This window comes from Sitophilus oryzae, unplaced genomic scaffold, assembly GCF_002938485.1.
Source record: "Sitophilus oryzae breed Bouriz unplaced genomic scaffold, Soryzae_2.0 scaffold_980_pilon_pilon, whole genome shotgun sequence".
NCBI classification, from domain to species: domain Eukaryota; kingdom Metazoa; phylum Arthropoda; class Insecta; order Coleoptera; family Curculionidae; genus Sitophilus; species Sitophilus oryzae.
This window is the reverse complement of record NW_022147617.1, coordinates 3406188-3510794: the sequence shown is the minus strand read 5'-3', so window position 1 is coordinate 3510794 and position 104607 is coordinate 3406188. Positions and strand designations below refer to the sequence as shown.

The window sequence follows — 104607 nt, the reverse complement described above, 5'->3', positions numbered from 1 at the left end:
GTGTTCCTCAGGGTACCGTACTTTCGCCTACCCTGTTTAATTATTACACCTCCGATATACCAACTTTCCCTAGGTCACAAACTGCCATGTTTGCCGACGATGTATTACTTTGCGTCCATTCTCATCATGTAAACGCCGCAAGGCCAACTTCTAACGTACAATTTAAACAAATTAGTACCATGGTACGAATCCTGGAAGCTTAAATTAAACAGGGATAAATGCGAATGTGCGGTAATAACCAAAAAACGTAAGGATGTCAATATAAACATATCCCTCAAAATTAACGAAGAGCCAATTAAATTAGTAAACCATATCAAATACCTAAGCGTCACCCTAGATAGGGGCCTATCCTTTTGTAAACATGTTAGCTAGAAATAATTGTTTACTGTGACAACCAGAGTGACAACTAACGGCCATGCGGCCATAGAGTTGCTTGCCACCATGCGCCAATATTATTGGAAAAGCGCTGCAATGTAACTAAAACTGGTAATTAATAAAGACTGTTTGAAATTGAAATTGGTTCCCATTAGAACACCGAAATTAAGCGACGTAAGGCGATACTGGTGGATGGACGGGTGACCGGTTCGAAACTCTGTATCGAAACTCTGTATCCAAAAAAGGCAAAGTGTAAAATCTATTGATACACACTGCTCATTCACGCCGCACAGTGTTTTGTCTAATGGACAAAAATAAAAAAAATTACGTATCAATGTTGATAATATTGTTAAGGTCAAGGTGTATTACTGGTTGCATAACTGCATTACTGGTACATAACCGCAACGTGCATTGAGGAACCTGGCGAATTCGCCAGAAAGTAAAAGAAAATTACAGAATTCTTTAGAAATTTCCAGAAACCATCGCCAGGGGGTATATAAGGCCCGCGCTTTGACAGTTGGACCAGTCTGAAGATAGTCTGTAGTTTGAAGTTTGAATATACCGCGCTTTAAATAGTGAAATACCGTTAGAGTAATAGTAATTGCATAAATTGTGTTGTAAATAGTATAAGTTGTGTGTACAGAGTGAGACAAATAAATTCGTTAAGTATTTTATCGTGAGTTTAAATAGTGGACCCACGGAATCCGTAACAATTGGTGTCGGAAGTGCGATTCAAGAGGATTTTAAGAAGAAATTAAGCGGATTGGAAGATTTTTAGACCGAATTAGAGTATTTTTATGGTTGGTCCAAGGAAGCAACCGGCTTCCTCTAAATGGAGGAAGTAAGCAAATTATTGGGCGATTTTATGGAAAATATGAGAAGAGAGAAGGCAGAAGAACAAGAAAGACTAGGTAAAGAACGAGAAGAAGAGCGAGCCCGATTAGAAAGAGAGAAAGAAGAGGAACAAGGCCACCTACAGAAAATACTTATGGAAAATCAAGAAAAAATCTTAGAAGGTTTAGAAGCGCGTCAAAAGAAAGAAAACCAAGAAGAACAGGACCGGCTTGAGAAAATTCTGGAAGGCTTAGAGGCGCGTCATCAAAAAGAAAGATATGAGGAACAGGACCGGATCGAAAAAATTTTATAAGGTTTTGAAGTGCGTCGACAAGAAGAAAAACTTGAAGAGCAGGACCGTATCAAGATAAGTTTCGAAAAAATGGAAAAAAAGCAACAATCAATGTTGGAAGTACGTTGCCAGGAACAACAGAACCACTTCCAAGAAGCTGTAGAAGATCTGGAGGAGCGCCTTCAGCAGAAGATAGAAAAATTAGAGATCGACCTACAGAAGACCAAGGTACAACACCTGGCGTTCATGGAACTGCGAACCTCAAGGCCCCGACCTACGATGGACAGACCACCTGGACGATGTACCACCGCCAGTTTGAAGCAGCAGCCGCTGCCAACGGATGGTCCGACCAGGAGAAAGCAGCGGCACTTGTCATCGCGCTGCGTGGCCCTGCCCTGGAACTGTTGCAAACTATTCCTGCAGCCCAACAGCAAGAATACCAAACTTTGGTCGCTGCACTGGACAGAAGATATGGCGACCAACATCGACGCCAACTTTCCCAGGCCCAGATCAAGACACGCCTGCAGAGGTCCTGAGAGAGTCTTCAGGAATTTGAAGCAGACTTACGTCGTCGGCTGGTACACCTAGCATATCCAGAAGCACCTGAAGGGTTTAGGGAGGAACTTGCTGCTCAGTGCTTTATCAGCGGGCTGAAGGACATCGAATTGCTGCAAATATCCCGATTTTCTACAAGCAGCGAAGCACTGGTCAGGGCGCTGGAAATCGAAGCTGCTTTTAACGCCATCCCTAGACCGAAGATAAGATCTGTAACGGTTGAGGAACAGCCCGGAAGTTCTCACATACGTTTGGAGGAGATGTTTAGTAAACTATGTGAGTTACTAGTGAACAAGAGTAGCAACAGCACCCAGACAGAGAACCATAGAAGATCCCAGGAAATAAGGTGCTATAGATGCGGCAGGAATGGCCACATCAAACGGGATTGCCGTGTCCAAATGCGATCCCGTTCACCTTCCAGAGAACATAGGCACCAGGAAAACTAAAATCAGTCAATACTAAGGGGCGAGTATTGACTGGGGAGAACAGAGCCCCCAGGATTTTTTCCATTAGGAGTCTGGGAAGAACCGCTGACAGTTTAGTGATCGACGGGAAGGTCAATGGTAGGAGAATCCGAATGACAGTGGACACTGGCGCTATGGTATCTTTGGTGCGGGCTAACTCAGTGCAAGGATTGAAGCTGATGCCTCTAGGAAGAAGAGTGTGTTTACGTACAGTTACGGGGGAAATGGCTGTTGTACGGGGAGAGGCTATCGTCGAACTGAAGTTAGGAAATTTGAAGTTTCAGCATAGCGTCATAGTGGCAGATATTGAAGATGACTTCATCTTGGGCATGGATGTGATTCGTCAACATGGATTTTCGTTCGATCACCAGAGAAATATCCTGAATATCGGAAATGAAGAGTTTATGTTATCTCCAGAAGAGGGACCAGGAAGAATGGATGTAAGATCAGCGGAAACTGTGGTGATACCTGGTAATACCGAGAAGATCATATTCGGTAAAGTGGAGAAAATCGCTGGGTGCTGTGTTGGACTGGTACAAAGTAGCGACGACAAACAAGATAGGTACTTAGTAGGAAAGTCATTGGTGAACACCGACAAGAATATACCGATCAGAATTGCGAATGTTTTCCCGAATTGTGTCAAGATCCAAAAAGGTGACAAGATAGCCATCTGCGAACCTGTAAGAAGTGTCACCCGATGTGTTGAAGTGTCATCAGCTGTTACACAAATGGCATCCAAAGAAACACTAAAACATCTAGAGCAGCCATGGGATCACATAACATCTGATGAGAAACAGAAGGCTAAGGAGTTCCTGTTAAAGCATGGCAGTATTTTTGAAAAGAACAACAGTGGAAGAACGGATTTTGTGAAGCACCGGATTAATACTGGTCATGTCCAGCCGAATCGACAACGTTCTAGAAGGGTGCCCCTTTCCAACCAACAAGAAATGGAGACAATGGTAGATAAGATGCTAGAAGATGGAGTTATCGAAGAATCATCGAGTCCATGGTCATCTCCTGTTGTTTTGGTGACGAAGAAAGATGGTAGTACACGATTCTGCGTGGACTATCGGAAGCTCAATGACGTCACTAAGAAGGACAGCTACCCACTGCCACGTATAGACGACACGTTAACCACACTGGCAGGTTCGTGCTGGTTTTCCACTCTCGACTTAAAGAGTGGATACTGGCAAGTTGGTCTGGACGGGGAAGGCAAAGAAAAGACGGCTTTTTCTACAGGAAACGGACTATACCAATTCAAGGTCATGCCGTTTGGATTATGCAATGCTCCAGCCACTTTCGAACGTCTCATGGAGGTGGTGTTAAGAGGATTAACTTGGAAAACGTGCTTGGTTTACCTCGACGATGTATTGGTTATGGGAAGAACTTTTGAGGAGCATTTGCGAAATTTAGAAGAAGTTTTCGGCCGCATACGGAATGCTCACCTGTACTTGAACCCGAAGAAGTGTAGCTTATTCCAGCGACAAGTGGAATTTTTGGGCCATGTAGTCTCAGCAGACGGAATTTACACCGACCAGAAGAAAATCGCTGCAATCAAGGATTGGCATAAGCCTCGCGACAAACATGAACTTAGAAGTTTTCCGGGTTTATGCACCTATTACAGAAGATTTGTCAAGGGATTTGCCAATATAGCTGCACCCTTACATAGACTTACAGGTGATGAAGTCGGCTACGAATGGAACACCGATTGTGATGTAGCCTTTGAAAGACTCAAGGCGGCTTTATGTTCAAGTCATATTTTAGCCTACCCACAACAACAAGGGAGGTATATCCTGGACACAGACGCCAGCAACATCGGCATAGGTGCAGTGCTATCACAAGTGCAAGATGGCGAAGAACGAGTGATAGAATATTACAGTCGAGTTCTATCCAAACCGGAAAGGAATTACTGCGTTACCTGGAAGGAGCTGCTAGCAATTGTGAAGGCAGTTGATCATTTTCATAAATACCTGTATGGCCAAGAATTTTTAATTAGGACAGATAATGCGGCTCTCAAGTGGCTTATGGAGATGAAACAACCTGAAGGCCAAATAGCACGATGGCTCGAGAAGCTCCAGCAGTATCACTTTATCATCCAACATCATGCTGGAAAAATGCATGGTAACGCAGACGGTTTATCCAGAAGACCCTGTCAAACCGATTGTAAGCACTGTTGTAAAACGGAACAACGGTAAGGAACTGTCATGATAAGGAGTTTTAAACTTGAAGCTGATGAACAGTGGACGACGACACAGTTGAGGAAAGACCAAATGGAAGATCCAGATATCGGAGAAATACTACGGCTCAAGGAAGGTAACAGCGAGAGACTACCGTGGCAGGATATTGCGGACAGAGGGCTGGTTTTCAAAGCTCCCTGGGCTCAGTGGAATTCACTGGTGAATGGATTATTAAAGCGCACGTGGGAAAGTGCGGATGGTAGGACAGTAACAACTCAGTTACTGGTACCAAGGAAGAAAGTTACCCAGGTATTGGAAGAAATTCATGGTGGTAAAACTGGAGCCCATCTTGGAGTAAACAAGACCTTGAAAAAGCTGAGAGATCGTTTTTACTGTGTAGATTATTGCGAAGATATCAAGAAATGGTGTCGACAATGTAAAACTTGTGCAGACTTGTGCAGCCAGCCAAGGACCAAGCACTCGATCTAGGGGAAAAATGAAACAATATAACGTTGGACTGCCATTCGAAAGAATCGCTGTTGACATTGCAGGCCCATTCCCTGAAACGCACAAGGGCAACAAGTACCTTTTAGTGGTGATGGATTATATCAGTAAATGGCCAGAAGTTTTTACCATTCCAAACCAAGAAGCATCGACTGTAGCTGAAGTATTAGTCAATAATGTCTTCAGTAGGTTTGGAATTCCCTTAGAGCTTCACACTGACCAAGGAAGGAACTTCAAGTCAAGACTGTTCCAGAAGATGTGTGATCTGCTTGGTATTCACAAGACTAGGACAACGGCTTTACATCCGCAATCTGATGGGATGGTCGAAAGATTCAATAAGACCATTGAAGAACACCTCCCGAAAATGGTGTACGAATATCAAAGAGATTGGGATCAGCACATACCGCTATTCCTAATGGCGTATAGAAGTGCAGTTCACAACACCACCGGACTTTCACCATCGAAGATTTTGTTTGGTCGAGAATTACGGTTGCCTTGTGACTTGGTGTTCGGATCACCAGACGACGGCACCACAAACGTGGAGGACTACGCGGATGAACTGAAGGAAAGGTTATTGGAAATACATAAGACCGTTAGAAGTAAGATGGCGCTAGCCAGTGACCGGAAGGAAGCTCGTTACGACCTCAGAGCTAATTCTACGGGATTTCAATAGGACGATAGGGTATGGTTGTATAACCCACAGCGCAAGAAAGGAAGGTCCCCAAAGTTAACTCCAGCATGGGAAGGTCCTTATACAGTCATCAAGAGGATAAATGATGTTGTGTACCGGATTCAACACAGCACTAGAAGTAAGATGAAAGTAGTTCATCTGGATCGATTGAAGAGATACCAGACAGGAAACCTTGATCGGGACGATCAAATTTGAGAAGGGGGCAATGTTAAGGTCAATGTGTATTACTGGTTGCATAACTGCATTACTGCTACATAACAGCAACGTGCGAATTCGCCAGAAAGTAAAAGAAAATTACAGAATTCTTTAGAAAATTCCAGAAACCATCGCCAGGGGGTATATAAGGCCCGCGCTTTGACAGTTGGACCAGTCTGAAGATAGTCTGGTTTGAATATACCGCGCTTTAAATAGTGAAATACCGTTAGAGTAATAGTAGTTGCATAAATTGTGTTGTAAATAGTATAAGTTGTGTGTACAGAGTGAGACAAATAAATTCGTTAAGTATTTTATCGTGAGTTTAAATAGTGGACCCACGGAATCCGTAACAATATTCTTATTTATTTTGATAACATATTGAGTCATCAGAAGGAAATGCAAACGTAAAACTTCAGTAACAGAATATTTTAGTTATAAGTAGGCTGTAAAAACAAGTGATATTCGGATCGGATTCAGATCGCCATATCAGCTCTGTCTTTTCTATATTTTGACGTTGTTTTGTGACAGGCAAATTTGCGAATATAATCGTGTAAATAATGGATAATATTATCCAAGGTATGTACTTTATGGTTTTAATATTTTCATATGAAAATTATGTTCTATAGGTACATATATATTTATGTATCTAGAATTTTGCTTGTTACAATGCGAAAACAATATATATTTTTACATTTCATTACGACTTTTCAAAAATACCCCCAAAAACCCCCTCAGGATATTTGGCTGATAATCTTTAAACTATGTAGTTTTCGAAACCGCAATACAAATTTGCCCCAAACCTTTTTTCTTAATTTTTTTAGGAAGGGAGATTCATGTAAAAAAATCGGTCTTATTTGAGGAATGGTTTGTGTTGCCAAAAAATTGTGAAGCCTTTTAATACCCAATGGTTAAGACACGAATTTAAACAAACTCATTCAACAGACAAGTAAATATTTTTGTTTAAAAATGGCCGCAAAGTGGAAGGAAAGCAAAAAAAAACTTGGCTGAACACCAGGATAATGTTACCTAATGTTAGCCGAAATGATATTAATATGTGATACCTAATAATTAATATTGATTATTGTGATTATTAATGATATTATTCATGTGATTGATACTGGTTAGGGAACAGATTTATCCCTGCCTCTTGATTTGTCTAATTCAGTGGAAAATGAATCAGAAAGTGAAGATTCCGACTAATTGGTTATTTCTATATTTTTGTTATATTGATCTCTGTTATAAACCTATTCAGTGTTAAGTATACATAAATATAGATAGATATTAAGTCGATTTCAGTTCAGTAAAGAAAAAAGTAAGAAAACACTATTTATTAAACATTAATATAATCAATTAGCAGGAGCAGAATCCTTCGACTAATTTGTTATTTCTACATTTTTTATATTGATCTCTGTTATGAACCTATTTAGTGTTAAGTGTACATAGATGTAATATATTAAGTTGATTTCAGTTCAGTGAATAAAAAGTAAGAAACCACTATTTATAAAACATTAATACAATCAATTATGGCGCGGGCAGAATTCTTTTATTAATTGACTCATAGAAAACTTCATTAATTATGAGTTAAATGTTTGCTAATAATATTGTATTTTTTAAATATGAATTATGTGTATAGATACCCTTGAATATGATTGACAAATATAGAGTAATAGTATTATTATACCGGCTGTATAGCAAAATAAATTATTTTTGTCCCCTAGTCCCTATATCATAAAGCGCCGGTTCGAGGCCGGATGAGATCGGATATCTCGTAAGAGTCGATTTAGACACTTGCCAAGTCGGTAGGCCATTGACCATGATATGGACGAGGACCGCGGTTCGTATTCCGCGTAAACAAAGTAGGCCCCGTCCAGATTAGCCCTGGCAGCAAAAAGGAGACGTTAACTGAAATCTTTACTTTACTTTACATCTAATTGCACGCTCTGCCTGGGACACCCTGTATATTGGACAAACTAGCCAATATCTGGAGAAAAGAATCGAAAACCAAAATATGTTAAAAAGGCAACAGCACTTACAAAACATGAAATGGCATACATCACATGTTTTTCACTTTCCCTGCCACTGTATTATATGAGCCAAATATGCTCGACTAAAAAAATACAAATTTCCCATTGATGATTAATAGCAATGTTTAAAATACCATACCGGAAACTATACGTTCGGAAAACAGCGTTATCGATCGCGTTAGAGATGGCTTTGAAATTAAGATCGCCGTTTTATGTGTAAAATTATATGGCAAATGCAAATGTCTTTGATCATAATTTGTAAGTCAACTGGACGCCCTTTCTTCGATATAGTCATCGAGAACAATTTTCAATTATTGTTAGATTCAATTATGTCAATAGCAGTTCAAAAATTATAGACATTTGGAAACATCATTGAGGATTATGTCCAATTGTAGAATGTAGTATTAACTGTAGAATGATAAAAGAATCTATATCTTATTGTTGCGGGCCGGTGTGGACTCGACCTAACCTCACAATATGGCCCGCCCTCGGATGACCTTAACATCGCATAGACACCGCAATGATTCATTCGTTCGAGAAGAATCGAGTTCCACTGGAATGGACTAGTACATACGAGAACATTCGAAAACCTTTTCTACACACCTAACGATCTATGGACTATTCTAGAGTTCTTTACCTGTCGGTATAAAAGCCGGCGGCGGTGGCCTACAGGGGGCAGTTATAAATATACCAGTGCAGTTGACGCGCTAAAATTCAAAATAAATTCTTAGTTATAAATCGTTTGTAAACAGTTCTATAAGTCTTTTATCGTTATTGTTTTTGTTAATTAGTGTTAAATAAATAGTGTTTAAATAAATTGTGACTTTCTATCCACACGGAACCGACGAAAAACGTAACAATTGGTGTCAAGTGTGGCGTGTGTGAGTGATAGACTAGAAAAAAAAATAAATAAGACTGACAATGACTTCGAAAAAATTGTTGAAAGACTTGAAAGTGTCCGAACTGAAATGCATATTGGAAGAGAGAGAGTGCGAGACAAATGGAAAGAAAAGCATTTTGCAAGCTAGACTGAGAGACGTTTTGGTGGAGGAAGGTGAGGATCCTGACACATTTTACTTCGAGCTGGAAGGTGACCTTGACTCGTCATTGAAAAATTTACAAGACAATTTAAACGACAATTTGAATAGTTTAAATAGTAAAACAATTGACTTGGAAGTTAATTTAGAAGAGAAAATCAGTGATAAAATTAATATTTTGGAAGATAACATCGCAGAAAATTCTAAAGACATACAGGCCAGCTTTAATAATAAAATAATTAATTTAGAAGAAAAGATAACAGAAATTATAGAGAATTCTACGGAACTACAAGACAAAATAACACATATTGAGGATGATGTAAACCGAAAAATCGAAATTTTAAAAGAAAAAATAGCGAAGTCAAATTCACCAAAATGTCAAGAAACATCGGAGGGACCGAAACTAGTCGAAAATAGGTATACCTCAAAGTCAGTTATTAAGCCTCCACAGTTTGACGAAAAAACCGCTTGGGCCAATTATTTTTGCCAGTTTGAAGCCGCTGCGAGAGCAAACGGCTGGACAATCGCTGAAAAAGCTACCGCTTTGACTATCGCACTGCGGGGAGATGCGACTGATATCCTGCAGACACTGTCACCATCGGAACAGAGAGATTATCAGCAATTGGTACGACATTTAGAAATGAGGTACGGCCAAGCTCATTTGGAACATGTCTATCATTCCCAACTAAAAAATCGCATTCAAAAGGCAAATGAGTCTCTGCAGGAGTTTGAAGCCGACGTGGCCCGCCTCGTTCGCCTTGCGTACCCTGCTACGCCCGAGAATGTTATGGAGCGGTTGGCAGTACAGGCATTCTCCGACGGCTTACGTGACAGGAGACAAGGCAAGCGCTTCTTCTAGCCCACCCAACGCGCTTGGTGGATGCTTTAGCACGTGCCCTAGAATTTGAGGCCGCGAAACAGTTCTCGGTCTCTAGTGAGAGTACGGGCGGTCAACCAATGTTCCGACAAATCCGTGGAAAGCATTGTACGGAAAGTCATGGAGGAGTACATGGGCAAGAAAGGACCGACTTGTTGCTGGAATTGCGGCCAGGCAGGACACGTAAGAAGTCACTGTCAAGAAAAAGACGTGGACTCGGTTTCGCCAAGTGTCGAATCAAAGGGACACATATGGAGCAGTACCCAACAGGTTCCAACGAAAACTGTTCAAGTCGCATCGCTACAACACAAGTTCAACAGCATTTTTGTGGCTAGTTTCGTGGATGGAGAGTTACGGACCATGCTGTTGGATACGGGTGCGACCAAAACGATCATCAGGCCGGATATCCTTAAAACATCAAAAAGGATTAAAACAACACAATGGCGACTACGTACAGCTACAGGAAGCTGCGCTCTCATCCATGGAGAGGTAGATCTTAATTTTGTTATCGGAAGCACCTGTTTTAATCATCGAGTGTTAGTAGCAGACATCGAAGATGAACTTATTCTCGGAATGGACATCGTGACCACTAGAGGTTTTGAACTAAACCTCAAACAAGAAATTTTGAAAATAAATGAAGAAGAAGTGGTTCTACATCGAAAATGTGAGGAGACGCTTCGCGTGGTAGTAGCAGAAGATGTTTCGATCCCTGAGCGCTGTGAGATATTTTTGGATGGTCGCCTGGAAGGTAAAACGAATAATGGGAGTATTATTCTGTTGGAGCCAAGGAACCATGACAGCGAAATAGGACGAGGGGTCGCTGTTGGAAAACCCCTGCTACGAGCGAAGAAGTCTGTACCGGTAAGAGTAATGAACACGAATTATCATTCTGTATCCTTGAAGAAGGGAACCCTGTTAGGGTACTGTTGTTCGGCCTCCTCAGTCATTCGAAGCGTGGAAGCCTCCAAAGTTTCGATTTCAAAAATTCCGGACAAAATGGTTAAGGAGTTAGTAAACGTTAAGGGATTATTTCCCGAAGATAGTAGAAAATTGAGAAACCTGATAATCAAGTATCAAGATGTGTTTGATAAAGGAGAAGCAGGACATAGAGGTCGTACCAATTTAGTACAACATAAAATTGACACCGGAGATGCACGACCAATCAAACAAAATCCGAGTAGACTGCCGCTCGCCAAACGTGAAGAAGCTGACAAAATCCTTCGAGAAATGAAAGAAGAGGGTGTCATCGAACCATCTAACAGCCCGTGGACATCGCCGGTAGTACTAGTAAAGAAGAAAGACGGTACCACCACGTTCTGTGTTGATTATCGGCAGCTCAATAATGTTACAAAGAAGGATAGCTATCCCCTGCCGAGGATAGACGATACTCTAGACACGCTGGCGGGGTCGACGATATTCTCTACTTTGGATCTGAAGATATTGGCAAGTCGACATGGCGCCAAGACAGAGAGGAAACAGCGTTCTCGGTGGGCTCCGGACTGTGGCAATTTACTGTCATGCCTTTTGGATTGTGCAACGCGCCAGCTACCTTTAAGAGACTAATGGAGTCTGTGTTAAAGGGACTATCCTGGACTACCTGTTTCGTGTACCTGGATGACATCATAGTGGTTGGGAAATCCTTTGACGATCATCTGAAGAATTTGGAAGAAGTTTTCAAGCGACTAGGGAGCTCTGGTTTGAAACTTAGCCCCAAGAAATGTCATCTGTGTCAAGAAAAGGTACACACTACTTGGGCCATGTAGTCTCCTCCCAGGGAGTTGCGGTAGATCCACAGAAGACCAAGACAGTGGAAGAGTGGCCGATACCCAAAGACAAACATGAACTACGAAGCTTTTTGGGACTATGCACATACTATCGCCGCTATGTACAAGGTTACGCCACCATCGCAAAACCATTGACCAGACTTACCGAAGACGAAAGGCGTTTCTCTTGGGACTCAGATTCTGACGAGGCATTCCGAAAATTGAAGAAGGCCCTGACTAGTGCGCCCATACTTAGCTACCCTCTTGGCAACGGAAACTTTATATTGGATACCGACGCTAGCAATGTTGCGTTAGGCGCTGTTCTGTCTCAGATCCAGGATGGTCAAGAAAAAGTCATTGGTTATTTTAGTAAGACCCTTGTTTATATATTAATAGTTAGTCAATGAGCCTGTATAAGTCGATGCTGCCAACTGGTGGCAGAAATTAAAACGTAAAAAGGGGCGGAGACTATTGAATTTGGCAAAGAAGTAGGGACTAGGAATTCTTCGAATTTAATTCTCGGTAAAGAATAAAAATATCTTATCTGATTCGAACCGAATTTATACCTCAAAGCGTTATTTACATTTTTTATTTTTGGACATGGATTTATATTTATTTTGATTTTCATAGCCACTTGTTGGATACTAAAGTATTATATTAGGTATATAAATATTTTATTTTTAGATGGATAATTAAAGAATATAATATGAAACTATACCTACCTACGTCTGTAACTTTGTAAAAAGTGTGGCGGATTTAACATAATGTTTTTTTTAAATGTAACATCCTATTTTATTTTAGATTCTGCGTAAAATTCTATTACTTTTTTTACGTATATTTCTTGTATAATGGTGTAACCTAAAACTAGTTTTATAATATTTCAATTTGTTGATGAAGAAAAAATATTAGATATTTATATGTAGATATTTAAGGTAGAGCTACAGGGTGTTCAATATATATTTTTGAAATTCGACTACGTATTTAAAATAGAAAAATATCTGCAGATTCTTTCAATGACGCAGCCTATACTGAGTGTTTTTTCAAAAGCGGTTCACCTCTATAACTTTTTTATTTTTTCAGATAAAAAAATTAATTCGGGGTTTACCAAATTCGGAATGTTAGTAGGTATATGACATAAATCGAGATTGATTCGTATTCCGTTAGTTTCGGTCACTTCCTGTTTCACCGGAAATGTATACGAGTACAACATTTGATTTTTAAATGGTACCCTCGGTATTTTTATACTTTATTTGATAGAAAATGACATTCTGAATAGAATGACATATATCATATGTCAACTTTTGACATTTTCAATTAAAAAAAATAGCATTTTAAAATTCAATCTAGTGTCATGGCTGTGTTAAAACCATTAATTTTTAATCAAGGAGCTTCGGAAAAATTGATTTGATCGTCTAATATTTTTTGTCTTTTCCTTTTTGGTACCTGGTAAATAGGTAATTTGGTACCACACACTTCGTATATCGAGTCAAACTGTCGTTACCTTTACAACCGGTTACATGTTGTTTTTTATCATGGCACTCTAGATTGTAATTTAAAATACAATTTTTTTGAGTAAATATGTCAAAAGTTGACATTAAATCATTCTATTCACAATGCCATATTCTGTCAAATAAAGTAAAAAAATACCGACGGTACCATTTAAAAACCAAGTTGTAGTCATTTCAGGTGAAACAAGAAATAACCGAAACTAATTGAATACGTCAATCAAGCCACGTTTGAAAAACACCCGGTATATTATAATTTCTTCTGATAGATTTTACAAAATTCTTCAATTTCTATTAATAATGTCATATAACTATATAAATTACTTTAATGCTTAATAATAAATAATTTTTGTTTTGTCATGGCAAAACTTGTTATAGTGTAAATGAAGTAAAAGAAGGATAAAAGTTGAAAAATTCAGAACAGATTGCAAGCTGTATAGAGTATAGATGTACTTAATATACTTTCTTAACAAATGTTGAAAGGTTTTGTAAAAGCACTAGAAAAAATAATAATATATAGGATCAGCCAAAAAAATCTGTTTGAACACAGTGTAGCATCTAACTCCAAGTATTTTTACATATATCTTTTTCTTCACTCTGTAAAACACTCCTACCAAATTTGGGTAGCCCAACTTCGGAAACAACTGACAATTATGTAACATAGGAATATTTTTTTGCAAATACTAACGTTATTTATAAAAAAAGTTATAAATTTTAGGCAGAATCGAAAATAAAATAAAAGTTATAAATAAGAGTTTTGCATTAAAAAACATGTTACATTATATCCGCCACATTTTTTGAAGCACCCATTATACTCAAAAATAATATTTGAACTGTGTCTCTTAAGATTCTCTATACCCTTTTTTTTTGAATTCCCAAAACAAACGAGATAATTAACTTTATTTATTTCCTGATATCTCATTTTATAATATTTCGGAAGAATCAATCAGGTATCTTATTTTTATAATTATTAGAAATAAATCGGATTTAAAGGATAAGAGATATGTAAGTGTATACCATACGATAAAAAAACGGCGTCAGAGGTGGCTTGGAAATGAATATCGATGTCATATATTTGTACATAAACAAATAGACGCCGTTTTTTTTCGCTCATACCATATAAGAAAACAAATTTAATAAAACAAACGCATTTATTAATATATGTATATAGATTTACATGGTATGAAAAATTCGCATTATAATCTCTGAAGGTCCTACCATGGTCCCAACAATGGTTGGTTAAAGTGGCGAGTACGACCACTTATCAGTCACACCTATAATAATTTAATAAAATATACATATAATAAACAAACTTATTTCTTTTAGATTTTTTAAAAGCGAGTTATATGTGTTAAGTGGTTTTTGATTATTTTAGACTAAATTTTTTAGACATATGATTATTTTAAACCAAATTGTCTGCCCACTCAAACGTCTTTCAAAATTATAATGTAGGAAATTCTTAATATGTTTTAATTGGGAATACTTTTAGAAAGTTTCATTTTCACCAAACAAAACTACGTATGTAATCAACTATAATGCATGATATATACTGGTGGCGTCAAAACTAGATGTTGGGTTTTTCTCGATTATTTCAAAGAGAACTCCACATTTTATGACATAAACGTAGTTTTCTCCAACTTTGTTTTGAAAAATAATTTTTAAATCCAATAATCGATATTTATACAGTAATGTCCTCTTTTGGAATACATAATTATTTTCAGCTGCAGCGATAAAATAAATAATATTTACTGATACGCTAAGTAAAAAAATAATTAGGAAATTATTTTAGACATCTAATTCTTAATTTTTGTCGCTGATAAATATGTAGATACATCACTTTTAACGACAAACCTACTAATAAAAATTGCGAAAAACAAATCATGTTTATTCTCAAAGAGACAATTATTGAGAACAATCCAATAACTATTAATCTGGGATATAGATCTTAACAAAACAAAAGTTGGATAAAAGATTTGTTGATTTATGATATAAAATACAGTGTTCCATTTGAAATAGCAAAGAAAAATATAATATATAGTTTTGACTCATCCTGTATATAATACAAAAAAAATAATATAAAGAAAATTTAATCATATAAATAATTTAGGAATTTAGCATATTTTTATATAATTATATGAAGAGAACATTACCTTAAATTAGTTCCAGTAAAAAACTTCCATATTACTTATTTTTAACTTAGAAAGGGCTTTAAATATATATTTTATTATATAAACAAAAAAATTTAATCCAAAAATGGTCAAAATGAACTCTATACGATTACGACATTATAGTATTTTCTGGAATGACAATTTTTTGACAAATTCACCAAGAAAAAATAAAAAATATAGCTTTTCTTTTGACAAACTATACAACTCTAAAGTAAATATGTATTTAAATCTACGAATCATCCTGTATATCTATAAAAATACCTCCCTGTCAAATTTACGCTACTTTTGCATGCAAGCATACCTATTTTACAAAAATATGATTTGAGTGAAAATATAAAATAGGAAATCTGATATGAAGCTTTATCTAAACACAGGGTTGACTGTAGATAAACAATATTTTACGTTATTAATTAAGAAAAATTATAAAATACACAATATATCTGACAGTTCCAAAAAAGCAAAGTAGAAATGAAACATAATTTATAGCATAAAATCTGTATTTTTTAAATTTTTAAGTCAACTGGCCATTATCGTTTAATCTATCTATTAAATTTAATGTTTATTATTAAACTTATCTCAGACTCTCTATGAGGTAAAACTCTAAGATTAAAACTCTAAAAACCAAGAGTGATTTAAAACAAATTTATATGAATTTAGAAATAAATATGAACAAGTATCTCTATGGAAGAAAGTTCTTGTTAAGAACAGACCATGCTGCTTTGAAATGGGTGTTGCAATTTAAGAATCCTGAAGGGCAGGTAGCTAGATGGATTGAACGATTACAAGAATTTGACTTCGACACAGAACATCGAGCTGGGGCAATCCATCGGAATGCCGACGCACTTTCCAGAAGACCTTGCGCTAAGGACTGTAAGCATTGTTCCCGAGCTGAAGAGAAAGAAGTGAAACTCCTAAGAACAACTGTGGTTAATGATAGTTGGCAACCCGAAGATCTTGCAAATGACCAAACCAGTGACCCAGAATTAGGTTTAGTAATTAACTGGAAAAACACAGGCCAAAGACCAACGTGGGAAGAAGTTTGCAGATATTCGCCGAACGTAAAGTCGTACTGGGCCCGTGGAATTCCTTGGTAATAGATAACGGACTACTTCGCCGTGTGATCGAGAGACCGGAGGGACAAGAAGAGAAGGCAGATCGTCATTCCAAAGAAGAGGGTCCCAGAAGTCTTGGAGGAAGTTCACAATGGAACCAGCGGACGACATCTTGGTGTTACCAAGACACTTGGCAAGCTGCGTGAACGGTTCTACTGGGTGAACTGCAAAGAAGATGTGAGGGCCTGGTGTAAGAAATGTGACATTTGCGCAGCCATTAATGGGCCACAAAAGCGTGGTAAAGCCCCTATGCGCCAGTACAATGTTGGTAGTCCCTTCGAACGAATAGCGATCGACGTGGCTGGTCCTTTCCCGGAGACGAACGATGGCAACAAATACATTGTGGTAGTAATGGATTACTTCAGCAAATGGGTCGAGGCCTACGCGTTGCCAAATCAAGAAGCGTCCACGATTGCTGATGCCCTTGTTAAAGAATGGATCTGCAGGTTTGGTGTTCCCATGGAGCTTCATTCAGATCAGGGAAGAAACTTTGAGTCCAATCTGTTCCAAGGCGTCTGTGAAGTCCTGAACATCCGCAAGACCAGGACGACTGCTCTACATCCACAATCCGATGGGATGGTTGAACGCATGAACAGAACTATCAACCGTTATCTGGCCAAAGTAGTCTCTGACCACCAAAGAGACTGGGACAAATTTCTTCACCTGTTCCTGTTGGCCTACCGTTCATCCGTCCAAGAATCTACAGGGCAAACTCCAGCCAGCATCGTTATGGGACGGGAAGTGCGCCTACCCTGTGATCTGAAATTTGGTTGCCGACCGGGAGAAGAAGTCGCCGGAGAAGATTATGTCCACACACTACGTCAAAGGATGGACGACATTCATCAGAGAGTCCGCCTAAATATTCAAAGTGCTAGTGACCGAATGAAGGAACACTACGACATTCAAGCTGAGCATGGAGGATACCAACCAGGGAAGTTGGTGTGGCTATATAACCCGCAGAGACGTCGTGGGTTATCTCCGAAGCTACAATCCTCGTGGGAAGGGCCATACGAAGTCATGGATAGAATTAATGACGTCGTATACCGTATCAGAAAATTGCCAAAAGGAAAACCGAGGGTAGTCCATTTCAACCGTTTGAGCCCCTACCAAGGCGAAATAGAAGATCGTGCTGGGACCGTGAGAACCTGCAGCTTTGATCCCCCTGATTCGGAGATGTCCTTTGACGATTTCATGGCCCGATACAACAGCAGTGAGAAGGCTCGCTATGGTGTAACCAAAGAAGATCAACGAGACCTCTTTTCCGTGCCTCCTGATTATTCGCTCGCTCATTGTGTGGCTCGAGATTTGCGGATGTCCAGAGGAATCGCTGCGACGTTCAATGAGAAGTTTGGGCGTGTCGGAGAACTACGCCGACAGGATCCAGAGGTTGGAAGCGTCTTGAGGCTAACCGACAATGCACATGGTCAAGCAAGGCACATCTTCTACCTGGTCACCAAGGAATGGTCCCCGAGTAAGCCGACTTATCTCAATCTATGGAAGACCCTGATTGAACTGAGAGAAGCCCTGCTAAACAACAACATTGCACGATTAGCCATTCCGAAGCTGGCGTGTGGACTCGATGGTTTGAGTTGGCGTACAATCCGGAACATGATTGAAGTCTTGTTCAGATTTACGGGAATCGAGATCCTCGTTTGCTGCTACAACCCAAAGCTGAGATCGGGAGAGAAAACTGTAGACTGCTATTTCTACCAGACTTCGCAATGTACCAGGGGCCAGCTTTGCAAATACCTTCATTCACCGTATAATCTCGGGACGAGCATGTGCCTAAGAAGGGGGCAGTGTTGCGGGCGGTGTGGACTCGACCTAACCTCACAATATGGCCCGCCCTCGGATGACCTTAACATCGCATAGACACCGCAATGATTCATTCGTTCGAGAAGAATCGAGTTCCACTGGAATGGACTAGTACATACGAGAACATTCGAAAACCTTTCTACGCACCTAACGATCTATGGACTATTCTAGAGTTCTTTACCTGTCGGTATAAAAGCCGGCGGCGGTGGCCTACAGGGGGCAGTTATAAATATACCAGTGCAGTTGACGCGCTAAAATTCAAAATAAATTCTTAGTTATAAATCGTTTGTAAATAGTTCTATAAGTCTTTTATCGTTATTGTTTTTGTTAATTAGTGTTAAATAAATAGTGTTTAAATAAATTTAAATAAATTGTGACTTTCTATCCACACGGAACCGACGAAAAACGTAACATTATATATATATATATATATATATATATATATATATATATATATATATATATATATATATATATATATATATATATATATATATATATATATATCTTATATTGGCGATATCAGAGTGTTTGGTTTCGTTTAAAGGGGTTACAACGGTGCCAATATGAAAAAATATACAATCATTACAACAAAACCACGAATGCCAACAAAAAATGTCGAAGTTTACAACAGAATAGGTAGAGAAAAAGAACTGTTCAATATAATTAAAAAAAGGAAAACATCGTATTTGGGGCATATATTGAGAAATGAAAAATATCACGTCTTACAACTAATAGTTAAGGGAAAAATTGGGATCTCGGCAGGAAGAAACTATATTGGTTGATAAACATCAGAAATTGGACTCACCTTACTTTTGAAGAACTCATAAGAAAAGTCGAGAATCGTGAAGGTTTTGCCAATGTGATCACCAACCTCTACGAAAGAGATGGCACGTAAAGAAGAATCTCTATACGTCATTTTGGTGGTATCGTAAAATTTATGCATATATTATTTGGTCAACAAGGCCAATTATAACGGATTTCTTATGACTAATTGTCTGTTGTGAATTAAAGTGTAAGTACCTTGCCGATCATGTTGGTTTTGCAGACCATTCGGTTTTTAATTTGTTATTTGTCTTATGCACTAATACAGTGCATAAAGCTGGATTTTCATGCATCCGTTGTCCGACGATACGTTGATACGATATTAATTTTATTAGTAGAATTTAAAGACTTTGATTGGTTAGAAAATAACGCAGTTTTTAAATTTATTGCATTTTCATGCCTCCGTTTATCGGATATACGTTGGTGTCATTTTATATTTTCGTTTCCATAACGATTTTGCTATTTTACTTATATTTTTATTAAGGTTAGATTAAATTTGTCAAAAAAGTGTCAAAACGTCCGTTATGGTATGAACGGGTCTGTTGACGGGCTGAAGTAAAATATTTACGGCAAAGATTTACGGATGAAAAGTGGCGCGAAAACGCTATGACCAATCAGAGCACCATCGGACCATCGTATCAATGTATAACGGATGCATGAAAATCAAGCTTAAGTCTAGAAAATTTATCTTGTTATTGTTTTCTAATTCCATAGTGAAATGTATTTTATTGTGAAAGTTGTTGAATTCACTTAAGATAAATTCCGTCTCCGACCCATTGACAGCATACAGTCGTCAACATATCAACAGAAGAATGGTATTTTGAATTTTAGTTTTTTTCAATAATGGTTTCTTCTGCATATTCCAGTACGAGTTCAGCTAACCCCATTATTTTTTTTATTATCTTTATCGAATCGTTCCCCCTTCCAAAAATTTCACCGCACGCCCCTGCTGACTCAAGGAATTTTAAATAATGTGCCTAGTCACAATAAAATAAAGTTTTTATCTGTAACTAAAAAATATATACTAACATTTGCTGGAGAAAACTGGAAGAAAACAATGTAAAAATGTAAAGTAATGATGACAATAATGTCATAGTTTCTTCAATGTTTAGTATAGTTACCATAAAATACCGGGTGCGTCTCGAAAAGTCAAAATCTCAAAATCTTTTCAGATAAAAAAACGAAATTTGGTAGGTTAGTATATGACATAAATTCGGATTGAATGACGTATTCAATTGTTTTTGGTCACTTCCTGTTTCACTGGACATGACTAGAACTTCTGATTTTAAAATGGCACCCTCGGTATTTTCTTACTTTATTCAATAGAAAATGGCATTCTGAATAGAATGACATATTACATGTCAACTTTTGACATTCTCGCTTAATAAAAAATTGTATTTTAAAATTCCATCTAGATTGCCATGGCTATGTTAAAAACGCTAATCCTTAATCAATAGTGATGGGAATATCGGTTCTACATGAGTCGCATTACAGTCATCTTTTGACATTCTCGCTTAATAAAAAATCGTATTTTAAAATTCAATCTAGAGTGCCATGGCTATGTTAAAAACACTAATTCTTAATCAAGGAGCCTTGGAAAAATAGATTTAACCGTCTAATGTTTTTAGTGCCTGGTCCTGGCCAGTTAGAAAATGCTCAAATCGTATTTTTAATCAAATCTCAATTTTTTCAAATGGAACGAGGGTGGCTCATTACCATATTTAGGAAAAGCATTTTTTACGAATAATTTGATACCACACACTTGGCATTTCCAGTCAAATTTTCGTTCCGAACCGTTATAATTCCAAATAAACCATAGGCGAAAATGTTAAAAGTTGACATATGATATGTAATTCTATTCAGAGTGTTATTTTCTATCGAATAAAGTAAAAAAATACCGAGGGTGTCATTTCAAAATCAAAAGTTGTAGTCATTTCCGGTGAAACAGGAAGTGACCGAAAACAATTGAATACGTCAATCAATCCTAATTTATGTCATATATTAACATACCAAATCTCGTTTTTTATCTGAAAAAATAAAAAAAATTATAGGGGTGACCCACTTTTGAGACGAAACCAGTATGTAGGTCTAATTTTCTTTTTTTCAAAGTATAAGTCATTAACTGCTATGAACGTGCCTAAAAATCAGTTCCACAATAAATTAAAAATAGTAGCTTCTTGCTTTAATTTCTGAGCAGATTAAAGCTATAATGACAATCCCATTGTAAACAGAATACAAAACAAGAAAATAATAATGGCAATCTAATTAAAAAGTAATTTTAAGGTGTCTTCTCAAGTTAGAAGACCCTTCTTAAGCATAGCAGTACCACTGTAGTTCCTGAAATGTAGATGTAGAGGATAGTGGCGGTACCACTTTACCTAGAGAAGGTGGCAGTACTACCTTAGATGCTAATGTGTAGAGTATAGTGACAGTACAACTATGCCTAGAGAAGGCGGGAGTACCACCTGAGCTGTTGGAGTATCAAGGATAGTGGCATTTTAAACATTCTTTACTTTATCCTGCATTTATTATAAACAAAAAAACATGCATTAGTTAACAGATGCAACCAAATTTATTAATTGATTACTATTCTCTGCCAAATCTGCTATTGAAACTCTGCCTCTCTGTCTTATAAATTTGGCAACTGCTTCCATTTCCTTTTCGGACACGTAAATAAACTTTCCGCGGTCGTCAATTACTCCTGTTAAAATGTCGTCCTGTTGTAAATCTTTTATTCTATCTATGCACGATTGCGTCTTCAACTTAAAATGGGCAGCTAGGTCTTCAATAATCACTACTTTATTTTGTTTTATGTAATTTACAAATTCCTGGAGAAGATTTTGTTCATCAGCCTGTTCGCCTAGACAAAATATAAATGATTAACAAAAAACTAAATGGAATTATTTTAATCTTAATTTAAAATTGATTTAGTTATGAGAAATTGTAATATTTTTTAGAGAACTCTTCTATTTTCGAAGTAGCAATTTAAATTTAAAATACATTGCCATTTTGGTAGTCTATTCATAGGCACTAGGGTTTAAAACTGGGAATTCCCGGTTCTTTGAGACATGACAAGACTCGGGACTTGAAATGATTAATTCCCGGTTCTTTCGGTACACTTTTGGGACTCGGTAACAATAAGTAAAAAATAGTTTTTTGTTATATGCGAATATCCATTGATACTTTCTAGCAGTTGAAATCAAACTTGTCTAAATAAGTAGTAATTGCTATCTGTTAGTTCTTACTTCTGAAGTTCTTTTGATGTTCCTATTATGTTTATTAGCAATTACTGAACTTTAAATATGTTATATTTTATTATTTAGTATAATGTTGCTAAATGTATTAGCTTACTTAAATGTAAGTTTTTTTTCAAATTTAAGTTTTTCAGTTTAGTTAAGCTGGTTTATGTTGTTTGATGTAAATTTTAGTCTTTTAGTTACTTTTTTTTGTTTTTTTCCCTTGTGTTCATTTATGTTCGTGTTAATTTTTTCATGACTGATTACTTAATAATTTGATATTATTTTTATTTAAAACTCAATTTTTTATTGGTTTTACTTTTGAAAACCATTCCTTGCTTGCTGACTGACGAAGTACACATTCACTGAACAAAAATTTGCTAGTATCAAAATAACCGATAAAACCGGTTCCTTAGAGGCATCGTACCGAAATTCCCGGTTCCGGAAACCCTAATTAATACTATTTCAAGTCCTCGTTGGGCATTGTTGCGTCCCGTGCTTAAAACACATTCATTTCGCAACTTGTTACATAAATAGCTATTTTATATTGTCAATCACGTCGAAAAAACTAATACTTTTGTGACGTTTGAAAAAAAAATCATTTGTTGCAAACATTTTGGCACACTCGGAATAATTCGTTTGTATTTAAATTAAACTACTTGCCTTCATCAAACCCTTCTTCCTCGACAGAAAATGCTTCTTTCATTTTTAAATATTCCTCATATTCTTCTTTTTCTTTTTGTTCCTTAGCTTTTCTTTCGTCTTCTTCTCTTTGTTGCTCTTCGGCTTTGTCCTTGGCTTCTTGTTTCTTCCTTTCAATTTCCTCTAATTCGGTCTTTTTCTTTCTTAAAATATATTTTTAAATGTATGAAAAATAGATGTCTAGACCAATTTACGACTCTGGCGTCAATTTAGAAACCAGTATATAATATTAAAAAAATAAAATAGTGACAGAGAATTCTTCAACTGAATTTTGCTTTATGATCGAATGATCACGAGATTACAGTAGGTGTAGAAATAAAATTACATATCTAGCTTTTAAGTTTTGTTAGTTTTTGCATAAACGACAGATCTAGATCTATCGTAATATTAATCGTAATTAATTAATTACCATATACAAGGTGTCTCAGAAACAAGTGCAAGTATTCTAAGGGGTGGTAGATAATAATACAACCTAACCAAAAGAAACAACTTTTCTCATTGCCATTTTTAAAACAAATTGAAAATAACCGAGTTATTTAACTTTGAAAATAAAATAAAAATTGCAACATTTTGAGAAGGTTTTATACAATTTTAGATAATCTATAGCAGCAATAGAAATATAAATAAACCAAATTTGAAGAGTACAAGGGTATAAGAGAATTTAAAGAGTATATTTTTTTTAAGAGTATAAGATAATGTAAATATACCATAGTAAATAATATATAGAATACAAAGAACAACAAATAGAGACCTCGAAAGAAGCGAAATTCAGAATTAAGGATGAATCCAACTCCATGTGTGTCCAAAAAATATCAATATCATAAAAATTTCCATATCTTGCTGTGAATATTTTAAATACCTATTTCATTCTTTGTTTGAATATACCTATTGAAATTTGAAAATTTGGTATTAAAATTTATATTATTACATATATACATTTATACGTATTTACTGTTTATAAACTGCGTCTGTTCGCATTCAATCCAAACTGACGAATGCAGTAGAAATCAAGCGAGGAGTCAGACAGGGGTGTGTTCTTTCTGCACTCTTTTTCAACGTCTACTCAGAGGAAATCTTCACCAAAGCCCTTGAAAATGATGCCGGCGGAATAAGAGTTAACTGCACTCCACCGAACAATCTGCGCTATGCGGACGACACAGTACTTTTCGGTGAAAACATGCAAGGTCTACAAAACGTGTTGAATAATGTCATCACAGACACTTAACGTTAAGAAGACCAATTATCTGATTGTCACGACCAAACCAAACCAAACCAAAACTGATGCGCCTAATGAACAACTGTATGTGGAAGGCGAAAGGCTGGAAAGAGTCGAGAGGTATGACTATATGGATACAAGTGTTGACTGCTCCGCAGATTATTGTTTAGAAATAAGGATTCGAATCAAGAACGCCCGGACATCGTTTATGAAGATCAAGAAGCTTTTTTGTAGCACCGACCTGAGCTTGGAGCTGAGAACACAGATGCTCAAGTGCTATGTATTCCCGTCCTTTTGTATGGTGTAGAAGCTTGGACCCTCAACGCATACTGCGAGCGAAGAATCAAAGCCTTTGAGATGTGGGCCTACCGTAGTATGCTGAGAATATCATGAACAGATCACGTGACCAATGTAGAGGCTAGGAGGTTAGGTTAGGTTAGGTTAGATCGCATTGCTGAGATTTCTTTACGGTGTATTTAAACCTTGCAGTGTTGTCACCTTCTACATTACCAAAATATCTTCAACATATTGTTAAGGTGTGTGGCGACATCTGTTGACAGAGCATAGAACCACTATGCCTACATTGTCAAGAAACCTGGCGAATTGAGTAGCGCGCCATCTCTGAGACTCACGTGGAAAATATCGATGAACTAAAAAGAATTTACTAGAAAGAAAAAGAAATACTACAGTATTCTAGAATAGAACTTTCCGGAAGATCCGCAGCGATATTTAAGTGCAACCCGCGGTCGGCAGTTAGTCAGTTATGGGATAGTGCTCTGTAATAGAAAAATTGTGAACTATTTGTCGAAGGTGCTAGAAAATTGAGTAATAACAGTTGCATAGTTAATTAGTTGTTTAAATTGTGTATATAGTGAGAAAAATAAATTCGTTAAATATTTTATCGTGAGTTTAAATTAGTGGACACACTGAATCCGTAACAATATTTGTAATTTACTGTACGAGTATTAATAATTTATTCTTATCAGTGTCGATTACTAATAATTCTAGAAAAAAAAACACATAATTTAATTACAGAATCGCACTGCTGGAGAATAAACAAATGGCACTATTTTTTTTAAACATTTCCCCGAATATGTCAAGAAAAATATAAAATTTTCAAGACTTTTTTTCCCAAAAAAGCCTCATAGATGTGTTTCTTTGGGCATATACATTTCTTCGGCATATACTACTAATTAAAATACTTGCACTTATTTAAAATACACCCTGTATAAAATGTCGCTCCTAAAATACTTTTGGAAAAGAATTTTAAAAATGATTATACAGGGTGGGCCTTAAATAAGTGCAAATATTTTTAGAGGTGGTATATTTCAATCTCCCCAGGAGATGCGAGACCTTGACGTTGGTGGGGGAGCTCCTGGCCGGGTGCCCCAGGCACTTTGGCTGGGTCTAAGGAGCATCTTACTGTAAAGTGGTGCCCGGTGGCGTAGAGGTACAGGCTCTCGTCTACCAATCTCAAGGTGTGGGTTCGATTCCCACACCCGGCATTTCATCAGCCGACTCTTTTTATTAAGATAAAAATAGTTTGGGTACCTAGGTCGACTCAGCCTTAAATGAGTACTTGGGATTCACAATCCTGAGGTAATAATAGGCGGTTGAAGCGTAGTGCTAGCCACACTACCTTCCTTGTATACCGAACGGCTCTAGTATAGCAAGCTGTACCTTGCTACTCCCAAGGCGTTAAACGCTATATACGGGAGCTATTATTATTATTATATTTCAATGCCGAGAACACGCCTGTGAGTTTTTTTTCGCAAAAATAAAAGATGTTGAAAATTGTACCATTTTCATTTAAATTTTCCTGTATCTTTTAGAAAATTTTTTAGAATTGCCTGTTCACCGCAAATTTTCCCACGGTATAATTTCTTAATCTCTGATATTATAATGGTTACGACTTTACTCTATGGTTACGACACTAAAAGGGGTTCAAATACAGAAAAAATCCGGTGGCTTTCCAAATTTTTTAAAATATTTTTTTTTTCAATTTCAAACTTGAATAACTCGGTTATTTTGGACTTTGAAAAAAAAACAATTAAACCGTATTTGTTGTTTGTAGTTATTATGGTTTCCCAGATACCAATTTTCGTACCCTGAAGAACTCTGTATAGTAATATAGTTTATTTAGGCATACAATCAAAGTGTTAAAGTTAAAGCATCTCCCATTAAAAGGAAGAAGGGCCATTTTAAGAAAAAAAAAATCGGTCGTCGGTGCAGATAGAAAATATTTCTACTAAAATTTATGTAAGGGTGAGGGTATTTTCTCTTGATTTTTGTGAACGTGAAATGTTATAGCACTTAGCAAAATATCCTAAAAAATGTGTTTCCAACTCAAAAATAAAGTGCAAAATGGCACTCCAAATCTCATTCAAATAGGAATATCGGTTCTTAAAATATCTTAAAAAATGTGTTTATTTTTTTAAAGTTTGATGCCCTCTAACGGACCAACGAAGCACTTTTATACAAAGGTAAATTGTGTTCAATGAACTAATCTTGATTACAAATACGCAGTAGGTCTGTGTCTACGGAATATTGGGACACCCTGTATAATGTGTCAAAAATAAATAAAAAAAGGAGATATAAATATCTCTATTATAAAAACACGTTTACCTGATGTGAGATCAATGAGATGTACCTTTTTAATTTAAATAAATATGCAGTTTCGAGATTTTGTAATAATAATAATAATTATTGACAAACCTTTCATTTCTAAGCTGTTCTTCGGCTACTCTAGCGGCTTTCTTTTCCGCTTTTGCCTCTAATTTGGCCTTTTTCTTCGCACCAATTTTAGCATCGGATATATCAGTTTGTCTCTCAGTATGATCCAAATTTTCTTCGGGGTCTTCATTATTCTGAACTAAATATATTAAATAATATTAATTAAACATATGTAACACTTATAAATTGATTTCAATACCAGCAGCGTGTAATCGGGCTCCTCTATTCCTTGCCAACTGAGCTCGCCTTGGTATTCCCTCTCTTATCCTGTTAGGTACAGCTCTCGGATTTTCCACATTGTCTGAAATTAAAATACAAGTTTTATGGCCTGGAAGTTTTAAATAATATCGTTCATTATTAGCTGCATTTTCTTTTTAAGATATATTTAAAAAAATCTACGAAAATCAAACGAGAAAATTTCGAAAAAGTTATATGTTATATTATTATAATATTACAAATATAGGTATGGTTTGGGTTGTTCTGCCATTAAGGTCGCGACTTGATATCTTAAGAAAAGATAATTACATACAGGGTTGTTCACCATATACGACGCGGAGTATTGTAGCTAAACTCTTAGATTTTTGCAAATTGTACGTTTTGGGTTCATTGAAGGACTATTAGAGCTACAATTTAAAAATATTTTTACAAGATACAAAGTGGCCCAAATAAATAAAAAATATCAAAGTTGTATTTTTTTAAATGGAACACCTTGTATATTATTACATTTTTAGTTTCTACGATTAAAATAAAGGTAAATTTGATTAAGGTATACCGCATTTTAATCTTACCGTTTTTGAAATATTTAGGATTTTGTCAAAATACAGTAATAATTTTAATGCTTTATTTCTCCAAGCGTATTTAAGTTTTTAAAACCAAATATTGTACTGAAATATTTCTATTTACTAAATTTTGTGTTTCATTAATAAAAATTATACTACCTTATACAGAGTGTCTAAAATTTTATTTTAAATAATAATTAGCTATAAACGGCAATAACTTGTTTAATTTAAATGGAACACCCTGTATATTTTACAAGAATCAGATGCACAATTTAATTGTCTATCAAATTGTATTATACCATATTTTACCTATGTCTTCAGGTTTTCGTAGAAAATGCATTTTCTTATAATTTAGACCTCATAAATCAATATACCCATGGAATATTGACATTTTTGATTATTTTTAAACATGTAACAAATTTTTAAATGGTACAGATACTAATATTTTCGATATAGTTCGTTTATGTCAATAAAAAATAAAAAAAATGTTTAAATATTTGTAAAAGAGAACAAAATAATATGATTCCAGTATTCAAACTACATTAATTGACTGTTTGCGTTGATTAATAATAATTGCTCCAAATACTAAAAACCTTAATTTTGTATGTGTATTAGACAGCGTGGTAAAAAGTAACACCTTAAAAATGTTATTTCATTTTTTGACGGATGCTTATTTATAACAACAGAGACGTTCATTTTCATAACTTATTATTATATTGATTTCTGATTCCAAATCCACATTTATTTAGAATAATTTATTAACTAATACAATTAAATATGTAATTAATTAATATTTTGGCGGAAATAATGGCGGTATATTTAATTAATGTTTCTCTTTTATAAAGATATAAATAATTTTATTTTTGTATACCAATAGGCACTATAATACTATCGTTTTTAGCACCTATACATTTGTTGCTTTAAAAAAAATCTAAAATGTCAATATTCCATGGGTATTTTGACAAATGAGGTCTAAATTATAAGAAAATGCATTTTCTACGAAAACTTGAAGGGATAGGTAAAAATGGTATAATACAATTTGATGAACAATTAAATTGTGTATCTGGTTCTCCTAAAACATACAGGGTGTTGTATTTAAATTAAACAAGTTATTGCCATTTAAACCTGTAAATTATTTAAAATAAATTTTTAGACACTCTGTATGAGGTAGTATTATTTTTATTATTGCAACACAATAACTGATCAATAATTAAACTTCAGTAAATATTTAGTATTAAAAAATTTGATACCCTTGGAGAAATGAAGCCTTAAAATTTTTACTGCAATTTCACAAAATTGAAAATATTTAAAAAACGGTAAAGTTCAAGGGTGATAAACCTTAATCAAATTTACCTTTATTTTAATCAAGAAACTAAAAATGTAATAATATACAGGGTGTTCCATTGAAAAAAATACAACTTTGATACTTTTTATTTATATGGGACACTCTGTATCATGTAAAAATATTTTTAAATTGTAGCTCTAATAGTCCTTCAACGAACCCAAAACTTACAATTTGCAAAAATCTATTCGTTTAGCTACAATACTTCGTGTCGTATGTGGTGAACAACTCTGTATATGTAATTATCAAACAGATTTTGAGACTCAGTTAGATTGGGTAAGAATTCATATGACAATTTTGTTTAACAAATTCATATGAAGATCAAATAATAATTGTGCATATACTGAACAGTTGGGTAATGAAAATTCGAAAGTAAATGAGAAAATAAAACCAAATGGATTGAAGACCACTTATTATTCATAACAAATCAAGAGAGTTGTAGGTAACAAAACTAAGAAAATAATTTTGTTTTCCTTGATTAAATAATGCGGAGGTTCTGTCACCACCCATTATTGCTTGCGTGAACAATATATGTGTAATAACTCAGTCTTGTCGGCTCTAAGATGAGGATCATACAGTGCTTTAGATATCGTATTTCATATTTCCTTTGCCTGGTTTCAATAATAAAATTTCACACTTCGACTACCAATTCTAGTTATTTTTTAAGTTATTAGCAAAAATCCCCTAAAATATTTTTATACTTTTAAAAATGCCCTGTCACGAATTTAACTACTAACTACTTTACTAAACTATAATAGGATCCATCACTCTTGGATAGTAATGTTTATAAGACGTTTTAATGTTTATTCGGATATTTTCTCTGTGTGGAAATTAGTAGCATCTACTAATTTTCTTTATTGATTATTGATGTAGTTTTTGGTTATTACTTATTTAGATTAGGCCTACTATTTTTTAATATTTTATATGGCGCCCCTTGAAGAGCGCGCCGCCAAGGGCGACCGCCCGGGTCGTCCGGCCCTCCCGCCGGCCCTGCTTATAACAGATCAAGATTTTAAGGCTGCAAAGCTATCTGGAATCTCTAAAGCTAAAATCGATGGTAAATAGAAGAATGGTAAAGGAATGCCAAGACTACATACAGGCCAAAAGGCCGTAATTAAAACTAATTTTGCCAAAGCTAAATAAAAGAGCACGTAATCATAACAAAATAATGACAAACAAATTCACATCCACAGTGGCACCAAAAACGAAAAAAAAATGACCAGATAGATATGGATTGAGACCATGGTTGTTTATCCGCAATCTATTGAGAATTGAAGACTCCATCCGTAACCTGGAATGGGTGTCCAAAGATTTTCCTTGATTTAACTAAAAACAATCTTCGGATTGTCACGGGGTTTCTAACAAGACACTGTCTCCTCAACGAACACCTCAGCAGGCTGAAGCTGAGAAACAACGATGAATGCAGATTCTGTGGGGAAAATGGGGAAACACCAGAACACCTTATCACTGAGTGCACCGAGACGACGACCGTTCGTGCCATGAACTTTGGTACGGCTGAAGTCGAGGATGGTGGGCTGGCCTCTGTGGAGCCGTCTCAGATACTGGCTTTTGTTAAAGCCCTGAGACTGTATGATGAGTCTATTAAACTCGTTATAACTCAAGAAAGGGGAACACATAATAGATATGTAAGGTCGCGGTGATTAACTCCCCTCCTAAACATTACAAGGGCAATAGAGGGGCCGTCAAAGCTTACAAAGGTCATGACAAACCTCTCAAAATTACCCAACAAAGGCCCAAAAAGACCAATTTCGGACAAAAGCACATCAAACGATGAAAACCAACACAAAAGGGAAAGACTAAAAATTGAAAGTGTGTCATTCAGCGAAGATGTCGGGCCCGTTAAGATTGCGGTGGTACATAAGGGATTTCCGGAAGTTAGGATGGAACTGGACAAGCTTAGGGCAGTCCAGAAATCCATGGTGACTGCGTACGAGGTGGTTCCGGAAGGAGAACCTAGGGTCCGCTTCCTGAAGTGCCCGTACAAACTGAGTTTACTGGAACTAACCTGTGTAGATGACATAAGTGCGTGGTAGTTAAAGAATGTTATTCCGTCTCTGGGGCTGGGAGGAGAAAGACATACCCAGACCCAACGATTGTTTCGTCTACATACCAGACGAAGATGGAAAACGCCTTGAGGCCAAAAGGATTTTCGACAGATTGAGGATAAACAACCATGGTCTCAATCCATATATATCTGGTATTTTTTTTTTCGTTTATAGTGTACTCGTGGATGTGAATTTGTTTGTCTTAATTTTATTATGATTACGTACGTTTTCTGAATATAAGTCCAACGATCCATTACAGTGACTGTTATGCAAGTAATTTTAATTCCCTAGTAAAATTGTATTTTCTGTCGTTTTTTGAATGTCATCTGTCGAAATCATTCCAGACTCGTTGGATAGACTTTAGTTAATTCAGGTAAACTGGTTTCGAGAAATATCGGTATAGCAGGTGCGTCTCAAAAGTGGCTCACCCCTATAACTTTTTATTTTTTCAGAAAAAAAAACGAGATTTGGTATGTTAGTATATGACATAAATTAGGATTGATTAATGTCAATTCTTCTCGGTCACTTCCTGTGTCAATGGAAATAACTGTAACTTTTGATTTTTAAATGATACCCTCGGCATTTTGTTACACTATTCGATAGAAAATGACACTCTGAATAGAATGACATATCATATGTCAACTTCTGATATATTCGCTTAAAAAACATCGTATTTTAAATTTCAATCTAGAGTGCCATGGCTGTGTTAAAAACACTAATTTTTAATCAAGGAGCCTTGCAAAAATAATCATATCTCAATTTTTTCATATGGAACGAGGGTGGTTTATTAGCACATTTGGAAAATGCATTTTTTACGAATCATTTGGAACCATACACTTGGTATTTCCAGTCAAATTTTGAAAAACCGCATGCTACGATTTCAAATAAACATATGCGAAAATGTCAAAAATAGTCATGTTATATGTCATTCTATTCATGTTATTTAAAAATTAAAAGTTGTAGGTTGTAGTCATTTCCGGTGAAACAGGAAGTGACTTAAACAATTAAATACGTCAATAAATCCTAATTTGTCATATACGTATGTAATAACATACCAAACTTCGTTTTTTTAACTGAAAAAATAAAAAAGCTATAGGGGTGAGCCACTTTTGAGACGCATCCGCTATAATCCGCATCCGCTATAATAGGGGCATGTCAAAGTATGACATCATATAAACAAAAACAGGCTGTCTATGAGTATAACCTCCTTATGAAAAAGAGCATACATGCTGTGGAACGTGGTGGAATTTTTGTATCGCTTGATCAGTTTACACCAGATGACATGTTTTCTTTACGGAGGCAGCAAGCAGACTACATGATTAAAAAGAATTTGGCAAATTTTATATATAAAAATTATCTAGAGCATACTGAGGAAATGCCACAGGCCAAATTATCCTTCGAAGAACGACTGAAGAAGCTTCTGGGAGGTAAACAGGATAATTGGCGTCCTAAAATTACAACTTTTCGGAGACATTTCCGCTGCCGTCTGATGCCTTAAGGGGACCAACTCTGCCTGCAGTTCATTTAGATAGCCCACTACCAACCGACATACAACAAAATTTTCGGAAACGCTACCCCAGTATAGAACAACAAACCAATTAAGTAACCTGAACCTACACATTTACTACCAAAATGTACGTGGCTTACGAACTAAAACCGATGTACTCTACACTAGTATAATCGCCGATGATTATGATGTTGTCCTGTTAACTGAAACGTGGTTGACTGATGGTTTTCGTGACTCAGAACTCTTTGATGACCGGTATATAGTAATGCGCAGAGATCGAGAGAACGGCAATTCAGATAGAAGAGGTGGAGGGGTTTTAATTGCTACCAATAAAAATATCCGCACTCAACTGATTAGTTCACAAAGTTTTGGTGCCAGTGATTTTCTTTTAATACTATGTAAGTTCAATAACTATGTATTTTACGTGTGCTGTCTATATGCCCCGCCAAATTCCGATATCGCAACTTACACTTCTATTTTTGATTATCTGGATTCCATATTGAAAGATGGTGATCCTATATTATTAGCGGGCGATTTCAATCTACCTTTTTTTCCTGCTGTTATGTGTGACATAAGTTCGTCCCTGATGCATTTCTTATGTTTTAATAATTTAGTTCAAGTGAATAGTGTTTATAACTTTCTCGGTCGTAGGTTAGATCTAGTGATAAGTAATATAAATAATTTAGCCGTACAAAAATGTGTATCTTCATTGATTGTGGAAGACAATTATCATCCATCATTACGCATGATTTTAGTGTCAAAACAACTGATGTTAAAAAGATAAATTCTGTCTATACATATGACTATAGTAAAGGCAACTACTTGCTATTGCATAGTATGATGAGGGATGTTAATTGGGACTCCCTCTTAAACATATCTAATCCTAATGATTGTATGTCTGAATTATATTGTAAACTTTATAATGTTCTCGATAAAACAATTCCAAAGAAAATATCCTCTAAAAGCTTCCACAAACGAAAATTTCCGCATTGGTTTTCTAAAGATCTTATAAAAAAGATAAATATTAAAAACAAAATGCACAGAAGAAATAAATTTTCTATTGAATTCCGAGATCTCAGGACCAGTATTAAAGCTCAAACAAAGGTTGAATTTCGGGAATATCATAAAAACATTGAACACAATGCGTCACTCGATCCGAGTGGGTTTTGGAAGTTTATAAAGTCTAAATCGCAGGGCAACGGGGTACCTGAACATATTATTCACAACGATACATCCTACGAGGGAAGTCTGGATATTGCTAACGCTTTTGCAAACTACTTTAAAGGAGTTTATGAACCGTCTGAAATCGATGTCTATTCGGATTTCGGTGATTTCTGGGGCAATTTTGACTTCGTTGAAATAACAAATGACATGACTCTAGCAGCTATAAAGAAATTAAAATCGAAAAAGTCCGTTAGCACTGACAATATCCCTTCTTATATTTTTAAAGGATGTGCCGAAATACTAGCAAAGCCTTTGACTCATTTATTCAATTGCGCTCTTAATACGGGAGTATTTCCCGATACATTAAAAAAATCAATAGTGGTTCCAATTTACAAAAAAGGCGGAATTGATAAAATTCAAAATTACAGACCTATTAATCTACTTAGTCCACTTGCTAAAGTTTTTGAAATCATACTGCATGAGAATTTGCAACTTTTAATCAATGAACACATTGTGAAAGAACAGCATGGATTCCTTAAAGATAGATCAACTATTTCTAATTTAAGCGTTTTCACAAATTCAGCATCCCTTGCGATTGATAATAAGCAGCAATTAGATGTCATCTATACCGATGCTGAAAAAGCATTCGACAAAGTAAGCCACAAACTACTACTTAACAAACTTATACATTTTGGTCTTTCCAAAAAAGCTTTCGAGCTGCTCAAAAGCTATCTGACAGATCGAACCTGTACTGTTAGAATAGGCAACGAAACATCTGACGCATTTACTGTCACTTCAGGAGTTCCACAAGGGAGCAACATTTCGCCATTGCTGTTTATTCTTTTTGTGAATGATCTTCCGGAATGCATAATGCACTCCGAGTGTCTTTTGTTTGCGGACGATTTCAAGATTTACAAAAATGTTGCCTCCGAGAGTGACTGTATTGATCTTCAGAGTGATTTGACAAATGTTATGACTTGGTTTACAAACAATAAAATGTTTCTTAACATCGAAAAATGTTCATTTGTGAGCTTTACACGTAAATCAACCAGGATAAATTTTGAATATCGTATACATAGTGAAACTCTGACTGAAAGTAGGGCTATCAAAGATCTGGGTATAACGTTTGAATCTAACTTAAGGTTTAATCTACACTATCGAAACATGGTTAATAAAGCATATCAAATGCTGGGTTTTCTCATTAGAAACTCTAAGCATTTCAAACAAATTAGTACGTTGTCTAAACTGTACAATTGCTTAGTCAGGCCTCACTTAGAATATGCATCAATTATATGGACTCCTACAGCGGAATGCAATCGCGATCTGATTGAGAAAATCCAAAAAAAATTTCTAAGATATCTATATTTTAAACAAAATGGTGTTTATCCAGTTTTCCCTCTGCTGGTATCATATAAAAACATGTTAAGCTCATTCAACTTCCAGGATCTACACGCCCGAAGAATCGTACAATGTTTAATAATATTATATAACATAATAAATAATTATAAACTCAATAATTCAGATCTAATAAATAATATCAAATTTCATGTCCCAAAAATCAGCCTACGTCGCACAACAAATTCAAATAAAACATTTAATATATATACGGTCAGTTCTTATATGTGCCACATCCTGGACGAATGTAATGCAGTGTTAAGTCAGTTTAATATAGATATTTTCCATACAAATGTAAAAGAAATAAATAAGATCCTAAATCATACCTCCTTCACCACAGTGAAGTGATATTATACCTGCACATTTTTGTTTTTTTACTTTGTATATTTTAGTTTCAATTCAACTATTTTTTTTTTATTTATTGCATTCATTTTATGTACAGTAGTTTTAGTTTTGTTAAGTTAATTTATTTAGATTTAAGTCCCTTACCTGTAACAACTATTCTTTTGGTGTTTGTAAGGAGTAGTTTAAAATAAAAAATAAAATAAAATAACTGAAAAAATAAATTAAATTTTTAGTAATGCCAAAATGTGTAAAATTTATCATGTGCGAAACTAAATAAATGCTCAAAGTTTTCTTTTCTATTAAAAAGGGATAATCCAAGTCTAACGTCATTTGTAATGTATGCAGTACAAATCTTAGTCGTGCTAACAAAGGCAAAAGAGTATACTTAACACTTTTTTTTGTCAAAAACTGTCTTTAATTTCCCTTTTAAAGTCTCTCCGTCTGTCCAACGACTCGGGAAACAATATCGTCAACAACAATGACAAAAAATACAATTTATCTGTGAATTAAAATAAAAAACAACACCGCTCATTGTCAGGTATTCTCTTGTTAAATATACTTTACATAGCTAAATAAATCAATAATTTATGTTTCAACAAAGTCTAGATGTTGTCCGGATTTCAGAACTCACATATCCAGAATTTCCAAAAACTGTACGGAAACCCTAGTCCAGTGTTTATGCCAAAACATATAAAAAATATAAATAAAATTCATGACAAGTTAAACATACAATATAAAAAAATAATGATTAATAATATATTTTAAATAATTTTGCACAATTTGGAAGCATATTAAAAATTAAAAAGTACTTTAGGGTCAAATCGCTAAAAATCTGATGCGGTTGTATTGAACTCGTTTCTGCTTCGACTGGATGGAAATTGAGAAATACAATAAACTTTTTTGTATTTAAAAATTATAATTTTTATGCATAGAAGAGGTGCATCAATAATTTAGATGTTTAATTTGCGAAAAGCAAATTCAAGTAGGTACATGTTTTATTTATATTTATTTTAAGTGAACCTGATGAAAAATTCATTAACATGGAGAATTGAAATTTGTTTAGAAAAATGAATTATGTAAACAGAAATAAATAAATATATAAATTATTATACCGTACGATCGAAAAAAAATGGCGTCTAGTTGGCTTGGATATGACGATCGATGACATTTCCAATATAATTTTACATATAAAATGACAGCGATCTTCATTTCATAGCCATCGCTGACGCCGTTTTTATTCGATCATACGGTATTTCCTAGTATAAATTTTTTTATTGCTATGAATGTAAATATAAGTATAAATGTTCTAAAACATCACAGTGTCGCCATATAGCCGATCCACTTAGCCTAAGAGCTGACGACATATTTAGAGAACATACTATTTTAGGCAAGCTAGAATAACTAAAAATGTATAGTTTATTAACTGGTGAACCGAGAATCCTAAGTTGGGCAGAGGGGTTGCGGGTATTTCGCTACTGCGCAACCCATGACATTTGCAAAAAAATAAATCCATAAAACATCCTTGGCAACTTGAAATTTGTTTATTCTCAAATTTTAGCATCTATTTTCTATTTAATTCAGAAATAAGTATGCCAGACTTTTTTTTCGGATTTAAAGTACCGTATGATCGAATAAAAACGGCGTCAGCGATGGCTATGAAATGAAGATCGCTGTCATTTTATATGTAAAATTATATGGTAAATGTCATCGATCGTCATTTCCAAGCCAACTGGACGCCATTTTTTTTCGATCATACGGTATAACCCGATCATCGCAAATATGTTTAATAATTATACCTAGAAAATATACTTTAGACATTTAGAAGAAAGAGAAAATATACTTTAGACATACTTTAGACAAAAAATATGTGTTAATTGCCAGATGAATTCAACGGGTTTTAATACTTGCCTGACGCGAATAAAGATTTTAAATGAGCGCGATAAGAAAGTCTCATGAGTATCTATAAGCGCGAGAACGATAGTTTATTGAGACTCGTCGGCGAGACGCGGCTGACGTAACAGTATTTTGAAGTACTTAAAATTTTTATAAACACAATTTTTTTTCCGTTTTCATTTCAATTATTTGCAGGCTTTTAATTCAGAGATTGTTTATTATGATTTTTTATTATTTATAAACTAAATATTGATGTGCCTAGTGTAAATAGTTTAGAATAGTTTAGAAAAATATTACCGCAAATAAATATTTTAGTAACTATTAATTTCAAGGATATGTACCTACTAATAAATCACAATGGATGAAAAACATTTAAGTTGTGTAGTTTGTAAAAAATACACTAGTGATAAAGTGATTATTTCTGAAGGCAGACTAGAAAAATGCAAACAATTTTTAAAAGTGTGCCAACAATATGGTCTAAAATTCAAGGAAGTGGTTTTACCAGAAAATGTATCCCCGGCAAAAGGGTACCATACACAGTGCTACAGGAATTTTTCAGTTGTTATGAAGAAACAGACATTGAAATCCTCAAATACACTTCCTAAACCATCAACATTTTCATTTATCTTCAAAAATAATATAGAAAATGCTTATTTTATAAGAGTTTATTTTATAAGTTTTTAGAAAAAAAAAACTGGAAGTGTGGAAAACAACGATCTGTATTTTAGGCGATCCTTTTTTTACTTATCTGACTTCTGTGTTTTCTGTTTTGTCAGTCTTTTATTATACATTATTGCCACAATTGACACATTTTCTGTAATACTTTTTTAACATATTAAAAAAGTTAACTGTAACAAAAAAAAATATTTGTTTAAATTTTAGTTTACTATTGATTTAAATTTGATTTTTTTTGTGAATCAATAATTTGACTATAATTTCTAAAGTAACAATTAAAATTGAAGGCTTCCCTCAAATAAGGGGCTATGTTACAAAAGTAAATTTTAAGTAAATGAAGAAAAACGATTTTCTACGGTTTGCGTATTAATAATTATATTCAAGTGGTTCAACATCAACTTTATTAATCCCCAGATATAGAAAGTTGTACAACACAAATAATAATAAACCAGTATTAGAGATATAGGTATGTAATAAACTCTTGAGTCCCGGGAATAGGGTTTATGTGAAATGTAACATAAACCCTTATTGCAGGCAATCAATTTAGATTGCATTTTTTTTGTGTACAAGTTGTAAATTTCTTAACCGTTTGTTTTTAATACACCTCCATTCAGTTACATTTATTTTTCGTTTTCGACCTTTATTTAATATTTTGGAAAGCGACGGCGTGACTTGAACGTTCGACATATTTACGATATTGAATAAAATGTGACAACATATACCCTTATTCCATGCTAGAAAAGATGGTGCTGCATGTTGTTCATAGATGACGGCACATTATCGGGTATTTACTTTGAATAAGAAGACTAAGGAAGGAGCATAATGCTATCCATGTATTCATGCATGGTGGGCGGAAAAGCCACCATAAAAGCTCTCTAGGGTGGGGATCCTTGACAGTTCTGTTTGACGATTCATTTGACACATTTGAATTTGATTTGAAATTTTGTGGATTTGTCAGTCTTTACGGAGCTTATTTTATGTTATTTATTATTTATTCTACTACTGACACTTGTATAAAGGTAGTAAATCTAGATGGAAATTGTGGCAGAACTTAAATTAACAGTGACACTATCGCGATTTATCGAAAAAGACTCTAAAATAGTTGGTTGTGTAGCGTGCGGTAGATCTCGGCAAAAATTGAGTGAAATAATGGAACAACTTTTCGCTAGTAAGTGACTATATAATATACATACGTGTAGTAAACCGATCATTTATGAAATTCACTTAAATTAACTAAATTATATATTTTTCTTGCATTTTAGCTTTTATTTATTACTTGTCAAAGATTAGATGTCAAAGAATTTAGATACGTTAATTTGACTTACCTGCTTCAGTAGCGTATCGGATGTTTGTGTTAATAAATACTTATTATAACTTATCTATTTTTATTAGAATTATATATTTTTATAACAATTTTAATAACTACCAACATTTATTCACAACTTAAAATAAAACAACAAATTATTGAGTCTACCCCACGTCTACCCTACATCATAGTTTTACATTTTTTAAATAAAATTAGAACGACACTGATAAACCGGAATTTAAGTCGGCCATATTTGAGGCCCATCGCGGTGTACCTAAGATTTTTGATATGCTCCTTCTTTAGTCTTCTTATTCAAAGGGTATTTATTACTGTAAAAGGATGAACTTGTCTACACAGACCCTTTTTGTGCAAAAATCCCAATATCTGAAAAATGCAACATAAACCCTTATTCGAGGGAATGCTTCAATTATCAGATAATTGATTATGAATGTTAATATTGTAAGTATGACGAAAATATTGTTTTTTTTAAACTCGACTTTGATGAAACAGATGATAGCATATAAACAGTGTAAAAGTAAAAAATAAACAGGGTAAAATACTGTTACGTCAGCCGCGTGTGCTACCAACGAGTCTCAATAAACTATCTTTCCATATACTCATAAGACTTTTTTGTCGCGCTCATTTAAAATCTTTATTCGCGTCAGGCAAGTATTAAAACCTGTTGAATTCGTCTGCCAATTAACACATATGTTTTAATATTATCTAATAAACACGCTGTAAAAAATTTAGAATGCCTAAAGTATATTTTCGAGGTATAATAATTAAACATATTTGGGATGGTCGTCACTTTAAACCCGAAAAAAAAGTATGGCATACTTATTTCTGGATTAAATAGATGCTAAAATTTAAGAATAAACAGATTTCAAGTTGCCTAAAGGATATTTTTGGAATTTATTTTTTTGCACATATAAGGGGTTGCGCAGTAGCAAAATACCCCTCAAACCCCCAGCCCGACTTAGGATTCTGGGTTCGCCAGTTAATAAACTTTAATTTTTTTGTTATTTTAACTTGCCTAAAATATGTTCTCTAAATATGTCGCCAGTTCTCCGGCTAACAGTCCGGCTAGGTGAACAGTTACCCCAGGTTCACCCTAAGCAGAGCCCTAAGAATGTTTTTTTAACATGTTTTAAAACATATGGAAACAAAACTTTACTTACCTTTAGGTTTGTTGCCAAACTTTAAAAAATAAATTAAACTTATTACTACTATAAGGAGAGATGAAACTATAGCGACTAAAATAGGTATATCTATCTCCATATTCTTATCAATGTAGCATAACTTTTAATCCATTAAACAACTAGGTATTTGGTGTTTTGTTTTCAAAATCTTTAGTAGTTTGGTAGGGCCACAAAACATTTGTAAATATTTTTCAATTTTTCTTGGTTGTCACTTCACTTGTCACTTTTTGGCAGTCATCAGCTGACCAGGGTTGCGAATTTCTTGAAAATTTTCGATTGTGTATCAGGATCAGGCAATGATCTTTTATAGAGGGCATTGGATCAGGCAACCTCAAAATTGTGCATATTCGGTTGAAAATATGCATCTGTGGTAATTTAACTTCTAGTTAGTATCCGGATCTTGATTCGAACTCTGGTCCGGCCAGCAGCCAGTTCCAGTTACATACAGTCCTTGCGCTTGTTGTGCGTCAAGGGTTGTGCGTAGGTCTTTCTAGAATTTTAGAAAAGAAGAAGAAATAGAAGGTAACCTAAAACTCTGCAACCTTTGATCTTTGACAATTTGACATGGATTTTTGAATTCTGTGCTTTGATTTCTTGTATTTATTATTTTATGCTTTGATTAGACAAGGCAAAAGACAAGACTCCGTGAAGACTCCAGACTTGTGCTCCAGACTTGCTCCAGACTGCTTAGACTTGATTCTGTAATCCCTAAATTTATATCCGTTATTTATATTTATTATTTTATTTTATGGCTTCAGTCATTTGTGTTCTAAGTAGTTGGAACTGATTGCAAAGTTACCTTTCAGAGATTTCTTATTTGTCTTTGTTTTAAGAATTTTTTGAATAGGTTGTAAAATCTATCATTGTTTATAAGATTCATATAATCATATTGGATAGGGATATAATTGTAGTATTGGTTCTAGTTTATATGTTTCTAATTTTGGATAATCGATGGATGCAACCGTTAATAATTTTTTAAATGAAATTAATGAGATAGCCCCAGAGAACCATAATTCAGAGGAGGCTAAAGGTAAATTTTAGAAATCAGAGTATATCAAATGTAATATATTTTTATTGTTTTATAGATTGGCAGGAATGTTTTGATGAATTAACCGGATATTCCTACTATTGGAATATAAAAACAGATAAAGTTACCTGGGTAGAACCCAAGCTATTTAAAAAAGAAAATGCCATAAATAAAAAGCATGAAAAGAATCTTTCTGGGAGACCAGTAACTAATAGAAAACCTGATATGCCACGTAGTGCAGCTTTATTTTCAAATGCTGTTGTGAATCCAGAAGCTAAAGTAAAGATTTATTCTTTACAAGAAACTCTAGAAAATAAAAGCCAAAACAAAAATGTTAATTTTTGTTGTAAAAAGAAACGTGACAGTTCTGATGATGAGTAAGAACTTTTTTTAAATATGTATTGCTGTTTGATAATTGTATATAAAAAAAATCAAATGCAAGTGAGGATGTCAACAATCACCACATAGGCTAATAAAACTACTTTTTCAATTTGTCAAGCTTTCGAGAATTTTATTCCCATCATCAGGACTGTTTGAATGACTCAATGAACAAAACAACATCCTCTGCACAATAAGAATACTAATGAGTAAATACTAACATCATAGGACATTGGATTCACAAGGAAATCTCCTTTAAATATTAAAATACATATACATCTAACGACATTTTTCTTTACAAAAAAAAAATAATAATCAAAAATAAATTGCTACATTGTTGTTTCAAGCTCGATTAAACAGTAACTCTGATCAAGCTCGAAACAACTACATATGTAGCAAATTAATTTTTGATTAATTTTCTTCTGTAAAGAAGAACGTCGTTAGATGTATATGTAATGAAGGAAATTTCCTTGTGAATGCAATGTTCTATGATGTTAGTATTTAAGGCCTTATTGTGCAGAGGATGTTTTGTTAATTGACTCATTCAAACTCTCCTGACAGAAATCCCCTGGATAATATGTAATAAATAAATAATAAATAAATAAAAATAAATTCTCGAAAGCTTGACAAAGTGAAAAACTAGTTTTATTAGCTTGTGTGGTGATTATTGACATATATATCTTGTATTAGTATTTAGAGTATATATCTTGTATTAGTATTTATTAGTAATTTAAAGCATTTTAAAACATGTTTTAATTAAATAATTTAAAAACAATTAGGCTCAGTGACAACTAATTATTTTTTTTAAAAAATACTAAGGTAATAATTGCTAGCTTTTTATGAAAAAAAAACATGAAGGAAATACATTGTCCATGCATTTCCTTCATGTTTTTTTCATGTACATATTTTAAATGATAGTTTATACTTTTATAGATGCAGCTAGTGAGCCTTACAATTGAACTATTTAAAGTATGTTTTAAAAATTAGTAGTTTTAGAGCTATTTCAGATAAAAGTTTTCAATTGTATGCAATTTTGCAATTTTATTATATTATATAATTCTCATTATAACGCAGTTATTTCCTTCTTATAACAAAACTCACATACAAATCAGGAGAATATCAACGGACAAATTTCAATTCAATTTCATATGCAGACGATACTGTGTTAATCTTCAGCGATGATACTTGGGAGGGGGTCAGAGACAGGGCAGTGTATGGTATTGGTATGATAAAAGATTGGCTGGACTATCACAAATTAACCCTAAATCTGCAAAAAACAAAATATATTGCGTTTTCTCTTACCGACATAAATACACCTAATTTTGCAGTTACAGCTAAGTTTAAAAATTAATGAAGTAGACAGTATAAAATACCTAGGCATAACAGTTGATGAAAAATTAAAATGGTCCAACCATGTTAATGACTTGTGTATTAAAACAAGGTGACTAGTTTATAAATTCTATGAACTTTTGAAAATTTTTGAGCAAAAAATTACTCATTACAATTTATAAAGCGCTTGTTGAGTCGGTTTTGCAGTATGCTATAGTTGTATGCGGTGGTCTGTATAATAATGCTTGGGAACCACTGAACCAAAAGTTCGGTCTCTTAGCATCGGTACTTTGAAAATCGTGTATCAAAAGCCAGAAGCCGCCTCGTCTGATTCGCCGGACTTCGATGAAAACGGGAGTGGAAGCCGGGGTAAATAGAAGCCGCATTTTTACCATTTTACCGATTGCAATGTGCGACAAGGCGCAGGGGAACGTGGGGCATTTCAAAAATACCTAATAGTAAATCTACAAAAGAAAAAATATACTATCAGTTTATTGGTGTATTACATACAAATATTTAGACAAGGCAAGATAAAAAAGATATAGCAAAAATAAAATAAATTTTAAAAACAAACACAAAAAATAAAGCTACACAAAACCAACAGTAAATAATGTAATAGTATATTACGTAACGAGTGTTTTGGAAAAAATAATATTATGCACGAGTGCAGTATTCCATGAGTACGTAACATGGTTTTCCAACACAAATTACGTACACTATAAAATTCAAAGCTGAAACTATTAAATGTCAACAACTTTTGATGTTTAAATGGCATCCTCGGTATTTTTTTACGTTATTCGATAGAAAATGATACTCTGAGTAGAAAGACATATCATATGTCAACTTTTAACAGTTTCGCATATGATTTATTTGAAAGTGTAACACGCGGTTTATAACGACAATTTGACTCGAAATACCAAGTGTGTGGCATGAAATTATTTGTAAAAAAATACTTTTTCCAAATATACTAATGAGCCACCCTCTTTCCAGTTGAAAAAATTAAGATATGATTAAAAATACCATTTGGCAATCTTTTAACCAGCCAAGACAAGACATGAAAAACATTAGACGATCAAATCCATTTTTTTCAGGACTCCTTGATTAAAAATTATTGTTTTAAGACAGCCATGACACTCAATATTGAAATTTTAAAAGATTTTTTTAAGCTAGAATGCCAAAAGTTGACATAATATGATATGATATGTCATTCTATTCAAGTGTCAAAGTGTCGTTTTTTTTATCTGAAAAAATAAAAAAGTTATAGGGATGAGCCACTTTTGAGACACATTCGGTATATGATTTTTCGTGTAAAAAAATAAAGTGTTTTTGAATAATTCTAATTAGATATTTCAAATAGTTTTTTTCCAGTGGCGAAAAACTCAATATTGTTTTTAAGAAATAATAAAAATAATTATGTTTTTTTTATAATAAACTAATAAATAATTAACTAAGGCTAATGTGATTAGTAATATTTTGCAATGAAAATTAAATAATCACTTGAAAAAAAAATTGCATATGCATGCGAGACCACCCTGTAATAACGCCAAAATCAGAGTAATACGCCGAACTATGCTGTGTATGCTGGATCCAAAGTCCACACACCAGTAATACACTGGGAAACACGTGCGTGAAGCGGCTTTTGATACCTGCCGCCGCGCCGGCACAAGTGACGGAACTTATATTTTATTCTGTAAACTTTGACTGAACGTACAGAATTATATACTTAAAGTGATCTTACAAAAACCAAAATATTCTTCCACAAATTTGGTGTATGATGAAAACTTACTTGATTGCTATTAACTTAGAAATGCTATTAACTTAAACTACTTAGAATGCTATACTTTTTCAATAATTGCCTCTTTCTACAGAAAAACAAATATTTACAATCAAGAATTAAACATTCATACCACACGAGACGTATTACTAATCAGAATTTAATTGTTCCTATTTATAAACTTGATGGTAATCGAAGGTTTGCTAAAACCATAGCACCGAAACTCTATAACTCACAACCAGTCAACTTAAAAAATATTTCTATTTTAAAAATTTGCTAATATGTGTAGATCAGTTGTGTTTCATAACTATAAATATTATCTTCAATTACTTTTTGAGCAATTTTTGGATTTTGTGTATTTATTCTTATGGGATGGTGTAGGATGTTGTACTGAATATATGTATAATTAAAATAATTAATTTTCAATTTTGTTAAGTTTATACACAAATACATTTAGATATTAGATTTTGCACATACAGATCGTAGGTGATCTAGGTGCAATAATAAAATATGTTTTAACATATCTACATATATAAAATGCAAATGTTCATCTGTGTCGTCTCTACTGAAGTAACGACTTGCTCTAGAAAGTTGCATTTTTTACTAAAAAATAGCTAATTGGCTCTTCTAAAAACTGTCGTCGTCGGATTTTTTGTTTTTCATTTAATAAAAGAGTATTTTTTTCCTGATGTCGTGGCGGATGCGCCAGGCTTCAACTAGTTATACATAATAATTGTTATATGAATGAAATAAAAGAATCATATAAAATTGCTGCTGTATTAAAGAAAAATGCCTTTCAGGTTCAAGTGTGTTATTGAAAAATTAAAGTTATATTGTAACTAAATAAAAAGAAAAAAACTTCTTTTGCTTTATTTTTGAAATATACTTTTTGTAGTAAAATAAATATATTTTTTTAAATTATGGATAATAGAGGAAAGTGAATCTCTTAAATCAGTTAAAAGTTAATCTCTTAATGCCAAGTATTCCAACTGATTTTTCTTAAAAAAAAAATATAATTTTATTGCATCAACTGATTATGTTTCACCATATTTGGAATAGTTAGGCGAGAAGAACTCTATTATTTGAGCAAATATCAAAAATATATTAATATAATAGAACAAATTTTAGTAAATTACAACGTTTAATTTGCTACCTGTTCATTTTTAATTTAAGAATACATGCAGTTTTCTTTAAGTTATTTAAAATCAGCTTGTCGAAAATTGTTTACATTTGGCATGCGTATTCAGCATATGCAGAACTTTGAAAAACCTATTTACAACTTCGCTGTAAAATCGATAGGGGAGCCAGTATTTGGACAGTTTAAAGTTTGCATGAGATATCCTGTTTCCAACGACGATGCACCGCCCGGTATATTACTTGCCGTGATATTCATGGAACTGAATATTTTATATTACTTTATCTACAACCGTTTAGTTATAACGTTTTTACATCACTATTTTTTTAGTATTTCAGTTACGTTATGAGATTCATAACACAACTAGTGGTGTTATGAATCTATAATACAACTAGTTTTTATAATAACGAAAAACAACTACGAACATCTAAATATATTAATTTTTGATACAAATTCCTACTACTAATTATTATAAATATTAATAACACATTTTTTACACTTCTTCAAAACAATTCCTGCTACTGATGATGATGATGATAATAGTGAAGGTCTAACCTATCGGTCTAACTGAAAGGTCTAAGGTCTGTCTGTCACAATTATAATTAAAAAAATTAAGGTGTTAAATGTGGGCGACTAATAAACGAAAATTAAAACAGTATTTTCTTATTTTTCGGTTGTAAATAAAACGTTGTACATGACACGTGCGTTTAAACATGATTCTCTTTTAAACATGACCCGTGTGATTAAAACGACTCGGTCTACGACCTCGTCGTTCTAATCGTTCACGCTCGTTGTTGTAATCATGTTCATAAACACACTTGTACTGTAAATAACTATTATACAATTGCTAATTTTTATTGTAATGCTATTTAGGATTTATATGTTTTAGGAAAATCGAATTGATCACCGAATTTAGCAATGACAACGATTCAGAGTCGGAATCAAAATCTTCTAGAAATGTTAATGGAGATAATAGAGTAAGTTATTAATATTAATACTTCGAATGCCGATTACCGGAGCCATTACCTTTTATTATCTTTGAAAAAAAAAGAAATATGTCTAACCTATTGGAGGCCATGAGCACATTAGGATGGGACCTCTTTGACTTTTGTTAAAAAAGGCTACAAAGTAGATTATCAAAATTGCATATCTATTTCACTGTTCTTAAGCTTCATTCAGAACGTCGAAATTAGTGGAACAAATTAATCAATTTATTTGATTCTAGAAATGAATATGTAAGCTCATACAGTATTTTCTTTAATATTTTTGACAATACAGAAAGCAATGGAATAGGCTGATAGTTTGATATATTTTTTGAATATTGGGAAAAATTCCTGTAGCAAAAATGATATTTATGAAGTGCGTTAGTTGCGTTACTTAATTGTAAAGAGCATTTAAGTAATATAATAAATTAATATTTAAAAGAATATATAATTTTATAACTGGACGAAAAATTGTCATGTCCGCTGAATCTGATTGTTTTGATTTCGTCCATAACATGTAGAACGTGATTTTTACTGGCTAGATATAAATATAAAGAATGTTATTCGACGTATGGAAAATTTAGAGTTAGCAATGTTTGAGCAACTATTAGTTTTTTTTAGTTTTTCAAATATTTATAAAATAATTATTAAATATATTTGGTACAATTTTAGTTCAGTCATTGGGGATTTTTGCTTGGAAAAAAAGTCCGGAAGTTTTGCAACTCTGCAGGTTTATAGGTTTTGGGGTCCCTAACTAAAATCCATAAAATGCACATTTCCAGACTTGCCGCCATCTTGCCAAGATGGCGTCCAAAATCGGTATTTTGTAAATATCTCGAAAACTATACGTTTTTCGCAAAAATTTGAGGAGAGCAAAATTAAGAGAATAAAATTTCCTATAAAAAAGGTTCTATGAAAAATTTCGCTAAAGTCAACCGTTTAGGCACAAAATTCCTGGAAATTTTACAATTTTGGGTAAAATATGATATATTATGTACAGTCGATTTTCCGAAATCAAATGTCGATTAGGGTTTACTAAAACTAGTTTTAGTTTAGTTTCTTTAATTTTGTCATGAAACAGTGGCGTATCATTAATTCGATCATTAATTTATGAATAATTAATTTTAATTATTAAAAATGTGTACTTGTTTCCACACCACCCAAGAGGTAAAGTCATGGGGCGTTTATTTTAACGTGGTTTCCCCGGAGGCCTATTCTACTAGGTAAATTAAAAACTTTAACTTATCTGCACAAGCCCGACGGACCTGGCTCTTTGATGTAAAGTCGATCGTGTCTGCTGTGCTGGGCTCATCAGGGTGGTCTCTCAATTCGTCCAACTCTTCATCTTCAGCCGTCAGAGGGATAACTACAGGCAATTCCAACTCCTCTTCATCGGATTCGTCAAGTGACACTTCAGTGACGTTGTCACAGGATTTCCCATTGCAGTATGCACAAATCATTGATTACCACAGTTGTTGGTTTTGCATTTACAGGATAAAAATACCAATAGGGATTTTGGAGCTGGATCTGTCAACGTTGTGACTGGAGTAATGCCTGTTTTTGTTTTCTTCCAACCCCATTCTTCGGCATCTTTGGTACAACCAGACCAATGCTGAACTTGGTAGTAAGTTCGCAATAAATGCTGTCCAGCACGACAATTAGTTATTCATAAATTAATTATTATTATATTAAACAAATTAATGATATGCCACTGTTTTATGACAAAATTGAAGAAACTAAACTAAAACTATAGTCTGTCCAACGAGAAGATCCTTGACAGTGATAGATGTGTCTGTCATTTTAATTTCAAAGTAGTTTGTTTTACTTTACAAAGGAATAAGTTGGTACAACTGAACCGCATAGCAGGAAATTAATATATGTATTTAAAATTTGACTGACAAGTAACTTCAAAATATTGTGAAAAAAACTGTATACAACTGAAAAAATGTAATCAAGTTATTTTATTTAATACAAAACGGTATGTGTTAATATAAAACAAACAAAAACAAGACACCACATACCAAAAAAGCAGCAAAAAATAACACTTACCAAATTTTATACCTCATAGGTTGATTAATTAACTTTAATCTTAATTTTTTTAAACCAGTACCTTTTGACATTATTTTTCTGCAGTACTAAAATCCATTATTTACCTATCGTGTGATGTCGATATTTTACACCTACTCCAGGTTTTAGTATGTGTTTAGTATGGTCCTTCTACCATATTCGAGATGCTCTTATCTACGCCGAGATGGTATACGAATTTTATTGATAGTAACTTTATTGGTGCATCTGTATAAGACTTTCTGCCTGGGCAGCGAGTATTAACCATAAACTGTGCTCTGGGTTCTACAGTTAATTTTCACTCGATTTTTTCCTCCACTTGACTTCAAAAAACACAAAACACACGTAATAACACGAATCAAAATGCATCATCTTCTAAAACGCAGGGCATTTGACAAAAGTTGTCACAAAATTATAACCTATAATTTGGCAAGACTTTGACAAACGTCAAAAATCTAAAGGCGAGTTCATACGCATCGGCGTCCGTTTGTCGTTCATCGTTCCGTCAAACCAATAAAATTGAAAGACGATCTGTCATTTTTGAAATAAACCAATAAAACTGGTTAAAAACAACAAGTGACGACGCATGATGAATTTGTATTTAAACTCATCTCATATGGATGGGTTTAAATATAAATCCGTCATGCGTCGTGTCTTGTTGTTTTTAACCAGTTTTATTGGTTTATTTAAAAAATGACAGATCGTATTTCAATTTTATTGGTTTGACGGAACGATGAACAACAAACGGACGCCGATGACAAGCGGACGCGTATGAACTCGCCTTTAGATTTTTGTCATTTTTGACGCTTGTCAAAGTCTTGCCCAATTATAGGTTAGAATTTTGTGTCAACTTTTGTTAAATACCCTGCGTTTTGGAAGATGATGCATGTTGATTCGTATTATTACGTGTGTTTTGTGTCTTTTGAAGTCAAGTGGAGGAAAAATCGAGTGAAAATTAACTGTAGACCCAGAGCACAGTTTATGGTTTATACTCGCTGCCCAGGCAGAAAGTTTTATACACCAATGAAGTTGCCATCGATAAAGTTTGTATACCATTTCGTCGTAGATAAGTGTATCTCGTATATGGTAGAAGGATCAAACTAAACACATACTAAAACTGGAGTAGCTGTAAAATATCGACATCACACGATAGGTAAATAATGGATTTTAGTACTGCAGAAAAATAATGTCAAAAGGTACTGGTTTAAAAAAATTAAGATTAAAGTTAATTAATCAACCTTTAAGGTATAAAATTTGGTAGGTGTTATTAATAATAAAATAGTTTGTTTTATTTACATATGTTGTTTTATTTATTCCTGTGGAATATTACAAATTTGTATTTGTACATAAGTTATATTGATAAATATAATCATAAATGCGGGTAGTTTCATAAAGCTTGAAAGTAAATAATAGTTCTTTTTTATATTTTTTTTGGTATGTAGTGTCTTGTTCTTGTTTGTTTTGTATTAACACATACCGTTTTTATTAAATAAAATAACTCGATTACATTTTTTCAGTTTTATACAGTTTTTTTCACAATATTTTGAAGTAATCACTTGTCATCTTGTCAATCAAATTTTAAATATATCCTGCAATGCGTTCCAGTTGTACCAACTTATTTCTTTGTAAAATAAAATAAACTACTTTGAAATTAAAATGACAGACACATCTATCACTGTCAAGGATCTTCTCGTTGGACAGACTATAGTTTTAGTGAACCCTAATCGACATTTGATTTCGGAAAATCGACTATACATAATATATCATACTTTAAGCAAAATTGTAAAATTTCCAGGGATTTTGTGCCTAAACGGTTGACTTTCTCGAAAATTTCCATAAAACCTTTTTTATAGGAAATTTTATTCTCTTCATCGTTTTTCTCTCTTCAAGTTTTTACGAAAAACGCATAGTTTTCGAGATATTTACAAAATACCGATTTTGGGTGCCATCTTGGCAAGATGGCGGCGCCGGCGGCAAGTCTGGAGATGTGCATTTTATGGATTTTAGTTAGGGACCCCAAAACCTATAAACCTGCAAAGTTTCAAAACTTCCGGACTTTTTTCCCAGCAGACCCCATTTTTGATCCCCAATGACTGAACTATTTAGGGTGCATTTTTTATTGTCAGTGCATTCTTTATTCTCATATAAAATAGAAGTACATTTATTTGTTGACGGTTTTTGTTTATCGCATTATTTTTATTATCTTCCAAGCAGTTCTTGATTCATTTTTTGAAATGATAATTTTTTTATCCTAAAATTGTAACAAAAATTTATAAAATGAATAAATAAACGTTGAAAGTTGTTTTTGTAAAATCATATTGGTGTCGGTAACTTGCTAATCAATGCACTTTCTAATTTCTAATAATAATCTAATGATGAGAAAATTTACTGAGTCAATCGTGATTTAAGATAAGTTTTCAATCTGAAGATATAAAATACAGTTGAGAATGATGAATTACTGTTAGAGTTTCCAATTCATATAGCTTGAATTGTTGAAGACTCACAGGGTCTGATTGTTATTATATTCTCTATTTTTTATTTGTAGTTATAAGCTGTGGTTATAAGTAATTATATAATTAAAATAATATCAATTATAGGAATTAGACTGTAGTAATCATTCGGATGATGATGATGATGACGATGATGATGTTGATTTGTTAGTAAAAATACAGCAGAAAGCCCAAGAATTACAACATTTGGGAGGTAAAGTACCTGCAGAAGTTAAAACTATAATCCAGGGAAATCCGCCTCTACATGAAAACAAGCTTCCGACACATGTTCCAGCCATTTCTTTAGTAGCAGGTTAGTGGTATCAAAAGATTTTGTATGAATATATATTTTTAGGGTTCCGTACCCAAAGGGTAAAAACGGGAACCATGTTACTAAGACTTCGCTGTCCTTCCGTCCGTCCGCCTGTCACAAAGGTCTATCTTATGAACCGTTATAGCTAGATAGCTAGACAGTTGAAATTTTTACAGATAATGTATCTATGTTGCCGCTATAAAAACAAATACTAAAAACAGAATTAAATAAATGTTTATAAATTAAAAAGTACTTTCACTAAATATTATCTCTTAAGTAAGAATTTTACATAGAATCTTTCAAGTCCTCGGTGGCCGCATGGTTAAAGCGTTAGGACTTTACGCTGCTATGACGTTGGAGCCGTAGTAAGGCAGGTTCGAATCCTAGTCACGGCGACTTTTTTTAATCGTTTTTTTTTAATTTTTACATATTTATTTTTACTTTTTACATATTTATTATTAATTAATACAATTTTTAGTAATGTGTTTCTTCATTTTTTTTTAAATTACTTATACGCGCAGTCAAAATTTCAGCCAAATCGGAAAAAAAGTTTATAATAATATAGTGTCTAATGTTGTATAGATAATGAATGGTACGGAACCCTTCGTGCGCGAGTCCGACTCGCACTTGACCAATTTTTTTTTATTATAAGGTTATCATAGTTCAGATAGTGAAGCAGAGGATGAACAACATGCTAGTTCCAGTAAATTCAACATTCTATCTCATTCAGCACCAAACGTTGAAAAATCTCACAGTACATTATTTCCAATAACTGAACCTATTAATGTTAACGATTTTATTAGTACAAACATTGAACCAGAAAAAGAGACAGATGTTTTAGGAGTTGATACAAATACCTTTGATAGTAAAGCGTTTCAAAGAAAGCGACGAATTGGTGTATCATTGGTGAATAATTCTAAAAAAGTGAAAACTGACACAGAAGTACCATGTATCGAGCATAATAAGATTGAGCCTCAAGGGCTAAAAAGTACAAGTTGTGAAAATAATCTGGATACAGTGAAATACCCGGGTTTTCAAAAAGGTGGTGTAATGTTTTTAAAAGGGGACACAGTAAATCCAATTGAGGAAAAAGTAAACACAGATAATCAACTAAAAGAGGATGATAATAATTTGGATAGAGATAAAACAGTGAGTAATTACAATATACTCAAAGAAAAACTAAAATTTTTGTGTGAAGGAAGGTCGCCAATTTTACCAGTACAAGCAATGCTAATACAAGCGGAAGTAAGTACTTAATTATCAACTGACATATAGTTCATATCAAATAAACTTTTAGTCGCGTGATTAAGGTTGACCGGCACAGCGTTGCCCACTTTTATATATTTTCTTTTAATAAAAATATTTTAGGAAACAAAAAAAAATAATTATAAATATATAGGATGGTGACAATTTCGATGCTCAACATTGGCATCTCAGAAACTACAAGAGATAGGAATTCGGTTAAACGGGACAAAAGTTGCGTAACTAGAAGTTTGACAAACACCTATGAAAAAAAACCCGGTATCTTGATATGTTTCGGATTTATGTCAAAAAAATGAAAATAATACGTTTATTTTAAATGACAATATCTTCAGAACTATTGTATCTATTGCAACGTAAGTTGGTAGTTTTAATTTTTGACTTCGGCCAATTAAATGCCGTTTTCAGAAAATTTCTAAGCCTTCTAGATTTCGCACAACAACAGTCAAGTTTTTGTTTTCTTATGGCCGCCATTTTGAATTGTTATACTATTAGATAGAGCAAAAAATAATCTATACGGTGATATCTAATTTTCATTCATTACTAGCGTGTACCAGCGACTTCGTTCGCGTCGAATTAATCATTTGTAATGGTGATGATAAAGCAAAGCAAGAATTTCCATTAACATAAAAACTGGATAAAATTTTCTCACATTTATGTTAGCATGAGAAAAAACAATATGGCGATATTATTATATAACTTGGTAATATTTGAGGGGTAGTTTCATCTCGTTGGAATTTGACTTTCAAAAAATCCGTTTGCCAAAGTTAAGCTTTTTACGTCAAGCAGTTTAAGTAGAATCGTGGTTAAAAAATTACCCAACTCTTTGGATCACCCTGTATGATTTTTTAAAACATTTCAAAATATGTAAAAAAAACAAATAAATTATGCTTGTCCAAGCGTTTTCCCGAAAGACTAACCGTTTTTTAAATAACAAATATCGTAATATTTGAGGGGCGTTTTCACCCTCTTGGAATTTGAGATTCGAGAAACCCCTCCTTATCGAACCTCTACACCCCACAGTCAATCCGTTTGCCAAAAATCAGCTTTAAACGTCAAGCAGTTTAAGCAGAATCGTGATTACTCAATGGTGATATTTTATGAAACACCCTGTATAAGTTTATAAAAAATCTTAAAATATGTAAAACAACAAAATAAAATTTACGTGTTTAAGAGTTTTTCCGAAAAACTCACCGGTTTTTAAATAAAAAATATTTTAATATTTGAGGGATAGTTTCACCCTCTTAGAATTCGAGTTTCGAAAAATCCTATCGAACCTCTACACTCTAAAGTCAATCTGTTTTCCAAAAATCAGCTTTTTACATCAAGCGCTTTAAGCAGCATCGTGATTAATCAATGACCAGATTTTTCGAAACACCCTGTATACATTTTTAAAAAATCTTAAAATATGTAAAAAAACAAAATAAAATATACGTGTTTAAGCGTTTTTTCGGAAACTTGACCGTTTTTTAAATAAAAAATATTGTAATATTTGAACTGTTCTTGGAACTGGAATTTCGAAAAATCCCTTCTTATCGAACCTCTACACCCTAGAATCAACCTGTATGCCAAAATTGAGCTTCTTACGTTGAGTGGTTTGAGCAGGATCGTGATTAATTAGTATGTTAGTCACTTAAGAATTTTATATAGGTATTAGTATAGATTATGTAAATTCACTAAAAAAATGAGATTTTTTAAAAACTCGCTCAAAAGATCAAGTCTGCCTTGGAAATTCCATTGACACTTTATATGACAGCAAGTTAATTTTTGTTTACACTATTAAGTGTCAAATCTGGACACAAAAATTTATAATAGATAGTGTAAAGTGTATTAACAGTCAACAATATGTTTCCAAGTGAGGAACACGAGATATGTATGATGTTTACTTAAAAAATAATAGAAATTCCGATCTAGCATGCGCAATTTATAGAACACTGTATCCTGAAAGGACACAGCCTCATCGAACTATTTTCGCAAGGAAATTTTGCAGTTGCTGGTAGCTTTAAAAAACAAGAGGCTAATATTTTAAAAGGCTTAATGATATTAATATGATAGCTCAGATTAAAGTAAGTCCGGAAACTTAGCTAGCCGTAAAATAAGTCGCGAGTGTTGTATAAGCGATTCTTATGTAGGGAAAATTATCAAAAAACATAAATATCAAAATTTAAATGTGTATCAAATTTACATTTTATTACATGCTGGTGATTACAAGAGAAGATTACAATTTTACAAATGGTTTCGGAAAAGTGTTCAAGAAAGCCCCCTTTTTTATAGAAAAATATTATGGACGGATGAATCTTTATTTACAAATTCTGGTACATTTAAGAGAAAAAAAATTGACATTGTTATGCAAAAGAAAATCGTCATTTAATTAGAGAAACTAGACCACAAATATTCTGATTTGGTGATATACTGATATCCCTTGAACAGAGTTCAAAGGATATGAGACAGTAATTTTAATACAATTCCTTGTATTGACCTGTATTGGACTCTACTATACAATTTTTGTTCGTCCAGATTTGACACTTCATAGAATAAACAAAAAATAACTGGCTGACATATAAAGCCGCGTACACATTTAGTGAACGCATACGTTCAACCAAATATGATTTTGTTTGAATACTTTTTTGCTGTTCGCTGTTACGTACACACTTAGTGAACGCATCATACATCTGTTTGCGTGCGGTAGTATATCCTTTGAAGTACCGCCAAGTCACCGAACACAACCGCACGCGAACGTATGCGTTCGTTGCTACGTACACATTCCTCGAATTCCTTCGTTCTAAGCCATGCGGTCGTATTCGCTAATTGTGTACGCGGCTAACACAGTTCGCTAAGTGTGTACGCGGCTTAAAGTGTCAATTGGATTTCCAAGGCAGACCTGATCTTAGGCGAACTTTTAAAAAATCTATTTTTTTAGTGAATTTACATAATAATGAATAAAAATTAGATACCACCGTATAGACTTTTTTTCGCTCTATCTAATAGTGTAAAAATTCAAAATGGCGGCCATAAGAAATCAAAAACTTGGTTGTTGTGCGAAATCTAGAAGGCTTAGAAATTTTCTGAAAACGGCATTTAATTGGCCGAGGTTAAAAATATAAAACTACCAACTTACGTTGCAATAGATACAATAGATTTGAAGATATTGTCATTTAAAATAAACTTATTATTTTCATTTTTTGACATAAATCCGAAACTAATCAAGATACCGGGGTTTTCTTCATAGGTGTGTGTCCAACTTCTAATTACGCAACTTTTGTCCCATTTAACCGACTTAAGCTTGATTTTCATGCATCCGTTGTCCGACGATACGATGATACGATATTAATTTTATTTATTGGTTGAATTTAAAGACTTCTGTTGGTTAGAAACGGTTAACCAATCGAAGCCTTTAAATACAACCAATGAAATTAATATCGTATCAACGTATCGTCGGACAACGGATGCATGAAAATCAAGCTTTAGTATCTCTCGTAGTTTCTGAGATGCCAATATTGAGCATCGAAATTGTCACCACAGTTATTATTTACATCAACAAAACTCACCTTCTTCAGGCGCAGAAAGGGCCATTACTACCGCTTTCCCGTTCAAAATATTCTAATAAAGTTGTGATGAGTTTAGTATTTTAAATATAAATAAAAATAGTCTTTTTTTACATATATCTTATTCATTTATAACATATTTTCAGACTCTGTTTATGGCAATGGAAGAAAAATGTCTCAAAATGTCATATTTATATAATTGGTTAGAACAGAACTGTTCTGAACTCACAAAGTTAGAAAAAGATGCCGCACCAGATGGTTGGCTTTTGCAGTGGGATAGGTATGGCATTCAATTCAATTTTTAATCTGTAAAATTAATTTACCAAAAGAGTGGCAGTTCGACGAAGTTCGAAGTATTTTTCTTTTTGGTCATAATGCAAATTTTGGTACCATTTGTAATTCAGATTTTTTACGGGACCAAGCGGCTGCTAAGGTAAGATTTTTTATTATTTACTTAATAATTTATTAAAATTGAATTACAACCAATTAGGTATGTTTATAGGCTTGGTGCATTCTCCGCCGGTCCTGCCACTATAAGACAATATCTTAAACAATCGGTATATACAAACACATGAGTTTAAATAGCGAGTATTTGCAAAAAAAACTTATATAATTATTCTAAAAGTAAGTTCTAAAAGTGTTAGTATTCTAAAAGTGTTAGGACTACTAAGTATTCTAAAAGTGTTAGGAAGTATAATTTGTAAAATTCTAAAAAAAATAAATAAATATTTTGATATTTTCAGATGGTCTAGTTTGTATTATAATTTATTATTGAAGCTAATAAAACTTTTTAGATTAGTTGGCGCACCGGTTTTGCCAGTGGGGACATAACTTGGGCTATTTCGGCTATAACGACATTTTTGGAAGGTACATAATGATAATTTTAGAAGATATTCATAAAAAATCTAACTACTAGTTGATTAATTATTTACCATTATTATTGCAAATTATATTTTATTCTCTCATAGTATACATATGTCTATTTAATTTTTTGATTATCTAATGGCCACTTTGTTTACTCACTTGTTTTGTCGAGCTGCTTGAATGCATTTTTGCTTTTGTTCAAATCGGTGTGATAAACTATGAAGCTATAAAATGTTGATTCGAGAGAGTTGAATATCTGGGAAAGTTGAGTTATTGAATGTTATTGCACCCAACAACCACTTAATTACGCCCTCCTTTACGCTAACATTTTTTAACATTTGCAATTTTACTTACATTTGAAATTGTCAGAACATAACGCGATGCCCAGTTCTTTTTGACTAAATTTTTACTACCCGAAACACATCGTTACATCACAAAAACCCCGTACTTGAGTGTTTTATTGTTTCAATAACTGCACCAGCAAAAAACTAAAATACTTAAATATTATGACGAAGCCACGATTTTAATATTATTTTAATGCAATCAACATGAACTGTAACCGGAATGGCGGGCGTTACATACAGAGCGAAAACTTCTGATTTCTGCCGTATAGAGCGCTGCGGTCGGAATTTTTTAAAATCAACTGATATGCACCAAGCCTATAACCTAGGTTAGTAAAGTCTGTCCAATGATCTGCCAAGGATGCTACTGACAGTTGTCTGTAATTTTAATTCGCAGGTAAATTGTATTTTCTGTAATTTTTTGGATGTCGTCTGTCGAAATCGTCCTTGACTCGTTGGATAGACTTTATCTCTTCTAATATATTACACATTAAACGAATTAAAATATAAACTTTTTTAAATTAATATGTTTTTGTGTACTATTCTTTGCTGCAAGTTTCAAAATTTCGTTCTTAATATTTGAAAAATTCTGATAGTATTATACTTAATACTTATTTTAGTATAGATAGTATTATACTTAATAGTTATTACTTGTAAAATATCTGTATGAACTACATCTACATAGTATATCTACTAATTTTCACATTTAAATAAAAATCTGTATATTTTTCCGCTCAGTGAATTTGTCAAATAATTTCTGGTCTAAAAATACCATATTATAATTTATATTGAGTGGGTTTTGAAATATGACCATTTATAGATTATATTTCCTTCGCATTTGAAGCTTTCCAAAAATGACGCTGTATATTAAAAGTATAGACACTATAGTATACTAAAACATTATATTGCATAGCAGGGGCGATACAGTAATTTATTTTAGGGGGCCCAAATAAAAAATAATGTAGAATATGCTTTTTCGAGCGCCTTTTTTAACCCAAAAGCCTAATATTTAACCCAATTTATAGATTAGGGGGAGGGGGCTTTGGCCCCTTGGCCCCCCTCTGTATCCGCTACTGTTTCATAATATACATGGTTGGCAAGAGAATCTTTGGTTGGTATTTACATGCCTATAAGAGAATGGCTAGGGAATCTTATTAAATCGAGAGAAAATGCGACAGTGCTATTGTCACGTCACTGCGTTTATCGGAGAATTAACGCAATTAAAGCGTGAAATTGAATGCATGATATGCACCTTTAACATTAATTCTAACTTCTGGACTGCACATGGATTTGTTAATTTTGTTTATCATCTGCCGGGTCGTCCTCCGTGACGAAGATTCCAGATCCCGCTTTAAACAATGTTCGCCGTTTCTTAGTTTATTTCATATACTTGGCAACATTTTTGCTCTCCTCTCTTTGTTTAGTACACCCATTGTACTCTTCTTATACTTGTTTTATTAAACTATGTCAAAAAGTTGTATGATTCGGAAAAATAGTTAGGTTGATTATACGTTCGAATTTTTTTTAAGAAAATATACCTTAACCAGTCGCTTTTGAATTCCGCCCACTAATTTTGTATTGTAATTAGTGTCCTCTGTGATACAAACAGTTTGAGAATCTCTGGTTTAGACTAATGGTATGTGCCGTTAAGTTAAATATGAAGGAAACGCACACTATGAAGAATATATAAAAAAGTTTTTCAACTATTGTGTAATGCATTATTGAGTATTTAGCAAAATACTATCGCCAATGATTCTTGTATACATTTTAAATTATTGTACCATATAAAGATTTTTTTTTGTATATTTTTTAATTCATTTTGAATATTGATTGGAATATGAGAATTTATATTCAAGAAGCTGTTTTAGAATTGTAAAACAATAAAACTAGTTATTCTTGATATCAAATGCATTATTAAGCATTTAGAAAAATACTATCGCCACTAATATAGTAGTTATTGTTGGTCACATTCAAAGTTATTGTACCATATAAAGAATTTTTCCATATTTTTTAATTAATTTTGAATATGAGAATTGATATTTAAGAAGCTTTTTTACTATAGTAGAACAAGAGCCTAGTTATTTTTTTTTTAATTATTTTCTTACACACACGAGTAACTCTTTAAAGCATACAGGTTACACAACGTTTTTATTAACATTCCTATTTATTTTTTAAGTCACTTATGAAGGTTTGTAACTATTGTTATACTTTATGAAAGTTAATAAATTCTATGATATTAACAGTATTTTATGTCTAGGATTAAACACACCAAGTGGCGGCAAATGGAATAAAGAAGAAAACTTACATATGAATATAATAAGTTTCATAACACCTTTATTACACATAAGAAAATGATGCATATACATTTTCTTATGGTTTTAAAACAGGTGTTTTTACAGGTAGAGTATGGTAAAGCAAACTTGTAATCATGTTTTTTATTATCCAGTTATTTCTATCATTATAGTATATTAATTTAAATGATTAATAATCGTCGTTTTAATTAAAATCTTGATCTTAAATAAAACGACACATTTCTACATCTAAAATTTCTGATATGCATTTTTATAACAAAAAACTGTTCTTAATGAATTTTTATTTGTCTTTATTCTATTCAATATTGTATAGTAAAAGTGTATATTGTATAGTAAAAGACAGAAGCTTGTATCAATAGGACAAATTGGGTCCTATAATTCTTATTGATATTTAGTATTTTAGTAAACCGCAATAGATTTGATTTATATAAAGTTAATTCGTAACTTTGGCATATATGACAGTTTTTATATATTCAAGTATTTTTAACATTTTTAGCTTAATATATTTGTCAATACTATTTTCGTAAATGTAATATATCAATAATTATTAATTTACTGTTAAAAAACCAGAAAAAAATTATTCTGTGTAGAAAATTATACTCAATTAGCACAATTAGTCTAAGAGAAAATACATTTATTATATCGTTGATTGTAATATATCTACAGTAAGCTCACGTAGTTTGGGAATAATTATCCGCCACTAAGTATCTGAAATACATGTTTAACATCTATATTCTTGAGAACCTAAGTCCTGGGATCATAGTGGGGCGGTAGCTAAGAGGTAAGATAAGGGGAGTACCGCGAGACTTTATGGTACCTCTTATGAGAGAAAAGTTATCGTTGGGTTTCTTATCTTACTTTTGTATATTTGTCGTCACCGCGTCATCGGGTTTCTTATCTTCCTTTTGTTTATGAGATTTCTATGGAAGATATAAATGCGAATTTGGTATACAGGTTCAGTCACCGTAGAAGCGTGGTCGAGATTTTAACATGTAAGACAATGATGGAGGCAGCCTATTGAAAAATCAAATGTACTAAAAACAGAAAAAAGTTGGGTTGATAATTTTCTTCTATGCGGTATTGCCGGATTTTGGATCGAAATTTCAAACAGCCGTTTGCATGAAAATACAGACCACGGAATAAAATGAACAGGGCCCTATAAAACCCTAAGTAATGGTGTAGATAAAATAGTATACAAACCTCAGAGTAAAGTTTCCTTGTATAAAGATTTAGTTAATTAGCTAACGGACCATATTTCAAATTTATTAACTGTTCAGCCATCGTTCACCGTTACGTCATCATTATTAGACAAATATAAGTTTTAGGGTAAGGTTTTAGGGTGTGTCTGAGATCAGTTCATATTGTTTAGAAAATTTTAAGTGCGTTCCTATATTATTGATTGAGCGAGTTCCGCGGCATTTATTAATTTTTTCTTGAACTCTTCATCAGTTACGATCCCTTTAATTCCAATCTGACTTTATCTGTCTGTTAAGATAGAATTAATTAACTGTCATATATTACCAACAAAGAGATAACAAATAATTATCTGTTACAGTTACGAACTGAAACTAATGTAGCTTTAATTAATGACGTCACCAATCTCTTTCATGTGGTTGGCAAGTGATTGAAAGAGTTTGACAATATATGACGTGATGTTAACCGATGGCTGAACATACTATATATTTTACTATTTGCCTAAAAAGCGAGATACATATTACATTTGAAGGATCCTCTTGATAAGTGCCAATTTGATAATTGATGAGCGCCAATGCCTGAATTTTAGGATTTTACAATATTATAGTAGGTCTACCTGGTCCCTTCAAAATGTATATACTCTGCAGGGCAATAAGTTGTTAAATCCTATGACATACCCTGCTGGCAAGCGAAACCTTGGGTCGGCGTTTACATGTATAAGAGTGAATCGCTACGGCAATCTAGTAAGTCGGAGAGAGCAAAAATGAGCTAAAAACGAAGTATTTATTACATAATCACTTAATTTGACGCTAGATTCCATGCGCTTGGAAAAATACTTGCCTTCTGTCTTTATTCAGTACATCTTATTTTACTAAGCGTGTTGACCGTACTCTTCGTGCACACGAAAATCGGCACCCAAGACCAGAAATGCCGACCCTTAGTATGCCTAGTAAAAATATATAATACACGGAAAGAACCTGATAACCACCAGCCGTCCGGTGCTCTCCTGTAAAATTACTAAAATGGCGCTTATCATGTTTTCCCCTGCATCCTTCATTTACATATAAATTTTAAGTCAGCAAATAGCAAATAAATAACTTCAGGTCATTTCCAAGATTTTCTTTAATGCCTTTTTTAATCAATATTTGAATGTCGATAAAGCAGAAATTTTGATGTTAATATACGTGACACATAGATATTATAAAAATTAATATGATTGAGGTTATTTTCAAAGGGAAACAAAATATAGGGTGCCGTGAGCTATCTAGAACTATTTCAGTCAACGATTATAAGTATTTATTTACAATATATAAAGATGTTTTTTATTCACAATATGTGAAAACGTTTAGTAAGAAATTATTAAAGAAATATTTAGTAATGATGTTAATTGTTATATTCTTTCCCTTTATCCAGAATTATTTTTTTGATATGTTAATTTTTTGGCGTTTATTTCATTAAATAAAATAGTCTTGTAATTTTTTTAGTTTAAATGGATTGTTTTTTCTAGTTGTTATGAAGTTTCTTATAATAATGTTTTAGATCAAACAAGCGGTACTTTTATTTAAACCAGACTACAGGCGAGAGTCAGTGGGAGTATCCCCAACCGGACATTACTCGTTGCGATGACGCAATGGATATATCGACTACTCCGCCTCCTCCTCAGTTGGAAGAATCACCATCGTTAAGTGCATTCGAATTGCAAGCGAATTTTGGACCTCAGTTGCCAGTTGAACCGCCTTTGCCACCATCTCCTCCAAAAATTAGTAGTCCTACTCCTCCACCTGCTCCTATGATTAGCAAGGAATTAAAGAAAGTTCATTTATCAGGTAAGATAAACAAAATTTAATCTACATTTAGATACGAAGCTCAAGAATTTTATTTACATAAAGAAATGTAATTTGTCAAATGTGATTATTTATAAAGTAATCGCAAAACAATTTCTGATGTACGTGATCAACTGTGAGTGACAAGCGATGGCGACAGCGCTGCCAGATTGCGATGGACTTATGAAATGAATGCTAATGTAAAATTGGGAAACAATATATTTATTATATAATTTTTTAAAGATTTTTACATTTTATTTTTAATTTAATAAATAAAATTTTAGTAATTAATGTATTTATTAACAGTAGTCACTAACACTCACAGTAGAACTATTTAAATTTAAGGCAGAAACTATTCGCAACAAATCGAAATCAGTAGAAATAATTTTGAAAGTGGTATAATGTACTTACCAATCAAACTTACTTCTCTGACTGCAGTCAAGGGCAATAAAAGACATTTATGGTCACGTTCTCGTTCAAAGAGTTTATCAGGAAAACTACAAACTCTTTGCTTCGACTGTTTAAATGCTTTGGCATATTTTCAACACACAATTTCAAGAAATGCAAAACAAAAGTCGAAAATTTAGTTCTTAAAAGAACTGTTTGTGCTTAAAAGTACAATTTTTAAAAAAAGACTGAAAATCGCCAAAAAAACAGAATTGCTCATCAAGATTCAACAACATGGTATTATACAAAATAATGACTGACATTATGATAATTGTCAAATAATAAAAGACAACGTTGCTGATCGCGGCACAATGTGGCCAACATAGCGATAACGAAAATCGCTTTAAACTAATTTTTGCTTTAATCTAAATAAAATATTTGTTACAATCATTTGCTCTATAAAGTAAAATGAAGAGCTGCTTAGAGTGCTCAGTATCTTAAATTATACAACAAATTTAAACATTTTTGCCAAAATTTCTTTTAGTCAGGTTTATAGGCTTTAGTGTCAATTTCGATATGATTGATGAGGTGCATCGGAAAATGTTTTGTAATTACCGTAGCTATATTATTTTTGTAATGCTCTGTATAGAGCGTAGGCCGAGGGATCTTCTACATGTACTACATCATGTACTTGTGATGTGTTTCATTAATTTTTCATAAGTGCACAATACCTAGATTTTATCGCCGAATACTTGAGGCTATTTGAGGGATTGTATTAGGAAATGTACTCATGGTGGTTTTCCATTTCTATTCTATTATATTATTTTTTAACTATCTATAACTTTGTTTCAAAAAAATTACAAAGAACTGAAACAGTTAGAATGCATATAGGTTACGTAGGTATGAGTTGGTTAGGTTGGTTGGGTTATATTATTATATTTCCAATATAGGCCAAAACTAACAGAATATACAACTAAAATATTGTTGCGAAACCAGTCCCGCTTTAATATGACCTAGAAGAGCCTAGAAATTCCAGAACACAGCGGCTAAGAATTCTCCAGCACCGCCCAGTGCGTTCTAGACTCCGTCGCACGCCTATATACAATGTGACCCACTCAAGACCGGGCACCCTCCATAAAATCTGTGTTTATAGTCCGATTTTGATGATTTTTTTTTCAAATATAAAGTTTCAAAAAATGTACTTTAGGGCTCAATGTCATGTTATTTCACAAAAAACGGCCTACTTAATAAAGTTTTTGTGGTGAAAAATTTGCAAAATCATATTAGCGATTTTTTTTCAAAAAATTTGAGTACACCCCTATATTCGGCATCCCCCAAAACAGTTCTGTACCAAATTTCGTTTAAAAATATTAATTATTAATAATTCTGCAGTTAAATTAAATAATTCCCTATTTTTGCCAATTTAACGATGAGTTATCAAGTAACCCTTGAAAAAAACAATCCACGACAACGAGTTTTATTACAAACAATGATAAAAATACTACAAGCAACACAATAACCGAATAATAAGTTAAACATATTCAAATAATTCTAGTTGCTTCTACCAGCCCTCCATTCAGTTCAATACATTTGTCGCATCTTTTTCTTAGATTAACAGTTACATTCCTAAGCTGCTGTGGTGTAATATTTGCAGAAGCCTCTGTAATTCTAATACGTAATTCATCTACAGATTGAGGTCTAGACTTGTAAACTTGTTGCTTTAAGAAACCCCAAAGAAAGAAATCAAGGGGTGTTAGGTCCGGGGATCTCGGTGGCCACCAATTAGCGGGCTATTTCGACCTATCCACTTATTTTCAAAATTTTCATTTAACCATTCCCTGACAACTGCCGCGTTATGCACAGGTGATCCGTCCAATTGAAATTTTAAATTCAAACGGGTTTGGCATGGTAAATTATGTATTGCATCCCAAAAGTCATTAATCAGAAAATTCAAAAACGTTGGACTATTCAAATTTCTCTCAAAAAAATATGGACCAATGATTCTATCATCAAGTATGCCACACCACACATTTAATTTCTGAGAATACTGTCTTCTTGTATTGATCACCCATTCAGGGTTTTCGACTGCCCAGAATCGCGAATTTTGAGAGGATACTACTCCGTTTGTACTAAATGTTGCCTCATCACTAAATAAAATTTCTTTTAAGAAATTTCTATTATTTAAATACTCTGCTTGAGCCCATAAGCAGAATTCAATCGTCTAACATCATCTCCGTTTTCCAAAGTGTGTAAAATCTTTGGTTTAAAGGGTTTAACTTTATTAGTTCGCAAACATCTCCTAATATTTTCCCTTGGTATATCCAAATCAACACTGGCGCCTCTAATGCTTGCACGAGGATTGTTACGAAAATATTCTAATATTTCCTCATTCCGCCTATTTATTCAATGTTCCGGCCTTCTGTTTTTTAGTAAGTATTTTGACACACAACCAGTTTCATTAAAAACTCTATTTATTCGTTGAACCGTGCTTCTACTTACTGCAGGTCTGTCGGGATGTCTGTTGTTAAATTCTCTGGCAGCTTCTCCTGCTTGAAGATAGTTATCACCCACTAAACGAATCATTTCAATTTTATCCCTAATATTTAATTGTTCCATAATGCAAATAATATTTCTTGATACAACACTTTTCTGCGTGCTATTAAATTAATATTCAATTCTACGCTGCAAGAATTGACAGCTAATAAAACCCATTGTTGTGGATTGTTTTTTTCAAGGGTTACGTTATAACTCATCGTTAAATTGGCAAAAATAGGGAATTATTTAATTTAACTGCAGAATTATTAATAATTAATATTTTTAAACGAAATTTGGTACAGAACTGTTTTGAGGGATGCCGAATGTAGGGGTGTACTCAAATTTTTTGAAAAAAAATCGCTAATATGATTTTGCAAATTTTTCACCACAAAAACTTATTAAGTAGGCCTTGTTTTTTGTGAAATAACATGACATTGAGCTCTAAAGTACATTTTTTGAAACTTTATATTTGAAAAAAAAATCATCAAAATCGGACTATAAACACAGATTTTATGGAGGGTGCCCGGTCTTGAGTGGGTCACACTGTATATATATATATATACCGACGCCGGCGCCGGTGCGCAAGGGACAGACGATAATAAACTACAGTGTGCTACGGTAGAGGCTTCTTGTTTTTGCTCTAAATAAATACAGTAGATAGATAAGTTTGTAAATATAGTTATAAATAGTTCTTTAAGTCTTTTATCGTTATTGTTTTTGTTAATTAGTGTTAAATAAATTGTGTTTAAATAAATTGTGATTTTCTATCCACACGGAACCGATGAAAAACGTAACAATTGGTGTCAAGTGTGGCGTGTGTGATACACTAGAAAAATAAAAAGACTAACAATGGCTCCGAAGAAATTGTTGAAAGACTTGAAAGTGTCCGAACTGAAATTCATATTGGAAGAGAGAGAGTGCGAGACAGATGGAAAGAAAAGCATTTTGCAAACCAGACTGAGAGACGTTTTGAGGGAGGAAGGCGAGGATCCGGACACATTTCGCTTTGAGTTCGAAGGTGACCTTGACGTCGACGAGGTGAACGACCTCGTGCCTACAAAAATTAGAAGACAGTTTGAATGATAAAATGATGGAAAATTCCCAAAAATTAGAAGATAAAATCATAGAAAATTCTAAAGATATACAGGCCAGCTTTAATAATAAAATACTTAATTTAGAAGAAAAGATAACAGAAATCCAGGAATCTTCCAGGGAATTAGAAGAAAAGGTTATAGAAAATTCTACAGAACTACAAGACAAAATAACACAAATTGAGGACGATGTAAACAGAAAAATCGAAATTTTACGGGATGAAATTTTTACGGGGAGCAAAGGCAAATTCACCAAAATGTCAAGAAACTTCGGAGGGACTGAAACTAGTCGAAAATAGATATACATCAAAATCAGTTATGAAACCTCCACAGTTTGACGGAAAAACTGCTTGGGCCAATTATTTTTGCCAATTTGAAGCCGCTGCGAGAGCGAACGGCTGGAAAATCGCTGAAAAAGCTACCGCTTTGACTATCGCACTGCGAGGAGATGCGACTGATATCCTGCAGACACTGTCGACATCCATCGGAACAGGGAGATTATCAGCAATTGGTACGACATTTAGAAATGAGGTACGGCCAAGCTCATTTGGAACATGTCTATCATTCCCAGCTAAAAAATCGCATTCAAAAGGCAAATGAGTCTCTGCAGGAGTTTGAAGCCGATGTAGCCCGTCTCGTTCGCCTTGCGTACCCTGCTACGCCCGAGAATGTTATGGAGCGGTTAGCAGTACAGGCATGCTCCGACGGCTTACGTGACAACGAGACAAGACAAGCGCTTCTCCTAGCCCACCCAACGCACGTGGATGCTTTAGCACGTGCCCTAGAATTTGAGGCCGCGAAACAAAGTTCTCGGTCTTTAGGAAGAGTACGGGCCATCGACGAATCCGTGGAAGGGATTGTTCGGAAAGTAATGCACCAGTACATGGGCAAGAAGGGACCGATTCGTTGCTGGAACTGCGGACAGGTAGGACACGTGCGAAGCCGTTGTAAGGAGAAGAACGAAGAACCGGCTTCGTCGAGGTTGGAAAACTACTAAGGGTCGAAATGAAGGAGCACACGTCGACCTGTACCCAACATGCCTCAACGAAAACTGCTCAAGTCGCCTCGCTACAACACAAATTCAAAAGCATTTTTGTGGATGTTTTTGTTGATGGAGAGTTCCGAACCATGCTGTGGGATACAGGTGCGACGAAAACTATCATCAGACCGGACATTCTTAAAACATCGCAGAAGGTTAAAACAACACAATGGCGACTACGTACTGCTACAGGGGGCTCCGCTGCTGTCCATGGAGAAGTAAACCTTAATTTTGTTATTGGGAGCACCAGTTTCGAACATCCAGTATTAGTAGCAGATATCGAAGATGAACTTATTCTCGGAATGGACATCATGACCACTAGAGGTTTTGAACTAAACCTCAAACAGGGAATTTTGAAAATAAATGAAGAAGAAGTAGTTCTACATCGAAAATGTGAGGAGACGCTTCGTGTGGTAGTAGCAAGATGTTTCGATCCCTGAGCTCTGTGAGATATTTGTGGATGGTTGCCTGGAAGGTAAAATTAATAATGGGAGTATTATTCTGTTGGAGCCAAGGAACCATGACAGCGAAATAGGACGAGGGGTCGCTGTAGGAAAAGCCCTGCTACGAGCGAAGAAGACTGTACCGGTGAGAGTAATGAACACTAATTATGATTCTGTGTCCTTGAAGAAGGGAACCCTGTTAGGGTACTGTTGCTCGGTCTCCTCAGTTATTCGAAGCATGGAAACCTCTAAAGTTTCGGCTTCGAAAATGCCGGACAAAATGGTGAAGGCGCTAGTAAATGTTAACGGATTATCTTCCCAGGATAGTAGAAAATTGAGAAACCTAATAATCAAGTATCAGCATGTGTTTGATAAAGGAGAAGCAGGACAGAGAGGTCGTACCAATTTAGTACAACATAAAATTGACACTGGAGATGCACGACCAATCAAACAAAATCCGAGAAGACTTCCGCTCGCCAAACGAGAAGAAGCTGACAAAATCCTTCGAGAAATGAAAGAAGAGGGTGTCATCGAACCATCTAACAGCCCGTGGACATCGCCGGCAGTACTAGTAAAAAAGAAAGATGGTACCACCAGGTTCTGTGTTGATTATCGGCAGCTCAATAATGTTACCAAGAAGGATAGCTATCCCCTGCCGAGGATAGACGATACTCTGGACACGCTGGCGGGGACGACGATATTCTCTACCTTGGATCTGAAGAGTGGATATTGGCAAGTCGACATGGCGCCGAAAGACAGAGAGCGTTCTCGGTGGGCTCCGGACTGTGGCAATTTACTGTCATGCCTTTTGGATTGTACAACGCGCCAGCTACCTTTGGGAGACTAATGGAGTCCGTGTTAAAGGGACTATCCTGGACCACCTGTTTAGTGTATCTGGATGACATTATAGTGGTGGGGAAATCCTTCGACGATCACCTGAAGAATTTGGAAGAAGTTTTCAAGCGACTTGCGAGCTCTGATTTGAAACTTAGCCCCAAGAAATGTCATCTGTGTCAAGAAAAAGTACACTACTTGGGCCATGTGGTCTCCTCCCAGGGAGTTGCGGTAGATCCACAGAAGACCAAGACAGTGGAAGAGTGGCCGATACCCAAAGACAAACATGAACTCAGAAGCTTTTTGGGGCTATGCACATACTATCGCCGTTATGTACAGGGTTTCGCCACCATCGCTAAACCATTAACCAGACTTACCGAAGGCGAGAGGCGTTTCTCTTGGGACTCAGATTCTGACGAGGCATTCCGAACACTGAAGAAGGCCCTGACTAGTGCGCCCATACTTAGCTACCCCCTTGGCAACGGAAACTTTATATTGGATACTGACGCTAGCAATGTTGGATTAGGCGCTGTTCTGTCTCAAATCCAGGATGGTCAAGAAAAAGTAATTGGTTATTTTAGTAAGACCTTGTCAAAACCGGAAAGGAACTACTGCGTGACCAGACGAGAATTACTAGCCGTAGTTAAAGCAGTGGAACACTTCTACAAGTATCTCTATGGAAGAAAGTTCTTGTTAAGAACAGACCATGCTGCTTTAAAATGGCTGTTGCAGTTTAAGAATCCTGAAGGGCAGGTAGCTAGATGGATCGAACGATTACAACAATTTGACTTCGACACAGAACGTGGAGCTGGAGCAATCCATCGAAATGCCGACGCACTTTCCAGAAGACCTTGCGCTAAGGACTGTAAATATTGTTCCCGAGCAGAAGAGAAAGAAGCGAAAGTTCTAAGAACAACTGTGGTTAACGATACTTGGCAACCCGAAGATCTTGCAAACGACTAAATCAGTGACCCAGAATTAGGCTTAGTGATTAACTGGAAGAACGCGGACCAAAGACCAACGTGGGAGGAAGTTTGCAGATATTCGCCGAACGTGAAGTCGTACTGGGCCCAGTGGAATTCCTTGGTAATAGATGACGGGTTACTCCGCCGTGTGATTGAGAGACCAGGGAGACAAGAAGAGAGAAGGCAGATCGTCATTCCAAAGAAGAGGGTCCCGGAAGTCTTGGAGGAAGTTCACAATGGAACCAGCGGTGGACATCTTGGTGCTACCAAGACACTTGTCAAGCTGCGTGAACGGTTCTATTGGATGAACTGCAAAGAATATGTGAGGGCCTGGTGCAAGAAATGTGACGTGTGTGCCGTCATCAATGGGCCACAAAAGCGTGGTAAAGCTCCTATGCGCCAGTACAATGTAGGCAGTCCCTTCGAACGAATAGCGATCGACGTGGCTGGTCCTTTCCCAGAGACGAACGACGGCAACAAATACATTGTGGTAGTAATGGATTACTTCAGCAAATGGGTCGAGGCCTACGCGTTGCCAAATCAAGAAGCGTCCACCATTGCTGATGCCCTTGTTAAAGAATGAATCTGCAGGTTTGGTGTTCCCGTGGAGCTTCATTCCGATCAGGGAAGAAACTTCGAGTCCAATTTGTTCCAAGGCGTCTGTGAAGTCCTTAACATCCGCAAGACCAGGACGACGGCTCTACATCCACAATCCGATGGGATGGTTGAACGCATGAACAGAACCATCAACCGTTATTTGGCCAAAGTAGTCTCTGACCACCAAAGAGACTGGGACAAATTCCTTCACCTGTTCCTGTTGGCCTACCGCTCATCCGTCCAAGAATCCACAGGGCAAACTCCAGCCAGCATCGTTATGGGACGGGAAGTGCCTCTACCTTGTGATCTGAAGTTTGGTTGCCGACCGGGGAAGATGTCGCTGGAGAAGATTATGTCCACAGACTACGTCAAAGGATGGACGACATCCATCAGCGAGTCCGCCTAAATATTCAAAGCGCTAGTGACCGAATGAAGGAGCACTACGACATTCAAGCTGAGCACGGGGGATATAAACCAGGGAATTTGATGTGGCTGTACAACCCGCAGAGACGTCGTGGATTATCTCCGAAGCTACAATCCTCGTGGGAAGGGCCATACGAAGTAATGGCTAGGATTAATGACGTCGTATACCGTATCAGAAAATTGCCAAAAGGAAAACCGGGGGTAGTCCATTTCAACCGTTTGAGCCCCTACCAAGGCGAAATAGAAGATCGTGCTTGGACCGTGAGAACCTGCAGCTTTGATCCCCCTGATTCGGAGATATCCTTTGACGACTTCATGGCCCGATACAACAGCAGTGAGAAGGCTCGCTATGGTGTGACCAAAGAAGAACAACGGAACCTCTTTTCCGTGCCTCCTGATTATTCGCTCGCTCACTGTGTGGCCCGAGATTTGCAAATGTCCAGAGGAATTGCTGCGACGTTCAATGAGAAGTTTGGGCGTATCGGAGAACTACGTCGACAGGATCCAGAGGTTGGAAGCCCCTTGAGGCTAATCGTCAATGCGCATGGTCAAGCAAGACACATCTTCTACCTGGTCACTAAGGAATGGTCGCCGAGTAAGCCGACTTATCTCAATCTATGGAAGACCCTGATTGAACTGAGAGAAGCCCTGCTAAACAACATTACACGATTAGCCATTCCGAAGCTGGCGTGTCGACTCGATGGTTTGAGTTGGCGTACAATCCGGAAAATGATTGAAGTCTTGTTTAGATTTACGGGAATCGAGATCCTCGTTTGCTGCTACAACCCAAAGCTGAGATCAGGCGAGAAAACTGTAGACTGCTATTTCTACCAGACTTCTCAATGTACCAGGGGCTAGCTTTGCAAGTACCTTCATTCACCGTGTACATCTCGGGACGAGCATGTATCTAAGGAGGGGGCAGTGTTGCGAAACCAGTCCCGCTTTAATATGACCTAGAAGAGCCTAGAAATTCCAGAGCACAGCGGCTAAGAATTCTCCAGCACCGCCCAGTGCTTTCTAGACTCCGTCGCACGCCTATATATATACCGACGCCGGTGCGCAAGGGACAGACGATAATAAACTACAGTGTGCTACGGTCGAGGCTTCTTGTTTTTGCTCTAAATAAATACGGTAGATAAATAAATTTGTAAATATAGTTATAAATAGTTCTTTAAGTCTTTTATCGTTATTGTTTTTGTTAATTAGTGTTAAATAAATTGTGTTTAAATAAATTGTGATTTTCTATCCACACGGAACCGATGAAAAACGTAACAATATATTCTAAAAATATTATATAAAATACTCGATAAAATATCAATAAATTTCTTTTGACAAGTCAAGTTGAAATGTTCAATGCTCAATAAATAGTTCTTATGGGGCAAACCTTCTTTATAAAAATCTAAAACCTTTTTTCCGCTAAACAGATATAACGGTCCAACTTTATGTTCTGTTTCTCAGTTCCTATTTCTCTGGTCCCGGTATTTAATTGTTATGATCGATCGGTTTTGTCTTGCATACATTTTTTTTATTATTGTTTTTAGATGTATCATTGCCGTCAGAGCAAGCTTTGCCTTCCATTCCTATGCCTCTGGAAAATTATGAACCGCTGCCACCAGGGGTTGATTCTTCAGATGTTGCGGCTTCATATAAGAATTCTTCCGTATGTATGCTTTTTTAGTATTGCTCATCATAAAGTTAGGATGAAGTCAGCTTGAAAGTCGAAGAAACAAATTAACAATTTAAGTTTATTTAACAAATTGCAGTCCATTAACTTTTATCTCTAAGTAAAATATATAGGTATTCCATTTTCGTTCATGCGCAATATCTCCGTTTTTGTTGAATATAAAGGGTTGCGGATTTTCCTAACGAGCTACTTCTCAACTTCTCAATTTCAAATTTTTATTTTGCTTGGGAATTATGTCAGTTTAACTGTAAAATATATCATTCATCGCATAAAAATCGAGATGCATTAATCGAAGCTATGAGAGAAGGTATCAAATAAAGTTAAGCCTCTATATTTACTGCGGTCGATTCCTTATACCTAATAATTATTTAATTAGAAAACAATAAATAATTTCAAAGGAATAATCTATGTATTTTAACTAAACTGATATAAAACCGTTTTTACCTTCACTATCCATATACAGGGTGTCCCATTTGTTTTCCCAGCGTTAATTAAAATTTTCTAGAGAACTACAACATCTAGCTCTGATATTTTTTGCACATCATAGTTTCACCACGAGATCTATCGATTAAAAATATTTTCAATATGGCGGCACTTCCGGAAATACCGGAAGTTGACAGCAACTTTCTTATTTTAAATGGGTGGCCCCATTTTTTATCACATACTTATATTCTCTCTAACATTTTATGAATTTTGATGTTAAACACTCTATATCTAACGTTGTTTTTGAGAAAAAAACCGTTTTTGAGAAAAAAAAATATTTAAAATTTTTGAACGAAAAAAACTGCCTGTCAAAGATATGTGTATAGTCTAAACTTCAAATTTAGTGATTACCACAGCCACTGTGCCATAAACAAAAAAACATGTTGCTATCTATTTCAAAAATTGTTCGAATGCTATATAATAATGGCCGTAGCTGTCATAGAATTGAGCGATTAAAGAATTATCATAAATCATTTTTTTCAAATGGAAACCCACTTTTTTTATTTCACTAGGGAAAAGGCTTTTCAATTTGTTACTTTTTGACTATACATGTTCCTATATCTAAAATCAATCGTTTTTAAGTTATTTAAGATTTAGTTTTAGAGTGTATATTTTTCTTGATTTTAACCAGTAGCCTATGATTTAAATTTAAACGTCAAGTGATGTAAAACAATAGATCGGGCCATGTCATATTGCGATGCTTTGTTCAAAAAGTAGCATCATTTCCGAGCCAACTTTGCCCTGTTTTTTTTTCGGTCATACGGAATATTATTAATAATATCAACTATTAGATAACACTACAGAGCGGTAATACAGGATATATATTTTTATAAATATACTTTTTAAACTCTTAAGGCAGGCGGTATTTATAATATAGGAAATTCAGATAATTTGTTTTCTGACAGATGGAAATAAATTGTTTGGCCGTTTGACACTTAATGTCAAAGGAAGATAGATAAAATCAATTTACACGTTTTCAAATTAAACCTTAAATAACTTAAAAACGATTTATTTTAGGTATAGGAACATGTATAGTTAAAAAATAGCGAATTAAAAAACTTTTTGATTGGTGAAATAAAAAAAGTGGGTTTCCATTTGAAAAAATGATTTATCATAATTTTTTAACCGCTCAATTCCATGACAGCTACCGCCATTATTATATGACGTTTGAACAATTTAATTTTCGAAATAGATAGCCACATGTCTTCTCTTTATGTCACAGTGGCTGGCATTTTTTTGACAGGTAGGTTTTTTCGTCCAAAAATTTTAAATATTTTTTTCTCAGAAACGGTTTATGTTAGATATAGAGTGTTTAACATCAATATTCATAGAATTTTACAAAGAATTTAAGTATGTAATAAAAAATAGGGGCACCCATTTAAAATAAAAAAGTTGCTGTCAACTTCCGGTATTTCTGGAAGTGCCGCCATATTGATGCTGTCAACTTCCGGTATTTCCGGAAGTGCCGCCATATTGAAAATATTTTTAATTGATAGATCTCGTTGTAAAACAATGATGTGCAAAAAATCTCCGATATAGATATTGTGGTTCTCTAGAAACTTCTAATGTACGTTCAGTCTGGGACACCCTGTATATGTATAGGGTGATGGAACGTTAGACGTTTATGGAGAGGTGCGAGTATTTATTTTTTGAAAATTTGGATTTAAAATAAGAATATGTAATATGTATACAAAACGGCGTACTTATAAGTCAACACAATAAAATCACAATATATGTATGTGCATGACTTCCTTGCTGGAGTACAAAACTGAACTAAGTTTTTCTATTTACTTTTAAATTACTATTATCATTATTAATAATTTTAGGAAACTAAAACAGTACATAAAGAATCACTAAATTCAGTATTAGATTCTTTTTATTCAGAAATTGCCGAAGTTTCTGAAAGAGATAAATCTGAATTAATTTCTGTTAATCAGCAATCTGCCTCAGTTAAGGATGTTATGAAGTCTCAGGATTTAGATATGCAATTAATTGGGGAACAAATGAGAAAAAAGAAGAAAAAGGTGAGATTTAAAATAGAAAAGTATTATTTTATAATAAATGAAAATTAATTATTCAAATATTATAGGTCAAATTGGCGCAAGGATTAACTATGAAGAAGAAAGGTGTTTCGGAACTTGTAGAAAAGTGGAAAAGTGTCCAAAAATCATATGGAAATTAGATGGATTTTAGTTGTAATAAAAATTGTAAAAAACTGATGCAAAAATAAAACCACTTTAATAAAAATATTTGGATTTTATTCAGATTTATTGCCCTATATTTGTTTCAAGCATTTGATTGCATATTAATGCACATTTTTACTATTAACTATCCTCTGATAAGTCCCCATCCCTTCGACAACACAAACCATTCGAGTTTTGGGGTGGGTCGGTGTGGGAATTGATATTTTGTTGTGAAATTTGCTAGTGCTCACTAATTATTGATTATTAATGCGGCCATTGGCTATAATTTATTTAAATATTTTGCACGTTTTGGAGCAGTCAGTTAGGATAATACTTAAATAACCAAACTGAACGGAACACTGACGATGTTTGTTGCAGAATGAATCAGCCTATTTGGACGTATTTCGTGCAATGACCAAACTAACTTTGCAGTTGTTGCAGCGTATTGACAAATGTATAGCTTTAGTTGGTGCGGAGCGGCGCGGCCGATCTGGACGCACCTTTAAGGAACACTATTCATTTTGTGTGATAGCGGTTGCATTATTAAACCAAAATAATCCAAAAATGGTTCATGCAAATATAAACACACAACTATTTTATGTTCCATTAAAAAAAGTGAAGCTACACCCATTTTTCTTAACTTTCTGTTGGTTTTTTATTTATAAACTTGACATTGCCGAAGAAACTGAAAGGTATAGTAAAAACCCATGGTACAAAGAAAATAAGGTATGATATTGCGCAGGTTGGTCGCTACGTCACAGGTGATAACAGGCGCTATTGGTCAGCACGCTCAGTTCAAATCGTCAAGATATTGTAATGAACCTGTTTTTTTGTTTATATACCGTCATTGAACTATCGCTAAGCAAATTACTGTGGAGCAGTGCGTGGAGAGTCAGGCTATGAAGCGAGAGACCGTAGTTCGATTCTCGGCCGGGGCATAACTTTTTTATTTAATTTTTTAAATACTGTTGTATTCTATAAGTAGTTTATTTTTGTAGTATAAAAAAAGAACTATTTATTCTGTTATTTTTTAATCTAAGGTATTAATATAATTTGATTGTATTGGTACAATATCTCATTTAATATAAAATAATATTCTACTTTTTGAAATGTATCGGGCCTTAATTGTACCTAAAAGTAATATATTTTTACAGTGATATACCATATTGTAAACTATTTAATATTTCAGTCACTTAAAAAGTTAATTTGTATTGAATAAAAGTGAGGAAATTTGAGCTATAATCCTTGATGGGCATATTCTGGGTATGCAAATACTTCTCTAAATTTTGGGTTTCGTTCAACCGATTTATTCTCAAAACCTGAAACATCTACATATAAAAAGAAGCACAGGTCACTAATTATAATAAACTTCACCCTTGGAATTACTTCTATTACAATTACAATACATTCATCTGCATTGGCATTTTCTACTTTTCGATGGGAAACAATCAACTTCCCAACATTTTTAAATGATATAACAATTTATTTATTTGATTATTTTCCATAGTCATATTTTTATCCTCATCTCTGTCCTCATGTCAATTCAGAGACGATGAACATGAAAATTATTTACCATAAACATCGCAAACTAAAAACCTAATAAACAATTTTATACCGAATACAGAAATAAATTTAGTATTCTTACCTATTATCGTCCAAATCCATGTTAATTGATAATTAATATTTTGGATTTTTGCCTTTTATTTTTAAATATATTTTTGGAACTGCTGGTTTTAGTAATTATTAAATTAAACGAACTAAAAAGTCAGAAAAATAACAATTCTTAACCATAACTCTAAAAAATACAAAAAACGCAGATCTCTTGTTAACTTTCTTTATTTTTTTATTTATTCCTTATTTTCCTAGTGACGTCACAGGTGGTATGCGCGAACTGAACGAAATTGGAGCCGCTATCGATCATACCTCATACTCTCATACCTCATGGTACAAAGAATACAAGGTATGATATTGCGCAGGTTGGTCGCTACGTCACAGGTGATAACAGGCGCTATTGGTCAGCACGCTCCGCGCGCCAGTTCAAATCGTCAAGGTATTGTTATAAACCTGTTTTTTTGTTTATATACCGTAATTGAATTATCGCTAAGCAAGTTACTGTGGAGCAGTGCGTAAGGAGTTGGGCTAGGAAGCGAGAGACCGGAGTTCGAATCTCGGCGAGACATAACTTTTTTTTTTAATACTGTTGTATTCTATAGTTTATTTTTGTAGTATAAAAGAAAGAACTATTTATTCTGTTATTTTTTAATCTGCGGTATTAATATAAATTGATTGTTGGTACAATACCTCATTTAATATAAAATAATATTCTACTTCTATCACAATTACAATACATTCATCTGCATTGGCATTTTCTACTTTTCGATGGGAAACAATATAATTCCCAACATTTTTTAAATGATGTAACAATTCCTCTTGTGGTTACTTTTCAATAGATATCCTCATCTCTGTCCTCATGTGAATTCAGAGGCAATGAACATAAAAATTATTTACAATAAACATCGCAAACTAAAAACCTAATAAACAATTTTATACCGAATATAGAAATAAATTTAGTATTCTTACCTATTATGGTCCAAATCCATGTTAATAGATAATTATTATTTTTAAATATATTTTTGAAACTGCTGGTTTTAGTAATTATTAAATTAAACGAACTAAAAAGTCTTAAAAATAAACAATTCTTAACCATAACCCCAAAAAATGCAGATCTCCTGTCAACTTTCTTTATTTTTTATTTATTCTTATTTTCCTAGTGACGTCACAGGTGGTATGCGCGAACTGAACGAAATTGGAGCCGCTATCGATCATACCTTGTATTCTTTGTACCATGCTCATACCTTGTTTTCTTTGTACCATGGTAAAAATCCAACAGAAATTTATTTCGGCGTCTACTTTTTTGCAATCAAACATGCTTTGGACGATGACAGGAAAAAAAACACGCTTGTTATTATAAATTACATTAGAATTTTTTTGTTTAATTCTAAACTCGCTAGGTCATTATATTTTATGATCATACGTATTAAGTAAGACTTTTTATTAAATTAATCTTTATATAAGTTAATATTTCGCTGTTAATAATGAATGGTTTGACAGAGACCGTTAATTAGCGTTACGAGTATATTAATAGGAACAAACCACTGACTTTATGCTTTATAGGATTAGCTTTGGTTTATTATGTATCTTCGAAACATCCCTTACTATTCTGTATGTGTGATTTCCAATTTCCATACTATTAGTGAACTTGATGGTTTTCTAAGTTAAGCTTTAGTGGCATGTTATATGCGTGTTTGAGAAAAGGGGGAACCTTACATTATAGAACAGAGTGAGAGTTTCGGAGTTAATATTATATAGGTAATATTTGCACAAAAATAAATGTACTAAAGTAAATATTGCAATGTGAAATATATTACTGAAAATTTATTTAAGTATTTTAAAAAATATTTGCACATTTTATTACATATTAAATATAGCTAAATTTGTATTAATGGAAAAAATATTAAAGAATTTTAAAACTCTTGCTGTATTTATTTTTAAGTAGGCTATACTTAATATACAGTACGTCCCCGGATTGTCTTTACAAGAGGAAAAACTCTCTATTATTGACATTTAATGGAAAATCCATTCTTCATAAAAAAATTTGCTTGTTCTAAAATGGTTAGGTTGTAATATAAAATAAACGGGATTTATACTTTTCCAAATTTCCATACCGTTTAAGAGAAAATTTAAAAAAACATGAAAATATGGTTGAATTTTTCTAAAAAAAGAAGTCCTAAAAATCAAAAGGCGTTTCTACAGTAATATTATTTTCATTTCATTCTCTGATAGATGGTTCTTATTAATTTTTATTAACGTCATATTTTTGTTGATGTTAAACTATGACATTTTCCGAAAACTATTATCATTTGTTTCATGGCATTGAACTAAATAAATTTTCTGCTTCTTTAACATTTTAAAACAGCCAAAAATATGACGTTAATTAAAATTCTTTCTATAACAATCTATCAAAGAATGAAATAGGAATGCTATAGAAACATCATTTGATTTTTAGGACATCTTGGTATTTTTATACTTCATTTCATAGAAAATGACATGATGAATAGAATGATATAGCATATTATGTCAACTTTTGACTTTCTCAATTAAAAAAAAAATAGCATTTTGAATTTTAATTTAGAGTGCCATGGCCATAAATGTAACGACGATTTGACTCGAAATACCAAGTGTCAAGTGTGTGGCAGCAAATTATTCGTAAAAAATATGTTTCCAAATATGCTAATGAGCTACCCCCGTTCCATTTGAAAAATTGAGATGTGATTAAAAATACGATTTGCGTATATTTTACCTGGCCAGGACAAGACACGAAAAATATTAGATGATCAAATCTATTTTTCCAAGACTCCTTGATTAAAAATTAGTGATTTTAACACAGCCATGGCACTCTTGAAATTTAAAATATGATTTTTTAAGCGAGAATGTCATAAGTTGACATATGATATGTCATTGTATTCAGAGTGTCATTTTCTATCGAATAAAGTAAACAAAATATGGAGGGTGCTATTTAAAAATCAAAAGTTGTAGTAATTTCTGGTGAAACAGGAAGTGACTGAAAACAATTGAAAACGTCAATCAATCCTAATTAGTTTCATATATACTAACATACCAAATCTCGTTTTATTATGTGAAAAAAATAAAAAAGTTATAGGAGTGAGCCACTTTTGAGATGCACCCAGTATATTGCATATACAACAATATTTTTGGGATATGCCTCTTTATAGACTATGCAACATTTATATAAAACTTTTTTTCATATCTTTACCTTGCACTACTGGGCCCCACCCCCACCTTGCACTAATGGGCCACCCTGTATATAGCTTGTGCAAGATGTAAATCATAATACAAAAGTTAAACTTAATGTTACACTAATACGTAACTTTGTCAGAGAAAAAGAAGAAATGGTTAGAACGATGTGTAGATAAGATGTGTTGAGAAGATCTGCGAAAATATCCAGACTACAAAAAAAAGAAATGAGGAGATTCGACATCAAATGGGAACAGGTTGCACTATTATGCAATATATTGACAAGACAGCAGTTAAACTGGTACGGCCATGTCTAATGAATGATTTGGTTTGGTTTAAAATTACGACTGTAAAAACAAACAATGGTGTGGATTCCGAATTTTAGAGGGAGACTGAAAAAGAACTGGCTAGATTCCTTAAAGCTACGAGTGAGAAATCTACAAGGGGGACAAGAAAACAGGAATTTAGACATCGGATAACGTCGTCGCACGTTTTAAACCGATATGTATATACAGGGTGGGCCACTGAAAACTTACAATGGCTATAATTTTTAAACCAAAAAAGATATCAAAAAAATAAAAAATACCGTTTCTATAATATCGAGGGGGAAAACATGTGACGTATTTTTTGAACTACCCCGACCTACCCCTTAGGTGGCACCCCTATTCACTTGAAAATCTTAAATGGCAGCACCCTACTTGTGGCGCCTTTTTGGAAAGCCCATGAAAAATGCTAAACGATGATTATAAAGTTTTTAGGGTGAAATTGAAAAACTATCCCTTATATGAAAAATTAGGTGGACATTAATGAAAAAAGTGATTTTTTCAGCATAAGTTACAAATTGGGACCAAGCTAAATGAAGCAAATGAAGTATTTTTCAAACCACCCCGACCCACCCCTAGGTGCCACCCCCTCACTTCTAATCTCATCAATGGTAAACCATTTTGAAACCATTGCCATTTTGAAGCTAAAAATAAAAAATGTAGATAATAAAAAAGGCAACACAAAGATGTTCTACTAATCGTTCAGCCTAATTTTGCACAAATTCTTCCATATCATCTATTTTTTTACTTTCAACAAACAGGAATCTTAAAACGGCATATCTTTGCGTTTTTGTCTTCTGTCGATTTTCAATCGTTTGCAAATTTGGTGGTATTTTAAACCTTTATTTGATTCGCTTATTTGAAAGAAAAATGGTTTATACTGTGGAAGAAAGAATTCAAATAGTTTTTCTTTATGGTGCCGAAGGTATGTGCTATTTGAGAGAAATCCGGACAAAAACGTAAGTCACGTTTATGTTAGAGATTTGATTCTAAAGTTTCAAGAAACCGGATCGGTCAAAAATAAAAAAAGATCAGGGCCCAGGGTACTGAGGGCCCAGGGTACTGAATGAAGAAATGCAGATGGAAGTTATTGGTCAGGTATCGGTCAATCCAGAAGCAACAACACGCCAGTTGGCATCAATCACAGGTATACCTCGAACATCTGTCAGAAGAGTATTGAAAATGCACAAATTCCATCCCTACAAAATGAAGATTCTGCGGGAACTTGGCGACGACGATCCAGATAGAAGGATTCAGTTCTGTGAACTAATGACGGAGGAAATTCGAAGGGAACCTTTACTCACTAAAAATATTTGTTTTAGTGATGAGTGGTAATTTTTTTTAACGGAAATGTGAATAAGCGGAACTGCAGATACTTGTTGAAGGACACACCCAAAATCCCCAAAAGCTCAATGTTTGGTGCGGAATACTAGGCGATAAAACTATAGGTCCATTTTTCATCGACGGAAATTTGACTAGTGATGCTTATGTGGAAATGCTGAACAATTTGATAGAGCCAGCCATTGTAAATGAGGTTGAAAATCAAAGAGATTTGGAAGGAAATTTAACTCTTAATGAAGACCCCGTACACTTTCAAGATGGTGCCCCTCCGCATTATTCTATTGTCACAAGGCGGTGGTTGGATAGATATTATCCAAGGCAATGGATTGGCAGAAGGGGTCCAATCGAGTAGCCGCGAAGGTCACCTGATCTCACTCCTTTAGACTTTTTCTCGTGGGGTTATACTAAATCCATAGTCTACAAGACAAAACCAGGTTCGTTGCAAGAACTGCGGCAGAGGATAACTGAAGCAATGTCGAAATATTCCGAATGACACTTTCCAAAAAGTGAGAGAAGAATTTGAAAATCGTTTGTATTTTTCATGTATGGAACAAAACGGCTGTTATTTTGAGCAATTGTTAAAATAAATTATCATTTTAAATTTCTTTCAAAATGTCACACCCACATTTCTTATCACTACTTACCAGTAATTAGGTTGAAGTCTGTATAACCATTGTTTCGCAATTTTAATTAGCTTTCCAAAGAAGTGTCACAAGTGGGGTATTGCTATCTTGAGATTAGAAGTGAGGGGGTGGCACCTAGGGGTGGGTCGGGGTGGTTTGAAAAATGCCTCATTTGCTTCATTTAGCTGGGTCCCAATTTGTAACTTATGCTGAAAAAATCACTTTTTTCATTAATGTCCACCTATTTTTTCGTGTAAGGGTAGTTTTTCAATTTCACCCTAAAAACTTTATGATCATCGTTTAGTATTTTTCATGGGCTTTCCAAAAAGGCGCCACAAATAGGGTGTTGCTATTTAAGATTTTCAAGTGAGTAGGGGTGTCACCAAAGGGGTAGGTCGGGGTGGTTCAAAAAATACGTTATATGTATTCCCCCTCGATATTATAGAAACAGTATTTTTTATTTTTTTCATATCTTTTTTGGTTTAAAAATTATAGCCATTGTAAGTTTTCAGTGGCCCACCCTATATAAAATATTACTTTATTTTTGTGTAAATATTGATTATGAAGTGCTTTTTAATAAATCTTTACTATATTTAGCAAATCACTAATTAAATTGTGCGTAATTTAAACCAAAACAGTATTCAGTATTATCAAGTTTATTGGAAACATTGGCAACTTTAAAATTATTCCTGAAGTACCACACCCATTGGCGTAGCTAGGGGGTGCCAGGCCTCTCCGGGTACTACTGGGCACCCCCTCAGAAATCTTGAATTTTTGACTGAACGATGACTCTGAAAAGATATTGGAAATATCTTTTTATCTTAAGGAGGGAGGAGTTATGACAGTCGAAATACACAAGATACACTTCTCACGGACGACATCGGCAGGATGCACCTGCACTTTTGCTTGGGAACCTGTAATTCAGCAGTTTGCCATAAGAAGAGGTTTCTTCACAAATCAATGTAGATTTTAGTTTTAGTTCTTGTCTAGCTATTGTACTTGTAACATTCGATTGCTGTTCCGTAAAATAAATTTAAGTTTATTCCAAAATTTGTGTTTTTTAAAAATACATTTTTCTGGGACTGAAACGTAACTCGTTGTAAAAATAACTTTTTCCATTTTTGTTTAGTTAATATTATTTTGCTTTGTTCAAAAAATATGTGTTAGTTTTTATTTTTTTTACAAAATTTGTAGATATTTACGTAATCCATGGGAACAACGGGTTGATAACCAAGTCTATCAAATTTATTGATAGAAAAATTCATGTAAACTATTTATTCAAAAAATGTATTTATTTTCAATGATATTATTCTTCATTTTTTTAAAAACAAAATCCCTCGGCCCCCCGTGGATTCAACCATAGGCCCACCAGGGTAAATTGCTAGTTACGTTAATGACCATACCAGTTTTTTAAAATACCGCACACCACTGAGTATTTTTTGAATATAATCATCCATGCATTACAACTGCGTTTCCCTTACTCATGCCCTAGTCAGACTATAAAAAATACGAGTTTTTATGTTGTTGTTAAAACAGGCAAACTTTTCACAGTAACTTTAATACAAACTTACAAGTTTCGCAAGGTAAAACCAAGTTATGTAAAGCAAATAAAGTAAAGATATTGCCTTTTCCAGTCGAACCATCCGATGTGTATTTTAAGATTCGTCGAATTCAAAGTAATGTAATAATCAAGACCCTTTGGAAAGTTTTTTAAAGTCTGTTTGATTGAAAGGAAACTTAGTTTGCCATAGGGAAGGTGTACGTAAATATAAAAAAGTATATATAGTTTTTATATTTTAACATTATAAAAACTACTTAAAAAGTAAAGCCCCACTACACAAGTACTCACATTTTGCCACTTTACTTCGTCAAAATGTTCCTTTGCCGTACTGTCGGTTTTTGGGCGAAGTAGCAAAGGAATTATCACGAACACAAAAAAATATAAAAATATATAAAATATATAATAATCGGTCTTGGATCTCATTCGGATTTGAATTTTTGATTTAGCAGTATGTCTGTACAGGTTGTCCCATTTTCGTGGGTTTTCAGGGAAATTACTTTAATAACCTGCTATTATTATTATTTTTAATCTTATAAAAATAAGTATTTAAATTTTATTACATTACACAGTGGAAAACTCAAAAATAAAATTTGTTGTAACGTGATGAAATAGAAAAACTATTTTAGTTTACAGATTCGACTCAATAATCATATAAAAAATTACGAATAAAAGGCTAAGAAAATAAAGGTATTATCGTAAATAATTATTTATTTATAATAATATATGCGTGCCAGAAATAATCCTATTTCCATATCTCGCTCTGCCACAAAAACAAACCACCTTTCCAACTTCAATCTCCTTATAAGAGGATCAAAACCAGTAGGAGAGCTTCCAGATGAATTATTCACACTAAAATTAAGCGAGTGTGCGTAATTTTGCGTTTATCGCGACTTGCAAAGCTTTGATAAATAATAGATTAGTTAAGGAAATCATAAGGCACTAGGAAAGTTTTCTTAGTTCCGGATGTGCACTTTGTTATTATCGTTCTCGGGTTTCCTTTCAACGGGTTTCAGTATAGGTACCTTAGTTGGGTTGGAGTAGGTTAACATCGTCAGTTATTTTCGATTGAAAAATAATAGGAGTAATTTCTTACTAGTTTAGCGTAATATAGGTAGCTTATTATAATATAGCTTATTATAGTAGTATAGGTAGCTTATTATAGTAGTTTGTATGTTACATTATATATTATACAAACTGGTTCTTAAATAAGTGCAAATTTATTCAGAGCATTTAGATCTCGATAAAAGAAGTATCGTTAGTCCGTTTCTAATAAAAACGATACGTTCTAGTGATGTTATAGGTTTGGTGCATTTCAGTTGATTTTAATATACCGGGTGCGTCGCAAAAGTGGCCCACCCTTATTACTTTTTTATTTTTTTAGATAAAAAAACGAAATTTGGTATGTTAGTATATGACATAAATTAGGTTTGATTGACGTATTCAATTGTTTGTGGCCACTTCCTGTTTCACCGGAAATCACTACAACTTTTGATTTTTAAATGGCACTCTCGATATATTTCTAGTTTATTCGATAGAAAATGACACTCTGAATAGAATGACATGTCATATGTCATTCTATTCAGAGACTTTTGACATTTTCGCATATGGTTTATTTGAAATTGTAACATGCGGAAGACACAATTTGACTAGAAATGAAATACCAAATGTGTGGTACCAAATTATTCGTAAAAAATGCTTTTTCCAAGTATGCTAATGAGCCACCCTTGTTTCATTTGAAAAAATTGAGATATGATTAAAAATACAACTTGGGCATCTTTTAACCGGCCAGGACAAAAGACGAAAAACATTAGATTATCAAAACTATTTTTCCAAGGCTCCTTGATTAAAAATTAGTGTTTTTAACACAGCCACTCTAATTGACATTTAAAATACGATTTGTTTTTAAGCGAAAATGTCAAAAGTTGACATATGATATGTCATTCTGTTCAGAGTGTTATTTTCTATTGAATATTGTAGAAACATACCGAGGGTGCCATTTAAAAATCAAAAGTTGTAGTCATTTTCGGTGAAACAGGAAGTGACCAAAAACAACTGAATACGTCAATCAATCCTAATTTATGTCAGATAGTCATATACTAACATACCAAATTTCGTTTTTTATTTGAACAAATAAAAAAGTTATAGGGGTGAGCCACTTTCGAGACGCACCCGGTAGATTTTTAGAGAAAATTAAAAAAAAAACATGAAAATAGAGTTGAAGTCTTAAAAATCAAAATGCGTTTCTATGGTAACATAATTTCTATGTACTAGAAAAAAAAATTCAACTATCAAACCTATATTTCCATGTTTTTTTTTATTTCCTCTAAAACGGTATGGCAATTTGGAAAAGTATAAACTTGATTAACAATTTTAAAACAAGCAAAAATTTATATGAAGACTGCATTTTTCTCAAAATGTCAATAATAAAAAAGTGTTTCCTCTTGTAAAGACAATCCAGGGACATGCTGTATATGTTATCATTGAAAGATAGATTATTATAGTTTTAGAAGTATATTGTTGCTAAATAAATTTTCTTGAAATTTTATATTCATTAATTAAATATCGCAACTTTCCGTTAAAACGTGATGGAAATAATAGGATGCAAGTGAGTTGTCAAAAATGATTCCCTCTTTAGTAGCTCTTTCACCTAACAAGAGCAGGCTGTCAATCACTCCCTGCAATACCAAATGTTACAACTGTTTGATTTATGAACCCCCCGACAAGACAATCTCAGTAAATTCATATATGTAAAATAATGATTTTTTAATGATTCAACGCTCGGCAGGAAAGAAAAAGTAAGATAAAGTCGTTTGTCAAAAAAGAGTATGTGTATAACAGTGGCAAATATATTAAATTTTTAATAAGTTGTCTGCTTTTTTAGTCTGTTATGGAGAGAGTGATAAATGATACTCACTTAATGATGGAGATAAATACATTTTTTTAATACTTTTTCTGTTTTTGTCAAAAGGGGTTCGTTTAAATTAAATTTACTTGGCATTATACGCAACAGATTAATTATTATTTCACTGTTCAGTTCGAGATATCGCACATTCATTTAATTTGAAATTTTATAGAGTATCAAAAATATTAGATATTTAACGTTTAGATAATACCATTACAGGGTGAGTCTTAAATAAGTGCAAATATTTTTAGGGGTAGTATATTTCGACCAGAAACACGATAATGATGTTTTTTTCGCGAAAAAAACATTTTGAAAATTTTTTGAAATATTTTTTAGTTTTTAGTTAAAAAATATAATTTGTTAATAATATGGCAACATAGGTAGTAGATTAAATTTACAAGAAAGAAAATCCAGAAAAGATCCAGTGGTTCTCTTATCAAATCAAATCTTATCAAAAAAATTTTTTTTTGAAATTTTCAAAGTAAATATGTCGGTTATTTTAGATTTATTTGAAAACCGGTAAAGAGAAAATATGTTTCTTTTATCGAGATCTACCAGCCCTGAAAATATTTGTACTTATTTAAGACTCACCCTGTATAGATATACCTTTGAGATATACAGTAAATAGGGTGGCGCACTTCATTCGCCTCGGTTGATTATACCCTTGATTATAGATGATATTATACGAAAAGGGAAAGATATAGAAACAAAAAATTTTATGGGTATATGTTAGAAGGCAATGGGCATAATTTAAAATTATTTATAAATGTACAGGGTGTGTCAGAACTAAGATCCATACCAAAGTTATATTTTTTCTTATGGAACATCCGGTATTTTATTTAATTTTTGGATTCTTGGGAATAAAATAAGGCATTTATTATAAGAGTTTAATATGTTTTAAAGCTTTGGTTTTTGAGATATTTAAAGATATTTAAATATGCATGCTATAATAAAAAAGTTTGTCAACACCCTGTACATTACTTTTCAGAGTTAATTCTTGTGCTGACTTTGAAGCCAGAGAAATAAACTTTACTAAAAAAAATTATTGCTTCCTTAAATGTATGCAGGGGTATCAAAAATTGCTGGTCTATTTTACATATTTATTTTACATAAAAACTTTGTTATTTCAAATACAACACTCTGTATTTTTTAAAATTTGTGGAAGTAGATTTAAATGCTCTTTCAAACTATATTAGGGTTTCCTATACCTATCTGGCTCCGATTTTGAATAAAAAGCGATTCTTCAATAAATTGGCAATCAAGATGGATTCAAAATCGACATTAGTTTATGGACGTTATTTCAATTTATAACAGTTTACTTTTATTTAATTTATCCACGATAATTTAATAAGTAAGTATTTATTATTTTATCAAGAAAAATATAGAAGTGGTTCTTTGATTTATATTACAATGTCCTGTAGATATTGTTACGTTTTTCGTCGGTTCCGTGTGGATAGAAAGTCACAATTTATTTAAACACTATTTATTTAACACTAATTAACAAAAACAATAACGATAAAAGACTTAAAGAACTATTTACAAACGATTTATAACTAAGAATTTATTTTGAATTTTAGCGCGTCAACTATACTCGTCTATTTATAACTGCCCTCTCTAGGCCCCAGCCGCCGGCTTTTATACCGACAGCTAAAGATTTCTAGAATAGTCTATAGATCGTTAGGTGCATAGAGAAGGTTTCGATTGTTCTCGTATGTACTACTCCATTCCAGTGGAACTCGATTCTTCTCGAATCTTCGAATGAATCATTACGGTGTCTATTCTTTAATGCGATGTTAAGGTCATCCGAGGGCAGGCCATATAGTTAGGTTAGGTCGAGTCTACACCGATCCGCAAAAATATATTGGATTTTCTATAAAAGAACCTAATTTCCTAATAATTTTTTAAAAAAGGCCGAAATAGATATATTTTTTTATTTATTTATTAATATTTTTAAAAGTATCAAAATACCTATACTTAATAATATCACAGATTATACAGATTATAATCTTTGTTTTTTCTTTATTGTTTTTCGTGGTTCCAATTTTCGGAATCGGGCACTAGTTAGGTGACTAGTTTGCGCACATAGCACGCCCACTTATGGCCTCTAAAATTGTGCACAGCGCCTGACCGGCACAGTTATTAGAGAGATATCGGAAAACTGAATAGCGTCATCCAGTATTTACGCGTACCTTATCATAGTTACGATATGCGCGAGTCAACGCAACACCCGCTAATAACGTTACCGCCTGACGTAATTCGCGGATCAATTATACCAAGCGCTCTTTCTAAATAACCTCTGATAACGTTTAAAAATTGCTTAAATGGGCATGTGCGGGTATTTAACAACCGGAGCCGGCCGGCGAGATCTTTTATTTTAGGTTATGTTTGAATTGTTTTGAATTATTGCTTTAGTTTTATTAGGTAATTTGATATTCAAGTAGCTGGGATTAGTTTCAATTAAATAAATATGGCCCAAAATATGGATTCCACCTCTTCCAATACTAAAGAACCTATAAAACCAAACCTATAAAGAGTCTTAGGTTTACAGCAGATGACGACTTGGCCCTTCTAAGAGAATTTGTTGCTTGTTGCCCTAAACCCATTGGCAGACGTTGAATAATAAAGCACTGGAAATAAGCACTTTAGCCCTTTAGTATTAAAATACCTAGTAAACAAAACAATTTCAAAGTTTTAAATTCAAAGTTAGGTTAAGTTTAAATAGCGGACGTGACGCGATCAAAATTCTTTCCGATCCGATAACTATCAATGAAGAGAGTTAATACAACCTCACGTAAAGGAAATAACACCTGGCCTTATTAACGTCCATGCACGCTATTCGGTTTAGCGATATCTCTCTATTACGCTGTTTATTGTTATTTTACGCGAGTTTATTTTTGCGCACAGGAAATTTGACTCGTTTGCACATCGTCATAAAAAACAATTTTCGTACCACGAATTAGGGACAAGATTTTTATCTGTATACTTATAGGATACCTAATCTGTGATAATATCTTAGGATTATGTAAAGTGATTAGAAAGGAAACCAAAAATGCAATAATATACAGTGTATTACATTTAAAAAAAATCATCCTTGATCCACTCACATCCTAATACATACATACTTTAGGTTTGTACGTATACAAAATTTCGTTGTTGCTTATTATAAGAGCTACAGATGCAGATGTAAACTAACAGTGGGTATGTTTCTTAAATATTCTTTTGTATATTTTTATGTTCAAAAATAACAAAAAATGTTAAGCAAAGAAAAATAAATAAAAATTTCTGGTATATATTTTGAGTCAATGGAAAAATTAATAATACCTTAATAAAAAATCCCATCAGCACATAAAACTGGCGATTTAAATTCGAGACAATTCTGAATATTAATTAAGATTCGTTATGTGATTTTTTGATCCTCGGCAGTTATGAAGAGGGATTTAGGAAAAGGAATCACGTAGTGGACAAAATAGCCGAATTAGCGGATCTTTTAGTGGATTATCAGCAGAGTCACATACAGACGAATTGAGATGAAATAGGAATAGAAAATCTCTTTTAGAGAATTAGTGATAGTGATTTAGTTATCTTCGTTAAATTGACTTGACTGTTGTTTTCCTACATTTTTTTTTATATAGTTCTTAAAATATCCCAATATTCCATTAAATATTTATGACATTACAAATTTCTTAATATTAAAATGTTTGATACAGTAGAAAATACAAGAATTTTACTCATTTTTGAAAAAATACGGTTGGTGTGGGCAGGGGCGCATATACGGGAGGGGTAATAAGGGAATTACCCCTCCCAGGAAGAAGTTTTAAGTGTTAAAATGTATAAAACAAAAATTCTTACAAAAGAAATTAATAATACCAATCAAAATAGAAAATCCAGACCAATCCGAGTTTACTTTTTCCACAGCTACAATAGAGGTACATTTCAGAGAAAAGTTAATTTAAATTTTGTACTTTATTTAAATATTGCTACCCCTCCCAGTCTCAATCTTTATGCCACTGGGTGTGGTGGAATGCCGCATTACGGCTTATATTTCTAATATTTTTAATTTTAATATTGAATAATATTTTATTGTTTAATTTTTTATTTAATTAAATAATAAACTTAAAAGAAATTTTACAAAATTGCCACTATAAAAACCTTTCATATAGGGTGATTCACGGCCATGGTAGGTTAGACGTTTATAGAGAACCGGTGACACGATTATTTTAAAAATTTGTATTTTTGTATAAAACCACCTACTTCATACACCAACTGTCACTTCCTGTTTCCTCGGAAATGACTACAACTTTTGATTTGTAAATGGCACGGCACCCTCGGTGTTTTGTTGCTTTACTCAATAGAAAATGACACTCTAAATAGAATGACGTCAACTTATTTTGACATTTTCGAATATCGTTTATTTGAAATTGCAACATGCGATTCATAACGACAATTTGATTCGAAATATCAAGTGTGTGGTACCAAATTATTCTTAAAAATGCTTTTTTCAAATATGCTGATGAGCCACCCTCGTTCCAAAATTGAGATATGATTAAAAATACGATTTGGGCATCTTTAAACCGGCCAGGACAAGACACGAATAACATTAGACGATCAAATCTATTTTTCCACGGCTCCTTGATCAAAAATTAGTGTTTTTAACACAGCCATGGCAGATTGAAATTTAAAATTCAATTTTGTTTTAAGCAAAAATGTCAAAAGTTGATATATGATATGTCATTCTATTTAGAATGTCCTTTTCTATCGAATAAAGTAAAAAAAAATCCGAGGGTGCCATTTAAAAATCAAAAGTTGTAGTCATTTCCGGCGATACAGGAAGTGACAGAAAACGATTGAATACGTCAATCAATCCTAATTTATGTTATATATTAACATACCAAATCTCGTTTTTTTATCTGACAAATTAAAAAAGTTATAGGGTTGAGCCACTTTTGAGATGCACCCGTATACCTAATTACCCTCAAGTCAAGACAACCAGAATCCAATTTAAGTGCCCTTTTTTAAATGCTATTATTAATTATCTTGTATTACCATCTTTCTTGATTTTTTTACTAAGTATCATATATTATAATTTATAGTAGATACAGGATACGGATGAGACTAAAACCACATAAAATAAAACGGTTAATTTTCAGAACAGCTACAAACACAAAGTTATGTTGCTTTTTTATAAAATTTAATCGATTTTCTAGTACTTAAATATTAGAGCATTACAAATATATGTCATCGAGTACATGTCTATTAAAAAATTCACAGATTTTGCAACATGCGCAACCATCATAGGCGTACTGAAAATACCAGACACAAGTCGGCGGTTGTCGACAATCATCTGTTTTTTTACATTTTATATTAATTTGTGACGTCATTTGTAAGAGCTCAATAGAAATATAAACCTTGTTCGTTGGAAATATGGAGTGTAGAGGTAAGGAGAAATACCTCTTACGGGACTTTTATTGAAAAAGTGGTCACAAAATGGGAAGAATAAGGGTTCGCCAAATAACCACAGTGGCGCTAAAAACGCATGATTCTAAAAAATGAAAAGTAACCATAGATAACATAGATAAGAGAATAAAAATAAATATAACCAAACATTACCCAAAAAAATTTTGTTTTTATTTTTCAGACAGAGTTTTTGAATATAAAATAATTATTGTTTATCAACATTTTGTGCTTTATTTATTATTCAACAATGGTTAAAGTGTGTGTGGTGCGAAGTTGATTGAATACCCTTTAATGCATTTACCTATCCTACGCGCCAAGAAAAAATATTGCATTAATCTAAATTTATTATTTATGTGATTCCACTCTTTCACGTATAATTTGTCCCTTGCTTCTCATACGGAAAGAGTTAGATTAAAATAGCCAAACTGTACCTAATAACCCATATGCCTTGACGCATATTCTTTTTTATAATAATATGGGCTTTCTTTATCCGCCGGCCCAGACAAACATCCATATCCATAAAATAGTTGGCCCACACACATAAGACCTCATTTCGGCCCTCAAACGTCCTTCGATAATCAACGCCGGCTAAACTATCGACCTACGTGTTGAAAAGTTGATTAGGCAGGTTATTGAACTCGTGTGGCATCGAGCATGTCGTTTTTTCAAAGATGGGTCCCATATAAACGCGGCCAGAAGTATTTTCAATACTAAAATGGTGATGTGTTTTGATCACTATATAATATATCGATGGCATAAGCTAAGGGCTGGAGGATTTTAAGGTACTCTTCAATATAATTCCAGATAAATTTCTTTCGTTCCTCTTTCGGGCTACATAAAAACTAACATTTTATTTACTAGTGGCATTGAGCATCGTTTTTTAATTCTGCTGCTTGGCTGCCGCCTAGCAGTGTAAAAAGAAAGACTAGGTACTGTTAAAAATTTATCATAAAAATATACAAAAATCTGACTTAAGCCTTTTATAAAAAGTCTTAAATCTTTTTAATGACTTAAATCTTCTCAAAAAAGATTTAAATCTTTTTCTATTTCGGAATAAAGATTTCAATCACAAATAATTTTCAAAAAGATTTAAGAAGTCTTAAGTCAGCTTTCGAAAAATGACTTAAAATCAAATGACTTAAGTCATTAAAATGATTTAAATCAATAAAAGACTTAAGTTTTCTGTGAGCTTGCATCTATGTATCAACTGTTTCAATGTTTTATCCAAGTAGAGTTAGAAAGCATCGTGCCATCCAAGTAAGTAGGCTGGGGTGGAACTTGGCTGTACAGAGTGTACAGAAACTAAATGGCAAGCGACAGTATTCTTCATCGCTACCGATCTCTATTTAGTTACAGAGTTTCACCCCTGGCTGCTAACTTACTTGGATGTTAGCTATTATCGTAACTAGCAATTCATCATGGAGTGGTGCGGGTAGGATTGAGCCCAGGGGCGGCCTAAGGCATTTGTTGCAAAAAGATGAAGAATAACATTAAAAAATAAAAAACTCAAAATTTAAGTGAGGATGCAGTCAATAATCACCACACAGGCTAAACAAACTACTCTTTCAAATTTGTCAAGCTTTCGACAATTTTATTCCCATCATCAGGACAGTTTCTAAAATGTATAAATAAAAAAGGAATTAACATTTTAAAATTGTATAACAGAAAAAACAACTTACGACTGAGTCAATTAGCAAAAAAACATACTCTGCACAAAAGGCCTTAAAACTAGCATCATATGACATTGGAATACAAGGACATTTCCTTTATAAAATATTAAAATACAACGACAATACATACCATTATACAGGGTGTCCCAGAAATAAGTGCAAATATTTTAACTGGTAGTATAGTTCCACACCAGAAACACGCCTATGAGGTTTTTTTCGCAAAAAAAAAATTTTGAAATTTCGAAATTTTTTTGGAATTTTTTTTAGTTTTTAATTAAAAAACCTAATTTCTTGATAATATGGCAACATATGTATTAGATTAAATTTACAAGAAAGAAAATCCAGAAAAGATCCAGTGGTTCTCAAAATTTTAGCAAAAAATATTTTTTTGGAAATTTTCAAAGTAAAATAACTCCGTTATTTTGGACTTATTTGAAAAACGATAAAGAGAAAATATGTTTCTTTTATCGAGAACTACCACCCCTTAAAATATTTGCACTTATTTCTGGGACACCCTGTATATAAAAAAGATCTTTTGATAAGGAGAGTTCTGGAATGTTCAGTTCATTGGTACTTTATTAAACAGTCACTGTTTGATCGAGCTCCAAACAATAATGTAGAAATTAGTTAAGTAAATTTAAAAAAAAATTGTTTAAAGCAGTGATTCCCAAAGTGGTCCAGGTGGACCCCCAGGGGTCCACGGGAGACTTGCTGGAGGTCTACGTAGGCGTGAACAAAAAATGGGGGTCCATAAGATGTTAATGGGGGTCCACGAAAATTTATCTGCTTTTGATAGTAAAGAGCAAAAATGTAAGCATAGTTTTTATAAGGGCCTACCTACATTGTTTTAAGTACCTATCTAAGCAGATAATATTTTAATAAGGCAAGCGACTGTTACTTGTCCAAACTTGCGTATTCGATATTACGTACAATTTCGTGTACAGACTTGCAAAGCGCTATCCGCCCGACAATGCTTAATGCTTGTTCAGACATGAACTTGATCACCACTATAAATACTTGATGCCAAAGGCAAACGCATTCATTTGTTTCCGGAATTTCGAAAAAAGGCGGAATTTGGAAAAAAAGTTGTGAGAAAATTTATATCTGTGTTTGCTAGTGCCGGAGAAAAGTAAGTAACCTACCTTTTTTTTGTTATAGTACTTAAGTATTTTGTTTACGTGTACTAGTCGGTTGATCACAACGGCCTGTATAGATAGGTAACTTAGTAACTTACAGATATTTTAATTGTCCTCTTTCGATTTGAAGACAAACACAGCACGTTTTATTCAATTGTTTTTCACGAGAGAAACACTGCCTCTAAAAAGGCCGAATAAGCAATATTGCAGAGCAATTAATTTTGTAATTTTTCTTGCAAATAACTACTAATTTTATAAAACAGTAATTTCATAATCATTTTAAATTGGTTTTGAAGTAACTATTTTATCAAAACTATTCCTTTTCGGAAAGAGCGAGCGGTGCGCGGGCGACGGGAAAAGGGCGGGGCTTGGACTTCGATGCCAGTTTGTCACGTTTTAACAATGAAGCCGCAGACAAAAATACGCAAATACACGGAGCGCGTGAACTCATTGATTTAATAAAATGTTAGTTATCGTTTTTATGGACAATTTTGGGATTTCGACTTTTATTTTTTCCTACACAAATATGATCAGTATTCGATACTGAGTACACCAATTTTTATTTATACTATTAAAATTAGTGGTAAATTATGTACTTTAAAATTGATACCGTTTTGTGAAAACGTCTGTATTTGTCTCAGCGGTTTATTAGTTGGTCCCTTTACAAGCCGTAATTCTATTTCCGCGTGCTGATAAAGGCTGCGGTGTGATACCTATATTCAGAAAAAAACTTGGTTACTAAAACATTTTTTTTACAGGTAAGGTAACTGACACGAAACATGGCTACAGCAAAGAAAAAATGTCGACAATATAGTATCGATTATTTGAAATATGGTTTTGTTCCATCAGAGGCAGACAAACAATTGCCCATGTGCCTATTATGCAACAAAGTTTTGAGCAATGACTCTATGAAACCATCAAAGCTCGAAGATCATCTAAAAAGGTGTCATACTGATAAAATAGGTAAAGATTTAAAATATTTTCAAACATTGAAAGAAAAATATGGAAAGAGACCCACCATGCACAGTATGTTCGCTTCAACATCTCAAAGTAACGATGATGGCTTGCGGGCATCTTACAATATCTCATTACTTATAGCAAAATCTGGAAAACCGCACACTATCGGAGAACAATTAATTTTACCCGCTGTTGAAGAGGTTTTAAAAACTGTTTTGCACAAATCTCCATTTGACGTACTAAAAAGAATTCCATTAAGTAACAATACTGTACAAAGACGCATTGATGAAATGAGCTCTGATATCGAAAGCTTTTTGTGCAATCATCTGCAAAAAACTCATTTTTCTATACAACTGGACGAGTCAACGTTACCCAGTAATGAAGCATTACTATTGGCATATGTCCGATTTATTGTTGAGGAAGAAATTCACGAAGAATTGCTATTTGCCAGAACTTTGGAGACTGACACTAAAGGCGAATCAATATTTAATGTCCTGAGTAATTTTTTTACGGAAAAATCGATCCCATTTACAAACATTATTTCAGTGGCAACAGACGGAGCTCCTGCAATGGTCGGGCGATATCGTGGGTTTATAAGTCATCTCAAAAGAATTATACCAGGACTTACAGCTATTCATTGCGTAATCCACCGACAACATCTTGTGGCAAAACATTTAAGTGACAGGTTGAACCAATCTCTTCATTTTGTAATAAAAGCTGTCAACAAAATCAGAAGCAATGCATTGAATACGCGTTTATTTGCTCAATTGTGCGACGAAAATGATGAAGACTTCCAACGACTGCTCTTACATACTGAAGTACGCTGGTTGTCGAAAGGTGCATGCTTAACGAGATTTTACTCTGTTTTCGATTCCATATTAGAGTTCTTAGAAAGTAGAGATCCAGATTTAAAAGAAAACTTGATCAAATTCAAAGCAGACATTGCGTATTTGACAGATTTGTTTAAAAAATTTAATGATATTAACTTGCAGTTACAAGGGGACAGCCTGAATTTAATAAAAACAAAGGGGATAATTTCGGCTTTTCTTGGGAAATTGAAATTTATGAAGCAAAACATTAGTCGGCGCGAATTCTCTCAATTTCCAAACTTGTCGCAGGTAGAATGTATTGATGAGGATATCCATACCTACAGTCAACATTTAAGTGCTCTGCATGATGACTTCAAAACCAGGTTTGAAGATATACTGACGATGGATATACCACCATGGATCATAAATCCATTTGATGAAACGGAAGTGGCCAATGTTGTATTACAAGAGGAGCTGCTCGAGCTAAGCACTAATGAGGAGCTGAAGGTGAAATTTAGAAAAGGCTACCCAACATTTTGGCTGCAAGCAGAAATACCCGAAAAATATCCTGGACTGTGGGAAATCGCAAGGAAATTTTTAATAGCTTTTCCCTCGTCATACCTTGTCGAAAGGAGTTTTAGTGCCGTTACAAACCTCTTAACAAAAAAAAGGAGCAAATTAAACATCACAGAGCGGGGGATTTGCGGTTATCGCTCACAAAAATAAAGCCAAACATTGATCGTTTGCTGACACTCCATCAGATACATCCTTCCCATTAATTAAAATTATGACCTGAACCTATATTACCTTAATATTTTTCTTGTAATTCTATTCTTTTAATAAATAAAGTGATATAAAATGTACCATTTTTCGTTTTTATTTTACATATCGGAATATAGGGACAGAACTCAGAAGTGACACAATTTTTATTTTTTGGCGACTTTAAGAATGTGGTAGAAATGTAGCAGCAGGGGGTCCACCGAAACCAGTAAAATTTTGAAAGTGGTCCACGAGAAAAATAAGTTTGGGAACTACTGGTTTAAAGAAACGTAATGTCGTTCGATATGTATTTTAATATTTTTGTATATATATATATATATATATATATATATATATATATATATATATATATATATATATATATATATATATATATATATATATATATATATATATATATATATATATATATATATATATATATAGCCTAGCTTACCCAAAAGTCAACCTCGCCTTCACGTGATGATGCACCCTGTTTACACAAACGAGGCTCTGACGTCCGAGTATAGGCGGTATAACCTATATCACCTTTTCACGCAGCTTACACACATCAATGATGGAACATTCGAGTGGGACAAAATCATCATCCGGAGGTAAAATACCCCCTCAATCGGATCTCCGGGAGGGGGTGTCTACTCGAGCGTATCATCGGAGAAACAAAAAACATCAATGTTTCACGTTTGCGGCGTGGAACGTCCGCACTCTACTGGACAGGACAAACTCCAATCGACCAGAGAGAAGAACAGCACTGGTCTCACAGGAACTCCACCGGCTAAATATAGATGTTGCCGCTCTTAGCGAAACCCGCTTTGCGGATGAGGGTAGTCTCACTGAGGAGCATTACACCTTCTTTTGAAAGGGCCACCCCGCAATACACAGGAGAATTCATGGCGTAGGCATTGCAATCAAGAACGAAATTGCAACCAAATTAACAGAAGTACCTATTGGTGTCTCCGAACGCGTTATGACCCTAAGGTATCCCATATCAGACAAAACTTACGTCAACATCATTAGTGCCTACGCTCCCACCCTAGACGCTAAAATTGAGGATAAGGACAAATTTTACCAAACTCTACAAAATGCTCTCCAACGAATTCCGAAGAACGAACGAATTATCTTGCTAGGTGACTTTAACGCCCGTGTCGGTAAACAACAGGAAATATGGCCTGACGTATTGGGAAAACATGGTATGGGAAACGTAAATAGCAATGGTGAACCCTTATTAACAACATGCACAGAGTATAATCTTTGCATCACCAATACATGGTTCATGTTGAAGGACAAGTTTAAAGGTACCTGGAAACATCCCAGATCAGGCCACTGGCATCAATTGGACCACGTAATCGTTCGAAGGACGCATCTAAAAGATGTTAGACTCACAAAAGCCAGAATAGATGCCGAATGCGGCACTGACCACCGACTTTTAATTTCAAAAATGAAAATCCAGTTAAAAACCCAAACATCCACACTGTAAAAGCAAAACAACATGACCAGATTGAACGTACGGGGTCTAGAGAACAACAATACCGCCGACGTCCTCCGGGAAGCCATCAAAGATAACTTCAATCTCAATATTGGAAGCTGAACAAGGCTGGACACAATTAAGGGATGCGATTCATAAAACCAGCGAAGCTGTTCTGGGAAAGTCCAACAAAAAGAAACAACCAGACTGGTTTAACGAAAATCAACCTAATATACAAGCTTTGTTGGAACAAAAGTATAGAGCACATCAAGCAGTTACTGCAAATCCACACAACCCAAGGCTGGTAGACAACTTTAAAGCAGCCAACAACACGCTTCGAGAAAACTACGTCAACTAAAAGATAACTGGTGGTCACAGAAAGCTAATCAGATTCAAGAATACGCCACGCATCACGATTACCGTAAATTCTTCGAGGCTGTAAAAGAAGAGTACGGCCCAACCAAGAAGGCAAGCTGCCCAATCATGGCACAAAATGGCGAACTTCTAAAAGACCGCTGGTAAAGCATTACAGCCATATCCTTAACCAAGAAAATAACCCCAATATGGAAGCGCTAAACACACAATACCTCAGTATAACAGCCTCGATGTATTAGATATCCCAATAACAGAACAGGAAATAAAGGCCTCCATAAAACAGCTTAAAAACAACAAATCAACTGGCTGTGACGCGATTCCGGCAGAAATCTATAAGTGTGCAAGTAAAGAACTTATTGGTCATCTTAAGGCTCTCTTCGATGTCATATGGGAAAGCGGAGAGGTACCTCAGGACTTTTGCAACGCAAATATAGTGAATATATTTAAGAACAAAGGAAGTGCATCAGACTGCGGAAACTACCGGGGAATTTCACTCTTGGTTATCGGCGGAAAAATTCTTGCAAAAATTATGTCAAACCGCCTGCACCCACATATAGAAAAAATCCTTCCAGAATCGCAAACGGGTTTTCGCACTAACCGCGGCACCGTCGATTCCATATTTTCCATCCGCCAACTACAGGAAAAAGTAAAAGAACAGCAGTCTAAACTTTATGTTGCCTTCATCGACCTAACAAAAGCCTTCGACTCTGTGAACAGAGATGCACTTTGGGCAATTATGAAAAAGTTCAGAGTACCCAACAAATTTCTTACAGTGTGTAAAAGCCTCCATAACAACAACCAGTCAAGAGTGTCACATCATGGATCACTAAGCGATCCCTTTCTGACAAATACAGGAGTTAGGCAGGGATGTGTCTTAGCGCCTCTCCTATTCAACATATTCATGGCAGCGCTCTCCATTATAGTGGACAGCAAACTGCAGGAGAGAGGACTGGGCATTAGATACAGATATGATGGCGGTCTGTTCAACATAAAAAGACTCAGGGCAAAAAACACGTACAAAATTCATCATAGAACTTCAATACGCTGACGATTCGCTCTAGTTGCAAAAACTGTACAGCAATTACAAGAAATGTTGAACACATATACCTGGGCATACGAGGCTTTGGGCCTTAAGCTAAACATCGACAAAACTAAAATCATGTGCACTTCCCCGGAAGATCACAACAATGCTATAAAAATCGGAGAAGAACTACTGGAATATGTAGCGGAATTCAATTATCTCGGCAGTTTGATTTCGGAAAATGCCAATATCGACTCTGAAATTCAGCACAGGATTAGCAGTGCTTCAAGAGCATTCTGGAAATTAAAAGCCAGGTTTTTTACAACCATGACCTGAGCACAAAAACGAAACTTGCAGTGTATCGAGCAATAATAATCCCCACCATGTTATATGGGAGCGAAACCTGGGTGCCGTACCGCCGACACATGAACGCATTAAACAATTTGCAACAGAGACACCTTAGACAACTCTTAAGAATCAAATGGTTCCATCACGTCTCAAACGTATCGGTTCTTGAAAAAGCTAACTGCGAGAGTATTCATTGTTACAAAATCCCGACTAAGATGGGCTGGTCACGTATGCAGAATGCAAGAAAACCGCATACCAAAATCACTGCTTTACGGTGAGCTTGTAGACGGTAAGAGGAGGCCAGGTGGACAACTCAAAAGGTACAAGGACATTTTCCATGAAAACTTAAAGGGGATTAATGTGCAGAATGAGTGGGAAGTAGCAGCTCACAATAGAACTCAATGGAGAAGAATTGTAAACTCCTTAACAGCGAGAACCAAAAAGTTAAGAGGCAACAAAGCAATGAGATTTTTGAATGTCCGGAGTGCGGTAGACAAATAACATCACGTATTGGGCTTTTCAGTCACAGAAAGGCTCATGAAAGAAAACGCCTTGCGTGACCATCTTCTGATGCGTGTCAAATACTCGTCAGCGAGTAATGGCAGTATGTATGTATGTAATATTTTATAAAGGAAATGTCCTTGTATTCCAATTTCATATGATGCTAGTTTTAAGGCCTTTTTGTGCAGAGGATGTTTTTTTTTTGCTAATTGACTCAGTCGTAAGTTGTTTTTTCTGTTATACAATTTTAAAATGTTAATGCCTTTTTTATTTATACATTTTAGAAACTGTCCTGATGATGGGAATAAAATTCTCGAAAGCTTGACAAATTTGAAAAAGTAGTTTTATTAGCCTGTTTGGTGATTATTGACTGCATCCTCACTTAAATTTTGAGTTTTTTCTTAACTTAGTTAGTCACGACTAACCTGCTATTTTTTAAAAAATAATATATTTTTTTAAATAAAACCGTTTACATCAATTTATTAATAAATTTCATAGACTTGGTGTCAATCAAACCCTGTTCCCGCGGAATTATATACCAATACATTTTTTGAATAAAACAAAATAATATTAACTAAACAAAAGTAGAAAACGTCATTTTTACTACATCACAAGCAATTTAATTCAGGATTTCTCTGGGGGTGCCCAGTAATATCTAGGGTACATATTTTAAATACAATTAGGTATAGAGATATCAAATTAGATTATGAATACCACATGTATCTAGAATTCGCAGCAGCATCCAAATAAAACACATTATATTGTTAGCATAAGCCATATTGATCATGTGCTGTTTTGTTCTCATTAAATTTCTTGATAAGGCATTTTTTGGTAATATATTTAGATCGAACGTTTCATCGAGTAGGTACAAAAAATTATATATTTTTTACTTGAAAATCTCTTTAATACTTTTACTTATTAATACTTGAAAATCTCTTTTACTTTAATATAAAAAAATGTCCATTTTTTAACTCTGCTTCTAAAGAAGGGTAATACCTATAATAAAGAGAGGGTCTTCATTTAAAAAAAGAAAAATTGTCCATTACTAATTTTAAAATAAAGTAAGCTAGTAATGTAGTAAACATCTAGCGTTATTTTAATTTCTGAACATCAATTTGTACTTGTTATGATTTATTTATAAAACGCTGCACACATTTTTTTCTACAAATGTCCGGGCTTAATAGCTTTCTCTAAAAATATACGTGCGTTTTATTATACTCTAACGCAAAATAAAAAATAAAGGGTGTTTTGCACACGACACGACCCTTTCTCGCCCTCTGGGATAGCATGTGGTAGGGTGCCGTTAACACACATTTTTAATTCGGAAGAAATAGGCCGTAATTGAAATGAGCCTGCATATTTTTTCAATTTTATCGCCTCGAAAGTTTTAATGACTTTTTTTAATACTTATGGGTCGCTTTTAATTAAGTATTTTATGAGAAAGTGCGAAAACGTTTGTCTTAATGACTGAGGGATATGAACGTGTGGAAGGGACCACTTATAGACTTAAAGCATTTGAAGGAAGCAAATTAAATTAAATTGTATTAATGCTTAACTGAAATATTCGAAATTTAATTATTGGTATTTTTCATATTAAGATATGAGTAAAAAGTAGCAATAAAGAAATATAATATGCTATACTTACTCCAAGCTACCAAAAATATTTACAGAAAAGATAGCTTTTCACTATCGAAGTTCAATTTTTATGAACGGTATGTACAGGGTGGCTCGAATTCGACGCTCATCATTGGGATTTCGGAAACCGTAAGAGATATACAGGATCGGTTAAATGGAGGGAAAGTTGCGCAATTTGATGCTCAATAAAATGCCGTATTGCATTTTGAAAAATTCCGAATACTTCCGAATATATTCGAAAAAAAACCGGAATTTTCAATTTTGTTTTCTATTGTTTCCTGGCTTTATTTGTTAAGATAGCTTAAAATGAAAAACACATTTTTATGATCACTTTTTTTGCTCTTTAACTCTGTGTGATTAAATGTTGACTCTGACGTTTCGGCTTCTGGCGATGATGGTCGCCAACTTAATTTTTTTAAATACGGACCTGATTTTTTTTCAATTTAATGAAATCCTTTCATCACTCTTAAAACACTATATATAGTCACTTTGATATTTGCTTGTTTCGTACAGAAAATTCCATCACCAGAATATTTTATGCAAAAAAAATAAAAATGCAATACGGCATTTTACTGAGAACCAAATTGCGCAACTTTGCCTCCATTTAGCCGATCCTGTATCACTTACT

General features: G+C 34.0%; 2 protein-coding genes and 1 long non-coding RNA gene across 4 annotated transcripts; 1 reads left to right on the top strand and 2 right to left on the bottom strand.

Annotated features, from left to right (window-relative positions):
* Positions 1-21718: 21718 nt before the first annotated feature.
* Positions 21719-41075, bottom strand: LOC115891302 (DDRGK domain-containing protein 1). The gene is made up of 5 exons (XM_030911748.1): positions 40751-41075; positions 27300-27401; positions 27083-27239; positions 23113-23294; positions 21719-22073 (listed from the first exon to the last, which is right to left on the bottom strand). Exons 1-5 carry the CDS (start codon positions 40848-40850, stop codon positions 21763-21765), a joined length of 852 nt encoding a protein of 283 aa, XP_030767608.1. The 5' UTR covers positions 40851-41075; the 3' UTR covers positions 21719-21762.
* On the bottom strand, positions 39020-40021 carry LOC115891303. The gene is made up of 3 exons (XR_004051799.1): positions 39903-40021; positions 39642-39645; positions 39020-39057 (listed from the first exon to the last, which is right to left on the bottom strand). It is a non-coding gene; the product is annotated as an uncharacterized LOC115891303 (long non-coding RNA).
* Positions 41076-41301: 226 nt separating the features above from the next.
* On the top strand, positions 41302-76330 carry LOC115891301. Of its 2 annotated transcripts, XM_030911746.1 has the most exons (11): positions 41302-41472; positions 41695-41801; positions 41857-42175; positions 47304-47391; positions 52059-52263; positions 52916-53508; positions 57215-57348; positions 63319-63605; positions 73458-73576; positions 75910-76107; positions 76173-76330. In XM_030911746.1, the coding sequence occupies exons 2-11, from the start codon at positions 41723-41725 to the stop codon at positions 76263-76265; spliced, it is 2115 nt and encodes a 704-aa protein (XP_030767606.1). In that variant the 5' UTR covers positions 41302-41472; positions 41695-41722; the 3' UTR covers positions 76266-76330. The 2 variants fall into 2 exon arrangements, with proteins under 2 accessions (XP_030767606.1, XP_030767607.1); XM_030911747.1 differs by having other exon boundaries at positions 41303-41801.
* Positions 76331-104607: the final 28277 nt, after the last annotated feature.

Excerpts from the sequence above, each read along its gene's own strand:
- LOC115891302 (XM_030911748.1), bottom strand. The coding sequence starts at position 40,850 with ATGGAGATAGATATACCTATTTTAGTCGCTATAGTTTCATCTCTCCTT. Across the intron at positions 27,402-40,750 it reads GTTTGGCAACAAACCTAAAG|ACAATGTGGAAAATCCGAGA; the intron begins GTAAGTAAAGTT and ends TTTTAATTTCAG. Across the intron at positions 23,295-27,082 it reads GAACAGCTTAGAAATGAAAG|AAAGAAAAAGACCGAATTAG; the intron begins GTTTGTCAATAA and ends ATATATTTTAAG.
- LOC115891301 (XM_030911746.1), top strand. The coding sequence starts at position 41,723 with ATGGATGCAACCGTTAATAATTTTTTAAATGAAATTAATGAGATAGCC. Across the intron at positions 47,392-52,058 it reads ATGTTAATGGAGATAATAGA|GAATTAGACTGTAGTAATCA; the intron begins GTAAGTTATTAA and ends TATCAATTATAG. Across the intron at positions 63,606-73,457 it reads AAAGAAAGTTCATTTATCAG|ATGTATCATTGCCGTCAGAG; the intron begins GTAAGATAAACA and ends TATTGTTTTTAG.